Source organism: Diadema antillarum, unplaced genomic scaffold (assembly GCF_040938485.1).
Source record: "Diadema antillarum isolate AM-2024a unplaced genomic scaffold, OU_Dant_1.0 seq00001603_RagTag, whole genome shotgun sequence".
Classification (NCBI taxonomy): Eukaryota; Metazoa; Echinodermata; class Echinoidea; order Diadematoida; family Diadematidae; genus Diadema; species Diadema antillarum.
Genome location: NW_027272317.1, coordinates 45,083 through 187,500, shown reverse-complemented (window position 1 = coordinate 187,500; position 142,418 = coordinate 45,083). Strand labels below are relative to the sequence as shown.

Below are 142,418 nucleotides of genomic sequence, written 5' to 3'. Positions count from 1 at the left end.
ACCTACTTGTCCATTAGATATCATACTATTGTTCAAACACACACATACGTATGTACACACACACACACACACACACACACACACACACACACACACACACAAAATGAAGATAAACAAGACTGTAGTGAGTGACGTAAATCATATTTTTATTTCCAGTCATATTATGTAATCCCATTACACAACTCTGATCTATACATTTCTGCAGCATCAAGGCAAAACTAATCTTTACACTTGATTATACATGTTGTAGTACAGTGTAACCTCAGATTTCAGTGCAGATGATACACACACAACACACACGCAAGACCTTCAAATCCAGTTACATGCAGCTTTATAGGGCAATATAGCAGCAGGCCATAATTTCTTTTTGACTGGCCACTTCACCAGTTCAGTGGACAATCCTGTTAAAAGTTGCTCCCTTTTTAAAAACATCATGAATATCACGACCTATAATTCTCACATCAAGAAATGGTAAGGAACTGGAGAATGACAGAGAAAACATGCAACTGTGTGGAGTATCTAAGTGGAATTAGAGAACATATGATCTACATCACAGTTGAGATAACAAGTTACATGTGTAACATCAGCAAATAAAATTCAAGCAACATATCATCAAAATAATGTAAGCAAAATACCACACAATAGCATGAAAGGCAGTTTTACTGTCATGACTACATGTAACTAAACTAGTTACAATATATAGCGCCAATACTCTCGGACAGTACCTTAAACCAAAAGAGAATTCTTTGCATAAATCAGAGAAAATTGACATTCTGGGTTCCTCTGTGTTTTAAAATGAGCACATATAATGGTACAGTGTACCCGTATGAGGACTCAAATGAATATAGGTGAGCAAGCCCACTACATGTGTTTATAGAAATTTTATCTTTCATGTATATATAGTGCATAATAACCTACTAAAGACAGACTGATTTTCCTATAGCACTTATTTCCCATTCATCCCAGCCGGAGAATACTCAGGACTAGTCTTGAACGGGTTAAACATATATATATATATTTTTCTCAAACATTTATCAATCTGTTGATTGTGTTTTGCTATCTATAACTTTTATGATGTAATGGTATATACATGTACAATTATAGTATACAATGTATTTCTTTTTTTGGATCATTCTCTCTCTCTCTCTCTCTCTATACTTCCATGCATTACATCCAACAATCACAGGTAACTTTAAAGCGGAATTACATGAATACAAGTAATTTGCTCCACTGCATTTGCAGTGTGTAATACTTCATGACATGAATAGTTGTTAATCCAGTGAAATACCATGCCAAACCTGCATAGGTTGACTTTGACTTCAAGATGAACTTTACTACACGCAATTAACCTTCATGTAACTTGAATGACATATACAATAACCTACAGACCCTGACATACGTACATCTAGCTCTTTATCCATGCATTACAATATGGCATGGATACATCTATGGAGTACAATGCATAGTGGACATCGGTCGCCATCACAGATTGCTTACATGAATATGTAGATGGTAAATAAATACAGCAAATAAACTACAATTGTATATTACTGGAAGCCATACTAGACGGTTGATACATCCCTGAGATAACAGGAGCATTATTGCCTTTGTATCTCGACAAGGTGAACAAATAAAGGTGTACAAACACTACAATAGCAATAAGGTGTAGATTGAAGTACATATACTGTAAATGCCTAGACTAAATCTAGAATGACGTTATGTACACACCTCTGCACCAGACAGCACTGATTAATTTGTTTCTTTGCTTGATTGCCATTATTGCCATTGTTAAAGATTGTCTTAATCTTTCCTAGAATGCCCTAATCTTATGACATTACCAGAAAGTACAAAGCAATCTATGTATTTGTTATGCCCTCAATTCAAGTACACATCATGTTATAAGCACAATCATTAAACATTTCTGCCAAGATTAGGAATACATGTACAATTTTGAGCCAGTCATTTATGGTAAATTGCACTAAGTCCTATGAACATAAATTCACTTCTGTGTTATTCATATAGACTGTTTTATTAGTTTTTGTTTGACTATTTCAATACACAAGGTCTTCTGTATGTTGTTAGAATTTCATGTGTTACATGCAAAGATTTTCAAAAGTAATCACCAAGTAAATACTTTTGGTATCTACTGCAAAGTATCATGCTACATCTTTTTTTCTTTTTTTTTTTTGAAAAGTGGGAAGGGACTTCTAGGTCTGAACAAGAAAATTGCTTTCAACTCATAAGCCAGCTAATGCCCTAACCCCCATTTCTCTCACTACTCGATTAGTATGTTTGTAAAAACATTGACCTTTACATGAAATTATAAGATACTATTGCACTATGTTTTAAGCTAACTAATTTCTAGAAAGATAAACACTCCTTTTCATAAAATTGAATAAGACTTAAAAAGCTGCTTCCCTGCATTCATTACAATTTGTGCAAAATATCAAACTACCGATTGTGCCACATGATGTATGCAGTCACTTTGCATAAATTCATCTCCGTGACTCCAAGCGATGTTTGCAACCAAAGCACAGTTATTGCACACACATGGTGGTTCCACTAGTAGAGGAGCAGTATATGGGTTTGCATCAAGAACTCGTGTACATACTGACTACTCTGTTGTATTTCAATGTTGTAGTAAGCATTAAATATGCTGCAAAATCTACAAAACATTGTTGGATGTGTATTACCTATTCCAGGTCAGGTGAAGATATGTTTGCCTTCATCTACATATCATTTAAATGCCTTTGTTTTTGCCAGCTACTTCTATGAAGCAAAATGACTGATAAGAGTTCTTTCATACATAATCCATACACACACACATATCATATGTCTTGCCTGCACAAGGTCAAAAATAGAATGCAGAATTACTGCATCAAATAGTGATCTTAAAAGCACATCATACACCATTGCAAATATACATTTTAATGCAAAATAATATCATATCATTCACTTCCACTAACATCTTAAAGTCACTGAGTCTTACACAGCAGCAGCAAGCACCAGAGAACACTATTACCTGTTTGCATGCCAAGGTATTACACACACATTAAAAGGGTATGAAGTCAGTCATGTGGGTGTCATCAAATGAAGAACTCCTACTTGATGAAATCCCTGAAAGAAATGCAGAGGAGGGTTAACAAATTCAAATCAAAACATCTGTGTGAATAAGCTAACCATGCTACATGAAAGACCAAGAACACTTCAAGAATCAAATGTGGTGTTGACAAATTACACACTCGAAGCCAATAAACAGCTCTTAGAAAGGCTACAAATTCATCTTCCACCATTTGGAATTTGCTTGCAATGCATCGAAAGGGTCTGCCAAGAAACTTGTTTGGCTGATGCAATCTGCCAGGATGATTAATTGTTTTTTTAGTATCTTTAGATCAAAGGTCTAAAATAATTTTGATCATAGTACAAAGGCTTTTATTTCTGAAGTGCCCTTCCAATTCAGTGGAAGGTTGGTGGAATGTTACATGATGATTGATTGTGCCCTAGCAATTGTATTTCTAACAAGCTGCATACCAATAACTCTAGCATGGATGATTGGTGGCTACTGCTGTGGCCCAATTTATTGATTATCAGTAATCACTTTTTAAAAATTAGACAGCAACCATAATGTGGTATGCTCAGAGACTGTAGTACTTCAGTGAACCTCGTAGGTTATTTTTTTACATTTTCGTTGTTACCTAACTGAAAGTGTGTTATTACAGCATTATTTCACACATGCCTTAGGTATCTGTATAGATTTTAGAGCAAAAATCTACAGTTCTGCCAGCATAAAGAACCACCTTTTCACTTTAAAGTAATATCTATGTTAGATGTAAACTTGCTTGCAATTAGAAATGGTACTGTTGATACAAACAACTCCTTTTAAACATGAATCACATATTGTTAAAAAAAAAGAAATGAAGTTTTATTTGATTCTCATTATTCCTTTCATATTTTATGACACATGCTCAATTTCCAATTATGTTTAAATTTACATCTGTAAATGTCACCAAATATGTAGCAATATTGCAACTGGTGTAATCAGGGGGTGTCAGAAACAGCACTTCACATCCTAGGTTCTGTGAATGTGTCATCAGAATTTATCAATATGTGGTGGATTTTCTCACCTTAGAATGGGCGGCAGCTTTGGGGAGAAGGCAATGTTCTTGTGGCCAAAGCCTTCTGCTCCAAACGACACAAATTTGACTGGTCCTGCAGTGGGTGGCCTTGTGTCCATGGCCACTTCATACAGCTTTAATGAAAAGAGGATAAAAAAGGGAAAAGCACTTATGAATCACTTTCAAACAAATCTGGAGTACAGCAGGCACTAGTTAAACAAAAAAACAAAACAAAAAAAAAATCACTGATATAACAATCTATCCTTGTATCCAAATAGCATTTTGTGAAGTACAATTAAAGATTTAATTGTTTTGATGTGCAATTCCTGACAAATATTTAAATGGTGCAAAGGAGTTTGTTATATTAAGAGTCCATGGATTATCATTCAACAGCTTCAGAATTATGAACCCATTTCCTTGAACTTTAAAAACTTCCTTTAACTTCACCATGCTACATGAATAGATACACATCCATCATAAAAAAAAAATAGCATTGTTTGGAATTCTTTTCTGAATTTGCATCATCTTGGTTATTTCATAAATAAAATCAACAATTGAAAACATTTGTCAACCCTTCACAACTTTAAGATACAAAAAAGATTGAGTACTTTTTAAAATGATAACTCTAAAATCATAATCATTGAATTTGTCCAAACTGAAACAAAAGGGTCTCGATCGCAAACCTTGCCCTATTAAATGACATAAAAAAACTTGCAATCAGTGAAGAAATTCTGACTCAGCACATAAAATGTGGACATGGGGATAAATAATGAGCGAGGGATTACAGACTACAATAGACATTGCTATGGAACAAGCTTGTTCCACCTCTCAGCTGGATGAATCAAAAAAGCATTATTCGCCACATAACAAAAATGATTGCATCTTGAGAAATATAATACATTACACTATCTTTTAGTCAACTTATCTTACACCGTAACCACTGTTGGTCTGTATGGTAAACAATAAATATACCACTGGACATTTCTTGCTCTTGGAAGTGAAGAACTTGCCTCTTTTCCTCATCAGAATAATCAACTACTGTAAAAGTGGATATTTTCGCGTGACTAATTTTTTGCGCTGGGTGAGCTGAGAAGAGTTTCGCGTGTTTTTAATTCCGCGGAATCAAGACATCGACTACTGGAACATATGGCAAGCACAAATATTCGTGTGCTTTTATTTTCACGCTAGTTTCGGGTTGCGCTAAATGCACGAAAATTTCAACACCGTGAAAATTTTCACTTTTACAGTAACAGAAGAATACCTACATATTCATATTTGAGTGAAGAATTCTTTTGGTTAAGTACCTTTTTGCCGAGGTCAAAGGGCACGATCCAATCATCCTCAGCATGCAGGAAGAGAATGGGGCATGTCACATGAGGAATGCTGTCACAAAGAGAGAGATAAAGATGACATTTACACAAAATATGAATATAAATGCACTTCTCTTTGATGTACTGCTCAAACTACTTAATCACTGCCTATTCTATTTCAAAAAGAATATGATATTTGAGGATAGTTATATAACATAATTGGTCATAAAGTAGGCCATGGTACATGACGATGATGTAATAACTCATACATGCACCATGGTTTTAGATATTGACCAATGTGCATCACACACCTGTTACATCATTGTTTTGGGGTCACATATATCATCTGCTTTTGGCATCTATTTCATTTCCATTTCAAATCCACCAGCAAGATACATCAATGTGGCGTGTCTATAATGACAGAATATAAATACAATACATGCACATATATATATATTTTTTGATGGCTAAATAAAGTATGTGGTAGTAAGATACATTCATGAAGTGCTCAAATTGCAACATTGCATGTCTGTAATAATTTCTTGTGGGGCAAGGCTCCCCATGTCAAAAACACTTCAAAATTGCAACTCTAAATGACTGCAGCGAACTGTGCGACACCTGATAAGCTGTGAGCATTCCAATCATTGCCATGGAACTCAAATCACTACAACTAATAATAATGGTTAACCTTTTCATGAATTGGGTCCCACTCTGTAATAGTATAACACAAAGATGATTACCTCTTGTCACTTTGAAAATATGGTGCAGTGACATTGAAGGCCATATCAAAGTAGAGCCTGCTGTAAGGTAGGACATTCCATGGCTGTGAAGAAAGAAAGTGATAAAAACAATGACATCATGTATACACAATGTGCCAAATAACTGACCTTTCCAGTTTTTAAAACAATTTCAAATGCTTACAATACATGTCTTTAAGTTACGTGTACAAATCTTCACAGTTAAGTCAGTTTGTTGAAACCACTAAGCTCAACTTGAGAAAATTAAATAACATCATATACATTTCTCTATTAGGCTGCGTTCACATAGAAGTATTCGGTATTCGCTATTCGCTATTCGCTATTCGCTATTCGCTATTCGGGCACCGAATACACCATCACCCGCACCGTCAACTCACCATCCCATGCAGTGAGGATTTCTTCCTCCTACATCCCAGCAAATCTTATTAACAATTTCTAAACTGCATCAGAATGTCAGTCTACATGCTTATTTTTGCTACAGGGCAAATCCAGACCAAAATTGTCATTATTTCATAAACGAGAGACGGTATATGCTGCAAGAAAATCAAACAAGTTCGATTCCCACTTTGCTATACTTTTCTCAGCTATTCGTACTTTCGAATAGTGCCCTTTTATGTGAACTGGTGTGAGGAAATCCTTTCGTTCGATTCAAGCTATTCCCGTGCCCTCGAAAAACGAGCCCGAATACCCGAATAGTATACTTCTATGTGAACGCAGCCTTACAGATCTGACGAAGTGTCAACATAGTCAAGCTCAGGAATATAACTGTCATTTGATTACTGGACATGTCTTGAATATCTGTCATTCAATGGAACTTCTACAAAGCCTTTCAGAGTAAGCTTAAGTAACAAACATTTGTGAAGAAACTGCATGCCTTCTATGAATCAGACATAGCTTTAACCACATAGTCCAAGCTGGGCTAACCCAAACTTGAATTGAAATACAGTTGAACCTCTCGTATCCGGACAAGTCCGGACCGGGGCTCATCCGGATATGGGATTTGGCCGGATACGGGAGACTCAATGCTTTATACATGTACATATACATACACAAGTACTGATGTAGCCCATTGTAGTACCACATGTAGTAATGTGTATACTGCAACCTTTTCATTGTTACATTTGGGGATGTTTGGGGATGTTAAAATGTCTGAAGGTAACCAATTTGGAAGGAAATTTGATGTAATGTATGTTAATCATGTTGGAAGTAATATGTAATTCATGTGTGTTTGTGTAGGAGTTCTCAAGGAGTTGGGAATCCCCCTTTCCTCCCGTAATTGTAAAAAAAAAAATCACGGCGAGATTGCGTCCGTATAATAGAGAGATCTGGATAAAGGGAGGCCGGATAAGAGAGGTTCAACTGTACTGTAAAAGTGGAAATTCTCGCGGTGTTGAAATTTTGCGCATTCTGCGCAACCAGAAGCTAGCGCGAAAATAAGAGCACGCAAATAATTTTGCATGCCATATGCCCCAGTAGTTGATTGCCTGATTCTGCGGAATTAAAAACATGCGAAACAATTCTTACCCGGCCAAGCGCGAAAAATTAGTCGCGCAAAAATATCCACTTTTACAGTAGGTGTTAGGCAATACACTGTAACCAGAGGGATGAAACAATCTCATTTATTTCCTAAGCTGGGGGTATGGAAGGGAGAGGGTGGTGGGGAGATGACAGATTCTTACCAATCCAAATGGATGTCTCATCGTTTCATCCAGGAGGTTGTTGAAGGGTGCCTCCAGGATTAACCCAGTAGGACATTCCTCTGAGTTCACAGAGAGAGAAGGGGGAGAAAAAGAAAGGGGGGGGGGGTTGAGTTCGAGAGCATTACTCTTGTGAAATGTTGATTTGATAATTCATTCACAGACACTTTCTACTTAATACCATGTTCCAACAAACTATTTTCATAAAATATGCATGCCTTTGAGTGACTGCTAATCAGTAATAGAACATGACAAAATTACTCTTCTTTGATAATCAGTAATAGAACATGACAAAATTACTCTTCTTTGATATGAAGTTTAATGTGCACTTGTCATTTTATTTTCTTTTTGTTTGTTTGATTGTTTGTCAGAAGCTAAAATTTTGAAGAATCAAATATTCAAGCAGATAAATGACTTCAACTAGGGATATTTACCTTCTCTGCAAATCTTGGAAGTAAATACAGTTGAAATTCTGAAAAAAAAAAGATGAAATGAATAGCATTGTTAACAGACACATACTAAAAGAAAACACACACACACACACAAATAAGCAAACAATACATTATACTTTTATTACGTGATCACTCTTAAAGATAAATCAAAACGTAACTCTTCAATCAACTTGAAATTCTAAACCTTTGATTATTGAGCATCAACTACAAATATCTGGGAACATGAAAGTCAGCAGGAAGCATTTTAAAATATCTGTTGACTTTTCAAAGTGTTCAATCTCAATGATGTTGGATATGACAACACTCACCCAGTACCCAGGGAATGTCCCCATATGAAAAAAGGGGAGTCCCCTGTTTTAGCTCTCAGCCATCGGTAAACAGTAAGAACATCATCATGAATACCCTCAGGTGTGGTGTAGCTGGATGAATCTCCATACCCTAAAGTTGAGTGACATATTGAGGATACAAAACAAAACAGATTAATGTCACAACAATGCTGAATTTCATGCTGTTGAAGTGCATTTTAATGCACTGCTCAATTAATGTGTATATTTCAGAAGCATTGAAGAAATCGAGTGACTTGTTAATGGTTGTCAAGAAAGTAAACTAAATTTTCTTTGTTAATTGTTACTAATTGTGGTAAACATAACATTTAATTCAACTTAACATTTAATTTAACAACATTTAATTTAACATAACATTTAATTTAATTCTATGGCTACAAAAGATGATGGCATCAATAATAGTAATCCAGTGATAGCAATAATCATACCACTAATACTTTTACTGGTTATAATGAAAAAAAAACCACCAAAACAAAACATCAGTAATCAGTTCACTATTTAAGATTGTAACAAAATTTGATGAGAACATTATCATGGTGACCACCCCCCCCCCCCCACTTACATTTTACAGAAAACTAACCTTGCATCGATATTGATTACAATGCTAGATTACCAACTAATTCTTTTGCGTAACTTGTTGAAAGTGGACCAAGGGATAATCTTAGCCCTTTTCTTGATTTGATAATATTAAAATCATTACATTTTTGGAGGGGCACCTCACGTGGGTGTGGACGAGTTAGGGTCTGAAGTTCATTGTCATTAGATGAGACTGACTCTTCACATCTCCAAGCTGCCCATGAATGATGATTTGAGTTCATGACATGGCTGCTGAGTTTATTTACATGAAATGTGATCAAAAGGTTACATATGATAGGCATGTGAAATCATGATCATGATAATAAAATCATAAGTTAGATTTACAGATTGACTCATGAAATGTGATCGTATGATCAGGGTGAAATAACACATTATTGCTAGTTAGTGAACATAAAAAGCTTGAGATATTTTCTATACTTTATTGCAAACTCCTTCCTGAAAATATTTGAGGTGTTTTACTTTCCTTTTGATTACTAGGTAAACTCACTGAAGATACAATTCATGCTGAAACTTCATTATAACAACAAGAATGAAGGGCTTAAACCTAAGTGGCACAATAACTGAAGTTTTCAGTGTTTGTTGATAAAACACTATCCCTTACTCACCCCTGTAATCAACTGCTACGACATGATAGCCCAAGTTTGACAACACTTTGTACACTTCCACTCTGTGAGGATTGGCTCTGTGATTCACAAACAGAAGGTAGTGAGAAAAACAAAAAGGTAAGATATTTCTTTTTTTTTAAGGAAACTAAATCACAATTTATTGCATGAATCATCCCTGCAGGTATGATATGGAATAAATTTAAGCACACAAACAATATTTGAGGTACCCACACCATTATTCCTTGAAAGCTCTGTGGAATGCATCCTCCTTTAGAGGCAAAAGTGGGTATAACAAATTGGTGAAATTATATTCAATGATTGTGAAAGTTAAAGGTTAGTCTTTTGCAGCTCCTTCACATGCATTTGTGACATGTGCACTGATGTCAAAGACAGTAGTGAAAGTCATAGAATTTTTCAAAAACACACAATACTTGATACTGTAATCCCTCTTGCAGCTCCAAGAAGATATACAAACAAACAATAACAACAAAAAGCCCCACAAGTTATTTTAAGTCATATGAAAAAAAAAATCAATTTGTCATAATTTATCTAATTGGTAATAGTTTCAATCTAAAACTCAGTAAGTATTGTGTGGCTTGGTTGTCCGGGAGTGATACAACATCAGCTGGTTTTGATGATGGACACATACTTTCTATCAGCGCACTTCACTGTTCATTCAAAACTGAACAAAGAGTGCTGTGGTACAATCAACCCTAATATCACTTGTCTTTTAACCAACCACTGACTCCACTTAATCCCTCACACATGCTGGAGACTTGGCTACAGTAGGTGCTGGTACCTCGATCCCGAGTTGCCATGGCAATACATGACCACAGGTCTCTCGTCCCCAAGTGCAGCATCAAAGAATTCTGCTGGTATCTCGCTAGCCCCATCTTCCGGTGCAACACCACGTGGTAATACCTGCCTGCAGCATTCAAGGTTTGTGTGATAGATAGTGTTATATAGAAAGAGAGAGAAGGGATATCGGGGGTAAAACATAATCTCTCGGAAGCTTTCGATTTAAGGATGGTAGGCAAAGAGGACGGTAGGCAGCCTACATTTATTAATCAATCTGTGCATGTGCGAAATTGAATATCTCATTGCCTATTGATTGTCAGGACAGTTCTTGATGGAAATAGTGCTTGGTCTGCAAACCGGATGGAACAGCTAGTTGACATATCTTTAGGTACAGCACAGCATGTGACAGCTTATACAGTACACTGGACACAACAAACCTCTTCAGGATACAAGCATCCCTGTCCTCAGATATTGAAAATGCCAACAAATCAGGACAGAGCCAGAAGGGGATGGCAGGCTATTTTGTCAATTATTCACAGAAACTACCATGGGAAAGGGTGTCTCAGTGCTGTTTCTTCTCTTCTTTCTTATTCATTTGATGAAGAGCAACTCAGAGAAACAAACTCTATGAAGATTTGAGCACTCAAAGCTTAGTAGTTCAATGCAATTAGGGTGAGATTTAAGTTATCATATTTGTGTGTTCTAATAAGCTCTTGAAACCATTAATGTCCAAGCATTGACATTAAGAAGGGCAATTAATTACCTCCGCCAAGGGGGGTGGTTATGTTTTCGTTACTGTCGGTTTGTTTGTTAGTTAGTTCATTAGTTAGTTCGTTAGTTTGTCCGTGTGCAAAATAACTCAAAAAGTAGTTAACGGATTGGGATGAAACTTGCAGGAAAGGTTAAGAATGACACAAGTAACAAACAATTAACTTTTGGTAGTGATCCAAGAATTTTTGGGGAATTACGAAGGATTTTTTATATTTTGGCAGGTAGGGTAAATGAACTTGGAAGTTCAGGCTGCGCGTATTTGAGGTTTGCATGCGCGCACTAAAGTGCGTGCTCTAGTTTCTGCTAGGGTGAGGTGTGCCGTGCAGCTAAGGGTTTATGACATAACAAAGGCTTCTATATTGGGAAATCGGGCAATTTTTTCAGCATGTATGTACCTATTGGTGGATATCACCGATCTCTATGGAAGAGCTCAAAGAGCTTTGAACTTCCCCAGTGGTGGAGAGGAGAAAAATCTCTTTACAAGATCATTGGTGGAAAGTAGCTGCTTGGCAGAGGTCTGCGCTCTCTGAGTGCTTTTCTAGTTTAGTTCTGTAGACTTACCATACACCAAGTGTGACACCATCTGTTGAGGGTAAGTAAATATTCCTAGCTCCTGCCAAGCCATAAGTCTGTGGCTCATGGTAATTTCGGAAGATTGGACATCGAACTGTAAGATAACACCACAATGTAACAGAACTATCAATACTCTAAGTATGATGCTAAACGCATCATATTGTTCTTGAAACGGAAAAGAAAAATATGAGAAATTTTAATATGTTTAAAACTGGAGCAAAGTCTTCATCAGGACTGGAATTTACAAATCCTGCTGTGTCTAGACCATATATTTGAGTTAAAGGGGTCATACCACACAGACTTTCATCATATCTAATCTTACTGGTTGATTGTACTGCAACCCTCTATAATTAAATCAAGTTTAAAATATATATATATATAACAAAATGCTAAATATTAATGGTGGCCTGGGGCCACCAGAAATAGATGTTGGGACAACACTTTTAAAGAAATAATATGTTTTGGTGGCCTGATTTGGCCCTAAGAATTTGTGAGTGTGTACATTGTGCTTATATATTGTTCTCATCCATAGAAGGGGAGAAAAGGGGAGAATATTGCTCAGTGCTTGATAACTGCACACACTTCAGCTGGTTGTAACTGAACTGTATTAGTTTTCAAAGCAAAACTTGGTCTATTTTACAATCAAATTCGGCTGTATTATTTTTCCTCACGGCCAAACTTCACGTCAAACTTTTACCTAGTCTATAACATAAGTGTGAATATACCCCTAGATGTTCAATTAATTCATTAATATACAATGTCACGGAAAATTACATTTATGTCTCAATTCAACATTGAATATAGTGTGTTAGACTAAATTAACGAAGTGACAGTATGTGGTATTTGAAGCCCTTTTTCATACAGGGTATTGGTTAGTTTTAAGAGAGTTATCATAGTTGATAATTATTGTAATGCTTAATCAAATCATTTCACTTTTTAAATGTTTCTCTCTTACTCATTACTCACATTATGTTTGATGCACTTTACAATTCATGCCAATTTTCACATAATCATCACATTTTATTGTATTATTTTGATGTTCTATAAAATCATTATATTCTCATGTTTTCCTGTATTTTTCTACTATCACATTTCATTGTTGGGTCATCAAAGATAAAGGTGAGTGTTGAGCCTTGTATAAAAATTACTACAAGTCACATTAAATACAAATTGGACATTTGACCTTGGACCCTGTACCTCCATCACACTCTGACTCAAATCTTACAGTTAATCTTCCTGTCACACTTTATCCATGTACTGAACTTATGAAGTTATGTTGAATACAGTTTTGTGAAAAAGAAATCATTATTTGCAACACCATATTGACCTATGACACAAGCTCAAGCTAAAGTTTACGTTAACCATGATGTAAAATTGCAGCATTTGATAGTCTCAGGAGCTGCCAACATTGCTACTTTTGTTACTGCAGTATTTGTACAAAAAGTGAGGAGTAAGATGCAAGTAAATGACAGAATTAGGATACCGGGTCAAGAATTAGGTTCCCTGATCTGTTTAGTCATTAAACAGATCAACAGAAAAAAGAACAACAAAAATTATGACGACAGGTGCATAGAAAGACATCAAGATCTGATAGGATGTAAACACCATGACAGGACAGATAGTGACAAGTATAAAGTGTAAATATGCACAGCATCCAAGGGCATTATTGAAATTTACTCTGCAATACTTGCAAACATGTATACCATGTATCCTACAAAGAGACTATCTGCAACATCATTCCCGATGTAATGAAGATTTATAACTTAACCCAAATTTACTAGTGCAGAAACAATGATAAAAAGTTCTTGTAAATTTCAAAGATCAGTTGTAACTCACAATAACCAGTATTTCTTTCCTCTTTTTAAAAAAAAAATCTAAGTAGGTGTATAACATCTAAAAGCAAAAAACAAAAAAAACAAAAAAACAAAAAAAAAACCCTTCAACACCTAAACCACCCTTGGCTTCCCTCTTGAAAATCACTGAACCATCTGCTTCTGTTGTTGTTGTTGTTGTGTGTGTGTTTGTGCTTGTGTGTACACTTGAGTGAAAAAAAAAATGTCATTGCATATCTGTAATTATGAAAGCCATAATCATATTTTGGTTTAATGAATTTCATCATGGCATGTCAATGATATGCTAAAAATTTGTTTTATTTGTATGATTATGATGATGATGATGATGACTATTATTGTTATTGTTGAGTTGCTGCTGTTGTTATTATTATTATTATTACCATTTTGCAAGAGGCATGTCTGTATGCCATCAAGGAGCATCAATGAGTGGAATGCATAAATTTGGTAGAATTGTTTTACGTAATATCATTGCTTGTTTGACTTCAAATCACTGAACAAATTCAAATAAAGAACACATACACAAAAGAGGGTTAATAATTAAACTTAGGGTTTAGGATCCTGCCAAGCCTTGATCCATGAGATAATCCTTCTCAATTCAAAACAAGCATTAATTCATTTGCACTTATGTTTTAACAGACCATATTTGGATATAAATAGATACACTCAAATCAATGGTAAATCAGAAGTAATATGCCAAAGAAATACACACAACGTAATCTAATCTGCCACTTGAACAGCATGACTGATGATTTACAGTATATTCAAATGGCTAAAACTTTCTACACTGTATTTACATTTTTCTGATATCCCTAAAATCAGTAATGACCCATTGGTTTAATCTTTCCCTTATTCATACAAATGAAAAATTCTCCCTAGGAAAAATCATCCTTCACATTCGTATGACACAATAGGGGATGTTGAATTTTGGACTCACCATAGCTAAGAAAGATGAGCTGGGAAGCAATGTCTGGTATGCACAGGATAAGGATGGGCACAATGAAATAAAACAGGAAAGAATTCAGGATGCAAATTTTCCAAGTCCATGACCAAATGACAGCCCTCTTCCTGAAAGGCAGAAAGTTGCAACAAAAAGACAAAACATAACTTTAAAATTGCATTTATACAAATAATGCTAGGTATGCATTATTCTCTGACAAATTGTTTTAAGTACACTAATTTGTGTGATATATACCATAACTCTTTCAGTCCCGCAACCAATGTATAAATAGAATGTCAATAGAATTGCAAGATGGCAATGGTGAGGGGTTAATGTCAGATATCCCAAGCTCTAAGCATCGTAATACTGTTGTTTTTGATTTGCTTTTTAAGGGACTATGTAATGGAAATGCATGTTCATTTGTGTTGACTCATGATAACCTCACCATCACTTATGTTGTGAAACAAATATCTACATATATTCCATTTTATGATAATATTTCTACTACTTTTCTTCAGATTACTTGAATATGCCCACAAAAACCCTTCCAAACCAATATTCTGTGCATAATCACTTCCAATGTAGACAATGGAATGCACCTTCCACTCATCTGAGCAGAACTTGCATGTTTCTGTGTTCTACTGTGACTAACAAAAGACATTGCAGGGGAACATACAAGTTATGCTCAGTCTTGGGAATTAAAGGTGCATTCCAATGTCTTTTGCTAATCATACCAGTACTATAGCAATGATTGACAGATGAAGTCACAAGAAGAATATTGGTGTAGTATTTTTTTTTTGTGGGCATAAGCTATCTGAAGAAAAATATTAGAAAAATTATTATGAATATGGAACATATCTAGATATTTTTTTTTGCCACATAAATTATGTCGAGGGTATCATGAATCAACACAAGTCAATATATGCATTCCACACAACACCTGTGGGTCCTTTACTGAAAAGGACATGTTGAATTCATATCATCATGCATTGGATAGGCTGAGGTACATAATTTTATATGCAAGATAAAACAATGTCAGCTGGGATCAGCTGAGATGATTTTTTTTTTTAAAGAGTTTGGCACATTCTTTTGAAATTGTCTGTTTACTTTGTTTCTGCTACATGGATAGTAAGTAATACCAGTAGTCAGCAATATTGCTATGCTTGAATTTCCTCTTACCTGATCAAGCACATACATATGAAGTGAAATATCACTTGAGCAGATACAGTAAATTACTCAGTAAATGAAATGATTGAGCAATATTACTCAGTTCAATTCCTCAGAGCTTCCTCATGAGCATCTACCACGGTGGTAGTCCTGTAGTGGAGAACTGAAGATCACTCAAATATTCTGTAGGACTCTGAACTGAAGCAATTTCATACAGGCAGAAAGGAATCCAGGTCCTTTTTCCTGCAGGTGATATGCATCATGCCAGTGACATTGACATTCTCAATGACAGCACGCTAGCTGACTCACACACTATAAAACAGGCTATACGATTTCCTACAGTATTTAGCCACTGCTTGCATGATGTCAAACAAACACTACTCTAGCCTGAAACCCTCATCCTTGAATCTGCATAATTTAGGGATTAACATTCCTGGGTGTGATTTGTAGATATGTGGGAGTATTAAAAAAAAGAAATCAATCCATGCACAAAATGAGACAGCCGGCATCTGCATCCCTTCCCTACCCTGTCCTACTTCCTAAAATCCTACCTTTAATGCAATGTTATGTTACATTTCATTTAGTTGCCTCACAAAAGAAAAAATACAACCAATTAAATCAAAACTATCTTTCTCACTACCGTTTTAGGAACGCTTCTTGATTTTTCATTTGGTTCCACTGATAGAATCTAATAAATCTACTGATACCGGTAGCACTCATATTTGGAGGTGAGCACTACTCACCGCTTCCTCACGTGCTCGCCGCTCGCCCTCTTGGCCGAATCCTGCCCGTGCCCGGTCGGCGTCGACTCCACTCCGTTGTAGACCTCTTTTGGTGAATGCTCCTCTTTGCTGTTCTTGGAACTCGTTTTACCACGATGTCGGTTCATTTTGAACTATCATCAGACCTTGATTCTGAACTACGCTACAAAGACACAATTTTTCAAAGTAGTGATCTTTCCTACAAGCAAATACTAGGATTAGTAAAACTGGGAGTGATATTTGGATTGTCGGTCGAAGCACGCAGCGATCGAGCGCGAGAGTGAAGTGTTTACAATACGTACATGTACGTCCTTATGAATATTCACACACGCACGGTCGACAAACTTTGTTAGCGCGAAATGCGAAAGAGCAGCTCAGCGTAGTAACTGCTACGCCTGAACTCGAACTTTCCCACTGATATTGCAATTGATTGCCTGTATTTTTAAGAGTAAATTTTAAACCATGTATGGAGACAAAGCAATCGAGCTTATACATGAGTTACACAGAGCGGTAAATGGTGCGTTATCTCCGTTCAACGTAAGTATAATCGAAGTGTAACGATCACCATAGTCCCATTAACTTTATTTGATGTTACTCTACTTGGCGTGTTGTTTTAACGCACACGCCTTAAGTGATTGTGAAAACTGGAGGGTGTGGAAGAAGCAAATAAAATCACCAAGCTACAGTTAGATAACTCAAAAAGAACGGTAATGCTGTCTTCATTCAGCATATTACAAATTTGAATGACAGACTTCAGCTCAATTATAAAGCCCTTAAGAAGCTGATCATCTTCTCTCCTCTTCCTTTCCTGTCTTTTGTTCTTCGTAGACTTGTATATTTGTTACCGTCTTAATATTCTCTCCTCTCGATCGGTACTGTCTCGCGTCTTATGTGTGTGGGTAATGTGTGTACGAGTGTGTTGTCCTCGTCATATTTTCCAGGTACACGTGGTTCAGTGAACAGTATCCGGGCATTAGCATTGATATTCTATTCTTATTTTTTTTCCCCGACCTGCGTATCTCAATTTCTACATGTATATCTTTACAAATGACTTAAATAATCTATATCAAATATGATAGCTATATAAAAAAACCCTCAAATAATATATTATTTATTCATTATTCGTCTAGCGATCCACGTCCCACAAGCTTTGCTTTTTAGTGGATCACTATTTTCCATAATCGAATCTATTTTCCACACGCCCACGAAGTATACATTTGTATATGTATTGTTCCTCCTAATTATTGTATATATATATAAATATATGTTGTTATATAATTTATCTCGATACTACATGAATCTTTTCAAATGTTTGAACAATATTATTTCATGGCATGTATACTTTGAATTATGTTTTGATTCTCGTTGATTGGAAATAAAACTATGATTGAATTGAATTGAATTGAATTGAATTGAATTGAATTGAACTGAACTGAATTGAATTGAATTGAATCATTATTCATAGCCTCTAACTATACACGGCCCAGTCGCTGTAACTTGTAAGTTGCACAGCGTACTAGCAGTGTCTGGTCGGGCTACATAGCCTCTAGATTCTATTTATGTTAATTTCATCATGTTTATGAATGTGGATTTAAATTATAGACCTAACGTTAGAAATATTAGAATCTAACTGTAGAGCCTTCTACAATGTTAAACTTATTTAAGTCTATCAGTACGATATCATTTAGAAAATGATATGGAGAAATAATTTTTTCCACCCACTAGTGTAGATTCGACGTCCTTCGAATTCGAAGGGAGTGTCATGTGGTGGGATGACTTCAGAGACTACAACAGGCCCATAACTAGGATTTTTACGGGAGGGTTCAGAATTAGAATTTTATGTTTTGTAGCTCTAATAGAAAAAAGAAAAAGTGGGCCTAATTTTATATCCACTTACGGATTTTTTTTTTCTAATCAGCTGACAAGCAAAAAAAGAGGGGGGGGGGGGGTGGGGGACCTCCTGTGAACCCCTGCTAGTTAAAGGCCTGCTAGTATAATCTAAACTTTACTAGGGGGTCTAGCAGACTCTAGATCTCAACAATAGTTCTACGGAGGCTCTACCTCGTTTGACTTACTGAGTACTAATACTTAACACTACATGTTACTTAATTGCAATGTATTACACTCTGCCTTCACAGGAGGATGGAGTGAGGCAAGTTCTTGAAGAAATGAAGGCCCTTTATGATCAAAACCAGAGTGATGTGTAAGTACAACAAAGTCGACTAGATAGATATACTGTAAAATTGGACATTTATTGAGCAAGTAACTTTTCATGCTCGGCTAGGTAAGATGAATTTTGCGTGCTTTTAATTTCATGGAATCAAGGCATTTATTAGTGGAACTGCCACATATAACATGCAAGAATGTTTGCATGCTTTTGTTTTCATGCTAGTTTCTGGTCGTGCAAAATGTTCAAAAATTTTCTCTCAGCGAAAATTTCCACTTTCACAGTTTATCATTCCAGATCAAGATACACTTTTGTTTCATAGTACAATCTACCAAATAGGCCTATATCATGTACGGTACTGAGTATTATTACACTGGTCAGTCATGCTGTATCTTTTTGAGCCATTGCTAGTTTTCTTCTTTTTTTTTCTTTGTTTTTGAATGAACACTACTTGTATTTGTTCAGTTAAGCATAGAGGTGTTCATATAGAACTTTACAATGCTTTTAGGATTTTCTTTGTAGTTTCTTTGAAATGAAGTTACATCTCTCTGCTGAAATTTAGAAAAAATAACTTATCTAATATCTTCTCTGTTCAGTGATATTGTACTGTTCAAGTAATGAAACCATGAATTGCTGACATCGTTTTCTGTTATTTGTCCCATCTTTATCCACAAAATGATTTTCTCTTCTACATGACAGGGAAGCAACAGTTCAAGGGGAGAAAGATCTCCTACCAGCCGTTCAGTTTCGTCACACATGTCTGGAGAGAGATAAAAGATGTCTGCTGGCTTATTTGTACGTATGCTATTGCAATGCACTCATCATTGGCAAGTTTAGGCTGGTTGATGATACCGCTTATTATGATGAAATCAGGACATTTTAAGTTGTTTTATTACTGCAAAGAGTCAATGTCAAACATTTTAAAATGGAAAGATCAATTTGATTTTTGTCAAGATGGTCAGTATAGATCTGTACATATTCTAATTGTGGGTAATGAATATATGGAAGCTGCTTGAAATTTATCATAGTCTTCATAGAATCCATCCAACAACAACCCAAATACACTATAGTCAGGACCAGAACAATAACTGTAAATGGATGAATGTATTATGTGGATCTCTGCATCAAACTACGTGTACTTATTACTTTGTCTCAATATGAACAGTATTGATGGTAAGTAATGCATCATTTTTAATGTGTTCCGACTATCTCTTTCTGTGTTACTTTATCTCCCCCCCCCCCCCCCCCCCCATGCTGTGCAGACACAACAGGTTACGCATGATCCGTGACATGAGATGGGAGTTTGGAAGTGTCTTGCCAGCTGATGTCAAGTACAATTTATCCGAGCAAGAGGTATGTGTCTGGTCATCCTTCTGAAATCATAATGTCAATGCACAGCATATCTTGCAGGGTGAACCAGGAAACTTTAAAGCATAGTTTGCAGAGGATGTTGCCCTAATTGATCATGAATGCTTCACTTTATATGAGCAGTGATGACATATAATGTATAGTTGATGTAGACCTTGCTCAACTTAAAGTCTTTTGTAAGTTGACACTCTTTAGAAGTCCCAGTGTTCTTTTTCTTTTTTTTTGTTTTGTTCAGAAGGCATAAAAACTGACACATAAATTAATTTCATGTTTGCATTTGAGTAGTATGTCCCATAATGTGTGAGAAGCATGTAGAGTTTGATGGTTTATCAAGATATAAGTCATAGATTAGTTATTGAACAACAACAAAAAAAAAAGGTCGAGCAGGTACTCTGGAAACTTTTTGAAAGAAATTTCTAACATTTTTTAATGAAAGATGGACTATATTTATTCCATTTTGGTGCCTCAAATGTGAATTAAGAGAGCAACTTATACAAAACGAATAAAAAATAAAAGTAGATAGATTTTGCTGATTTATCAGTTACCAGAATGGATATGGGTTGGGAAGGCAGTTTATCATGAGCTGTAACCATTTTCTTTTTCTTTGAGGAAAATGTTACTGCAGTCACATATGGTAATAGCTAATATATCAGTATTACAGCAGTGTTTGTAGCCCTCTTTTCATTTGTGTTTGCACATCTTTGACATGGTTGATGTGGGAAGAATTTTCAGCACTCTTGGGTGAATCTGCAATGCCCTTCCCAAATTTTAAGACAAATTTTACAGGGCTACTAAACAAAGGGTGCCTTTAGGTAGGCCCTGTCAAATATTGTTTAATGCCCTCGACACATCCTGATAAGCCTTCCATTTTTGTATCAGTGCATTGAAAGTGACATCTCATCATCCTTCTCTCACATTCCCTTGTGCTTACAGGTGCAGTGGTTTACCAGGTACAATAAGTCCCTAGCCTCGTACATGCGGACGCTGGGAGAAAACGGACTAGATTTAACGCAGGTGGGTTTCAATACAGGCCACTTTACCTATTTTGTCAGATGAGTATCCCTGCAAAAGGTTCGCTTTTAGTCTCAAGGTCTCCTCAACCCCCCCCCCCCCCCAAAAAAAAAGATAGTATCTATATAACAGAACAAAAAAAGAAAAACAAACAAACAACAATCTAAACCAAGGCTGTGGACCGTGGTTTGTTCCACATGTGGATCACTCATAGCCATATCTCTCAAAAATAAACTTTCACATGACTGCTGCATGATTAAGGAAAATAATGGTTCTAGAGACTTTCTACTATATTTTAGTGGGCATTTAAAGACATTGGGCACTTTGCAAATAGGGGTTTAAATCTGCTTTGCATAGCTCAGGTTTTAGTGGATTATGAATAAAATGGTAATCCCTTTGTTTTGATATCTTGTCTACATAAAGTGAATGTCTCTTTCTTGCTGTTCCATCTTGGCAACTAAAAGCTTAATTAGTCAAATCTTGTCACTCCCCGAATTAAAGCTATTAATTAATTTAAAAAAAAAGATTTGTCAATCAGCTGAGATTGTATACTTAAGAATGGATTCCCCTATCCAGTACCCAAGACATGGAATCTTTAGTTTTGGGGGTTGTTTGTGGAAAACCCTCCTTTGCAGGCCAGTGCTTGTAATTGTCCCCGCCGAACGAGTTCAAGCAGGGGACTATGAAACGGGCTCCGTACGTGTGTGTGTCCGTGTGTCCGTCCGTGTGTCCGTCCGTCCGTCCGTCGTAGCCGTGCTAACGAGAGTATGCTTGTGTGGCTAGGAGAACAATAGTGCACAATAGATGGCCTTTATTCCGTCAGGCTTGTGTGGCTAAAATTTTTGCTTTTGTGTCTATTTTAACAAAAGGGAGAACAAAGGGGTAGACACACAAGTATATCACCGTGAGGTCGTGCGTCCGTGTGTCCGTCCGTGTGTGCGTCCGTGTGTGATCAAAATGTTCAAAATGCTACTCCTTCGCCATTTCTAACCCGATTTTGATTCTGTTTGCTTTATATGATAGCACTACATGGGAGCTTTGAAACTTCTATACAGAATTTCAGTTGTGACCTTTGACCTTGACCTTTGACCTATATTGTACATTTTGCTTCAAAATGCTACTCCTTCGCCATTTCTAACCCGATTTTGATTCCGTTTGCTTTATATGATGGCACTAGGTGAGGGCTTCAAAACTTCTACACAGAATTTTGACCTTTGACTTCTTTGACCTTTGACCTTGATTTTTGACCTATATTGTACATTGCCTACAAAATGCTACTCCTTCGCCATTTCTAACCCGATTTTGATTCCGTTTGCTTAATGTGATGGCACTAGGTGAGGGCTTCAAAACTCCTACACAGAATTTTGACCTTTGACTTCTTTGACCTTTGACCTTGATTTTTGACCTATATTGTACATTTTGCTACAAAATGCTACTCCTTCGCCATTTGTAACCCGATTTCAATTCCGTTTGCTTTAAGTGATGGCACTAGGTGAGGGCTTCAAAACTTCTATACAGAATTTTGACCTTGATTTTTGACCTGTATTGTACATTTTGCTACCAAATGCTACTCCTTCGCCATTTCTAACCCGATTTCGATTCCGTTTGCTTTATGTGATGGCACTAGGTTAGGGCTTCAAAACTTCTACACAGAGTTTTGACCTTTGACTTCTTTGACCTTTGACCTTAATTTTTTTACCTATATTGTACATTGGCTACAAAATGCTACTCCTTCGCCATTTCTAACCTGATTTCGATTCCGTTTGCTTTATGTGATGGCACTAGGTGAGGGCTTCAAAACTTCTACATAGAATTTTGACCTTTGACTTCTTTGACCTTTGACCTTCATCTTTTTACCTATATTGTACATTTTGCTACTAAATGCTACTTCCGGCGGGGACATATATTACGCACCGCGTAATTTCTACTTTTCCTTGTTTGGTATTGGATTCATCTTTATTTGTACTGTATGACAAATCAAGTAAATATGCTTAGATAATTCAGAATTATATGTTGTGCAGACTCACTCTTGATTTATCTATGTATTTCGTTTGTTTTACTTGTCAGGACCGAAGCCCTCCAAAGAGCTTATATGTTGAGGTAAGATTTGACTTTTCCCCCCTTTTTCAATGATAAAGTTCGGATTATGAATCATTGAGATTATCTCTTGTAAACCCTTCATATGAAAATTTCTACTACTATAATACTCGAAGTTGTTGTTGTTGTCGCGGCCTTATGTATTTCCTGTTTTATTTCGGCGTTGCTGGTTTGTCTATCTCCTCCCGAGCCGTCGGCTCCGGGCAGCTGCGACCGGTGCCGTCGGCCGCAGGAGAGTATCCTACATCGAATGGCGCGGGTTTCGTCCCCTCTCCGCCTCCGTGTCGACGTCGAGGACGAAAAAGAAAAATTAATTAGCAACATGCATAATGCATTTTTGTGCGTGACGAAAGAGCCGAGCGTTTCAATATTCACGGAACCTGCGCTGGCCTCCTGCTTTCTCGATCTTCCATCTTTTAGCTTGCAGAGACACTGGGGGATACTAAAGATGATGGTGCAGCGAAATCTCTGACATCTTCCGGCGGACGCGCACGCACACACACAATGTACCTCGCAGAACTCTACACACTCTACACTGTGTGTATAGTTCTGTGATGTACTTAAGTACCTTTGCCTCCGCCTGTTACGTGTACTGAATGTATTGACGATGGTTACACGAATCTGTGTGTGCGTACTAGCGTGATATGGACTACAAGGGCATTTACGTACAGTTCGCCATTATTGGCGTCCCCAAATGAAAACAACGAACGTTGTTATGTAATTGTATTTTGCATAACTGCAGAATACTATATGCAGCTCAGGTACGTCATTTAGTTTGCTCGCCGTTTGCTCTCAAGTCCGATGTCATTGTACGCAGACTGTTTAGGACGTGGCTAAATATATTTGCCGATCGTACCCTTCCATATCAGATTACACGCGCAGCTGTGTCCATTCGTTAACTGCAGAGCTGCTGTAATCATACATATTCATAAGATGAGCGGACGTAGAGGAAAACCTCGCTTTGCCGACCGCCTATTTTTAAAATTATAAGTGGAAATAGAATATGTGGTTCTATGGTCTATCAAACCAAGTTTTGGTGACAAAAAAAAGAGGGAGCAAACGAAGACGAATGCAGTGATGTATATGTTCTTCTTTCTTCCATAACATGGGAAAAATATTAAAGAAAAAAAATACGAGGTCGTGAGACCCTACTCCCACGGGTGCCTATTAAACCTGATGACTATGATCTCCCCCTCCCCAAATAATAACAATGATAATAATAATAATAATAATGATAATAATAATGATAATAATAATAATAATAATAAGGATAATGATAATAATAATATAATAATAACTATAATAGGAGCAATAATTGTAGGCCTAATATTGATTATGATAATGTACAGTCTGAAGCAGATGTAGTTCTATATGATATATCATGCCAAGTTTTGGTGATTAAAAACAAAAAGGAGAGAGCAAAATTATGAAGACGAAAATATCTTATTTTTCTCTCATAACGTGGGGAAAAGAAACATGAAAAAAACTAGATATATCGCTACGGCTACTGATATGCCTCCGCCATAATGCATGGTTCTCCTAATAGGTCTATAGTACAATGTCTTGACAATGTGTGATGACAGTTTCACACAATTGGCAAAATATTAAAATGACAGGTTTGACACAAATGTGCTGAATGTTCACTTTCCTAGAACTAGGTTCAATTGGATGAATGATTAAAATGTCAGAGTGCAGGTATTTGGGGAACTGATGATTTTTACTTGACTTTTGACCCTTTTATAAGTCTATGCATTGAGTAATTTTGAAGGTATTGAGAAAAAGTATAATTTCAGTATCAAATGGGAAAATAGCATTATCTAAACCTGGCCTTTGACCTTTGACCTCACAGTTCCAAAGAGAATCACTGTTAGGTTGAACATGCATAAATATGTAAGTTTCATGATGATACCTTGAGTTACTTTCAAGATATGGAGGAAAAAGTGCAATTTAGCACTTCCACTTGACCTTTTACCTTTTGACCTTTTGGCAAGAAACTTCCCCCAAAATATATATTGGGTAATACATGCCATACATCAAGTTTAAAAAAAAACAACCTTCAGGCATATTGCATTTTAAGGAAAGTAGTGATATTTTGAGGAGTTGACTTTGACCTTTGACCCCCTGACCTTTGACCCATGACCCCCAACTTCCCTAGATAATCACTGCCCATCGGTACAAGCATATATACTTCCATGAAGATACCTTGAACCATTTGTAAGATATGGAGAAAAACATGAAATTTCAATTTTTTTTTTTTCACAAAATAACCTGTGACCTTTGACCTTTGACCCTGTGACCCTAAAATCCACACAAAGTATTATCCCCTAAGGATATACCCTCATACCAAGTTTGATGTAAAACCACCACATGGTTCTTGAGATATCGACAAAAACAAAACGGGACGGACGGACGTACGGACGGACGGACGGACGGACGGACGGACAACCCGAAAACATAATGCCTCCGGCCACTTCGTTGCGGAGGCATAAAAACACAAAACAAACCGAGGCCTTGAAACCAGCCGTGGATTCCCGCGGGTGCCTGCGTGGATGCAAGAGCAGGGGGTAATCAAAGTCATAGTGTTAATATCTTCCCGTTTTGACGGGAACAACCTGTGGGCAGAACTTTCGGGGAATCTCATTTGCGTTTTTGGTAATTTTTCCCTGAATGTTTTTGTTTTTTGCCCTGCGGAGGTGGAAATGTGTGTGTGCGTGGGGGGGGGGGGGGAGGGGTGAGGGGCAACAAGACAACTGTTGGACTTCAACGTGTGCAAATAACCCCTCGAAACTCAAGTTCTATAATAAAAGCAAGTAGTGGCGGGAATGATCCCTACCAATGGACCGGATCGCCGGGAATATACTACAAAAATGTATTATAAAATTTCTGGGAAGGGTGGTCATTTAGAAGACAGCACAATTAACGAAAGAATGAGAAGACTTTTCTTTTTATTTCTTCAATAAAAATGTGCAAAATCGTATTATGAGAAAAAAAAAATAAAACCCCTCAGACCCGTGGATTTCCACGGGTGCTGCTAGTTACCAAATAATGTCACTTTATAACACTAAGAAGACAGGACATTTGCCCATATATGATCATACTGTCTTCTTTTGAAATTCACTTGTCCACAATTTCAGTACATACTGTATAAGCTGTTATTTTCGCGAAGGTTTGATTTTCATGAATTTTGCGAATCACAGTTGGACTGCGAATTCAACAACACGCGAAAATGTCATCATACGCTAAGAGAATAGTGCGCTTATGAAGGCCTCTGTGTCAATTTGCCAATACAACATCTCGCTAAAATGTCTGTGACCACATTCGCAAAAATAACAGCATATACAGTATCAGCAAGCATGCTGGTGTCTTAAGCCATTGGAGACATTCTGTACATCAGTCATACAGAGATAATAGTCTTTGGAAAGGTTTAAGTCACGCTTAGTGATAATGCCTTTGAACAGAATCAAATGAATTATACTAAATACAGCATATGTATTGCACTGTTTCGATAGTTGTGAATTTCACAAGTTGACTGATATTCACAGGCATAATAACACACAAAAACATTGTCTCTTGTGACATAATTACAGTGTGTAATGATGTGGTTGTCAAGCAGGAATTTCACCTACCTGCACAAGAGAATAAAAAGTGTCATTGTAGAAAACAGAGACATAATAAACTGTTAACTGCTACTGTCTGTGTAAACCTGTGTTTGCTTCCGACTACATGTACAGTATGTGCTTTATACGCAGGTGCGGTGCCTTCTGGACTATGGGGAGTTTGAAACTGAAGATGGCAGCAGTGTTGTGTTGAAGAAAAACAGCCAGGTATCAACATGTTTGTCTGTTTGTGACAACTATTATGGCCTTATTGCTCCATCTTCTTTTTGAAAATCTGTGATAAGGAATTATTGCAATTTCTATAGGAAATGATATTGGACAGTGGAATGAAGGAAAGATGATTTATTTCCAAGTCAAGGTGGAGAATTTTAATTGTAACAAGTAAGTAAGAAAATAAGTGAAATTACTGTGTTGTTACTTCGTTCACCTTCTGGTATGAAGTGATTATTTCTTGTACATGTAGTTTCACCAGGTGTACAAGGGATGTCATGTATCGTCAGCAACCCAGATATGACTTGTCGATCGACTTGCAGTTTTCATATTGCTCTTACTGAACATTGGTTTTTGAGTTAGCTACACTTGTGATAAAGTGAATTAAATTGTGATGTTGATCACAAAAATTTATGAGAGTGAGTATTTGCTCTTCAGTCAGTATGCTGCAGTATACTGCTTCACACGGTCTGTAGTACATGTTTGGTAATGAAAATAAGTGGCTGTTGAATATTGCATATATGCTGTACTTTTAAAAAGCAAATGGAAAGCAAATTGCCAGGTTTGGTACATAGTGAATTGTCAATATCTATACAGTATGTTCCACACTTTGTGACAAGTGCAGTCTTTACCGGCTTATTTCCACACCACTGTGCATTCTCTATGTCGTTGGTCACACTTCTCTCTCATCTTCGTTCTCTCTTTTATGTTGACACACTCAGCACTTCCTCCTGCGATCTCTCTGTGAGCCTCTGATCAGGCAGGGAGTCCTGGAACACATCATGTCATGATCATCCCACTGACAACTGCTGATTGAGAAATATTCAGGTCATTCGAACACTCTGACAGCGGTTGCCTGTGTCAGCTTTCTGCTCCAGCCAGAACATGAGCCAGACAGGGAGGACTGTGGAATACTGTGTGCCTTAACTGTTGAAACTTGGATTTTTCCCTTCAACTGTGAGAACTGCCCACAGTACAGTTTGCCTTGATATGTGCATGAATTGAAGCGCGCCTGGTTGGTGAAAAAAAAAAAAATCATCCCAATAGGAAAGATGTTAATTCAAGGATATATGTGACCATCCATTACAAAACCAACAAAAAGTCACACGACATAGTTTTATGCAAGGACTCAAATAGATGAAATGGTGCAACCTAGTCAATCGTTGTTTTTTTAATATTTTCTGACAGAGCAATTTTTTTTTTAAACATAATTCTACTCAAATGGGAAATTGTATTTGGGTTTGTTTTTTTTTCTTCAGTTTTTCTAGAACATATTTTTGTTGAATAGTGTGATTAGTTACTTCTGAGAGCCCCCTTTTCATTTCTCAAAAACCCTTTACACACCCTTCACTTTAAACTCTCAACAACTTTTGAAAGGATGATGCTACTGCTTTGAAAGTTGGGCATTAGTCATGAATAGAATGTGCTGATAGAGGTGTGCAACATTTACATACTGTATTGTGACATATTGCAGTTTTCAGTTGATGCCCTGGATGAGGGTCCCAACAAACTTAGTTCACTGGACATGCATTGATGGCTAACTGTGATCCCCCTTCCCCCCCCCCCCCCCCCCTGACCTTTAGAGAGATAATTTTTATACCGTATATGCCTTATGTTTTGCAGTGTTTTTGTGAAGCAAATTTCTCAATTCATCATTCTGAAATTAACAATGAATGAAAACATTGCCTCTAGTAAAATCACTCAGTTTTTCTTTTAAAGGGAGAGTATGTACTTGGTCCTCATTCGCTTTGGTTCTTGGACACAAATTCAACCCCTTGCAAAACTGTATTCCGAGTCCTGATCCAAAAAACATTATGCTCACAAAATATATGGCATGTATAGTAATTAGTGTTCTTTTGGGCCAACTGAGATTATTGCTACTAACACACAAAACAATATGCTTCTGTGTATGTCTCGCAGAATCTGAGCACAACCCATGTAATTATACCTAGAGTACAAATTAACACCCTGTGAGATCGATATAGGTATTTGTGATGATTGAATTTAAATGCGTTGTCTATCATTGTTAATGAAATGCATTGTGTATTAAGCTACTAGAGTTATTAAATTCTTTTCATCTATGCAATGTAATTTAATGTCACATCCTCTCAACTTGCAAAGTTTTAAAGAGCATAGAATACTGCTGCTCAAGTATAAGGTAAAAATCTAAGTTCTCTCACTTCACTCCCATTCTTAACTGCATTGGTTACCAGTATGTGAGAGTTCAATTTAAGATTCTGTTACTGACTTGGAAAGAAAGTTTTCCTTCAAATGGAAAAAAATGAGAAGTTGCAGTCATAGACATGTACATGTTGAATTCCATGTCGTACAAGTGTATATGTTAATGTATTTATATATGTACCAATGTTTAATAGCGTAATGGGTCATAGAAGCGTTTAATGTATATCTTCATTGCGTATTTGACAATTTGTACTAAATTTCAGAATTTGTGAATAGCAGAACCTTTGTAATATCTATGTATAGCAATTTACATTGTATAACCACATCACCTATCTCATTTTAGGCAAACCACATGACAATGAACTCGAGATACATATTTGTACCATTGCTTGTACAGTGGACTCCTGTCATAATGAAGTCCTCGGAAACGGCAGTTTTTTTTTGTTATATACCCATCAAAATTTTCTTATAACCAAACAAACAAAAATAAAAAACATAGAACAGATAATGTTGCAGCCTGAATTTTTACTTCATTGTAACCAGAATTTCGTTATAACCGTGTTCATTAGAACGGAGTACACAGTATTCAGACATGTAAAACTATATGTACATAAATTTGCATAATACACTGTACCTGTATTCAAGAAGACTCTTTGTACCATCCCAGCATTGTCATGCAAATCAATCAGAATCAAATGTGATTGAGAATAAATCTTGATATAATGAATGGCTGATGGAATTTAACTGTAACAAAGGCTGACTTCCCAAATGTTATATGAGTTATAATTTTATGTGTTTTCTGACAAAAGCTTATTATAATATAACTATTATGGATCTTTGTCCGCAGAATATCCTACTCCTATTTAGATGATAATGTGACAGCACTTGCCATCTTTGAATACATTTTTGTTTATTTTGACTGCAACTGAAATGATAAACTCCATAATCACTTCCAATAGGCATTAAAATACATGTATCTGTACTTGATAAAGAACTCCTATTCTGCCCCCCCCCCCCCCCGACAAAGTTGGTGATACAGTAATTGTTAAAAAACAAAAAACAAACACGTTTTTAGCTTTTAGTTACATGATGCAATACACATGGTTTAGAAATAAAAAAACACTCAAAAGTAACCTTGTCACATTTTGAATATTCATACTGTTCTCCAAAACAAAAGGAAAAGAAAGTCATGTCTGTATTTTGTCCTAATTTGAAGTAGCACATTTGATCACTGAAATGCTAAGAAATAATTAAGCATAATAGAATTAAAATCTGCCACTCCTCTAGCTATTCTTTAATATGTTTTCAATGTGTAGCAGTGTTTGTCTTTTGTTTTTATTTTTAATTCAGCAAGTTTTCCTTAGGGTGGATTAAGGATAAGCTTATTTTTGTGTTGTTGCTGGTGTACTCATTGTAATACCTTGTGATCTGCAGTTGCCAAGCTGTTCTAAGTCGGCCACGTGTGTAGTTATCACATGACAAACTAATCCTCATGTGAAATGAATCATATCACCATGTAATTTGGCTAAGTGTGCAACAAGCAGGTTGTATGTTGAGCTCCTGTGTGATGAGTACCATAGGCACATGTGAATGACATAATACATCTATACTGAACTTATCTCTGTGGCATTGAAATACATTGTACTGTATGAATGAGCAATTTTTTTGTTTTCAGCATCGCATGCCACACATTTTTGGTGCACACACACACACACACACACAGCAGAAAGTAAAGACCAATGTATGTACAATCAGCAATGATGTTTTGCATGAGACAACCTTCTCTCGTTTATATTACTCAAGGATTTTTTTTAAGCATATGCATTTGGAATTTTTAACATAATTCATTACAGATACAAAATAAAGTGGAGGAAAGTACAAAGTGGACTTCAAGTATCAGGTACACATTTTGGATCTGCAAATACAAAATAAAATTGTGCTTACTGTGACCAAGGTTGTAGCTGTTTTTGTTTTTCTTTCAAGAAAAAACAACAACAAATGCTCTCACAAGATTGAGTGCAAGTACGTGCCAGTCAAGTTTTATATTTCACACTAACCAGAACACATGAAAATGAGAAATACTACAAGCACTTTAAGATTGCACTGTCTACCCCATAGTCATAAAAAGAAAATGTGATAATGAACAAATATGTAATAAGCTGTCATATATTTTGCAGCTTTGAAACTTTCAATTCAGCAAAATAAGGGCAAGAAAAATAGTCTACATAATGCATCTTCATTTCACTATTACTCAGTGGGTGAACCCGTATTTCCCTAGTGGCTCTACAATCCATTCTGGGGTACAAACTACCAGTTGAAGACATATCTCTGGAAATGAACGTTGCAGAGGGAGAGAATTCGGTGGATTCAAAACTTAGTGCAATGCTGGATAGAAGTTGCATCATGTGATAAACTTATCTACGAAAAAAAGAAAAGTGGCGATTAGTTGTGCAATTAGTAACATTTCAGGTAATTAAGGATATATTGAACTTACTCTCAAAACTTTCAGAACGTTATCAATTGTAGCTCATTAGCCTGATCATTCAGCATTGTGGCTGATGCATCTACATCGTATCCGTGAAATGTTCATACTTCTCACGGCTACAAACTGCACCGAGAAATGCGCGTTTGAGAGACTGTGTTTGGAATGACTGCACAGTGCAGACAAAATAGAGTTGTACATACGTTCTTGGCAATACCGTGGCAAAGCAGTCCTAATATCTGCTCTTGGCAAATGCTGCATCCACACAATTTAAACTCCACAAACATTTCTTCCACATTGCACTACTACAGTCACGAAATATCAATCATGTAGCTAGAGTTTGACTGTATAAGTCACGACAATGATTATGGAGCAGTCACCGAATGTGCGAGCACAGAGTTATGAGTCCACCGAATGATGTGTTGGCTATCTGCAACCTACCATGGGTAGGTACACAGCATTACTGGAGTGTCACAACAATAAGTTAGCGATGTTTACACACAAGTGTCAACTGAGTAGAAACAACTGGTTCCACATTACCAAAAGTAATTTTGATTCTAAAAAGGGGGAAATAGTGAAAGAAAGCAAAGATTGTCGTTTGTTTGGCAAGCAAAATACAAAACACATTGTAAAAAAAAAAAAAAAAATATGGAAAGAAAGAGAGGGGAGAGCCAGCACTGAGAAGAGCCCAAACATTTTCCTTGTAACAATTTTCGCTGCTCTCCACTGAAGCAAAGACCTTGGTAGTGACAAAAGGAGGGAGATGCACAGAGAGTGAGCATTAATTACAGCACCAAAATATTTCCCTCCTGGAAACAAACCCCAAACAAGCAAAAAAAAAAAACACCCCTAAACATATTTTCCCAAGAAACTGCACCCCAAGTAACATCAGCATTTCCACACATGATTTTAAGCATAGTTGATTTGGTGCAATTGCAATTAAATTGTATATCAATAAAAACATCACAATTCATGACCTTATGCCATTTGTCCACCCACCATTGGTCAGGAGGAATAGCAGAAAACGATGCCAGTACCTTCACAATAAACAGTAAATCCTCCCGTACAATCCCCCCCCCCCCCCCCGCCCGAAAAAAAAAAAAAAGGTTCATATGAACTGTTTTGCATTGATACGTAGTTTATGCACTGCATATGCTATTGTGGTGATAGCTTTGTGAAATGAAATCAGGCTCTCGTTGCAGAAACACCTATTGTAGCAGCAACCTATTTACAACAGCACCTACCATAGCAACAGTTCAGATAATTGCATGGTGCCATGGGTTGCTGTTGTTGTGGGTTGCTGCTTTTGCAAGTCTCCTGTGTTAAAGGGGCCAGATTTTCACCTCAGTTTAGCCGGAAACAGCTGCTTACAGTATGTTGTAAAAGAAAACCACACAGATGAACCAAGGGTTCATGGCAGTACGCTTTTGAATGTTTTTCCTATCGGTTTTGTCATCCAGAAGCATCTCACAAGCTCAAAAATCTAGATTGGTACGTAGCAGTCCAATTGAAAGAGTGAATAATCAAAGACACACTGCTGCAAAAATCAAACATCTGTCATCACTTTTAAATGTTTCAACACACATTTACAATTTGCCCTCATGATTGGAAACCGCAGCTAGTCACTTAATCATAAACACAAACCTAACAATATGTCTAATTTCAGTCAGTTGAAGCCTTTATATTTTGATTCACACTTAGTCTTGACAGTTGGCCACAACACATGTCCAGGTTATCTGCAATTCCTACAAACTGTTCATGATGAAAGAAAAATTTTAATTTCTTCCTCAACTTGCAACATATCATTTCCATGTGCTACTGACACCTGCATTCCAAGGAGGTAGGTAACAACACCATTTAATCCTACATCTATGAAAGCCCTCTAAAATACAATAGATGACTAACCAGCACACTGATGGCTCCAAATATTCTGCTGCAAGAACCTCTTGTGTGTCCTTTTACAGTACAGCAGAGTAAGTGGCTAAATACCATTGGACCCAGAAAATGAACTCCACATACACTGGGTGTCTTATGTTTAAAAAAGAAAAAGAAAGGAAAAAAAAAAAAGAAACCATGAAATTCTGTGGCCTGTAGAATCCTTGCCTCTGCACCTCATCTCTTGTTGAGAACAATACCACAAGCACTATGCTAGAACAAAATTGTAATCCTGTTCTCAAAGTCTAAAAACAAAATCTGCCACCCTGTAATAATTCAGCTAATTTTATTTCTATGGCACACAATGAACAAGTTCTTTTGCTTTCACTCAAACATGAAGCTGAAAGAACAGCCAAACTTTGGGAGCAGATGAATTGAGAATTGGTGAAAAATTACACTCTTTGGGCAGTTAACCAGCTGTGCTTTTGTGATTGTAGTACAGGCAAATTGTGTAAAATCTCCTTTGTTCATAACAGAAGGAGAAGTTACTATTTTCTGTGCAGTTTCAGCAAAACTATTCCATCCTATCCCAACTTCCTCATTCTCTTGCAGAGTATACCATCACGACACTTTTCCCTAGATGGTATCTGACAATCAAGGTCCTCTACACGAAACTGATGAGGTGTTTTGCAAGGTTTGCTGTAAGAACAAAAATGTGGAAGCATAACAAAGCATCTGGTTTTCATATTTGCAGGCATTATCTAACCCAAGAGACTGAAATAAATTATAACTGAAACCTGCAATGGGACATTACAATTGTTGTGTAGCTCCCCCCCCCCCCCCCCCCCCACTGTCAACATTATACTCGGCAGACATACCACCTGTTCACAATCAAAAATTAATAAAGGAATATCAGTTGACCAAGAGCATTTCATCCAAGAGCAAAATATTAAAAAAAAACTAATAATAATATATGAATATTGATGAAAATAAGATAATTTTGTTTGTTTTCAATTTCAAGCCACCTTACTTTCCAATGCAGATGTGACTCAAGAAAAGGTGGGTGTGACACAGTCAAGGTTTAACCTAAGTTCAAGCAATGCATCAACACAAATACAGTCATAACTTTCTAACTTCCCTTTCGTCTCCCAATTGGCAACTTCCCTCTCCTGTGAGAAGGAAAAGAAAGAAAATGACTTGGGCAGTGTTCAGCAAATCCGCCACAAATCCTCGGGGGTCCCCCAGCAATCTTCATTATGGCATTCACTCATCAACATTTGCTTCACTCGGAGGTTGTTTGGTCAAAATATGGACAAACAATAAGATCACTTTCATACACCTTGTTACCTATGGCACTGACTACCAATGTATAATTACACTACCGTAAAAATGTCACATCATTAGAATATTACTGTATTTGTCATTTTGCCAAGTTATCAATATGTGCCAATGATAAAGATCTTTTAGAAACGCGAACGACAATCAAAACTGACGACAATTACAATCTCTTTTTTTTGTCTCCTCAGCAAAGTCATAACATACCAAAAAAAAGTTTGAGAATCATAACAACAAACGCCTGGCAGAAATGTACATCAAACAGCTAGGATTCAATAATACAGCCTTGTAGAGAGCTTCTGTTTCATGTAAACAACACACTGTAAATTTTACAATACATTATACTGAACAAAGAATGGGGAATTCATTGTCAAGGGGAAGGACAGGAGAGGTTATCTTGTCACAAATTTCACAATCCAACAAAACCATTTGTGTCCATGTATCTTTTTCATAATGTGACCAAGTAATAAGAGCAATACTTTCAGCAAACCACTGATTTGTATAAAATAGGAAATCATAAAAAAAGGAGGGGGAGGGGGAAATGTGTGCATACTTTGACCATTTACAGATAAGAACACAACATCATATCAACTTTGACTCCCTAAAATGCATTTGATATCATATTTCCTGATAGTTATATCATACACTCATGTCTAAATACACACAATTGTTTACTACACTCTATATCAGCATAAACACCCCAGGGTTTCCACTCGTGGGGCTATATATTGCACAAAACTTTTAAAAAGTGACAATGAAAGATTTAACAGACTTTAAAAAATCAAACAAACACAGGTCCATCTCTTTGTTGTCCATGAAATCCAGCTAATTTGTTCAGTCTCCATAGGATGAATAATGTCAGAAAACCACAAAAAAAAAAAAACCCAATCATAAATAAACAACAGCATATGGGTCACGTTTGTGCGGAACACATGGTCACTGGGAGAACTTTAAAAATAGCCGGTGAGAAGTGGTTGTCTGATTCCAACGCTAGGCTTGTTTACATTTCACATCCTCTAACTTCTTCAATACTTCTCAAGCAAGGGTGATGATTTGAGTTGTCAGTCTGTTCATCTCAGTCTGCTTCAAGTCTTTATCTCCAATGTTCATCAATCACAGAGGTCAATTGTGTATGTTCGTGAAGGCACACAGCTGTCTTTTGTTTTTTGTGTTTTTTTCTCCTTTAATTGTCCGGCGCAGAGAGTCTTCTTTTTTTTTTTGTTATTTCTCACAGAGAACACAACCTGGTATAAATGGACGCAAGTCTCTACGTTACAACGCAGGCAGTTCTATTGGAAAGAAAGCATCAACACAACACATCTTCGTTTTTTAACTCTAATCTGATGACACATTTGATGAGAATCGCTAAATGTCTCACTGCCTGCTTTGTCCCCTGCAGCACCATAACAACACATTGCATGCCACAGAGAGTCTAGAAGGATTCATTAGTCTGTCACCAAGTTCAGCCCCACCTCCTGTGCTCACAATGGGCGGCAGCCCTGAATATCAAGTCGCCTCGGTTAGCTGGAGATCTTCGGGAGTTACCAAGGACAGGATAGAGGTTGGCGGCTACTAGGATAATACACATCATCAATGTGCTCGCTGCATTGAGCTGTGCTTTGGATCTCCTTTCCTCTATCGGCGGAGAATCTCTCCGCAGGCTTGTTAGAAATGCTATACACTTAGCATGATTGCAGCTGGATGGCGGCATGGGAGAGATGGTGAGCGGGCACTTTGTTGTGTAGGTGTGCAAAGATAATCCCAAGGATTCTCTGATGCATTTGGCTCGGACTATCACTGTGCACTACTCTTCCAGGAAACTAGGTTGCAAGAAGTGCTGGCATTTCCTCAACACTTTTCTTGAGATTGATGTCATCAATGGAAAAGCCAACAATGGAGGGACCCGCGTTTGTGCATGGTGAAAAGGTGGTCATCTGCTTTCCTTAGTCTGGTTATCATCATTCATTACTATTACATTAGCCGAGCCAGTTCAAAGAGGTTACATAACTGACCGTGGTAATGATGATAGTACCTCAAGGGTGCTCTCCTCTTCCTGTTTTCTTGGACATGACAGACATTACTGAAATGATGTAGACAGAGAGGCTGAGTAGGGGTTAGGGAGAGTTGAACAAATAAGAAAAAAAAAATCACAACTGTCTGGATGTTCCGTTTGTTTGTTCACAACATGACTAAACACTTGCTGGTGACTTTGGCATCACAGTGCTCCAATGCTTCACACACATCTACAGGATGATCTCAAATGACGCACTTACTCCCGCCATCTCCATCTCCTAGACGAGTGGTGTCAAACGCAATGAGAGCAGTCCCACACAATGGGGCTCAGCGACACTCCCCCTTGGCTGACTCACAGCGTGCTGACACGGTCCATGTGCCTCACAGGGCTGAGTTGTAGGTGGGTGGAGTTGGTGTCAGGGGAGTTCCCCCCCTGGGTTTTGAGAGGAAGGGTCATTGCCAGCATCCAGCTGCTGCCGGTAGGCCTCCCATCGTTCATCATCGCTCTCGTGTGTCAAGTACCGTTGGCCAACCATGGCTTCCAGCTCTCGGAGGTCTAGCCACGTCTGGTAGTCCTGTGTACAGGAGTGAGGTGTTACACACAAAGTAGTGACATAATAGTGGTGAGCAGGAGACAAATATCTGTTCAGAGCATGAAATCGTGATGAAAGTCACAGAATTTGTCTTTTTTCTTTTCACTCCCCCCCCCCCCACCCCCCCCCCCCCAACCATTCTTCAGATGTGTAAGCATTTCTTATCAGAAACAAATGTGTCCGGACAACCTTTAAGATCGGTAGAAAGAAATGCAAATGAATCACAAACTTTATGAGCTTTCAATTTGTTCTTTGCAAATTTGGTATTTTCCATGGGAACACAGGTGGACATGGTCAGCCTTGGTGTTTTTTCATTCTAATCTTACTCTCTATCCCTTACAGTAACATGAATTGTGTTTGCACTTACCTGCAGCCACGGGTGAGCTAGAGACTTGTCGGCTGTGTAGCGCTTGCGAATCTTCACTTGTAGGAGGTTCCTGATCAGATCAATGGCTGTGAAACACAAAAGTACCAGACAAAAACATAATTTATTACATCACGCTTGTGATCACTCATGCAATCAGTCAGTTGGTTGGTCAGTCGGTCAGTCAGCTAGTCAGTCCGACAGTCAGTCAAACAATCAAGTGATCATTCAATCAATCAATCAATTATGACAGCCATCATCAAAGCTCTTTCTTTCTCTTAGATTTCAAACATTGTAACCTACTTATGTCAGCAGATCATTTTCATTGATTGATTGATTTATTGATTGATTGATTTATCTATTTATTTATTTATCTATTTATTTATCTATTTATTTATTCATTTATTTATTTATTCATTCTTCTATTTATTTATCTATTTATTTATTTACTTTTTGTGTGGTTAGTTTAAAATCTGCTAAGCATTAATTCTGGCATTGCCTGAATTTGATGCAATTTCATCTCTGACATACAGTAACACCATTAGGAACATGCAAAAGTTTATCTTTGTAAAGGAAAGCACTTGAAAGCATAGACACCGGATTCATTTCTGCTGAACTGCCAATCTGTCAAATGTGAGAAATTCTTAGAGTATCTCATCCAATTAGTGCCAGCTCTCTGTTTTCACAATAGGCAAAATGATAATAGATTGCTCTCTTTATATTCATTGTAATCACGAACCAATACCAAATACTACTTGTTTTACCATCAGTACATCTAGTCTGGCAAAGTGCAACTGGTGACTTCATAAGAGAGAGAATTTCTCTGTTAAAAGCTCTGTATTGAGGAGTAATCCTGAGATGATGTGCATAAATTGAGTGAACATGCCAAAAACTTCCTCTTGTGTTCACTTAGCTTGACTAACCTGCTTCTGATATTTCACTCCACGGGTTTGGAGGGAACATGAACGCTGCGTTGTGGATCTGGTCTGTGATCTCCTCATCCTCGTTGAAGGGAAACGTTCCACTTAGACTGTGTGATTAGGGGAAGGAAATGAGGGCAGAGAGGTAAATACATACAAGCTTCCAGTCTCAGATAGTCACAGTAAGTCAGATTTCATTTTTCATACCTCAGTCCTTCACTCACTTAAGTACCAATCATCATGCTCTATCTCTTCAATGACATAGGTGGAAGATGCACATATACATAGATGAGAGCAAAAGATACCAAGCGGTAGTCAATACAGTAAAAGTAACAAAAGCTTACTGAGGTAAGTGTGTCCCATATGCATGAATAAGAGTGTCATTCACTTTTCAGTCATTGCTATCAATATGTCATCTCATTTAAGGAAGCTAACAGTTTCAGCAGTCTTGATCAACTTCAGTATATGTCATCTTGTGAAATTAATGGACAACCATAGTTTCCATGTGCCTGCTTCGATACAGTATGTATTTCATATCCATACGCAGTTTCTGTTATATCGTGGAAGTAAAAGTATTATTAATCGTATCTTGATATTTGCACGATAGGAGAAGCCTACAGATAAATTATGTGGTTTACACCTTTGAGCTGTAAGAATGTTTGAAAATAAACAGCGATAAAAAACTTTAAAATTACGTGTGTACATACCATGTACACCCCAAATCAACAATCAAGGGTATTAAAGCAGTATTTGGGCACTATACCGATACTGGAGCACTATACAAGGACTGGAGCACCATACCAATACTAGGGCATTATACTGGTACAGGTGAACCTCTACCAATAAGTGGATACCTACAACAGCAGTAAGGCACCATGCCAGTACCAGGACACTGTGCCAGTGATGAGCCACCTACCTGACATAAATGATGACCCCAACAGACCACATGTCCAGTGAGCGGTTGTAGCCTTTACTTCTCAGGACTTCGGGTGCCAGGTAGGCCGGGGTACCCACCACGGAGCGACGGAATGATTTCTCACCGATGATGCGGGCAAATCCAAAGTCACATAGCTTGACCTGTGAAAAAAATGCAATTCAAAATCGATGCATCATATCCACATTGTTAATAGCTATCATCTGTGCTACTATCGGACTTGGGAAGAGCATAACGAAACTCAATTACACTGTTGACATTTGTGTTCCAATATATGACTTAATGCCTGAGCTGTAGCCTTATACATGACTTTCTCCATAATGTGCTGGATCTCACCATGATAGCCTCATATCATATTCAGTATGTAATTAGAGTAGAATGAAGTATTATATTTATAAAGACACATGTTACATAGTGGCCTTAATAACATTTCATTTAGATTTCTGTGATTCCCTGCTCAATGGCATCACAAAGAAGAATATGGTATGCCTTCAATCTCTGCAGAACAAAGCTGCTCTTCTTGTCTACATGACGCCTAAACACATCTCCTCCCCTTATTGCTCAATTACAATGGCTTAGAATTCACCAAAGAAGTCAGTATAAGATATTAACCACTGTCTTTAACTCCATTCATAAAGGGGCCAATAATTCATTATCAGACATCAACGAACAACTCCACATCCACGAATCTATGTGCTACTTACAATCTTCAAAGCAAATTTCCTCAGTCATTCCAACTACCCACAAAATGGCTGGAGATCGTTCTTTCACACACATTGCCACCAAACTTTGAAATTCATTACCCCCTCATTAGCAAATACATCATCCACTGCACTGTTTGAGAAGGATTTAAATCCCATTTATTTCAGTAATGTTATATATTTTACACTGTTATTTTTTTTCTACTACTCTATAAGTTGTAATCTATGATGTCTGATATATTGTTATTCATGTTGTGTACCCTTTGGAAAAGGCACAACGCAAATGTCACAATGTGTGTTTGTATGTATGTATGTATGTATGAATGTATGTATGTACGTATGCTTACCTGGGGGAAATCCCCATCAGATGATAGTAGGACATTCTCAGGCTTCAAGTCACAGTGGACAATGTTCTTAGTATGGAGGTACTTTAAGGCTATCAAGATCTGCAATAAAATGTGAACCGCACATTATGTGTTATCAGAGTTTAAGTGACAAAGAATACGGGAAGATACCCTTACAGTAAATGCAATCATATCTTGGTCATATAGACCTGCTTATCATACAATGAAACATCCAACAGGGAATATGATAGGCAATATGCAAAAGTTGACATATATTCAAAACCCAATGATTTTACATCTCTAACAGCAAATTTGAATCAGCTTTCCATTATTTATTGCTTTGTATATGATGCCTTATCAAAGATACTTAATAAAAACAAATCAATAGGATGGATTGAACATTACGAATAAGTCACTGAATCATTTTCAGTCCTTTCAATATGTAGAGTAAACCAAAATGCCATGAACAACTCTCCTCCACACTTTCATTTGTTTTTTCAGACACAAAGAAACTGCAGCCCCTCATATGTAGTCCCACCAAAACAGTTTCTCTGGCAACTTTGTCACACCAGTAAAGCTACAACAGGGATGTCAAGTTCAAAAAAATTTTATGAGTGAGATTTTCATGACTCGGCATCTCGGCTGGCGAATGTGCGTGCGAGAGAGGGTGTGGGAGGGGTTTTCTCCCCTGCGGCCTCCCACGGTAGGGAGCTTTTTTCAATTTTTAGATCTTAATGGTGCGATCAGGTGCATACTTAAGTGACTATTTTTACTTATTTTGAAAGACAAAAGGAAAATATACCTTCAATTGCAACTATCACTTTAATATTTTGAGCTATGCTCATTAGTATAGGCCCAAGTTGCAGACTTCGCCCGATGCGTGAGAAAAATGGGTGCCATGCGTGAGATCGTGAGATGGCCCCTAAATGCTTGAGTCTCACGCAGAATGTGTGAGACTTGGTAGCTCTGCTATAATGGGATATGAAACAAGCAAACAAAAAACAACAACATCAGAGCAGCAACAAAATTAATATGTTACGAGCTGACAACGAGCATCAGTCATCTTACCTGGGAGACAAGGAAGCGGGTGACTCTCTCAAACAGCCTGCCGTGGACACTGGACAGGATCATCTCCAGCATGTCTCCCTTCAGCTTCTCCATGACGACGAAGACGCGCTCCGGTGTCTCAAACATCTGCTCCAGGTTGACCACACCAGGATGGCGAACTTTCTGCACGGTACCAGATACACAAGAATGTTGGACAGTGAAAATATGTAAATAATACAGGCTGTGAAGAGAGCAGGAATGAAAAGGCACAGAAGTGTTCTACTTCTGACATATGAAAACCTTTCATGACCATGGAATATATAACCCCCTCCCCTCACAGTTTTGTCGTTTGACAACTTAGCAAAAGAAGACAAAGCTTTAGCACACACACACATATATATATATGCAATTAAAAAAACAGACTGAAACAAGATAATGCTTGGTACTAAACATGAGGCACCTACATAGGGTCATTTGCCTGTCACAGAGAGTAATTTACATTCTTCCATAGTACTCCTAGAATACATGTCATACATACTTTTGACTCAATACAGCACTGATACCATTTGCCCTACATACTTTCAACCATGATGAAGGAGTAAAACATGGTGCACAGACTTATTCCAGTAACACTTTACAGAATGCTACCTGCACTTTCCCCTCATCACATTGAGCAAGCCTGCTGCCAACATCATCATATAATTCAAGGTATGTAAAATACACTTGTACCTGCAAAATGAACATCTCTACAATAATACACACACAAGCACAGATTTTGAGGACTAGAGCCTTTTGTTGGCAATCTTTGAACCAAGGAGGTATCAATATGTGTGTAAAGGGTGCATCTATAGGTTGTACATACAATGTATCGTGTCATGTTCTTATGATTTGCTGTTTGCTGACACACATTACTATCATTGCTCTCATGTAAGTACCTTCTTCTCCTAGACAATTCAGAGCATCATTCATCGCATCATCTAGTGTATCAAGGTAATATGTTCCCTAAAGTGATGGTGACTTTCCATTGGCTTTTGACTATGAATGGTGTTTAGTAATCCATTCTCTCTGGTCTCACTAAGCACCTGGTAGCCACAACCATTTAGGAACAAGATTCCTACTCATCACAATGAGGGCTAGCAGAGGATAACACAACAATAGAGGAGCCATAGTGGGGCTTGGCTTCAAGACTTATTGTCCTCTCCATGCCCTCACTAGATGGACCAAGAGGTGATGCTTTTGTCTTTTAGGAACAAAGAACTTGTACAGACCACAAGTCTGGTGGCAGCTAGCAGACATCAGCTTCCTTTTACTCATGTAAGTTACACTACTCATCCATCATTATCGAGTGAAGCTCATTTTTTACCCTCTAAGTCACATCTCCATTTGCAACAGAGAGAAACAACACAACTCTGAGGCAATCTTGAACTCCCACAAGACACTTTCAATCCTCTTCATTCTTTGTTCAGACTCTAATGCGTCTGCTCACTCTACTTCACGTTACCCAGTAGACAACTAGCAGCAGTGATTGGAGGTGGACACTTGACTGGTATTCTACTTAATACACTCCATCTGTCCTGGCAAAGGGGACTTTGTGATGCAATCTGACCATTTATATCAGTTTATGAAGCACTCTGAATAGTTGTACCCACAAAAGTGAAAAGTATATCACAGAGCTGCAATACAGCAATATGATTATCATATTCCGATTCCGACTTTACAAGTACAACTACTTAGAGTTGGTTAGTGCAAAGTCAAAAGCCAGCCAGAGACTTATGCAATATTTTCTCCCATTTTAGTTTTTAGACAATCATTTTCATCTACAAACCGGTCACTTGGAATATACCCCCATACTCTCCTCATGGCAATACTGAGGAAAACAAAATATATCCACTTGAATGAAGAAGCCATGATTGACAAAATAATCTCCCTGCAAATCATCTCATTCTGACATTTAAACACTTTTCCCTCAGTCTGGAAAACAATGACAACAAACTTTAAAAAAAAGGATTGCACCTCTTTATGTGCCATGGGGTAAACCCCCTGTGTGCTACATTATTCTGAGACTGCAACATAGTCATGCTTTGGGAAAATGTTATATGCAACTTATGCAACTTTTAATCGATTTTTGTTACCCAGGGCATGTAAGGAGCAAAGTTGTAGAGAAAATGCCATGCTTAGCTTTGATGTAAAATGTATGACAAATCTATGATTGCTTTTCTTCCGAATGACCAGTAGCTACATTTATTGTAGAGGCATTACTTTTGCACATTACTTTTGCACATTAACAGTGACGGAAACTTAGAATTTACTCGAAAACCCCGTAAAGAGCACCTGCTGATAGTCAAGCACCACATAAATTGCAAGTTACATGTGATAGGAATGGAACCATGAGAAATGCTTTCATTTTACTGTGACTTTCCGCGATTTATCAGTCAGTTTGGGTGGGTTTGTGCATTTGAGCGGAATATGCAAAGTTGGCACGCCGTCGACTGAGTTAGACGTGCAAATGTGGGACATAAAGAGTTAACCACTGTGCTTGGATTATTCAGTATCATCAACAGCAGACCCATGGTACCGAAAAATCTGAAGAAAAAACAACATTGATATTGGGTTCTTTAGATACCTGAGTGCACCTTGAACTTACATGTAGAATGGCCACCTCATTCTTGAGTTGCGTTTCTTGCTTGGTTGGGAAGCGGAATTTGTCGATGACCTTGATGGCTACCTGTCTTCCACTAGTCCGATGCACACCTAGGTGATAAATCAAAGTTCAAAGTGCTTCACACTTACGTTGAGGCTGTGGCATTTGCTATTTTGTCCAATAAAAAACAACAAAAAACAAATAACAACATTTAAATACACAACTTTCACAAGGTGTTTTGATGGACCCCACACACATTTGGCTATTTTGGATCATTATGAATTATTGACCTGCAGAATTATTCTTTAAAAGTAGTAATAAGTGCTATGCTCTCCTTACCCATTGCTTATTAACAGCAAAATTTGGAATCATAATTTGTCACAGAGTCAATGAGGAAAAAGTAATGGAATAAAATTCTTGTCAGCTGCAAAATTTAACTTAACAAAAAAAAAACCCCAAAAAACAAAAACACACACACACACAAATAAACCAATGTAAGCCTCATTCTTCTTGGGGTATTAACTGTCGCTAAAGAGTTTTAACTCACCACCATAGACGATACCAAACTGTCCTGATCCAAGAATTTCATCAGGGAAGATCTGATAGTGCTGGCTGATGTCGTTGTTCTCTCGTTTATTGACCACGGACGATGTATCCATAGCATACTTTTCATCACCATTCTCTGTGGCGTTCATGGAACCTTGGAGAGAGTAAGTGAGGGAGGAGCAGTTAGGGACTCCACTGGACTTTGGCTGAGGTCTTTTGTAGGAGTCCACAAAGAGGGACTGACTGACCACAGGCAGGGGAACACATGCAGTTCCCCCCACATACATTTCATTCACTGGAGTCTTTGCCGCACAGAAAGGGTATAGTAGATTGGCAGTAGGTCTGGCAGTTTGCTCACAGACCCACCCCGTTTGCCCCCCTTTACTCTTACCAACAGAGCACACATTGTGGTCCATTTTCGTGTCGAGATGGTGAAAGTGAAGACTGCGTGGACGACCCGAAAGTACCTGGCATCTGGGCTGACGTTGCTGGTTGGTGGAGGACATGCTGAGATGCTGCATGGCCTCGTGGGAGAACTTCCCGAGGCAGAGGTGATGGTCGACGACATGGGACCCTCTGCACCAGACACAGGGGAGCTGCGGCAGTGTGACACCCCGTTGCCAGGGGTCACCTGCCAAGAAGGCCCCATCACAGCAGTGAATAGGGATGCTAGGTGCTAACACTGATTGTGAGGGAGAGGTACTAACGAGTGAGGGTGAAACACCCTCCAGTAATCCTGGCATCTGGACTCGGGTTACTACTAGTCGAAACAGGCAATAAGAAATTCCCAGATAATACTCAGCAAGCAATAATACAAACACAATGATCTCTCTACGACCTGGTAGTCACTGATCCCATCTTGTCTTCAGAGAAGGAAGTCCCAGCACCTGCAGCACATTCGTACAATCCTCCTGATTGGTATTAGATTTCACAAGTATCAATCAGTTCTGGGTGATATTAGTGATGATATGGTGTCATGGATGTTAATGAGCAAGAAGGCACTGTAATGCACAGAAGTAAACTATGAATGTGTGATGTTACTAGCAAGGCTTCAATAAAGGATACTGTTGCATGGGTTAGTGGGTGCGAGAAGAGGGATGGTACATTCACTTGTGGGATGACTCTCACTCAACCAATCACAGGCACCTGTCTTAATTAGACTCATTATGCAAACTCTCATTCATTTTCTCTGGTGTGTGAATGATAGGGTAACAGGACTAGTAGAGTGGTAAAGCTATTCTTTGTTACAGGGGGTGGGTGTCTGGTACAGAAGTGTCCATGCCTTAATCCCCTATCAGTATTGTTAGTCAATAGGGGTGTGCAGATTTGATGGGTAGGGGATTAATTGGGAGAGAAGAATTAAACTGGTAGTTCCTGAATGGGAGGAGAAGGGATGGTGATAATTTACACTATCAATGCAAGCCAGCAAATCTGAAATGGATCCTTTCTTCTCAGGCTACACTTGTATTTCAGTGGAGCTGGGGTGAGTAGGCAGGGGTATGGAATACCAGTTGCAAAGCCACAGCAGAGCTGAAGTCTAACTGTTGTCATAAACCATTATAATGTTGAAATAAATAATCATCCAGGTGATCTCATTAAAACTGTGTGTCAGACTATGCAACTCATGAAGAATTATTCGTATCCAAAAATTAAGTGATTCAATTTCAGACTTTTTTTTTTTCATTCATAGAGTGTGCTATATACTACAATGATGCCAAACCTGTTAATTGTCTGAAATATCTGTGACTGCAGTCAGAAATCATTAGTACACCCATGTTCAAACATTTCTACTCTACAATGAATCGGGCATGATATTTGTTAGCATGACACAAAATTCCACTCCATTCTTGAGTTTACCTTCTTTGCGATCTTGATGTCGTGTAGGGTTATACCCTCGTGGAATTTGTATTACTCCTGAATTTGTTTCAACTCCTGAAAAAATATACACACATTGGACAGAGGAAATAAAATTGTCACCACCATTACTCAGATAAAATTGAAACATTGAGTACACACAATTTTCTCATTTCATCATCTGCATGTAGCGTATCAAATCTCCACGAATGATGGTATTGCTGCAACATTTTCCCCCTCTTTTCATTAAAGCATTACTTCAATTGAATTACAATAAACTCATAAATTATGCTAAGAACCAGGGTTACATTATCAGAGAAAGAAAGGGTTCACATTGAGGCTTAGATTTAGGAAAGAGCAGAGGCTGGCAAACAAAATTGACAGGTACAGGAATTGTTACCAATCTTCAAAATGCGCTCACACACATTGCAGCAGCACTCTGTCATGGACAGATTAGCCAAGGCCAGAGAGAAAACAAACATAACAAAGGCACTTGGGGGTAAAACTAGATCAATGGTGACCCAAGATTATGCAAAGGTCTGGAACTGAAGACACAAAATAACCATTGCTCAACAAATAGCTGGTACTCATACACTGAGGAAGAATAAGAAAGAATAAAAATGCTGACCCTCTGACATTGCCCAACACAGAAGACCTAAATGGAAAATTCAGTTCAGGAAGGATACATCTTCTACAAAACTCTAAAACCTCTTAAATTTAGCAATGTCACCCATAATAGAGGGTACATGTTTGTGTGAATGTGTACTGCTCACAAATGTTTTTTCCCTTATTCCTCCACTTCCAACAGTTTTTTCCCCATACGAATTCTTCCACCAGTTTTTCTTCCTGGTAAAAGGGTATTAATACCTATTGTTCTGCTGCATCATAGGTTGGTGGGATCACAGTTGCAGCATTATCAGGAGAATATTACAGTGATACTTTGCTCGCTACTGGCTCCTCAGAATACTTCTTCTAAAGCTCATAATACTTGTAAGTTCCAACATCAGTTTTACCCAACATAGGACAAAGCTGAACAGTATGTTGTTCTTGCACGGAGGTCACTGCATTCCCGACAAAGCATTTCACTTTTCTTCTGCAGGTTGATGATATGTCGGTGACTTGATTTGACCATTTTTCAGTACACTTACAAGTTAACTGACATCACAATTTCCTTTCTTTCAAATTACTAGTACAAACAATATATGTGTTTGAAACACATGGTTACCCAAATGTGGAAGATGTCACTTCTTTGACACATAGCATGACAGTAAAACCGAAGCGCACTTATCCATTTTGTGCAATGCCACAATGAAATCTACTGGCGTGCAGTAATCACTTGTGAGCTTAACATATACACAACCATAAACAAAAGTACAAACACACAAACACAACCACAGAGATCTTGCCACACAAACAAACACAGAAACACACACACACAGACACAGACACACACAGACACACATACACACACACACATACACACACACACACACACACACACACACACACACACACACACACACACACACACACACACACACACACACACACAAGAGCAAAGTATAAAGCACCTGCAAGTTATGAAACACAAAAACTGATAACCTGAAACAACAAAATTACTACACTTCATTCAGCTGGTATTAGCTCCTGAAAAAGAGACATCAGCTTATATGATACACAGCTCACATTCTCAATGATGACTCAATACATACATATTAACACCATCACACTGAAAATGGTTCATTTCAGGAGCTTTTTGTTCAAATCATACGGGAGCTGCATGTACAGAACAATGCATCTACAGAACATACATAAATCAATTTTAGTTACACTAAAGCACTGCAAAAGCAATATGGTAACTTAACCAGTAACACAGTTCCTCTCATCACTGTTCCAAATACAAATTAAAAGTCCACATATTGTGTCCTATTCATTACATTCAAACTACCATTATCATTTTTGCCAAATCACTAAATCCATGTCTTAATTTACATTTGCAACAGCAATATGAGAGTGTGTGAATGTGTATGTGGTGTTTTCCCTATCAACAGCTATTGTGGGCATATGGCAATGTTGTGCTGTTGTGCGTCTGTTGTGCAAGAGGCCAGCAACAAGAATAGAACATTGCGGTGTGTGCAGATGAGTGCTAAATACTTCTAGATCATAAAGAAGTGATTTGTAAAATGTGACTCAGTATCAGCATCTAGGCAGGATTGAGAGACACAAGGAAAAGAGAGAGAAATGGAGGTATTCACACCAGGAGGAAAGAGTTTTCACACAAGCACATCACTGCCTTTGCGGAAGACGTACAACAGAACAGATGGAATAAGACGCTGATGCAGTACGCAAGACAACAGTTCGGCAAACCACTGAATTTCACAGTCAGGAAAAGGCTGTCATGGACACAAGAGAAACCAGCGCACATGCCTTGCACTAAGACAAGCACAAGTGCATTAAGCACATTTCACACAAGGCCTGCAAGAGAGAGTGTGACAGATATTGTAGAGAGAGACAGCACCTACACGTGAAGGGGATCTGGCCATTGTGTGAGCTATGCTACAGGGGCCTGCTTCTTGTATCAAAGACCTGCCAATCATCGGCCAGCTATTGCAGGTAACAAGCCTCTCTTCCTATATACATGTGTTTCCTACTACTAGCAACTTGATAGGAGTGTGTGATACAGCCTCTGGCTTCCCTTTCCTAGCAGCCATTCTCCTTGGAGTGATCCCCCACAAAAAGTCCCACTGCAGGGATGGAGAAAGGGTGGGGGCCAGTGACTGCCTGCAAACTTACGCGTACGATTGCTGCGATGGGACGACTGTTGAGAGCGACGCTGGCTGTGTTTGGCATTACACGAAGCTCCCGCGTATGTTTGGTATGAACGCACAATGGGATTAAAGAACAAATTGACCAACAGAACAGACACATGAAAAATCAGGTAAGCAGGTGGCCTCAAATCTTCAGGCAGGCTCTTCGCAAGTAATCACCATCTATCACTTAAATTTCATATCACCTGTCTCTACTGAGCTATGGGTGGCTGGAATATACGAGATACAAGCCCCAGTATCACAGTTTGGGCTGATAACCACACCGAAAGGCATTTGACTGTAGCAAAACTTGATTACACTTCATTCACAATTTTCACAGGGATTCACCAAGCATAGTAGGAAGATCAAGGCACAGTAGTCCAGGAATACAAAGTATAGGAGATCAATTAAAAGTGATAGACAACCTCTAAGCCAAAACATATTAAAATTTTTTTCCCTTCTCTACAGCACAACTAATATGCTCGATATATAATTGAGATGTCCAAGTAAAATAGAAAAGATCTAATTATGACATAAGATAGTGAATCTCTACAGAGTATAAGCTATGATGAAACAATCCGTTACCAGCACAATGTGATGCATCACTCAGCATCTATGTCATCTTATCTCATGCAATATCTGCAAACAGAACTTCCCTGGTAATGCATCAGCACTAGGACTGTGAATAGTTGTCTAATTTGAGCAAACTATAGTGAAAATTCAAGAAAGATCTCCATAGATTTTTTTTCTTACTACAACGACCCTCTCATATTTCTTCATGAGAGATGAGTGAATGTCCCACAATTTGCAGCCTGGAAGGATCGGAAGAGGTAACTTACTTGGGCTTGATGTGCTGGTGATGCTGGTGGTACTCTGTTGTGGAGTCACTGGCATCAGGGCCTGTCGGATCTTGGTCTCCCACTCCTTAGCCACCTCCACCCCAACCCAGCTTTGCTCCTGCTCCTCGTCCACCGAGGAGCCCGAGGGGACGGGCAGCTTGGAGGCAGAGGTGGAGCTTCCACCAGAGCCCTTGTCGGAGAGGCCATCTCCCGCCGCCGCCCGCTCCCCAACGTAGTAAGTGGTCTTGGCAGTCTGGATCTCGAAGCAGTGGGAGGTGAAGCCGTCCCCACCGACCAGCCCCAGAGCACCGCTGCTCATCCCTGTGCTGCTCCCACTGCCACTCCCACTGCCATCCTGGGAGGGTTTTACCATTCTGACGGACAGGATCTCTGAGAGAGGGATTTCCTGCAGCATACACATGCCCATCAAAGAAACGAAAAGGGGCCGGTAATGGTAATTAGTGTTCGTAAAACAACATCGGTCAGCTGCCATCTCATAAACAGAAACAATGGATTGGACAGATAAGAAATACGGTGACTATCATTATCATCATCACATCATGAATTGTGCTCCCTCTATCACGAGGAACACACAGGTAGGTGTGACCATGGAGCTGCTATATTTGTAGCTCCATGGTGTGACTGAGCCACTGTGTTTTGCAAGACTAGTGCTGACTGATCTTCTGCAGGCTACGCACACCACCATCCATTTTTATGCAAAAAAGATGGCACACAGGAAACAATGAGAAGACAGTGATGTCAATTAAAAATCTTTGGTTAGTCGAAGAGAAGGAAATTCTGCTACGTGTCCTGTGTAGTTAATTGTGAAGCTGAATTAATCAGTATATAACCAAATAGCTGCGTTGGATCCCACAACACCCACACATCTCGACACACAGAATATTAAATTTCTCTACAAGACAGCAGTGACTCTGCCACTGTCTTTGGTGGAAAAAAAAATTGCACTGTACATTAATTGCAGCTTCATCCACAGCATATCTGAGAAAATGTGTGAACCCATCATTCTTGCTTTTCCCTTTTGTTTTGTTCTTGTTGCTCTACATAATTCATTTATTTATTCATCTATTTATTTTTGAGATTTGTCCAGAGGAAAAGAGAGAGAAAAAAAAGAATGGTTATTCCATGTACATTTAGACATTTTTGCTCATAGCAGAATAATTACACAAATTCCTGCCTTCATATGCATCTATCAAATCGTGGTATGGAGTAGGAGTGCCGAGGAGTACCTTGTAGTATCTTGTGCTACTATCACTCTGGTACAGTGTGATGGCCTTGGTGTCTATTCTCCAGTAATGTCTCTTGCGCTGCAGTAAAGAAACACAAGCAAGAAAAAGAATAACAATGAAAAGAGAATCCATATGTGAGTATCGAGCAACCTTCATTAAATATCAATTCCACTTTCAAACTGTCACTAGGATTCAGCCAAGAATGGTTAACTATTACGGCACAGCACTAAGTGTCATCATCATATATCATGGCATCTGCAGAATTACCATACAACAGCGGGATGCAAAATAAGTGGTTTTCTATTGCTGCTTACACAATCGAACATTTTCCTATTCCCCTTGATAATCTTTTCTTCAGAACCAACCGTCCATATTGAGGGCTCAAGCAGCTTTTACAAGCTTTTGAAATACCAACATTATCTAATTACTTAGTCTTGAGTTTGTCTTTGTGTTTCAAATGAATTAATTGATTGGACGAGCAGAGCTACAAAAACAAAGCACAACCAAGAGCACGTAAGTACACACACACACACACACACACACACACAAAGCAGCAAACAACTAAAGAAAGTAGAGAATTAAATTACTTTTTCCTTGGCCTGAAAAGACACACACTTTACCCACAATTGTGGGTTTATGACATAACCTCCAGACCGGAAGAGTATGTCCAGCAGTGTCTGGCCATGTAGGAGGGGTGTGGTGGTGTAGTATACTCACCATGCTGTCCTTATCTGTGTAATGGACCATCCATCCTTCCTTCAGGACCTGTGATCCCCTTCGCTTGGTGTGCTTCACCGACTGCACAATGCGCATGAGTGGAATGTTGTTACTTTGCACGGGACTGTGGGGGGGGGGGGGGGGAGGAAAGGTAGAGACAGATGATAAAATGACAATAAAAGCCAGCAGAGAATTGACAAGAAACTAATAACATTACACCACAATGTCACTATCACTGCATAACTGAACTATTTGCCTATTGGAATCTGGTGGGTGGTCCTGTGTACATTTTACCCTGAATTACATTATGCATACCTTTATGCATATCATAACTCGATCAAGATGAATTACCCTTACCTGTGTACTACTGCACGTATAAAAAACTAATAACTCAAACGTTGAATGCAGTAGTTTGGCTGGGATTTTTTAGTTGAGACTTCTTGTTTGCAATGGCACTGGCTGAGCAAAGACATTGAGCATTATGAGAAGTGCCCTCTATAACCTGCCTACCATGCAACTTTAACTGATGACCTTGATAATGTGTAGCTAGGTCAACAAGCTCAAGTTATCAGCAGACTGAAGAACTAAACATCATGAAGAAAAAAAGGGGTCAACTTTGTGACTGGTGATCTTGTTGTCTACAAACTAGACAAGTGCCAAATTGTGTCTCGCCCATTCGCGTAGAAGGAATTAATGTTTTTCTACCTTCCGGAAGTTCATTGACCCGCCTATGACCTTTGACCTTGTGGTGACCTTTAACCTTGTGGTGACCTTCAACTCCCAAAGGGACATTAACCAGCCAAGTTTGGTCACAAATGGACATAGGGATCAAAAGTTATGAGCCATAATCAAAACGCGCCGTGAAAACTTAACATTGGGCCCTAAAAGTTCGTTGACCTCTGTCTGTGATCTTTGACCTTGTAATGACCTTCAAATCCCTAAGGGACATCTACCATCCAAGTCTGTTCACAAACGGACATAGGGATCAAAAGTTATGAGCCATAATCGAAACACGCCGTAAAAACTTAACATTGGGCCCTAAAAGTTCGTTGACCCCTGTCTGTGACCTTTGACCCTGTGGTGCGCTTCAACTCCCCAAGGGACATCTACTAGCCAAGTTTGGTCACAAACAGACATATAAATCAAAAGTTATGAGCCATAATCGAAACGCGTCGTAAAAACTTAACATTGGCCCCTACACTTCATTGACCTCTGACTGTGACCTTTGACCTTGAGATGACCTTCATGTTTGGTAAAATGCATAACTTTGGATAACTACTCTTCCTTCCAAGTTTGAGTGAAATTGAAGTTCTCAGTAGAGAGTTATTCAAGTTTTTGTAGCGTTATGGACGGACGACGGACGGACAGATGGACGACAGACAGACGGACGGACGTACGAGGGACAGACAGACGCCGCAAGCGATCCCTTAGTCTCCCCACATTCGGTGGGCTCGTCAATAAACCTGTTCCTGAAATGCTCTCCTGTTTGCGTGAATTCAGCCTTCACTTTAGCACCTACCAACGTTAACTGTCAATTGTGAGCTGCGGCACATACTACCAATAGGAGATAAGACATTCTGCAACCACAAGCCACACACCCCATTTCAATCAGACAGGTGGAAGCTTGCAAAAAATATTAACCTGTTGAGGACAAGGTGATTTTCCCATGACCTGCATTTCTCGTAGATACCTGCCCCAGTATATTCAGGACTACTCTCTAATGTGTCATGGCTGCTCCCTCTGATGGTGTCATATCTCATAGTTCCATCTCTTAACTTCAAGCAACACAACACTAAGAAATGCATTTACCCCGCGAACCTGCGTCCCATGGCAAGGGAAGGGCAGGGGGGAAGTGTGCGCTCTTACCTGAGCGGGTTTTCATTGATGGGCGAGTCATTCTCTGGCAGTGTTTCATCCCCGATGCTATCCCGGTTGGACCCGTTCTCATTTTCCTCAGCCTCATTTTCATCACTCTCATTTAGCCTCTCCTGGTCCTCATTGTCCCCACCTAACCACAAATCCAACAGACAGAAGAAAAATGCAGTCAGCAGAAATCAATGTCATTACACTAATACAGGACTGTAGCAATATCACTTCAGATGACGAAAGGACTTAGGGGGTTTTCTTTTCCAATATTTCACTGTTTTACATCAAACTACCCAGCGTATCATACTTCAGACTTTGAGAAATGGAGTGCAATTTTCTAATTTTTTTTTTTTTTTTTTTCTGAAAAGTGTTGAGGGGTTTGTCTCTCATTTCTGTTGTTTCACTCACTGAGCAAGAAATTCATGATTAGAGACATTTCTAGCTGAAAGTTGGGCAAATATATATCTTCTGCCACAACTGCCAGTTTCATTCTCTGCAGGTTTAAAGACACTGGAGACTTGCCACTTAATGTTTGCCTCCTGTTAAGATCTTGGGGATAGTTTGATTAATCACAGCTCATCCCTTTTTAATGCGGTGAAGTCACAATGGAATCATGCAATACAGCTGAGCATCTTTAGTATGCATTTCATTCAGCTGAAGGCCAGGTTTGTATGAGAAGTTCTCTACCATGATGTGGTTTTGGGGTCCATCTTGGGGAAATGTGAAATGGGTGTACAATGTCACTGGTGAGTAGCCTCGCTTCCAGACTCTTTATTCCTCTGGTACGCCTGTCAAGTATCCACATCGGCATCCAGCTAGAATTTAATCTCATTACCACCTTGTTTGGATGAAGAGCAGCCGCAAACAGAGGGTCTGGACATATCCTAGAGGTCTTTGTCTATAAACTGAAGTTACCTTTGAAAGGTGGCAGTGTAGTCTTGGACAAACAAATTAGTGTCCACATTCTGGAAGGTATTGGTATACAATGATAGGCATTGCTAGACATTGAATCCATGGGACACAACTCACCCTCTTGTAATGGTGTCTCCCCCAGGCAATCCTTGGGCACCTTGTCAGCACATCTTTTGTGGCAGTTGAATTTACAATCTGTGGGATGACAGGAAATGGTACAAGTTATTAGAAATGGAGAGCACGCTTTATAAATGGGCTTGCATTGACTGCAGTGGAATAAGTAATCATTCAGATAAATGAGTGAAACAGTGGAATCTCTGATGGCCTAAATTGGAATGGAAAGGTGAGTTTTTAAAATGGCTTGAGCAAAAACATAAAAACCTGACAACTTATCACTGGGAGCATAATCTGTTACATTACTTCCAATATTTGATATAAAAGGGTTACTCTTTCATAATTTTGTTTGAGCCTACAAACTATTTTTAAAGCCATTTGCTTTAAACCAGGAACTGATTTTGGAAGCTACAATGCACCAGGTAAAAGGTGTTATTCAAATGAATATTTACAATACCAAATTATGTTGTTGTTGTTGTTGTTTTTTTCCAAATATATGTGCTATGACAAATATAAAGGAGAGAAGCCAGAATTTACATCTGTAGTGCAGTGATCTCAAGCTGTGAGTAGAATTGAAGGAATAATTGACCCATATTGAACATTTACTTAAAATGTAGGACAAGAAAAAACAAATGGCTATGGAATCACTTGAAATCAGATTGGAATAGTTCTAACTATTTGATTATCAGTCATCAGTAATGCCAGCCTATCCATCATTTTGCAAATACCTATCTTGGCAACATGGATGAGTACTTCCTTCCTTGTTTATTCCAGTCATTTTGTATGTTAAAGATAGTAAAAATTTTGGTACCTCAAAAGTTTCCTTGAATTTCCTTGTCTTAGTTTGTGTTTCAGGTTACAGTACCTTTCATATAACTAACACTGTGAGACTTACTCGCCCCAAAGTGTTCTCATGTCTTAGTAATCATGCAATTAACTGCGACCAGCAGCCCCATACGCATAGCGACCAGCAGTCCCATACGCATAGCGTAATCGGGCTTCGCATTGTAGCATTCAGGATCATGACAGATTTAGTATCGCAGGGTAAATGTCAACTTAAAATCCCAAAAATTCTTCAACTTGAAGACTTACCAATTAAGTTGAAGTATTGAAAACAGGCTTCGGGCAACGTTTGGTTCTGCCTATAGTCCCTTTCTGTTCCAATTGATGACTGAATGTGACTCGGTCGACAGGACCTTGGGAGAGCTACATACATTGAATACTACAGCCAGTGCATGCGAACACATCACATGCGCACAAATTTCACATCCATGAACGGATAAGATGTTTGTGTGCGCATGCGCTGGCCGTAGTATTCAGTGTATGTAGCTCTCCCAAGGTCCTCTCGACCGAGTCACATTGTCATCAATTCGAACATAAAGGGACTATTGGCAGAACCAAACGTTGTTCGAAGCCTGTTTTCAATACTTCAACTGAATTGGTAAGTCTTCAAATCGAAGAAATTTTTGGACTTTAAGTTGACATTTACCCGCAATACTAATTCTGTCATGATCCTGAATGCTACAATGCGAAGCCCCATTACGCTATGCGTATGGGGCTGCTGGTCGCAGTTAGCTATGCGTACAATGGGCTGCACGCTGCTGGTCGCAGTCAGTGGTTTCGTACAATAGTTATCGTACCGCGACGGCTCTGGTACGAAACTATTATTGCATGATTACTAAGACATGAGAGCACTTTGGGGCGAGTAATTCTCACAGAAAACATACTTTAACCTGAAACACAAACCAAGACAAGGAAATTCAGGGAAACTTTTGAGGTACCAAAACTTTTTATTATCTTTAAATGTCCCTACTGTCACATTTCTGAAAGGACAGCAGTTTTCTATTTGTGACTCTAAATTATTTTTTTTTTTTCTCTTCCAATTTACAAAGGACACCAATATGTTCTCAGGTATCATGTTCATTTGAGAAAGTAAATCTTTGTTGGGGCAATCATGAAACAGCGTCATATATATTTTCTTGACACTAGCAATAGCATGGTTTCTTCTGTAATAGATACTAAACTTTTCTACTAAAGTGTGACAAGAGATCTCTAGTAAGATCATCATTCCTGTCCATTCTGAAACCTCTTTATCCCAGAGTAGGAGGGAACTACACATAACTTCATATTCGTGCTAATTGCATTCCAAATGAAAATATAGTTGAGCAAATAAATGAACAAGAATACACCCTGTTGAAAAGATATCCATGTGGCAAAGAGCAATGTGGCCAGGGACCTAGATATAACCGTAAAACTTAACATTCATATGGTTGAACCTTACATGCTCAAACTTAATAATTATAATAAAATCATGGTACAATTGAAAATGATGAAGATGATGATGAAGATGATGATGATGATAGCCACAATCACAATGATTATCATGCTCATAATGATGATAACTAGAAAAGCACTCACAGAGCGCAGACCTCCACCAAGAAGCTCATTTCCACCCATAACATGCATAGTGAAAATCACCCAATATCCCAGTGATAAAGAAGCCTTGTGTTTACCTCATCAGCTTCCTGCATGCTGCGCGGCGGCTCGTGCAGAACATGCGCTTTAGTGCACGTATGCAAACCTCAAATACGCGCAGCTTGAAATCCAAAGTTCATTGACCCTATTTGCCAAAAGATAAAAAACCCTTCAAAAATTCGTAAAAATTTCTGGATCACTACCAAATTTCCATCATCTCTTCCTTGTGTCATTATCAACTTTTCCTGTAAGTTTCATCCAAATCTGTTAAAAACTTTTTAGTTATTTTGCAAACAGACAGACAAACAAATCAACACCAACAAAAGCATAACCTCCTTGACAAAGGTAACAACAATTGACAATTACAAGGTGACTCTTTGTGAAGCTCACACAGAGTCCCCACACTGAATCATATCAAAACAAATAATGATGAATTCTCAGGTAATCATTATCATTCACAGAAGGTACATGTAATTGTGGTCAAGAATAGTTTTGGAACTCATCTGCTCTTTTTCTGTGCGGAAATCTAGACAGAAATGATTCCGAGGGGATTTAAATGAACATTGGTTTTGTAGCATAAACTGAAAAGGCAAGCACTACAAAGATCTGCAAAATGTCAATGGCCATGTAAGTAAAGAGTTGAATTACTGACAATGACATGAATATTGGTATGTGAGATGAATACTATTTAATTGATAATTCAAAATTGTAATCTGCCTGATAAAGGCAGTCAATTAAGTACACAAGAAAATATTGGATATCATGTGATTGCTTGTCTGAAAGCTTTCCCGTGCATTTCAGAATAATGCTTTCATTCATATCAAAGCAAAGAGCCCCACAAAAAGACAAACAAACAAATAACAAAACAACAAAACAAAACAAAACCCAACAACAAACTTCAAAAGTTAGGTTTTCATTGGTTTCCAGATAGTTTTCCTGACAACTGAGTCAGCGTATTGAACTCCAGCATCATGATAAACCCTACCTTTGCACTGGAGTCCCTGACGAAAGAGTCCCACCAAGAGCCGTTTGCAGTACTGGCAGATTGTTGGCTTGGTGTAGTTGTGGACTACGAACGTGTGTGGCACCTTGATCCGACTGGCGACAGCACGCTCCACCCATAGAGGGCGGTTGCCCCAAGAGGGTGACCGGCGCTCTTTGTAGCTGTCACTTTTCACCAGGGGAGTCTGTTGTGTCACAAACACTGAAAGCTGCTGCTAGGGGAAAAGTAAACATAATGGGTGAAAACTCATGCTATCATTCAAGGAACAAATATCGGCTTGCAGGACACAGGAGTGTTATAAAGCATGAAGGTACTGGTATTGTTGTTTTTCATGACAAATGTAAGCTGTCAAAACATTTTACATAACATAATTACCCGTGGTAGATCAACAATCATCATCTAAAACATCTACATCATAAAACCCTTCATACATAAGGGGTTTTGACATATATCAAACACATCACAAACTGCATATCACACATATCACAAACTGCTGAGTCATAGTAACTTTATGTGACACACACTGAACATCAGCCTGCTGAATGGATTCCATGAGGATTGGTTACTTTGGGATGTAAGAATACAACACGGATCCTAATAAGGGTCACATTCTTAAACCCCCTTGCAACAACCATCTCAAGATGGCGCTGACAATACACATATACACACACACACACACATACACACACACACACACACAAACACACATGTAACACATTTTCAGTGGTAATGCCAGAGTTACATCCTCACAAGTGCAAATGCATTAATTTCATAGGTCTTTCCAGATAACATCCTCAAACTATTATATTCTAGGCTACGAAAACACTTTTCTTTCAATCACCTGAACAACTACCACTAAAAAGAGAGTACTTCCTCTTTCATTATTCCATCATATTTCAAACAATGAGGCCACTCTGTCGCTGAACATTTACAAACAGATGGTGATAATGTCTTTACAACTTTTATTATGGAATTTTCAACACATTTGTAACAGTTTAGTGATCCAGATAATTCATCCCAATTCTGGTAAGCACCGTTTTTTTTTTCTTTCAGATTTGCAGCTGAATTGCATATGATATGCAAATATACAACATCTGACATTAATTTTGACAAAATCTCTTGAAAAATACAGGGCAATGGCTGAACATTAACATAAAGAGGCTTATTAATTAAAATACATGTATATTGCATCATTCAATATTTGGAAATGCATGCGTACTACGCATTCAATGTCTTCATTGTAAGTCATAACATAGAACACTTAACTAAATATATCACAGGATAACACTCACTCAATGTTTGTATTACACCTTAGTTTTGAAAGAGAAAGTGAAAACAGTATCTTGTGTTCAGTTCAAAACAGGTCATTAAAAGCTCGTTTTATGTTTATGTATACTATAATGGTCACATCCTTGTTTTTCTTCATGTAGTATCTTCCTTCAGAGTAACTCTTACAGGGTTTTTTTTTTCACATTCTATTCAAATCCACTTTCTCTTGTGGCTACACAATATATTCCTGTAATATCTTCTATGAATGTAAGCAGTGTTGTACAAGAAATGGCCACTAAGTATTGGAAAAGCAGCAAAAGATCACTTCAAAGATAAACTACTCTAATAATTATTTTGGGTTTCAACGGTGCTTGATTTCAAATACACTGTACAAGGTTACGAGCATAAAAGATGCATGATTAAGTCCATGAGGGCAATTTATGCATTTAAGTGTGCATATAATCTTGTGTGATGCACGGCAGAGCACATGCCATTTTCTTCAGCAAATCAAGTATGGTATTGGTTATTTATGGCTTTGCTTCATTGTGTAAGAATTTATGGTTATAGTGCATGGCTATATAGTACAATGTAAGCACTAAATGTTCTGTGATGTCATTTACCAAATTACAAATCTCTTTCAAAAATTTACTTTATCACCCACACATGGGGAGGGTAGCTGTATGATTTAAATTTAAGTTTCCTGAGCCAATACCATACCTGCCAACCCTGAGACTTAATAAATCTGAACAAACACAAAGAAAAAATACATAAAAATCTGAACTTTCATATATTTCATATACTTTGCTATCAACAGATATTTCCAAAATATCAGAACACACTGAAAATAATGCGGGTTTTTTTTTCAGTGAAAAATCTGAATATTCAGATTAAAACAACAGTTGGCAGGTATGCAATACGTGGTGCAGGTGCATGGAGAACACAGATAAGAAACAGGAACACACTCCACTTTACTCCACTGGAGTTATTTTTCTTTTATTTTTAATTTGACCCCCCCCCCCCCCCAAAAAAAAAAAAAAAAAAAAAAGAAAAAAGGACAGAGAAGAAAGTACTGCTGACGTTACGCACTTTTCAACGAGGCATATTGCGTTGTGGTTCACATCCCAAAAGTACGCTGACTGAGGATATGTACACTTCCTCTACAAGATACCAACACTTCACAGTAGTTTCCATTCCCAGCTTTGCCCCCAAATGGCTATATAGCACAATGCACAATGACAGAATGAAGTCAATAATATATGCAAACCAAGCCACGGGAATGATTGAATGGTGTATTGATCAAATGCTTGTCAAGTAAAGTATTCGACCAGAAAATTGGTAGCTCTAAGAAGGTCCATGTCCATTCACATGATGGAGTTATGCACATCCCTTATAGACAATAAGGTAACTTTCTCCCACTCCTCTTTAGCAACTCTACCAAGCTATGATATGTCAAATATTCCTCCAATTCACTTTCAAGAGTCATGTTTTGTTACTACTGCAGCAAGCAGACTTCACTAAGTATAGGGTCTCTACAACCATAATGTGTATGAGGCTGAAATTCAGGATCTTGCAGCTTCCTGTACAAGCCTGCAGTGGGTTGTAAGTCTGTTGCATCAAGAGAGAAAGCTATCTTCACAGTAGTTGTTCTCTCACAAAGAACAGGAAAGAGAAGCAAGATATCATTAGATCTTTCTGAGTATCAGAGCACTGTTAATGGCCATAGAAGTATCTGCAAATCAATCTAGGTATGACATGATTTCACAGAATCTTCTGAATGGGAAATACGTGCTGGCACAGATACAAGAATACCTTATTTGGGACATTTTATCATGAGCTCGATTTTTGCTTTTCCATGCAGGAAACAAATAATACATGAAAATGAAATGTCGCAATACTATTTCTTTTTGTGTGTTTTCTAGATCTTGTAAAAATCATTTAGAGCTGAGCACAAAATCACACAAAAAAGTTTTGTGTGTGTGTGTGTGTGTGTGCAATTGAATGCCACTAAATCAAAACAAACTTTCACAAGTCTATCATATTCACACACAATCTTAAGAGTTTCTCAGGGCTGAATACTGACAAAATTCTATGCTCTCTACGGTGTATTTGTACTTTAACAAGTTTAGCAGTGCATTGAATAAGAGCCAAAAAGTATGGTGCACTGAATATGTGAAGTACAGAATTTCTTTCTCTCCCCTTCAGCACCAACTACGAATGGAAGAAATTTTGAAAAAAAAAAAAGAACTTCATATTCTCCCCTTCAGCACCCACTACGAATGGAGGAAATTTGGGGAAAAAATCACACTGGGACAATCGACAACAACAATGGCTTCAGGTTGCACCAAGGCTGTGCAGCCATTCAAATATGAAATCACAGTGGTCTAGCACCTCCTTAGAACTGTTATCATGACCTGGCTTTCATTTCTGAGGTTTGATAGCTGAGATATTTTCAGTGTGAAGAAAAATATAAAGGAAATATGCTGCTTCACATATTTCCTCTAAAACACCAAGCAAACACCCTACAAACGTACGTGTTATGGTATGTATTTCATTAGGATTATACAAAATAGCTGCAAAAACAGAGCAGAAAGTAGAAGTACATCCTCCCAACTTTCATGAGATCCTAAATGCACAGGGTGAAAAGGGAATTTGCCTCTGTAATATCCTCCTTAATTGACAGTGTTCATCATGCATGTAATTGGATGATTATGTCCCTGAAAATTACTCAAAAGGGGAAAAATTATTATCATTTGCATTTCTAAATTTCTTCGCACAGAAAGCTTTAAGGTTAAACTAAAGGATTACAATAGTTTCACAGTGTTGATGTCATTAAGGAGAGCAGACATGTCTTTGTACCCCCTCATCATCATCTTCACTCCTTGTAAGCTTACCTGTGATTCTTCACTAGACAGACTCGACTCGGATGGAGACCAGGGAATACTGGATGATGAGATCGCTAGGGAAGAGCGCCGCCGTTTGGATAACGTGCAGTCATTGGGAATCTTGAAAGCGCACCTTTTGTGGTAGTTACCCCCGCATCCTGTCAAGAGCAGCATCGATGAGAAACAGTTATTTTCCTTCAAGTTATTTCTGTGTGTAAATATTCGAAATATGTATATTTATTCTTTCTCACACACACACACACACACACAGATAGATACAAGGAAATGTAATTGTCTGAATTACAAGAATGCATAATGACTTTAGAGAATCTACACTGCTTGGCTACTTCAGTCCATTTTTTTTTTTTACAGAAATGGTTTATAAAAATTTGATCTCACCTACTGTACCACTGTAATCTGTGCTGATTGTCCTAAATTCTGAAGAATATTTGTGCCATCAAAGTTGAACATATCTATCTGCCCATCTAAAAGAAATCAATTTAGTGATGACAAGTTTAATGATTTCTTCAAAGAAAAAAAAACCACAACACACACACAAAAAAAAAAACAAAAACCCAATGATTTCTAAATCAGGTTGATTTGAAGTACTAGAGTAGCTCATGCATTTTCTGCACAAATTGTGAAAAGGGACCCAGTGACTAACAATGTGACAATGCCACTTGCACTAATCACACCCAGAGGAAATTACCAAAATAATTCACAGGGGTAAATTCTTGCAATTGAAGGAGTAATTCCGCTAATAAACTAGCTGCATGGTGGTAACAGAGCGGTGGTAACAGAGCATGACTTGTCATCCAGGTCCATCAAACACTTTTTGCTCACACACTGAGCCGTGTGATTCATCACGGTGCAGCAGCGTACATATTTCAAACCAGAACGGTGACCTTGCCTCTTTCACAGCTGCACAACGCACACACTAGCTTCCAACACACTTCTATGTGGCACTAGCCTGTTAAACATCCCAAGTCATGGCAGACGATGATCAGAAGCTCACTTGAAACATACTGATGTGGAAATAAATCAACAAAATGCATTGTCAGGACTGGGAATCGGGATCCTGATGTACGACCTAGTCACTGAAAGCTGGTAAAAAGACTCCACCACTTTATTTGAGCTGTATATCACATATGAAGATTAACCGTTGAGGACAATCCCGAGTATACTCGGGCAGGGGTCTATGGGAAATGTGTGTTGTAGCAAAATCAGTCCGTCCCCCACAGGTTAAAGCATTACGACCAAACACATTTTTAAAACTCATTTTCACAAGCCATGGGATGTGGCATTCAATGGATACCTTCAAAGAACAATCTGGGCTCATCCAACTGTGACATTGCTTGTGTAATCTTAATTTGTTTTGTGTGTGAAAAGTCACTGATTTAAGTATTCATTACTCCATGTACCAGTATATCCTTCATCCCTCCACCTGAGACAGAGCAATGCTACCCTGTTACTACGCAACACCCTTCACTATGCAAAGCGATTTCTTCGAGGGAAGTATGAATTTTTTTGTGTGTGTGTCCATTGTAGTGTGGACAAAGCATGCAAGAAATATTCTAAAGATGAAACTAAGTCATGGGAATATGATGACTCTTTCCACATCACTATAGGGCACCTTGCTGCTTGACCTGGTGGGTTTTTGTTACGGTGTTTTGTTTTGCCTTGTTTTTGTGAAAATTGTCATATTTACTTCTTGAAAAGGAGCACACTGATTTCTCATTACGTTCTTGTTCCAGATCAAACCTGACACACTCACAAAACTCATATGTCACAACTGGCCTGATATTATGCTCGCAAATTATTTTGCTTATGCCGTATTCCACAGGTCAGACCAAATACTGTTCAAATACAAGCTGCGCATAGTTAAACATCTCTCCAACCTACCATGGATATTCTGAGAATTTACTTCATATTCTAATTTTCACATTGTAAACAAAGCCAAGACGGCTTGCAGCTGGACACAACATGACGTCACCATCCAATATCAACACTTGGAATGTTGATACACTCATACACACACATACACACATACACACACACACACACACACACACACACAAAACACTCACACAAGCACACACAAAGACATATCCCTCATGACCCCACAAAAAGCAAAATGTGTTAGTGGGGCATGCCTTTCTTGTTAGCACTCACCATCACACTTCAGCCCCTGTCGGACTAGTCCAAACAACATTTGGCCGCAGAAGTCACAAAACGTGGGACTCTTGTAGGAGTGGACGTATAATGTGTGAGGGCGAATCTGACGATCTTCAACGGTTGCCGATGCTGCATTTCACACACACAAAAAAAGGGGAATGAATAGTTAGAGACGAAAGGACAGGTGAACTGGTGACAGACTATGGGGCCCTAAGTTTAATACAAAGTTTGACAGAATTTGCACAATTCTGAAGGCCTTCTAATATCTTGTTTAACTGGCACATACACATGACAACTGATGGATTCTGTCCAACTTGGATCTGCAGACAAACTCTTCTGCAAGTGAAATACGACTGGTTCATATCCCTCTCTCTGTCAAATTCATGTTAATAATTCATGATCAAAGCCACATATCATTCATTGAAGTTTGATCGAATATCTATTTCATATGAATTTCATACTTCGGATGTCATTATGATAAAATAGGCATTATATTCTATTGTATCTTCAGATTTGATGGACGTTGAGCATCACATAGTATCAATCTGCCATGAATGTACCATGATGGTCTATGAATGCTAAAATATGTAGACATCTTGAAGTGCATTTGCTCTGTATGAGATTATAATGTGATAAGAAAGAGGCAAAAGTAAACAGCCCTATGGAAATCACACTGAGGTCAAGCTTTTTGATCTACTGGAAGTTATATAATCATTTGATTTCTGATCAAAAAGTAAGAGAATATGGTCATTTAGAAAGCTGCAATGTAGCAGTAAGTAAACTCAGTTGAATTTCAATATCAACAACACATAATATGTCACCACAATAAAAAAAAAAGCATATTACCAATCTACAGACTTTACAAGACTACAAACATTAATTTACAAATTATTTGCCAAATGTCTGGCTATTCTAATCACAAATATTTACAGTTTCTTTTCTACAATTCCATTTTAATTCAAGATATCCCCCCAATACTGGATTTTTTTTCTGCAATTCATAGAGCAATACCAGAGTCTACACATGTTCTTTCCCTAATAATGCAGAGCTGCTTCCATGAGCTCAAATAATTCATGTTTCTAAAAATAATATTAGCATCTTGATAATCTTTCAAGTACATGTATGTGTATAGATATACAGGGTACTATTCTAGTTGCTCCATTTTCATTCTAAATAATCCATATAAATGACAAATACAAGCTAGTATGGTATGTTAAAAAAATGACACTAAACAAGCTTTGATCTAGTTCATTCATATAAATTGAGCACTACATGTTCCTATTTCATTTAATGTAAAAGACTAAACAAATGCTCTATTTTGCTTGAAGTGATTTGTCCTTGTGATGATTAATGGTTAGTGCTGGGAAAGAGACTATACACATTTTCACTTCACAAGGTTGATTTGATTAGCTGTATTTCATAAGAGATTCAAACAGAATACTAAACCTATAACATGTTACTGTATTGACAAGCTACAAATTGTACATGGGAGACATTATGCCCCCTTGTATTTGGCTCATTTCATTGTCTTTCATAATCTCAAATTCTAGCTAAGAAAACTTAATGGTGAGTAACCAAAATATCACATTTTAGCAGGCAAGCCTACAGTAAATAGCAAAGCAATGGAGCACTGTACTGCTTGAACTGAGATTTCACTTCTGATAAGTATAATCATTCTGACATGTACCAGATAAGCACACTTAAAACTTTCTGGAGAGATTTCTACTGAATTACAACACTAACATTTCACTATCCTGCAATTGATCTTTGAGAATTTGAGTAGTATTTGATAATCAAAGAATTTTTGGAATATGATTCTACTAATACAAACACATGACGGACTCAAAAGCTGTTTCCCAACGAGCTGACCATCTCAACTCTCTTGGCCAGCACTTCTGACCCCTACTACAGCAAGTCTAATTCCCAGAAAACCGACCACAGCTTTTCCATTTCCTGTGATTACAAAGTCAGCAGCCATCCTGGTTACACTGCAATTTTCTGGGTCTTCGCCATGACTAAGGCAACAGCATTTCAGGCAAAAATGCTATGGCCTGGGAGAAGGACAGAGTGGGGCATGCCAATGTCTGAACATGTGTGATTCACTTTTACACCAAAGCTCATGGGCCCCCTGTTTTTGTTTTTGCTTTGTTTTGTTTTTCTCGAGCGAATAGACACAACTCAATGTGCAGTAGTAAAGAGTACTTGCTATACAACAAGTTATGCAGCATATACAATGGTAAGACAAACATCTGCTTTCTACATACTTCATACATAAATGAATATGATATTTAATGTAATCCAATTAGCATGTAGTGAAGGGTGCTGAATAAGTTAAAGAGGTGATATCATATGAAGTTAAGCATGGTGTACCATGATGGATTTGGAAAATGCAATGATTATTCTAAGATATGACTGAAGCAGAATAACAAACTAAAGCTACCGCACAGCACGCCTCATACAGCAACACAAGGATAGCATATATGGTACCTGAAACAATATCACTGGTTTCAACACTGCACACATTACAATTTAATACAAACTTTACAAATTACCACACTGCGCAATTGGAACAGTCCACACTAAAACACAGAGGTGCAAATGGCAGGGCTGTGCGGAAGGAAAGTCAGGTACAGATGTAGATCACCAAATGATAACTCTTACATAAATACTTCAAGTATGATCTCAAAAGTATGATACGCAACTTATTAATGAAAATTACTATGGCACTGACACTCCAACAAACATCAAGCTCAATGCTGGATGAGAACTGGATACTGCAGGGAGAAACTGCGATACCAAGGACAAACAGCCAAATGTTAAAGGACAAGTTCACCTTCATAAACATAAGGATTGAGAGAATGCAACAATGTTAGTAGAACACATCAGTGAAACATATTTTCACTTTTTTCACATAATAAAAGAGCACTTGACTTGACTCTTTCTAAAGGCAGGGGGAATAATATTACCCATAACATTTGTCGGTAACGAGTCGGGGGAATGTGAACTTTTTTCATAAGATGAAATTTTGTGAAATTCTCTTTATATTTTCCTTATATTGTTGTACGCATGTGACATCTAAGTTATTCACACACTGCAGTAGTCTTCTCATCCAGCAGTTACTGCACAAAAACTTCAAAAATTCATAACTTTTGAACGGATTGTCCGATTTTCCTCAAACTTTCAATGATGTGTTCTACTAATATTGCTACATTCTCTCAATCCTTATGTTTATGAAGGTGAACTTGTCCTTTAAGCTTTGATACTTTTGTGTGTAAGTGTATGTTCAAGGCAAACCAAATTGTGAGTAACCACCGGTTGTTGTCTGGGAAGTGAGCTGAAACATATCAAATTTGGTGGAATATCTTTAATTTAAAGTTTACTACATTGTGGATGCTGCAAAAGGCAATACCAGTTGGGTGCAGCTGAGTGCAGTGCTTCAGATTACTTCCAAGGTTGGTGAGTGAGCATGGAGTTTCCTACATTCTGAACGGCTGTGAGATAATACTTTTAAAATAAACAAATTCTTAACTAAAAAGTTCACTCAAAGCATCTTTGCAAAAAGATGCATACAATCTGAGAAATGTTATTACTTTCAAACACTAAATATCAAGGTGATTTATTCATAAGGAACATTGTGCTATTTTTCTTAGTTTGAATCTGTCTTGTTCTGCTCATCCTCTCTTTTATTTTCTTTTGGGTCGTCACATAACTCATATATTAAATGAAGCCATTTCTGCATATCATATAACACAAAATTGAACAATAACTGTAGCCACAGCCACAATACATCTTCTGTTCTTTTAATTTCTAGCATAACTTTTGTTTGTGTACAATGTGACACTCTCTTCGGAAAGGTATTATGAATGGAATGCAGAAGAAAATAATACTAATAATAGGCCCACATTCCCTGAAGAACTAATGTGAGAAATATCAACTGGGCTCTTGTGCCATGGAAGTAAGGATTTTGAAGTGCTTAAAGCCCGCACAGTATTAGACAATGATAGAATGACCAAGCAAGTATGTTACCCCTGAAGACAATATAAATCCACTGCATATACCATAAGCCCATGCTCCTGAGATGTACCCTCTAAATGATGCTTTGATACAGTGATAGTTCACTGCACAATTTACAATGTATGATTATAACTTCAGTGTGCTATATTTCTGTTAATGAAAACTCACTTTTGTAATAATAGTGAAGCAGTTAGGATTGAGCGGTATGAATATGATGTGAAATTTGAACTTAAAAATGGAAAAAAAAAGATAATTAAATCGCTTGACATGAGAGAAGCATAGGTAATTAATGACACCAATGTTCAGGAAGTTCCGATGATCTGAAATGTTGACAGTATCGATGACTAGATTCGTCAATGGTATAGTGAATAGAAGTAAGCTTTATTTGTTCAATATACAAACTACTTGCCGGAGGAGGACATTTGGCTGTCGAGGTGTTCTGGACATGACCTGACCATGTCACAGTGATGGTCAGAACAGACATTCATTCGGCTACCTTCCCACTGATCTGCAGTCAAGACAATGAATGAAGGAAGGGGATGGACAAGAAGGAATGAGCGGTGATGGGGAGGGGTGTCAACAAAGCTTTCCATCACACTAACAAAAAAAAAACACCAAACAAACAAGGAAAAAGAGTAATAAGTGTCATAAGAAAATCAAAGGAGACATGCATGACATATCAAAAGGGAGCAAGTGCCACAATGCACATCGATATTATGGAATAATGCAGCACTGGGGTTGCTTACAGCAGCAAACAGAACATATTTATGTAACATAGAACTGGAAGGCTTACTGCAACTGCCATAAAACCAGAAATTTTCGTGTGCATGAATTTCTTGCGAGCTTTGCGAGGAGCTGTGATTCACAAAATTTAAATGCATGCCAAAGTTCTTATCTATGCTACACATTGAATGCCAGTGGCAATTTGCAAAATTTTCATGCTGCGAAAAAGTCTGTTGGCTCCAGTTCACAAAAATTCATGCCTCAAATATTTCTAATTTTACAGTAAGCTAAATTGGGAATAAATAAAGAGTCTTTTGGAGGGTAGATCATTCAGGAAAGAGATATAGAACACAAAACATTTACTGAGTGACATTAGAATGCCTTCATCACAGCTGCTAACCTCTGCATACCAAAACAAACTGATGCACATTTAAAAAAACAAAACAAAAAACAAAACTGTAGCCATAAATCATATTTTGGTTTAAAATTAAGAAAATTAACAAACTAAGCATGCTCAATTGAAATTAAAATCAAATCAAGTCAAACAGGAATATCATAGAACATTGACTTGAGGAAACAACACTGCCTTATTTGCCTTTACTACTGAGTTGTTCTCATTTACAAGCTCTGCTCTTGTCTCTTTTTTTTTCTAACATGTTGTTTTCTGTCTTAGCAGATTTAGATCTGGTGAAGTGTACTTCTAACTTGCCAACAGCCTAATAATTTTGTCAAAGTGGTTGAATATTCATAACACATCACTCTTGGGCATCGTTGTGGTCTGAGGGTTACAGAATGTAACTCAAGTCAACTCTAGTATTCATGGCAAAATAACTCATCTCGCTTAACAGAAAAAGGTTCTGCGAACTAGGGATCAAACATGCATATACAGCTGCACATACAAAAAGATGCAAACTGAAGGGTAGCAATTCAGCGAGCATCAATAAACATGAAACCATTGGATAACTACCATGCATAAAGGACTGGTCCAAAGGAAGGAAATGAATTAGAATTCAGAACGTACATCATGCACAACTTAAAATAGTCAGTCCATGCACAATCATGCCATTAAGAAGCACCTTTCAGAAACAGAAAAAAACTAGAAATGTCGCTAAGGCGACTGATGCCTCCGCCATAATGCATGATTCTCCCAATAGGTGTATAGTACGATGTCTTCACAATGTGTGATGACAGTTTCACATAACTGGCAAAATATCGAAATAACAGGTTTGTCAAAAATATCTTGAATGTTCACTTTCCACGAACTGGGTTTGCTATAATTGTCTATTAAAGAGTGCAGGTACACATATTTGGGGAATTGAAAATTTTTACTTGACTTCTGACCGACCTTATTATAAGTTTATGCATTGAGTATAATTTTCAAGGTATGAAGAAAGAGTGTAATTACAGTACAAAATATATATATTTTTTATTCAAACCTGACCTTTGACCCTTAACCTTTGACCTTTGACCTTCTGGCTGGAAATTTCCAAGAGAATCTCCATCAAGTAATACATGTACATATATTAAATTTTAAAACTAATAATGCAATCGTTGCATATACTAGTATATGAGGGAAATAGTAACATTTTGAAGAGTTGACCTTGACCTTTGAACCCCCTGACTATTGACCCATGACCCTTAAATTCCCTAGATAATCCCTGCCAGTCAGTACATGCATATGTACCAAGTTCCATGAAGATATACATTGAACCATTTGCGAGAAAAGTGATATTGCAACATTTTCACCTAACCTTTGACCTTTTGACCTTTGACCTTATGACATGAAACTCCCTCTGGAGAATCCTTATGCAGTAGTACATGTCTACACTAAGTTTCAAGAAAATAACTGCGGGCATTGCATAGATATGGGGGAAATAGCAACATTTTTAGCATTTGACCTTGACCTTTTGACCTTTGACCTCTTGTCAATGTCAATAGAATCTACTCAACTAATTGTCCCATCATACATCATCCTTGGACCAAGTTTGGTGAAAGCTGCTTCATCCAGTTTTGAGTTATCACATAAACAGATAAATTTTAGGATTTGACCTTGATCTTTGACCTTTGACCTCTGTCCGATTTCACTGAAAAACTAATCAAGTAATTGTCCCATCAAATATCATCCTCCAACAAAGTTTGGTGAAATTTGCTCTATACAGTCTTGAGTTATCGCGTAAACGGATACAATTTCATGATTTGACCTTGACCTTTGACCTTTGACCTTTAGCCGATTTCACCCAAAATCTTATCAAATCGTTGCCCCATCATACTTCATACTTGGACCAAGTTTGGTAAAATTCCAGTAAATATTACTCAAGTTATCGCGTAAACGAAAGCGGACGGACGTACGGACGTACGGACATACGGACGTACGTACGGACGTACGTACGGACGTACGTACGGACGGACGGACAACCCGAAAACATAATGCCTCCGGCACCACTTCGTGGCGGAGGCATAAAAAAACTGTCGGAAGAGAATGCTAAAGTTTGTAAGAGCTTTCTAAAAATGACAAACCCTCTGTGACATCACACACCATTACAAACACCATCAAGTGTGAGACTTTGTTCAAAATAGGAATGAATCTATATCTCTTCCATCCCATTAAAAAAAAGGAAAACCTCATGCATAACTTACAAGCAGTTACATATAGTCACAATCAAATCTTTGAACATGGTATCTAAGTCACATAAATGTTAAGTACTCTATATTTCATATTTAAAAATTCAGATATATCTACATGAACAAACGATAAGGTGCACTTTTGTTCTAAAAGATTTCTCCCTTGCAGTTACACGTACCCACACATGCATCAGTGTGGCATTTTATACTAAGGTATAAATGTACCATTCATTGAATTCATGCCAGATACGATAATTTACCTTAAAAAAACCTTTAGAGGATGGTAGAGAGAGTAACATTACAAATTCACTGCAAACGATCATGGGAACAGCATGAATAGCATAAACTTATGCAGAATCAGTATATTCAAATTAAGCATGCTATCCTGTAAGTATGCTACAACTAAGTTCATGATAAAGTCCCAACAATTCTTGGTAAGATTTCCCCTCCCCCACACACATGCATTTATCCGGAGTAATAGGCATATGTTACATGGGACATTCAGGAGACTTTCTTTATCAAAACAATAAAAATAAAACACAATAATGACATAGGATATTAAAGATAATCCCTCTCATTCTTTAGAAGAAGAATAAAGTTGCAGATGATGGTTGACATTTGACCTTGATATGAAATAAAGAAAAAGTGTGACCCATTACACATGGGACCACGAAAAAAATGTTTCACTGAACAGCTTGCAATTCAGTATTATGTCTGCATATTTCTGAATGAAAAGGAATACTTAATGGTTTTTTATCAATTTGCAAGTTCTCATTAAACAGTTTGTAAACATATAAATCCAATTATAGTTATCCAGGTACAAATGCATGTGATATTAAGAAAAGAAATTGCTTTAAATGAATAACATTTGCCAACATCCCATTATTTTTGTATTTCATATAATGTACATGGGTCATTCCAAGACTATGTGGATAAAAACTGATTTGCTTGGTTTCTTTCAATTTCATTTCTTTTTTAATATATTCAATGTACAAACTGTTGATTAGCATTCCGATGCTTTCATTCTATGGTCATTTTTCATTTATGTCTCTTGTCTTGATAATCAAAACCATTCAAGAAATGGTAAATATTGGACTTTGCATATGATAAAATTTGCAATTTTTGTGAATCACAAACTTGGTATATGCCATAATTTGAAATGAGAATGTAGCTTATGGATTGATTAGAATACAATTTGCTTCTTTTCAGATGGTAATTTCCATACAAGTAAGTGCTTATTTGTAAATATGTTTTAAAACTAGAAATGTCGCTATGGCGACAGGTATGCCTCCGCCATAATGCATGATTCTCCTAATAGGTCTAGATAGTACATGTGGACAATGTGTGATTACATTTTCACAAAATTGGCAAAATATTAAAATGACAAGTTTGTCACAAATGTGTTGAATGTTCACCTTGACCTAGGTTTAATTGGATGAATAGAAGAGCATGTATTCGGGGATTTCAGGACTTTAACTTGACTCTGACCCATTCATACATTTATGCATTGAGCAATTTTCAAGGTTGGAGAAAAAGTGCAATTTCTGTATTGAATAGTAAATTGTTATCATTTTCATCTGAGCTTTGACCCTAACATTCATAAGATAATCACTGTCAGGCAGAACATGTATAAATATGTAGTAAGTTTCAAGATAACTTGAGCCACTTCCGAGATATGGAGGAAAAAGTTAGTTCAGCACTTTCACTTAATCTTTGACCTTTTGACCTTTGAGGCAAAAAAAAAAGGAAAACAAAACTTTCCAGAGAATCTCTATTAGGTTATACATGCATACACCAAGTGTAAAAAAAAAATAATCCTGCTGGCATTGCATAAACATGAGGGAAATAGTAAAATTTTGAAGTGTTGCCCTTGACCTTTGACCCTGACCTTTGACCCCATGAACCCTAACTTCTCTAGATAATCACTGCCAGTCAGTACATGTATGTTCCATGGAGATAACTTGAACAATTTCCAAGTTACGGAGAAAAAAGTGAAGTTTTAATATTTTACTTGACCTTTTGACCTTTGACCTCATGACCCCAAACTTTCACCAGAGAAACTTAATTGGGTAATACATATATAAACTAAGTTTAAAGAAAATATCTTTAGGCATTGCATAGATATAGTGGAAATAGTGAAATTTTATGTATTTGACCTTGACCTTTGACCTTGAGCATGTGCACCCAAAAGTTGATAGGCACAACTTCACCCCCTCACATACATGCCAAGTTTCATTAGGATACCTCAAAAGGTTTTTTAGTTATGCTGTCCACAAAATTCATTACGGACGGACGGACGGACGGACGGACGGACGGACGGAAGGACGTGCTAACGAGAGTATGCTTGTGTGGCTAGGAGAACAATAGTGCACAATAGATGGCCTTTATTCCGTCAGGCTTGTGTGGCTAAAATTTTTGCTTGTGTGTCTATTTTAACAAAAGGGAGAACAAAGGGGTAGACACACAAGTATATCACCGTGAGGACGTCCGTATCCGGACGGACAACCCGAAAACATAATGCCTCCGGCACCACTTCGTGGCGGAGGCATAAAAAGGCAAATGCAAAGTGATATCTAGCCCGCATATCATCATAATTTGTGATAAGCGTTTTCCAATGCAATACTGTGAGTACAGTGCTTATCAGGTTAAATTTATTGACCTTTGACCTTGTTGGAGTGCTCCTACTGTATATTCAAACATGACTTGCAATTTTAGGTTATATATCTGTGGTGTGAGTTTGGTGGTCACAGCTCAAAGCCGTGGAAAGTTAGAGAGAGTACACAGAATTGTTGATGATAATGATAGAAAAGTGATGTCACGTTCGTATCTAATATTAGGTGATATACATCCTCTGATCTTATGATTCCTATAAAATGTCCCATATGTATAATACAATCTTGCATTTTGTAAATTAAGGCCTGAAAATATGCATAAATTTACCAAGCATTGCAGTTTCATTAATGGAATTCAAAACCTTAATTCACTGATATTCATATGATACTAATTGTGTCACCATTGAATGAAAACTAAATGTTGACATCAGAGAGGACCATAATGTGGGCTTGCCATTTTACAGTCATTCTTCAAGAGAAGCTCAGGTAGCCTTTTGTATCAAAATGAAACAGAGACATAATGCTTCACATTTGTTCATTTGGCTACAGAGGACTAGACAAATCATTAACCAAGTCAATATTGCTTAAACAAACAATTTGCGATACTTAAGCTCATGCACAAAAACACACAAAGTTAAAATCAAGTGATATGTGATAACTTAGTAGCTGATGTTGAAATTGATCCCTGAAGCTGTTAATCTTTAATAAAATTAATTATACTACTACTAGCATACTAAAATCAATGCTGCTTGAACACTTTCTACTAAAATAATAAAGTAGATATAAAGAAAGCATGCAATCATGCTTGTGTCAACTCCATCACAATATCATAACATACAATAGAGAAAAGGACCAGAACATTTCACATTTAGAGCTCTTTCCAAAACACAGAAACATTTATTCCGCATACAGACAGGCACTACAGCCAAGTTCCCAGTTTTAGATGTTACAGTAATGAACTGCTGGCTGCTGGTGTTTTAGACATGTGAAAGGGAGATGTGTCTGGCAAATTCTTTGTAAAATATGAACTGCTTCCTACCAGGATATGGGATCAGGGAGAGACAACATGATTATGTGTTGTGAAAATATGCAACAAAGTGTTAACGGGGGTGTGTGTTTTCATGGGCATGTTTTCTTTGGAAAGGACAATTTAGTTGGGGGGGGGGGGGGTGGACTGAGAGGAATTGCCCCCTGCAGGAAATAACTGCAATGTGCCATATGCATGCATGCCAATGCACTGCAACGATTGTTTCTAAACTGACCCTCGTCCCCTTTCATAGTCAATTGATGGCAGTGTGTAGGTGACATGGGTATCAAGTGAGGCTTTTGTTTTTAAAAGTGATATCTGAAGCTTTCAATGTTGGAACATAACACCCACTACATGACCATGTTGATAAACGGTCCCAAGTTCAGAGGGCAGAGGGACTGTATATAGGGAACTCCCCAACAGTTGACAAACATCTGTCAATATGAAAGACCATGAGGTTATGGTTGTAATTTCCTTGTTTGTCTGTTTGTTTGTTTGTCTTTGGGGATGTGAGGGGAACAAAGTAATTGCTATCACCCACAAGACCATATGTACTCTTCTAAAGTGAAACATTAATCCAAGTCATTTTCACAGACATTCTTATTTTGATGATTAGATAACAAAAAGGCTGTGAAAGTTTTGGTCTCTTGTACATGACTTTAAAAACAGCAAGAAAACTCATTTCCTTGCTGTGTGAATGGTCACTGATACAGAGGGTAGGCTGCTTGCAGTAAAGTGTTTCTTTCATGTGACAATGGCTAGAAATATTTAACACAACAACTGGCATCAGCAAGTTCCCTGCCAAATTAAACCCTTGTAATTCACAGTGAATTGTAAATCTCACTCTGCCTGATTAACTGAGATAAAAAAATCAAGGATAGGTGATTCTCCCAAATCCTTTCCTGAGATTCTACTCAAGGTCAACTATCTACATTTATGAAAAATTCACCCCAAAATAAAGGTTGTTTTGAATGACAGTTGTTAAAATGAAGCAGCAGAGACATTTAAACATTTTAACAAACTAAAGAATAACAATTTATGTTCAAAATGCACGTAGTTTGTGTCATTTAGACTCCCAGAGGCTGCTAAGCAAAGAATGTCACTTGGACATTATGCCTCTTGTTGTTGTTGTTTTTTTTCTTCATACAAGCATGAAGCTTGCAACTTCCTCTGTACTGCAAGACGTATAACATACATTGTACGGAGTACATGTCACAGATGTATAAAACACACTGAGCAGAGTCATGGACAAAGTGCTTTATCTGATAAAGTATGAAATTAGTGATATTTCAAGCAGAAAACATGTAAGGCCTAATACACATATGGCATCAATGAAGTTTCTGCAGTAGCTACATCATTGCGACACATGCAGGACACACTGCATTAGTGTTTGCAAGCACTGTCATTCATTGGCTGTAGTTTTCTGTTTGTTTGATTGTTCAGGTTTAGACAAGGCTGCTGCTTCAGTTTCACCCCTTTTGTGCAAGATACAATGTAATGTGTTCCACAAGACAATTCCTCCTTTGAAAGAAAATTTAAATTGCTGAGGCCTTCACAAAGTATGTCAGCTGTAAGTTATTAATTTCATCTTTCATCTTAGAGGCTAGTTTCAGTGGACCCCAACTGTGGCATAAAGGAATACTGACCGAAATGACAGTCTATTTTGTCAAGGACATAAAAATGGAAGTGGTGTTACCATCCACATGCTTTACAATCGAACACTTTGCTTCTTGGATCAGTACAGACAAGGAATTTAAATTGCCAGAATATTGGACTGATCAGTCATCTATAGATGTACCTTTAAAGGACAAGTTCACCTTCATAAACATAAGGATTGAGAGAATGCAGCAATATTAGTAGAACACATCAGTGAAAGTTTGAGGAAAATTGGACAATCGATGCAAAAGTTATGAATTTTTCAAATTTTTGTGTTGGAACCACTGTATGAGGAGACTACTAAAGCTTATGAGTCATATGCGTACAACAGTATAAAGAAAATGTAAAGAAAATTTAACATATTTTTACTTTTTTTTGCATAACAAAAGAACACTTGACTTGCCTCTTTCTAAGGGCAGGGGGAATAATATTACCCATAACATATGTCGGTAACGAGACAAGGGAATGTGTACTTTTTTCAAAAGATGAAATTTTGTGAAAATCTCTTTATATTTTCCTTATATTGTTGTACGCATGTGACATCTAAGTTATTCATACACTGCAGTAGTCTTCTCATCCAGCGGTTACTGCACAAAAACTTCAAAAATTCATAACTTTTGAACGGATTGTCCGATTTTCCTCAAACTTTCAATTATGTGTTCTACTAATATTGCTACATTCTCTCAATCCTTATGTTTATGAAGGTGGACTTGTCCTTTAATCTTGGTGAAAGTTCAGCCCCTAGTCAATGATATTAATATTTCAAGTTGTGACAGGATTTGGGGGTTCTTTCAAGACTGCTGCATGACTTACAAGTAAGTAAAACAACATGAAGAAGGTTTTCACAACAGCAAAATAAATGTGTGGGAAGAATTATGGGCAAATATGAAACAGACTAATTCATTAACACAGTCTTCACCAAAATGCTCACTTGAAAAGACCAAAACGTGAACTGGATGGTAGTAACAGCCAAGTGGTATAAATGTCTACGGCAGCACATTGCTTGCAAAGCGGGCACAGACAGCCATTCACACTATTCTCACCCGACAACACAGCCTCAATGAGGGCTCCCTCCGTGACATCACTGACGGACGTGACAGGTGTGAGTGAATAACTAGTGCCAGGGTTGTGTTTGAAGAGCAAGAGCTTGTCGTAGACACCGTAGAAATCATGTTCTGGAAACTGGAGGGGGATAAAAAAAGAAGAAGAAAGAAAACATGACACATGTGAAATATACTGTAGAATTGGTGAGATATCGTGGAATATTGAATGGAGTTAACAATGACGCAACTATATATGGTCTGTATGTAAAGTAGACTTTACAGATGAATTGACTGCCTGCTTTTGAAAATAAACACATGACAGGTTTTGTTTATCACAATTTATAAGTAACACTTGTACTTATGGCTTTTATACTTGATAATATGGACTTTGATAGTATATCAGAAATACATAAACGTAATTGACTGATATTATCACCATTGTAAATACAAAATTTTCTCATAAAGATATTTCATTTTATAGTCAGTCAAATAAAAGTCAAGATTCTGTATTGACTCAGTGTAAGATAACAACATGACGCTCACACTTGCAGAGACATCACTGTAAATTAAGGACGTTATGTTCATCTACAGTGTGCATGTATATGTGATGTCAAAGTTGTATCAATACTTCACACTCGCAGGTGCTTGTTCTGACCTATCTCATATTTCTCACGGCATATATAGTATAAGAATATAAATTTAACCTTCCTTTACGAGCAAGTAGTAGAATTTCTATTCCTCTTTGATAGAGCACAAAACATGGCAACAAATGAAATCAACCCCATCACTTTTTCCATGTGAAGTCACCTGTGACTTGTAACACTGGAACAGCTCTCAAAAAATGCCCAACAGACAAGAGAGGGGAAGGCATTTTTCCTGTCATACAGCCAACCTTACGTAATCATTGTCTTTCCTGCACAAAACCCTGTCTGACTGGCATAGCTTGTGTGTGAGAGTCTGTAACCATCAGCCATGCTGATGAAAAGTCATACCAATTACCATAAGCGAGCATAGTAACATGTAATGTCTTAACCAACAATCACTGAGGCTCTAAAACAAACATACATTTGTATTCCTGATGCTGGGGGGGGGGGGGGGGGGGGGGCAAATAGATATCTTACCTGGGCAAGCAATAAAAAATGGGGGGGGGGGAGAAGGAAACTACTGGCTTGAAATGGGCCATTGAATCCATTTTAAGACAGAGATTGTCATGTTTAACCCCTTGAGGACTGGCTGATTTTACTACAGCACGCACTTCCATAGACACCCGCCCGAATATACTCGGGACTCGTCTTCAAAGGGTTAATTGCAAAGTAAATATGTACAAAAATCAACTTGTTTATCTCCCATTCAGACATCTCTGGGTCATCATTACAAGCCATATATGTGCACAGTCATAGTGCATTTCCTTAATGAATGTGTATTTCTAAATAATGCTGATAAACCAAGGAGGTACTAGGCGAGCCTGGTACCTCCTTGGCTAAACCAGCATATGTTCAAATATACATGTATGCATGTTTCTTGAATTTATGAATAGAGAGATGAGCTTAAAATGTACATTTTCCCCCATCAATTGCAAAGGGAACAATTCACTATGCTTTTGTGATTTGTTGCTACGAAAGGCAAGTCTTATCAGTATGCATACCTCTTCTAAACATGTTACTACGTCAGACAATTTCTGTAAAAGTAGAATGACTTCAGTTTCTTACGCATAAGACCTGATTTATTGCGTAAACCTGCTCCCTCTCTCTCTACCCCTCTGTCAAACAGTCCTAATTCTATTACTGCTTTCCTAAACACACGTTAAGAAACATTTCTCATAATTCATACAGCTTGGTTTCCTATGCAGACTTAAATAAAACAAAAGTATTCAATCCTTCCTTTTAATTCCAATGCATGTTGCAGACGAAGTAATCATCAATCAAAGTAAACAGAGCAGTTGAAAGGCTAATATAATAGTGAATCATTAATCAAGGTCATGAGCACATAAGTTTACTTACATCAAATAACAAACCTCAGAGCTCAGTGGGTCGAAACACATTTTGTGCTTACTAGAAATCTGAAAACAAAACTACAGCCATCTTTTATTGTGTTGTGTTGAGCTGTGTTGTACTGTTTTGTCTTGTTTCCTCTATCACTCCGAGTCAATTCTGATCAAGGACACTGATACCAATCCCTCCCGCACTGATTATGCCAATATTCTAGCATCTACGCATCAGGAAGTGAAGAATATGAGAGTAGCATTCTACGCAACTCAACTTTTGCCTCTGATGCTGAAACCCTATGTTATTTTTAACAGGTTGGCATAGTTCTTCGCATCCACATTGAAGAAGAGAACCGCCACAACAGCCCCAACAACAACAACAAAAAAGATAACACATAAAAAATACAAACCTGAAGTACCAAAAATACACCCAGGGCACCAGAATAGATTTTACAGGTTGGAATGATGAGGGTGTTTGCGCTAAAAATACACCACATGACTAATGTGTCTCTGCCACACTCCAAATGAGTTTAATTTAGTGGAGTTTATTTTTGTCAGTGTGTCATGAACAAGCCTTCTGGGTTGTGACATGCATAATTCCAGAACATAAACCTTGTCCCATAACATCCACAGCATGCGCTGAAGCTCAGCATTGTCTCCGCTGTGGATGACAACTATATATAACTTCTCCTTCCATAAAAAGAGCATTCCAAACACAACAGCATGACCTCAGGGTGAAACAAGTTTGAAAAGTGATGAATATTCCATGTCAGCTCTAGTCCCTCTCTCTCTCTCTCTTTTGTTGTTGTCTTTTTTTTTCCATATCACTGAAGAAAAAAATAATAAAAACATCTGGTAAATTCTCTCATGATCATATGAAAAAAAGAGAGATACTACCATGTATGATACATGTGCACACTCAACTTTGAGCATTGCACTTAACCATAGCCACATCAATAGCATTTTTGAAGAAGTGTTGTTAACAAATATGAAATGGCAATTCAGCATAAAACATAAAATTTGCTTGCTTTGGAGTCTTAACACAAGTATACCTTCTGCAAATTTTATAATGTACATGGGCATTATGCATGCTTTTTGCAACTTGAAAAATCAGCCAACTGGAAAAAATAAACATACAGCCAGGTCACTCCAACTAAATGGGTTATTACTCCATGAAGAGTACGGACAGGTGTTAAGAATTACCAACGAAAGATATGGAATTCAAATTCATGAAATTCTTCCGTCGAGATGTTACTTACGTCGATGTAGGGTAATTTGTCAATCAATTGCAAAGATCTGGAATTGTTATCATTAATGCTGTCATATTACCATTAATCAAATTGTTCTTTATTTTTAAGAAATTTATCTGATGCAAAGAAGCATCGCAACATATTACAGCATGTCAAACTACTTAAATACCCTTATAAATTACAGCATGCGTATTCTATTTGACTGGTATGCACAAACACAAGTCATTACATAACATGTACTGTAACTATACACAGCCCAGTCGCTATAAAAATGCTACAGGGCTGTACCAGGATGGTGCACAACAACAATGTGAACACATCGATCGCGTTGAGTTTTAATACTTGACATAATTTTTGTCACCTCAAACTCTTGAGAGACAATCTTCATTAATTAGACTCCATGTCTATGTTATCGATATTGGCATGATACACAATTCACAACTTAGCGAAAACGAAGATTATATGCAGTGTGTGCGAACGGTACATTGTCTTTCCACTGATGACCATTTTGAATAATCGGGAGTTCACGCGATCGGAGCTGCACTTTTGACCTTTAAACGTGCAGCTCCGATCGCGTGGACTCCCGATAAATCAATAAATCGATCAATCAATCAATCAATCAATCAATCAATCAATCAATCAATCAACCAACCAATCAATCAATCAATCAATCAATCAATAGCACCCTATACGCACAATGAAGCTGTGAAAATTCAGGCAAAATTACCTTGGTGTATTACTGTAAATGTGGAAATGTTCATAGTGTTAAAATTTTCACGCATTTCGTGCAACCAAAAATGTTTTTGCTTGCCATATGTTTCAGTAGTTGATGTCTTGATTCTGCAGAATTAAGAACATGCGCAACTTATCTTAACTAGCCAAGCGCAAAAAAAACAAGGAAAAGTAGAAATTACGCGGTGCGTAATATATGTCCCCGCCGGAAGTAGCATTTTGTAGCAAAATGTGCAATATAGGTAAAAAATCAAGGTCAAAGGTCAAAGAAGTCAAAGGTCAAAATTCTGTGTAAAAGTTTTGAAGCCCTCACCTAGTGCCATCACATAAAGCAAACGGAATCGAAATCGGGTTAGAAATGGCGAAGGAGTAGCATTTTATAGCCAATGCACAATGCAGGTCAAAAATCAAGGTCAAAGGTCAAAGAAGGCAAAGGTCAAAATTCTGTGTAAAGTTTTGAAGCCCTCACCTAGTGCCATCACATAAAGCAAACGGAATCGAAATCGGGTTAGAAATGGCGAAGGAGTAGCATTTTGTAGCCAATGTACAATACAGGTCAAAAATCAAGGTCAAAGGTCAAAGAAGGCAAAGGTCAAAATTCTGTGTAGAAGTTTTGAAGCCCTCACCTAGTACCATCATATAAAGCAAACGGAATCGAAATCGGGTTAGAAATGGCGAAGGAGTAGCATTTTGTAGCAAAATGTACAATATAGGTCAAAAATCAAGGTCAAAGGTCAAGGAAGGCAAAGGTCAAAATTCTGTGTAGAAGTTTTGAAGCCCTCACCTAGTGCCATCACATAAAGCAAACGGAATCGAAATTGGGTTAGAAATGGCGAAGGAGTAGCATTTTGTAGCAAAATGTACAATATAGGTCAAAAATCAAGGTCAAAGGTCAAAGAAGGCAAAGGTCAAAATTCTGTGTAGAAGTTTTGAAGCCCTCACCTAGTGCCATCACATAAAGCAAACGGAATCGAAATCGGGTTAGAAATGGCGAAGGAGTAGCATTTTGTAGCAAAATGTACAATATAGGTCAAAAATCAAGGTCAAAGGTCAAAGAAGTCAAAGGTCAAAATTCTGTGTAGAAGTTTTGAAGCCCTCACCTAGTGCCATCATATAAAGCAAACGGAATCGAAATCGGGTTAGAAATGGCGAAGGAGTAGCATTTTGTAGCAAAATGTACAATATAGGTCAAAGGTCAAGGTCAAAGGTCACGACTGAAATTCTGTGTAGAAATTTAAAGCTCCCATGTAGTGCTATCATATAAAGCAAACAGAATCAAAATTGGCTCACAAATGACAGAGAAGTAGCAAATTGAAGATTTTGATCACACACGGACGCACACACGGACACACGGACGGACGGACACACGGACGGACGGACGGACGGACGGACGGACACACAGACACACACACGTACGGAGCCCGTTTCATAGTCCCCTGCTCGAACTCGTTCGGCGGGGACAAAAATTACTCATAAGAAAATATCAACTGATCTGATTACCACTGGGAGCAGTGATTTAAAAAATGTTCGAGATATCAAATTTGATACATATGTATAGGTCAGTTGTATCACAAAACATCCTACAATGTAAAAATTTTGCAATAAAGCCTAGAACATAAGGAGATATCATTACTTTTCTCAATACACCATAACTGTTGACGGTTTAGTCTAGGACTGTTTTATTATAACTATTGTTCACAGTTTGTATATGTAACAAAACTTTAAAACATTAATTATACTGATTCAAATTTCTACATTGGTTGTTTCTATCCCTAACTCACATTTTAGAACTACTTTGAAGCATTAAAGGGACTGTACAGTACTGGTTTAGGTAGGGATTCATGTTTTGAACATTCCTAAGTGAGATAATGAAAAGCCTCTTATAAAATATGAAAGAGCATGTAGTTTTAAGAAGGATTCAACGTTTATTTGATGAAAATTGGTTTTCAAATGGCTGAGATATCCAAAAAAGTGCTAATGATAAAAGGCGACATGCCCCAACTTTATTAGTATCTCTTTGTTTCACCTTGTTTTTGGATATCTCAGCCATTTCAAAACCGATTTTCATCGAATAAACTTTTGATACCCCTTAGAATTGCATGCTCTTTGACATCTTATAGAGTGGTTTCTGAATATCTCACAAAACGTTAAAAGCTAAATCTTCACCTCGACCAGAACTGTACACACCCTTTAAAGCTGGGTTTTTTTGTTTCATCTGCAAATGGTAAATTATGCCTTTAAAGCACCACAGGATACGATAATTTGAATGCTTGAAGATTGACAAAAATGGTGTCCTATGTGGGTAATTCCATGAAGTTGGGGCAGTGTCCATGTAGCATTGTGATATTCAAAAAATACATTTCAGCATAACTCAATATCAATTATGCTATACATTTATTGTTTGTAGGCTTTACATTTGCATTGAGGCCACACATTTTCCTGGAAATTTTGTGCCATTCAGACTCAATTTTGATGAAGTTATTAAACAATATGTAACAGTGTCCTGTAGCATCGTGACGTGTCCATGTAGCATCGCGATATTTCAAAATTTGGTCCTAAGAGACAAATTATGGCAATTAGCTTGACCAAAATTCGATGCAATAATATGCATATTTACAAGATATGAATGAGATAGCTAAATATCTCAAATTCCTGTGCACAGTTTTAATTTTAAAAGAAAATTACAAAATGAATCACGATGCTATGCGATGTCCTTTTTTGTGACATTTGGTGGACACCGCGTAGCATAGTGACACATTGTGTAATTTTCTTGTAAAAGTAAAACTGTGGAAAGGAGAGTTAAGATATTTAGCTATCAGACTAATCTAGTAATTATGCATATTATATCAAATTTTGGTCAAGCTAATTGCATTAATTTGTCTTTTAGGACCAGATTTTAACTATCACGATGCTACAGGACACCGTCACATATCGTTTTAATAACTTCATCAAAATTGAGTCTGAATGGCACAAAATTTCCAGGAAAATGTATGGTCTCAATACAAATGTAAAGCCTATAAACAATATATGCATAGCATAATTAGTATTGAGTTATGCTAAAATGTCACACTTTGTGCCCCAACTTAACGGAATTACCCATGTGCAAGTCAGCTCACATCTGTGAGTCTGCTTAAGAAATATCCAGGATGCCATCTTCTTACACATTGTCAACGGAAAGGCAAGTTAAAGGGGGAAAAAAAAATCATATTTTGTGTGTGTGTGCAAATATATCATTTGAATACTGTATATGCTGTTATTTTCGCGTACAGATATTTTCGCAAATGACGAGGCCATAGACATTTTCACGAGATGTAGTTTTCACGAATCGACGCTGATGCTTACGTTAATGCACTAAATTAACAGGGCGCATGGAGACATTTTTGCGTGTTGTTAAATTCGCAATCCAACTGTGATTCGCGAAATTCGCGAAAATTAAACCCTCGCAAAAATAACAGCTTATACAGTATTATACACACCAGAGATATCAGGCACACATTATTAGATTTTGTGTTGAATATCAAATATGCTCCTGATGTAGATAATATGTACCATTTTGTTATTCATTTTCTTATCATCAAATTTCATCCTGGTAGTCATGTCAAATTTCAACCCTGTAGTCACTTCAGTGCTCCTGCTATTACTCAAAGCAATCTAATTACTGAAGTTAATTCCTCTTTATGGAGTATTCTGTCGCGTTCATGAATACAAAGTGTGCAAGTGAAAGAATTTGTCCATGAATGACTGGAAACATCTAATGAATACTTAAAACTAGAAATATCGCTATGGCGACTGGTATGCCTCCGCCATAATGCATGATTCTCCCAATAGGTGTATAGTACAATGTCTTCACAATGTGTAATGACAGTTCCACATAACTGGCAAAATATTGAAATGACAGGTTTGTCAGAAATGTCTTGAATGTTCACTTTCCTTGAAATAGGTTTGCTATAATTGTCTAAGAGTGCAGACTGTTATACACATTTTGGGGAATTGAGGACTATTACTTGACTTTTGACCAACCCTTTTATAACTTTATGCAATGAGTAATTTTCAAGGTATGTAGAAAAAGTGTAATTACTGTACAAAATAGATTTTTTTTTGGCATTTTAACCTGGCTTTTGACCCTCAACCTTTGACCTTCTGGCAGGAGTTTTTCCAGAGAATCTCCATTAGGTAATACATTTACAGTATATATTAAGTTTTTAAAATAATCCTGTAAACATTGCATATACATGGTTGTATACTAGTATATGAGGAAAATAGTGAAATTTTGAGGAGTTGACCTTGACCTCTGACCCGACTATTGACACATGATTCCTAAATTCCCTAGATAATCCCTGCCAGTCAGTACATGCGTATGTACCAAGTTTCATGAAGATACATTGAACCATTTGTGAGAAAAGTGAAATTGTAAAATTTTCACCTGACCTTTGATCTTATGACATGAATTTCTCTGGAGAATCTTTACGCAGTAGTACATGTCTACACTAAGTTTCAAGAAAATACCTTCGGGCATTGCATAGATATGGGGGAAAATGTGCTCAACATTTGTAGCATTTGACCTTGACCTTTTGACCTTTGACCTCTTGCCAATTTCACTATAAAACTACTCGACTAATTGCCCCATGCAATCATATGTCATCCTTGGACCAAATTTGGTGAAAGTTGCTTCATCCAGTTTTGAGTTACCATGTAAACAGATAAATTTTAGGATTTGACCTTGATCTTTGACCTTTGAACTCTGTCTGATTTCACTCAAAAACTAATCAAGTACCGTTGTCCCATCATATATCATCCTAGGACAAAACTTGGTGAAATTTGCTTAATCCAGTCTTGAGTTATCGCGTAATTGGATACAATTTCATGATTTGACCTTGACCTTTGGCCCTTAGCCGATTTCACCCAAAATCTAATCAAAGAATTGCCCCATCATACTTTATACTTGGACCAAGTTTGGTAAAATTCCACTCAATATTACTCAAGTTATTGCGTAAACGAATGCTGACGGACGTACGGACGGATGGACAACCCGAAAACATAATGCCTCCGGCACCACTTCGTGGCGGAGGCATAAAAATGATTAATAGCGATAGGCTCAAAATCCGTACCTAACTAATTGCAACCAATGCCCCAATAATAAACTGCATATTAAGCATTTCTCAGCAGGCAAACTGATTAACACTGAGTTCATAACATGATGAAGATAATTACATTCATGGGAAGGACAGAACATATTCAATCAATCTGGTAGATGGCGAACAAAGTGCTTCTCCCTGCATTCATTCCTAACATCACTTAGCTTTATGATGGAAATAAGTTTCAATCCAGACATGTGTGTTCCATCAATGTCCAATCAATTCATATTGCACAGATTATACTCAACACGTTACACCCAATGATATCATTCTTTGTGGAAAAGATCAAAGAGATGAACTCTAGGATTGAGGTCTTATCAACATTCAGTCGTCACGGCGTGCGAATCTCGCACAGAGCGCGGAGGACGTATGCATGCTCGGAGCGGTAATGAATACATAATTAGCTGTGCAGTGTTCTTTTTAAACTATCGTTGCGCAGCCCCAGCATAACATTTACAGCTCATTTTTACATTAAATGAAAGAAAAAAGCTCAAGGTCTAATTTAATGACAATGATTTGATAATACTGGAAAGGGAATTAGGATAAAAATACGAGTAATTTCACACATTGAAAATATAAAATTTACACCCGAAAGAAGTGGGTCAAATACGTTCTTAACCACCTTGCATCTCTTTCAAACTAAATAAAGAGGATACTTGATTATCTTATTTTCAAAATATGGAAAAATCAAGTCACTCTATCTTTTATACCTCATGGGATCCAGCAAATTACAGCAGTATGTCACACCTTCGTACAATGCTGGATCGTGATTGGTCAAAAACGACAGTCGCATGACGTCATCACATCGTCTGCTACTGTAGTTTTTTTACTTCCTGTGTGGGTCTCGAAGACTGAAACTCGGCTTAAACGTGTATAAAATAGGTTTATTCTGTCATATTCTGTCAAAATTTTGTAGATAATTATTTAAGGATTCGTTATCGCCACTTTGTGTTCGTATGGATTTGTCATTTGTTTGACTACTTGCAGATACGAGCACGTAAGCAATTTCACACATTGTAAAAAAAAAAAAACACTTGGGTTTAGTCCCGCATACTTATATTTGTGTTACGATGTTTCTCATGCCTTTTCTTTTCTGAAATGTTTTATTGTGATTTTCTTTTCATGTTTAGTTTTACATCAAGTTGTCTTGCAAGTTACGGTTTAATAAATAAAATAACCTTGTGTCTGTTTTTTTCCTTGGACATTCTCACTCCTTCAAATTATATTTCTGGTTTTGATGATATCTCCGCTAGATTATGATTTATCCATTTATTCTTTTATTTTAATTGTTTTTTCTTTTTACTGGAACTTGGAAGCTGCAGCTGGGGACTACTGGTGATTTGCATGAATGTTAATCTTAAATAATCTGACGAACTATTAATCATGCCACATGTTTTTATTATCATTATTATTATTATTATTATTATTATTATTATCATTCTAGAGCCCGAAGGCCTGGATTCATGAAGCAAGCAATTTCGTTTTCTTTACAGGGTGATTATTTAAAATGTTAATCTCCCCTTCTTTCTTTTTTCTTTTCTTTTTTTTTTTTTTGGGGGGGGGGGGGGGGACTCCTGATTCCACAGAAGACTCTCTGGAAATGAACAATTATGAACCAGCATAGTTTCAGAAGCATGTCATTGAACGATCTCCCTGATAATTGCATTTCAATGTTGGCAGCTCTGATATTATGAATGCAAACAAAATACTTTCAAGGACACGCCAAGCTTTGCGCCATATGTAGGAATTCGGCGATCGCAACTTCCGGTGCAAGTCTCTTTTTAGTCAGTTTTGAACGAATTTTTAAGTAACTTACAGATATTGCATCTTTTCGATTTTTAAAACAAGTATCGGTACATGCTTCCTCTGCCGAATTAAAAAAAATTAGAGTATGAAAAGTTTTATACCAGCCAGGATCCAGCAAAATAGAGGTTTATGTTTCGAATACATCAAAACTACGAGCAAAATATGAGGTAAATTTAACGAGAGATTAAACATTGAAAATATTTTTAAGTATGGACAAATTTTACATATCAAAATGAAGAGTACGAAACGGGTAATTGGACTCACCCCACCATGTCGAAATCGTATACACTAGCACTAAGTGCATGGCAACTGTATTGGAGCTTGTACAGAGTCTCTCAAAATCCTGTGAAACCTCAAATTCGCGAGACGGTCATGCGCATCGAGTAAACACTGGCACACGGAATCTCATTATGCCTAATTTGCATACGGCGTGACGACTGACAGTCAATCACTTGTTAACATCATTGATCTAGGGATGCCAACCTTGTAAATATCACTGCAGTGTTCTGAGGGGTGAAAAAGGCATATTTTCGGTGGAAAACAACATTTTTACCTTTCCTGCAATAGACATGTGAAGTGATAGAATTTGGGAAAGACAGTATTTTCCTTGAAACCTGCAGTATTCTTTTGCAATAAACAGTGCAAAATACTGAAAAAAAACCAGTTGGCATCTCTGTTAATCTACTGTTCGTTATCTGTATTAGATCTAAACTTAGTTGACAATGATTGCAGAGGAACAGTGTTTTGCTTTCATATGGGTTACCTTATGCCAAACTGTGTCATTACTTATAACAACAGAGAAATGGCACATATCTCTTTTACATTGCACTTATCTGCATAATATCCGAGAGATATTTTCACCTCCTGGTACTGTTGTTTTCTATACATACTGTACCTTGTTCAACTAAGTTGATGCAATGCTAACATCGACACAAAATGTAGTACCTTTTATGCCGTATCAAATGTTCTGCTTTTTGGAAACTTCGAGAAAATTTGAAAGAAAATGAGACAGAAAACTACTACCGGTACCTTTAAAAACCAGACATTTCTAGCCTGCCCCCACTGACCTGCATGTGGTCTAACAATGCTTTTCTCCCATACTCCAACTCTGATATCCCTCCAAATATTCACTTTCTGATACTAAAAATACAAAAATTGTATGACAGCATGAAAGCAGAACCTTTCACTGTCTTTATCAAGTCTAACAACATCGACCCAGGCCTACATTGTAGTTAGCATGTTATACCGGCAGGTAGAATGAACACAAGCCTTTAATCCAGACTAGCACATGTGTCAAATACATCTTCATAATTAAAATAACAACAACTAAATGCCAGGCAGATGGAGGAAGGTAGTCTACTGGTAAAGCCTGGAAGCCAGGCTAATCTCTTAGTACTACAGTTGCTTTTGCAGAAACACCACTCTGCCATTTGTGACTCATGTGATAGTGAATGGCTGAGGGTTTGTGACTGAACTGCGGAGTGCGCGAACAATTACGCACTCCTGCGAGAAGCCATTCACGGCAAACAAACTTTGACAGGTCGCGATCAGTTACCATAAGGTGCTGGCAACAGTGAACCCACATTTACTCAGCTCTGAATCAGTCACATTTGGAATTGTGGTCATGTGACCTTGTCTGGATAAAATTCTACTCTACTCTGTATCCAGAAGAAGAACCAAAACTACTTTGGGAAATAGATTTCAGGTTCAATAAGTGCCATAGGTTTGGCTTTGTAAACAACATCCTTATCACCATTTTCATCACAGCATCATTTCACTATTTTATAAATCAGAATGTTTTCATATTTGAATTTTATGACTTCAGTTTTAAAAGAGCTTCATGACCATATCATTCCTTGTGTTGTATGGCCCTGGTTACCTGATTAGAACAAGAGCATTGACACAATTTGCAAAATAAAAATGTTGCTTGGTCATTATTATGGCTTAGTGAAGCAATGCCAAAACACCATTCACTTTGGGGGTAAAGATGAACTACCAGTCCACAGTGCACATTACATTCATTTGATTACTAGTATTTGGTAGCCGCTCTCAAAGCCTCATTCATTGTCAAACTTTGCTGCAAAAAGCATACCCATTTTGAAAAAAAAAAGAAAAAAAAAAGAAAAAAAAACTTTCATATTTTCTACAGTCAGGAAACTCACCAGCTAAAGTCTCCATTTTAGAGTACAAAATGCTGGAATATTTGTGCCCATTACTTTCGATTTGCTTGCTCTATACCACTGCATGCACATGTGTGAACAGTTCTAACCATGCTTCCTTTCCAAATGTGTATGATGTACATATTGTATGCACATGTGTGAACAGTTCTAACCATGCCAGCACATGTACACTATACACTAACATAAAAGAAGATGCCAAATCTTGCACAACTGCGCAGCACATGCCACATACTAAACTCAAAGATACATCAGAAGCTGCCCTAAGATGATGTACTAAAATTCATGATTGCACAGGGAAATACAGAAGTCAGATGAGTCATTTATAAGAATATTGTAAGGCCATGTTGCCTTTGTAATTTACAGTCTCAGCACGGCTTGCGTAGAGAGATGGGGCATACAACTGACATACAATGTATACCATACAGTGAGGATTTCTTTTTGGTTTAGCTACTGTACCAAAAACAGTATGCAAGACAAACATATGAAAACACAAACTTCTACAACTTGTAGCTTGCACAAACTGATGTGTTACTGGTGGTAGTCCCTTCAGCATACCCTCCCAATGTCAATAAAACTTTGATATCTTAATGGCACAAAGGTAGCTTCAGCCAGGGAGGTGAGACAAAAAGGAGTGGGCACTCTGCCCCGAGGGTTTTCCCTATCACTCAACACAGGATTACAAGGGATCAGTGCCCCAACGAACAAGTAAACGACCTCTTACGTAACGAGGTCAGTCTGATCGTTATCACTGCTGTTTGATGTTCGATCCTCGGGGCCGCGGTGATTTGGCCCTCTATCGTTAGGAGTATGGACAGGCCAGTTGACTTGTGTCTGTTCACAAGGACGTGTATGAGGGTTTTACATTCTTTATGCAGGCTCACAGGGCATATACTCTTGGGACCTGCTAGTCTAAGAATTCAGCTCTCGATAGATACAAAAATTTTGAAAATCGGCCAAGAAGAAGTTGAGTTTTGACAATGTAACTGTTTAACAATAGCCATTGTTTTGTTCTTGTCTTAATCAAATTACGACGCAATGTCAAGTGTAAATCCTGACTAGTGCTGACGAAATTCACCTGTAGATCAGCAGATGTTGGGGTTTTTCTTTAGTCTGATGTATCACTTCATTGTTCGCTCGTGTTGGTTCTCTTGTCATATTTTTTGGGAAACTTGCGTACATCCGCCAAGACATGTTTTTTCTGGTCCCACTAACATATTTTTGTGAGCAATTTTAATTCTCCAGGGGATGAAAACACTATTTGAATGTTTTTTTGTTGTATGCTGGGGATATATTGAGGCAGGAGGGCTCGAATCTACAACAGAGTGGTCATGATGGAGACTACTATAGGACCTAATCTTGGTGAAATAACTTGCCTCCTTGCCTGGTGTATGGTGAAAACATGTGAGAGTTCAGTGAGAGCTGAACTATCTCACATGTCCTGTATCACTGTATGCCTGATAAGATATTCACCATGGCGCTTTTTTTGTCTGTCTCTCTGTTTTTGTTTTATTCTTATTTGAAAGCTGAATGGGTATTTTTATGATGGTTGTTGCTGTTGTGGTTGGTATTTTCTGTGCTAGCTTGGTATTAAAATTATTATTATCATCAGACATTATTAGGGCCTGTGTTCCACTACTCAGCTGTTCATGTTTCCTTCATATTCTTACAATCAGTATATCATTATTGGTGCTGCTAATCATTATCATTAAATGTTTTTAAGTCTGTGTTAATTTGTTTCCATTTCATGTAAAAGTTATTTCACCATAATAGCATGCAAAGTACATTTGTTCCCAAGAAATCTTATAGTACATGGACATGTAAATGCACATTATAATACCTTGAATACTAGCTGCAAAATTCAATATGTGACCATGCAACCAGTTCACTGCACATCACAATGCACCAGTGTTGTTTGCAGCAGGGAGGTGAGAGGAAAACCTCCCTGTTTGCAGGCACAGCAATGGGTAATGCACTAGTAATGCACCAGTATACACCACCCATCCAGTACCACGTGGAGTAATCCAGGTTCTGGCCAGGGAGGGGTGAGACCCACCAGCCTGTTGACAAGGATTGCGCATGTGCACTGTGCGGCCAAGCGGCAGTAATCTAGTTAGTGGAGTGGTCTCTTGGGGAGTGCGGCTCCGAGGATGGTTCAAAAGACACTAATCCAGTGCCCACTCCTTTTTCTCTCACCTCCCTGCTTCAGCTCAAACACCATGTGGAGTAAGAGGCGGGACAGGAAAGTATTACCGGTACTTGAACTTCCTTCAATTTCAATAAATGCCTCTGGCGTCTATGCTATTCAGATTAAAGACCTTATATAATGGATCAAGTAATATGCATTAAAAGCATGAAATATAGTACACTTGTATGTCCCCACAAAAATTATGATCAGATTTTCACACTGATAACCTCCTAAATATGTTCTGCCTGAATATGCTATTTCAGGGTCTTAAAATATAACATCCTAGCTATATTTCGCAGTAAACCTCATTTAATTTGGTTAATTCAAGTAGTCATAGAGAAATGTAGATCGTTGCAAAGCATGTCATGAGTCTGATTCTTCCAAGTTGAGCACTTGGATGCTCTGGGAATTGCATGTTAATATGAGAACACAATGGACAGAACTTGGAGGGAAGGGATACCTGACATGCTCTACAAATACATGTATCCTCATTTCTGTTTGACCAATGAAGCAAATTGGATGGGGTTTTCCTTAAGATGTGGGTAATAAGTTAAAGTTTCATACCTTGAAAGTGCATTTGGATTGATTCACTATTTTTTAAGTTAATGTTGTGGAGGGTCCAGTTGTGATTGTTTGTTTTTAGGACATACAATACATGTTATGATATGCATAATGACTTGGTTACCTTGTCTGGATGTTTGAGACATCCATTATACTATGGAGAATGATAACAATTCTCTATTTCTTTCAAGCATTGTTTCTGGGCAGTCATTTAGGGGATGTGGGAGGGGGGGGGGGAGGAGAGTGATGTAATTTGTATGATTACCTCATGATCATACAAAAGACATAGAGTGTACTTCATGTAAATCAAAGTTTGATGTGAACATTACATAAAGATCCAAAGTTTGATCGTAAAATGACTGGCATACTATCTTTCTTCTAAAGACAAATTGTGAAAGTTCATAAAATCATGCCCTTGCTTGCACTCTCTGGCTCTTCGGCCATAAGCAAGCACCAATCATTTTGCTTGAACTACATTGTATGGCACTGTGCAAATCCAAAGTACACGTACATGAAAGTTTGTGTAGTCAGCCATTAAAAACAAAGTCAAGAACAAGCTTTAGTTGGTTCCTCTCAAAACAAAGTTCCATGATCAAAGCTACACTGAGCCGTAACACTTGCAACCAATCAGCTCTCTTACTGGCCCATTTCCTTGTTGGAAATTTGGCCTTCCTGTCAACATGTGTTTACATCCCATTCCATCCCAGCTCACTACCTGTCACTGATTTCAACCTAAGGCATACAGTATGAACAAAAGTAGAACAAGTTTTCTCTAGCTGTAGCAAAACATTTTTGATTGAAGCAAAGAACACGGTACTGGGATGGCTAAGAAAAGCATCACATATCACACATAACAACACTAAAACATGATCTCATTGACATCCTGGAAACATTCAGAAAGAAAAGGAAATTTTGTGATTTAGCTGTATCACACCAATGGAAAATCCATCACAAAAATTGTACTAGGAATATCACCCTTATTTCTTCCCATTCATGTATCTGTCCCCGAGTCATATTTCCTCACATGAATTTGATTACTAATTTTGATTACAACTGATGATTTGCTGACTAAAATGGATTGTCTTAAAGAGTGCAAATTAATGATTTGTACACATAAAAATCATTCATCCATGCATGTCCATGACCTCTGCACATGCACTTATTAATAGGAAGTTTTTGTAACATATTCAGCTTTTATGCATACCCTTTTGAAAGAGGTTGTTCTTGACATGAAAGCTTGTCTGAGGCTTGTCTGACCAAGGGGGACCAAGGAGGTGCTGGTGCCTCCTTGGTCTGACATAGCAACAAGTAATATGCAAACTGATTCCAGCAATTCAATTTCATTTAAGAGCAGGTTAATGGAATCTATACCTGTCTCTACACACTATGTTCCCTGGAATGAAACATCCATAAATTTGGAAACATTACAAAAATGCCTGATGTCCTAGTATTCACTCCAACTGTGTATTCCATAAAATTGACAAGAAATAATTTTGTTGATGCTCCCAAATTGGTATTTTCAGTGTCCTTCCTATGACAGTTTCGCTTGCACTTATTTTCAATTTAGAAAAATGATCATTAACATATTTCTGTGATTTGGGATGGTATCATTCTCGAGCGCAGACAGTTACAATGGATACAAGACTGCGGTAAAGTCTAGATTATTCAATGGAACAGACTACATTATTCAATGGAACATTAGAGAAAACATCTCAACTGGAGGAATATCATGTGAAGACAACAATACCAGAGGTAGATAATGCCCTGGTGACCAGCAGATGATTTGTGTCACCTGTGTAATACAGCGCCAGATGCAAGCAAAGGCCTAACTAATGTCCATCCATGGAGCTACAAGTGTAGCTCCATGGTCTATCCAAGAGACCTGCAGAGGTAACCCAATTGGGTGCTACAGAGAGGTGAGTAATGCAGGTGGGAAATGACATGATTAGGACTTGGTCTGCAGGACAGGGTTTGTGAGACAAGGTGAGAAATGGGAGGATGAGACCAGGAATGTCTATCAATCATCGTAAGGTCAAAGACTCCAGGGACAGAGACAGGGAGAGCCCTTTCTCTTACCCCCATCATGAGAACTGCAGGGGGGAAACAATGTCAGCCAACACCCTATGAATGGACCTAATTTGCCACAATTGTATAATTAGCCATGATTACACCTCAGCACAATCACCACAAGGCAGTGCAAAATTTGGGAAAGCTGACAGGGAAAAAAAATCCAGTTTGACTGATGCTTGCTATCTAACAATATCCTTTACTGTACACATTACATGCCAACTCTGTATGGTGCTAACTGGAAATCCTCCTTTTGAGCACGATGTTGTATGTGAAATTGGTGACACATCACTGACCACACAAAAATGTAGCCCCCATGCAGACAGATAAACACAAATAAAGGAGGTGAAAGAATACTAGTCAATATACTGTAAAACATGATATATTCGCGGCATGAAATTTTCGCGAATTGGAGCCGAAGGCCTTTCTTGCGGCATGAAATTTTCGCGAACTGCCACTGGCATTCAATGCATATAGTGTAGACAAGAATTTTCGCGTGCATTTTAATTTCATGAATCTTGGCGCTCTCAAAATTCGCGAAATTAAAATGCACACGAACATTCCTCGTTGTACAGACTTACTCAATACAATGTATGTGGGTTTTTTTTTTTCTAGTTCCAATTATAAGTTCTTCAACAAGCTTTCCTTATTTGGCATTACCTGATGGTCCCTACACTGTATACTCAATAGCATGTTTGAACTGCAATCATTAACCATTCAGAACAAAACAAAGGGCAGTTCTTTTTAAAGTCTATAACATCATCTAAACTACACAAGGACTCTACAATAAGTGGGACATAAAATATGTATAGAATACAATTCTGTGATCAATTGAAAGTGGTGGACGGCTGTCATGAACATGTGAACACTTGACACTGTGTTCCTTTGTCTGTACGGTAGATACTGAAAACATTGCATCTAGTTCCACGGGCACAGAATGTAATTTGCATTCCAGTGATCATACACAATACATCATCCCTCATCATAACTTACATGACAGCACATTGTACACATAGACTTCACTGTACTCTAAAAGGATTTTGACAAGAGCCTGACATGCAGAGTATTTGTACGCATGACCCTTAAAATAAATAACCTACTGCGAGACTACACACAGTGTATTGAATAGCCGTAGTAACTATTTCTCAATCATCACTAAGAACACAAAACAGTAAAATTTGTTTGCACTTGAACCAAGTGTAGTTACTGTGTAAACAATAGCACAATTGATGTGGTAACCAATTCTCTTTGACAGTCAGTTAAAATCATTTTCTCTGAACCAGCATAATAAAAACAATCCCTGAATGACAGTGCAGTGCAAATCATTCTTCTATGACACTTTATAGTTCATGTTTTTGTTGAAGAAAATAAAAGTTATATGTCATTAAAAGCAAACATGAAGCAGCATCACCACAAGACTGCATATTTGATGAATGTCTAACATGCATGGAGAATGATCAGGAAATCAATAGAGTAGGCCTTCTTTTTTGTTGTTGTTACCATCAGAAATTATGCTTCAATGATTCTACATACTGGTACTGTAAAAGCTTGCAAATATATGTATGTGAGTTGCAAATACACTTTAAAACTTATCCCTGTATTGTGATTGTATTGTGAAAGGAGTGGCCTTGACTACCCACCCTGTTTGATATTGCTATTTCTTTTTCACGTAACTGTAATATTCTTTTACTTTTGACTATTTTGTGCTTTATATTATGTCTGTTAAGATGCTGTTATTTAGTACATTTCATTTCACTTTGTTTGGTAAATTTCATGTATATAAGGGCAAGACTTTCCTTTACTTCACAACCACAAATGGAAAAGACGGTATTACATGTACATGTGGGTGTACATCATGAGTCATAGGCACATCATGCAAGTTATACACAAGTAAACCCTCACCTGGAGAAAATGCTTTACAATCAAAGTGCAGAACTGTGTATATTTGGTTCATAATGATTTGAAATACCACATATTCATCTCAATGCAAGTAAAATGTACATTCGAGCTAAGTTTCAAGTGAAAAGGCAAATTAGCATTCCCCTTTTTGACTGGTAGTAGTAGAAGATCTGTGTACACAGTTCAAGTTGTGTACTACACCTTTTACTATTTGTGAACAAGTCAATCTCGGGCATTGTTTACTTCTGGCTTGCTGAAATAATTCAGAGCGTATGATATTCTGAGAAGTGACCCATTCAGAACAATTTTAGCACAGCTTTTCTGAAATGCAAACTACGCCATGAATTCTACTTTTAATAGGAATACAGCAATGCAGAGAGTGTATTGAACCTCTTTGTTGCCACAAATGGCTGGTACAATGTAACTGAATTTCATTGTTCAATGACATGAAGACCAACAACCTACAATGTAACATCTTGTCAGCTACCAAAAACTCAAACGGATCTGTCTTCAAATGCCATATTAATGTCTCACATATTGTAATGGCACACATACACACACACACACAGACATGCACACATGCACACACGGCTATACACATTGTAATGCACAGCAGACTTGTTTACCAACATAAAAACAGTTCAAGTACATGCTCAGATTTTAGGCATACCTATGGTACACAAGGATGGTTCCCGACAGCCAAAAAGCTGGCCTCAGACTTTTTCAACAAACAATGTACAAGTAGGAACATCCACAAGCCCACGCAGAATGGATTCCAAGAATGAACTTCTCAAGGATACATAATGTATGTCACTCTATACAAAAGTAAGTGAAAATGATAATAGTGATGACTACTACTACTACTAATAATAATAATAATCATAACGATAAACATAATAATCATCATACATGTAATAATAATTAGTATTATTATAATCATTATAAGTAATCATCATAGTGATGATAATTATGTTGATAATAATGATAATAATATTGATGACAATGATGATGATGACAGGTTATTTCCAGGGACACAAGAATTGTTCTATCCTCATCAGAACCATGTACAACACTTGCCTTCTCCTTGTGCATATATATTTGTCAACAATTCTTTGTGCACATGACATGTGATCAGATTCCTGCCCTCTCTTTTTTTGTTCTTTTTTCTTTTTTAAAGAATTCATGCAGGAGTTATATATCCCTTGCCTGACAGTTCATATTTAGGAGCTGCTGAAAAGTTTCACCCTGGAAAATATTTCTGGCATTATAATGACAACAAAGTGAGATCAAATGCCAGTGAAATGAAGCATCCACATCCCAGGAGGTCTGGCATCTATTGCAGTCCCTATCCACTGCAAAGACTTTACATTCATAATCATATTCACCCCCATTAGATGAATACCAATCACCAATCTTTGCTGCTGGACAAACAGGCTGGGTTCTCACATAATTAGGGGGAAAAAAAAATGAAAATGTGGACATCTTCCATGGCATTCACTAGCCTCCAGCACTGGGTTGCCCATGAAATATGCATTGCTGTATATCGATAACTGAAACATAGCATGATGTGGTGCAATACGCCATGCACTGCAAAATGCATGATGCCATAGAATAATTTCACTTTCCATTTTCTCCACATGAACACTGAGCAAAGAGAAAGCAGCTGTCTGCTATAGACATTATAAGGCCCAAATTCACCAAGGTGGCACAATTGAAATCATAGTTTAAATCATGGTTTATGCAAATTTCTTCTGCGTACATACGATTGACAGATTGCATACGCCAACAGACGCCCAGTAGCAAATGTGCATTGCTACGCGCATGTCAAAGGTATGCTTATTTCATGCTTATTTTAGACCATGGTCTAAGTTTAAACCACCTTCATGAATTTGGGCTTAAGGGTATATAGATCATTAATATTGTACAATTATGGCTAACAGTACAATCACATTACATACAGAGAGATAGGGAGAGAAAGATAAAAGATCTGATATATCATTCTTATCAAATGCTGAGTCATTTCAATCATCTGCTCCAGAAAACAGTGATACCAGTTCATCTTCAAGTGCAGGACATACACTGTGGGAATCAGGGAAGTTAAGGTTCAGGAAAGCATGACACGTAACTACAAGTATACCAGAATGTCCCAACAATGATGCCTGCAGCAGACTGTTGGCAGAATTGGCAGAGTTTAGAGGGATAATCAGTTCATGAAAGTGTACATAAATGAGCCATTTTTATCAGTGGCAACTAGAGAGTGTACAGCACAGAATGTACAAATGGAGTTCAACTGATGCAATCGTATGAAGGTTAGGCATTCATCCTGCTATCACACCATCACTCCGAAGATGCTACAATATTCAATCCATCACTAGTCACACTTTTAAAGTCAACTCCCATCCATGTGTCAAATTATGTGATTTTACTTTGGGTGACAATAGACATAAAAAATTGATAAGACTGCCTCTTTTGTCGGGGGGGGGGGGGGAGGGGGGATATGGGACTTACAGTTGAATTTAAAGAGAAAAAGATATTGAAAATATCACCTTCAGGTTCAAAGAGTCCCTTGAAGGAAATATTGACAACTTTCACACTTTGTATCACTGAACTGAAATAATTTATTTCACATCTTTTGTTTATCGTTGAACTTTGAAGGACATATTCTGTGTTGGGCATGGTAGTCCAGGCTACAGACATACTTGTCAGCTAGGTCTTTTGTCTGTTGAAGAGATAAATTACCGGCATAAACAAAACACTATTTCACACAGCCAAGCATGTCTGAATAAATTGCATTTAGTCTGTGCCTGAGCAGCATTGCCAGCAAAATGTCAAGGAAAAAGTTGATAGAAGGAGCATGTTGCTTCAAAGCTTATTCATAGCTGATTTAATGGAATACCTGAGTCATGTGGAGGCACGGAAGAGAGAGAAGAGAAATAAAAAAGCTCTGCTTAGCAGTGATTGCTACATGAATTTCGACATACAATGCTCACCCTCTTTAGCTAATACCATATTGGTGCAATAGAATTTAATAACAAACTTTTTATGTGTTATTTTCACTGCTCTATCAGAACATATTTTTCCCTGGAACACTTCCATCATCCATCATGAATGTCTAAAAACGATAAGTAAATAAATGAGCTAAATACTTAAAAGTAATCACAGGGATTTAATTTCCTTCCCAGAAAGACACTTCTCAAAAAGGCTCAAAATTTATCTTCCACCATTTAGAATTTGCTTGAAATATATCAAAAGGGTCTGCCAACAAACTTGTCTGGCTGATGCAATTTGCCAGAATAATGAGTTGTTCTGGAAAAAATTGAGATCAAAAGTGAAAAATAAGCTCCCTCCCTATTCAGTAGTGCATATGCAGAAGGCTACTGTAAGACGAGGAATGTTCGCGTGCATTTTAATTTCGTGAATTTCGCGAGGGCCAGGATTCGCGAAATTAAAATGCACGCAAAATTTCTTGTCTACACTACTAGGTGTTTCAAAAAACATTTCCCACTTTTGATTCTTAATAATTCAAAAACTATATATCAGATAACACTATTATTGATATGAGTGATAGCTGAATAGTGTACAATTTGGTTGAAGGTGGTTTAAATATGAAAGCATAAATAAGTTTCATGAAATCCATGATTAATTTCACAGTTAGGTTCCAGACTTTGCTCTATTTTCAACCCTCTGTACAAAATTTTGCTTTGCACAGGGGTCAATAGGTGTGTATGGGAGTGTGTGGTTAACACCCTGACAATGGTCCTGAACAATGGCCAGGGTTTGAATGCTTCATTATACATTCATGAGAAATTCCACTATCACAGTTAGACTTTATTCAGCTTCTGGCAGTATCTGTGTAAAGTCAAACGCCTGTCGATACTGTCGATACTGTCGTTGAGTCGCGTCAGTGCTCTTCCTACTTCTGAAAAACAAAATTACAATGAATACCTTCTGTTCTATCGTAAACATGGTGACAGGAAGTGAAGAAAATCAATTAGAGTTTAATACACTTGTGTATATGGAGCCTTAAATAAATCTACTCTGAAACAAATCGCCCCAATGATAAATGCTGCTGAACTCTTTACCAAAAATGATCTCTTTTTATCGAAAAAGCGAAACATTTGTCAGACTATTTCATTAGTAAACAGTTGTATTAAAATGAGGAACTTTAGATCATTCATGCTTATTTATATCCCAAATTTAGTGATATGTCAGAAGCAAAATTTGAAAATGATTGCCAGTTGGAATGAAATGTGGTGTTTGCAAGCACTTTACCGTGCATGAATTCAGACTAGCAGTGACCAGGGCAATCCACATGAATTATTGATTAAGCATTCATGTGCCTGGGAGCGCCAGACTGACGCCTAGTCAACAGGTGGTTCAGGCATGTCCATTGTTCAGGGCCATTGTCAGCACACACTCACATACACATCATTGGTTCCTGTGCGAAGTTCAATTTTTGTATAGAGGGTTAAAATTTGACCAAAATCTGAAACCTTACTTCAAAATCAATATTAGATTTAATGAAATTGATTTATGCTTTCACATGCAAATTACCTTCAACCAAATTGTACGCTATCCAGCTATTACTCATATCAATGACAGTTTTATCGAATGAATAGTTTTTGAAATATTTATGATCAAAAGTGGGAAATGTTTTTTGAAACACCTAGTATATGCATTGAACACCAGGGGCAATGCGCGAAAATTTCATGCCACGAAAAACGCCGTCAGCTCCAATTCGCGAAAATTTCGTGGCGCGAATATATCATGTTTTACAGTATGTAATGGTCGATTATGCCTTACCGATTGTTTTTAACCCATCCCCGTCAGCTCCCACAAAAAACGTGGTTTTTATTATTTATGACCAAAAGAGGGCGTCCTAGGACCTCAGGCTTGGCCAGGAGCTGTAGAATAATTTTAGCCAATCACAGAGATCCTTACTGGGACTCAGAAAAATAATTTATGCAAAGAAACATATTTTAGAATGTCTCTTATTGGCCAAAACACCTGCCAGGGGTTCGAGCCTGCTGAGAAACTAATCAATATTCATGTTTACAGCGCGCATGTATCTTTGTTGCCCCAGCAACTGCAGTGATTTCTTACGCGCGGTATCGTGATATCGATCTCCTCATAGAGTGCTTGACGATATCTCCTTGTGTGTGTACGTGTACTGCTATGCTATGCTTATGCTGGGGCGGGCACGGGGGTGTACGTGTGTGTGTCGAATTCCATTTACGTTAGTGAGTGTGGGTAACTTCTCTAGGTTTCCCGTCCATTTCTCTCTCTCTTTTCTCTCTTTTGCTTTCGTATCATTCTATATCTTTCATTCTCAGAGAACAATCGTACTTCTGAGAGTGTTTTGTTCATTTTTTCTAAGTGATTATCTCGTTTGCAACAATTTAGAGGTGAGTTTTTGTCCTAGTGTTTGTTGAGTTTTTTGATTGAACACGATGTAGCTTATCTACGTATGTGCGCATAACATCGTAGCTTGTGTGGTACCCACTCGTTTGTTTTCCGTGTAAGCATTTTTGCCGTAGTGTCTTCATCGTTCGTCTTCCAAGCATCGTGTTTTCACCCTAGTTTTTCTCATCGTAGTTTTTTACCTCGATTTTTTTTTGGGTGCAAGATGTTCTGTGTATTTTTTTCTACGGTAATATGCCATCGTTGATGATCTTCGTGTATTCATTACTAGTTTTTCACCTCCGTTTCATTTTTGTGTACAACTAATGTCTGACGTGGCGTAGTTACAACTATGTTTAGAGCTAGTAGTTAGCTAGGTCTGCGATGTCTGTATCGTTTGCTGATATGTTTTGTGAGCTGAGAGTGACTATGATGGGAGTGATATTCAGGGTTTTGCTGTGGTTGAGGTGATGGCAAGATGTAATTTATTTTGTGTAACCATGTATGACATTGATGATGGCGAGTAAAACTACGACACGAGTAACCTAGCCTAGGCCAATGCAAATGACGAGAGCTAGAGTGACACTGAAGAAACGGGGGCTGATGCTCGCTCGTGCACGGGAGTGGTCTAGAGACCTTGCATTACAGTTGTGTATTTATTTTTTTTTTCCTTTTTCTTATTCACTCGGGTATTGTGCTACCAAAATTCGTGTCTCTGAAGAAACTCAACCAAAAGCTTGACAACAAGTTTGCATCAGGTCTATTCTGTAGTACTAGCACTAGGTTCTAGATCTAAATCATAATGGCGATGCTAATTTAGTTTTCATTTAGAACTCGATGAAATCCATTTTCTTTGCTCATTTTTCAACTGATAAATTATTTAGAACTGTACTTAAATTCTGATGTACTGCATTCACCATTGTAATAAAAAAGAGCCTGCTGATCAGGTGTTTCATTGTATCCTTTTCATTTCCTCCCTATCCTTTTGGTTTCCTTCCTGTCACTTTCTTCTTTGACCCTGGATGGAAAAAAAAAATCCCATCTTGCCATGTAAAGACAGAATACATAACCATCATGAAATATCATGACATTGAAGTAATAATAAGAAATATTCAAGTGACCAAAATACTTGTTTGTGAAAATAAATAACAAATGAAAGGTGATTTCTTATGGAGCAGTTCTTTCAAATGTCAAACAGCTTCGATAATGAAGCAAGTGAAATCTGAAAACTATCCTGGCAACAAGTTGAAATTGATAGGGAATTCTGACAAAAACTGTCACACCATTTGATGTTTGAATTTGTCTTTTTATTGGATGAGGTTATAAAACTAAGTGCCGCCGATAAAATAACAATCCTCTCAATTTGAACAAGAGCAGTAGGGTGGTACACTAGTACGACTCAGTAAACAGCTGATTATTTATGCATCGTATCCATGGGCAACTGCGGGGTAACTGCAAGAAGGCGCAGGAAATTAGACTTGAGTCAAGAACGACTATTTATTATTATTTTTTTATTCAAACTTTTTTTTTTCTTGGACTAAAAAAAAAACCCCAAAATATTTCATATTACGCTTCTAAAATATAAAATGAATATATGAAGTCTTTTTATCGTGATTTTATGAAGAATTAGAATTATTAAAAAAATATAGATACTAGACGGGCTGAACAAGGAAGTCTAATTTCACCCCAAGAATTTGCAACACACCGCATCTCGGGTGCATTCCTAGCGTTCTTGCCGCACTCTCACGATCACCTAGCTAGGCCATGTGCACAAGCCAGTCACATGTTCACAGTACACACGTTGTTAGCCAGTTCACCGATCTCATTCCTGATCTCGTGCGTGTAGAAAATTCTCTCAAAACTAAGCCAGACATGATTTTGGAACATACATTACAATGTCAAGACCTTTTCAGTGGACTTTGAATTCGCTATTTGTCTGTTTTAGCTCTTGAATGTACGACTTCGAACGTCCGATTTGTTTTTCACAACACCACGTGGAGTCCCGGGTTTTCTCAGCCCCATGCTTCTCCACACATGCACTGTGTACCTGTGTACACACACAAGCCATCGCGATCGAAGTTTGAGCGATAGCGATAACATGTGCGGAGCAGACATGCGGATTTCAGCACAGGGTAAATGAGTAGTTGAATGTATCACGATTGTAAAACAAATCTTTTTGTATGTCTCTGCAAATTTGAATTAGGCTATCTCAGCATAGATAGATTATGATACATTACAAAATAGATTAGCCATAGCAAGAACTTGCTTACATGAGAGTTATTAGATAACGTTGCAAAATAAAAACCCCGTCATTGAATGGAATGTTCCAGAGCTATCTCGGGGGCGGGGGGGTGGGGCTCGAGGACATTATGGACACGTCGATTCGCAAGTGGGTAAGATGTGATTACAGATGGCTTGAAATGAAGAGGATTTATCAATGAAATACACAGAAACAATATTTTTTCATAATTCCTGCACAATTTATTATTTCTTTTCATAAAATTCACATAAACTAGTGCTGTATTGAGTCAACTAAGTGCATATTAGCACGAATGTACACGCATCATCCCTCCTGCCTAGTGGGAATGACACAGGCAGTTTTTTCCATGACGTATGAATGCTCTTCGCGTGTAGATCGCGCCGTAGGGAAGATCGCGCCCAAGTTCATGGCCAACTTACTAGGCAGGCACGATATTACAGATTACACAGAGGCCCGTACGTGGATGGGTTAACAAGGTGCATGTAATTCACTCTCGCCTTGAAAAATCAATGAATACTGGTATGGCTTAATTTGTTGATTGTCGATTATAAAACATTACATACAATGAATAGCAACCACAATCAGATATGTCCCCAGATTACAATAGTGTCAGCAAACTAATTGGTTAATATCTACATTTTTATTGTTACCAAACTGAAACTGTGTTATCAGAGTATGCGTATGCACTTTAAGTACCATCACTTCAGTGTAAGGAGAGTCACCTTCCCCATGTAGTTGTTCATACTCTCCCTTTGTGCATCTGTACAGTGTGTATGTGTTTATGGACATACAGTATGTGTGTGACAAACAAGAGAAAGGAGGGATAATGAAAAGGAATTTGTATGAGAAAAACAAGTTTGTTGACAAGTGTCATAGTGTACATGTTGTTCACTTGAATGGCATTCCAACAGATACACATTCATACGCATTAGCAAGGTAGCATCATGACTTGCTATGAACAATAAACTATGTAAGGGTTATTTTTGTGGTTGATCCATTGAAGGAAGTTTTGTTGTAGTGGTACAATTAACTATGAGAATTGTATGGTACCTTTATCACAGTTTTGTTTCTGGGTGTCATAGTGAGTGTGCACTTGTTGCCATGGCTATAGTAGCTTTACTGTGCATGGCTTAGTGTAATGCCCACATACTGTGATTCATGTGGGGTGATTTTCAAAGGCCAATACCAGTCACCAGTTCAGGTGGAGCCCTGCGTAAACAGGAGAAAAACATGTCTCCCAACCTTGCCCCCGACAACGATACTTCTGTAAAATAACACTTTATACACAAAATACCCAAGTGTATATTATGTACATGAATGTACATTTACTGTTATGTACATGTATACAGTACATGTATACGTACAAGATGTTTCATACATAATGTACTGAAAATGACAATTATTGATCGAGTTACTGCACACTAGCGTGCATACAGCTGGCAAGTTTTTCAAGAGTTTATCACTCTGCCTGAGTGACATGTGAATCCAGCTGTGGCAATCACTGAACTGTTCACCATGCTTGACCGGTACGGCTAAAAAGCAGAAAATATGCTGAATTATTGGCCATCTAAGGGTGCCATTTCATATGGGTCTGTGGCCATTATACACAAGTTAAAATCTATCAGGGGAAACCAAATTAGTGGCCACTACGCATACTGTCTTTAACACAGCTTTTCTCTCTACTAGGGGGATTTTTCAGTGGGTGTATACAGTAGGTGGCCGCTAAGGCAGGTTTGACTGTATCACCAAAAGGTTTCTTTAAACCACAAGATTTGGGCACGGACAACCCAAATATCTGATGTTTCTGGAAGCCTGTAGGGAATGAGGAAGAAAAATAGGGCAAGACTGGACTTAATGATTTTCTACCACAGAAAAAAATCTATGAGGACAGTTATGTTCTCACGCAATATACAGTACGGACAATATTCCTTGCTTGAAATACATATTCGTCACTACATGTATGTACAATGGTACACACTATTGAATCAATGGCAATTTACTTTTTTCAAGCCTGCAAGGGATACCATTGTTCCCATCAACATGAATTTTATAATGTTAAATAGAAAGATTTTCTTTCAGTTTTTGAAAAAGAAGAAGAGATCATATTCTCAGCACACACTCATGCAAATGCTCCACCCTTTAAGTTCATGTCTGTGTAAGGGCAAGGAAAGAGAGAGTCTGCATCACTGCTCATAGCTCCTTGATGTGAAACCACTCCTCATTAGCAGTACATGGAAAATGATTCATAATTGTGACAAAGCTCTTGGTATGGGCATTCTACAACATGGTCACTGTATACACTGCATGAATTGAAAATTCCATAGTGGTTTAATTTTCACAAATTTCATGCAGTGTCTTTGAAACGCGAAAATAATGTGCGAAAACAAGAAGTGAAAATATAATTTCTTTTTTAAAAAGAAAACCAGCACTGCACTGCACACAACTACATGTACAATACTGTAGGTCTAGCACGCAGCATGGGCCATGACTTGATGATAGCTGAGGCGTAACATCACGTTAGTACAGTACTTTGAATGCAGAACACACTGCTGTTTATGTACACGTACAAGGAATCACTGCGTAAAAACGTTCAGTACTACTATTACTGCTTGTTACTCATTCTTATTCATTTCGTAACAAGCGAAGTAATGTCAAAAGATTACTAAGCCCTTGCAACTGCAATATTAACAACATGCCAAAAGGTTTGACAAGTGGCAATTTGCGAAAACATCTGACTGTACGTGAAAATTTCAGCTTACAAGTGTATACAACATATTGACTTGTAATTTGTATAGTACAGCCCTAACAGCTCTGGCAATAGAAATGTACACTTTAGAAGCAGAATCTGTGTACCATGTGTTTTAGAAGAAACTAACTTGAAAATAATGACTACTACAGGCTAGGACAGTCCCAAACATTTTAGATTACTCTAGCTGCACAGACAGTGCATTAGTTTTAAAAACAAAACAAACCAAGAACAACAATAAAATAAACAGAAGACATTGACCTCGGCAAATGGTGTGTGGATATGCATAACGTTGCACTAAGAAAATATTACAAGCCATTTTTGGACATTCTATATAACAAAAACAAGACAAATCATCAAAACTCAGATTGTCAGAATGGCTTTCTAAATCTTACCTGCTATCATATGCAAATTGTTTCTTTACCAAGGGTACTTCAGTGATAGTGTAAGTTGCCATTCTTTTTTCTTTTTTTTTTTTGGGGGGGGGGGGTTATGATCCCACACATGCATATAATCGATTAAAAAAAAACCATACATTTATCATTTCTTTGTTTACAACATGGCATTCAGGAGAAAAGTGTTGTCATAATGATTTTGTGTGATGGAGGCAATGGATATCATGTGTATAGAACAACTGTCTGCACATATTTCTAATGTATATCGACGCACATATTTCTAATGTATATCGACAAGACTAATGATATGAAGCTTTGATGGTCCAAAACCATATTGTGCAGTTCTGCTTTTAGACACACAACATACAATTGTACACTTTTATCTGAATCACGTATACAATGTATCACTCACTTCAAGTGAGTGAAACATAATTTCAACTATCTAATCATACATTGTACACTGTAAAATGTTTTCCTAGTACCTAACGACAGCTGTTATCACTACCAGTCAATACACTCTGTTAAAAATATAAAATGATACAAACATGCGCTTACAACTGTATGAATGAAATACAGCACAGCACTACAAGTTTGCCTACTTTTGCCGGTCTCTGTATAACATAATAGGCACTGGGTAATATTCATTATTGGATATAATGTATGTAATCATTACATCTAACAAGTAAAGAAATAGCACAATTTTTACCAAAGAAAACATGAGCAATGTTTTTCATAGGAAATATCTATGGCTGATAAAATAACACTTTGGTGCAACGGTAATGAGAGTCAAGGCTACTGTTTCATAAACATCTAATTTAAAGATGATACATTGTAGCCCCACCCCTAAGACAATTAATGGAACACAAGTGTCCGGATATATGTGCACTACCCAGGAGATGTGGTCTTACAAGTAATGACAAGGACGAATGAATTTTAGTGACTATTATGATATCTGTTTGATATCATGATGTATTAAGATGGTCTTAGCACTTCCTTCAATCACAGATTTCACTTACATTTGTAACTGTATCACTGATCAGTCACTTTTGATGGTCAATCTTGGATTACAGACAATTTTCTCAGAGGGATAAAATCATTTTCACATGGAATACCCTCCTTCGCATGACATTTTGGTGAGGAGGTATTGTACCATAAAGAGAAAACAAGGCCATGTCCAAGCAAAGAAATTTCACTTACATACCGGAAATAATCATAGGAATACTGAGTCCACACTTTCAATTTGAGTCTACACTTTCAATATGAATGTAGCAGGAAGATTACACAAGTACAGCATGTAGTCAAAGAAAGCTTTTGGAAAAATTAATGAGCAACTTTCATTTAAATTGCCAACCTTGGTTGAGAGACTAATCTTGCACTCCACTTTTACACTTGATGCTATTAGGAGGACTTCAGTTGTTTATTACATACTGTAAGCAAGTTTTATATCCATACTGGCTGTACTTTCATAAGAAGTATTGTTCCCAATGTTCCTCAAGAACACAAAGTTTGCCTGAGGCTGGTTTGATGTAGCAACAAGCAATGCTTGCTTACTCTATTCAATAATACTATAATTCTTCTTCTTAGATATACACTGCATAAGGAAAAGAAGTTTGGAAAGAACTGAATACAGTAAGTCATTACTGCATCTTCAAAAGAAAAATCATCACTTAATTCGTGTGAACTGAGATATGTTATTGCCTGAGGTTAAAGCATAAACAGTTGGTGAGTCAGAAGTACATTATATACATTGTAATGTGTTGGTACTGATTGATGAGCAGAAAGACAGTAGAGACTGGATGTTACAGGACAGCTCCTGATTAACCAGTCACAATGACAGTGCTCATTCAAACATAGTACATTTGTATGCTGGGTGAGAAAATTTCAGTCTACAACTGTACAAGACATATATTCAACTAGCTACAGATGGATACTGCAGTACAAACTGGCATGAAGGCATGGGCTATAGTTTGACACTTGTCCCTGGCTTGGATTTTTTCTTTTCCAAACTGTACAATTTGTAGGCTGTGCTGTTGATGCCTTATTCTTTTCATTTGATCGTATTTCTAAACACTACACTAAAAACAACATTTGTGTGCAACCCTATCCAAACTTAAGATGGAAGGGTGCTGTAATCATTTGATGCTGTATACTGAGGCATGAGCTGTAGTTTCTTACCACTTTTGAGAAAGAGGTACAGACTGTATTGGAACAAAACATTTTGGAAAATTATATATACACCTGTATATACTGTTTATCATACAAATGAAATAAAAAACAAAATTAAAAGGATAAGGAATTTAGTCACTTGCCTCATAGGGCAACCAGAAACCCATTATCATGGTCTGAAGACCACTGGACATAGCCTTCAATAGTGCAAATACTTCAGATTAGCTTGAAATTGGTGTCCTATAGATCTGCATGTACAGTGTATATTGAAGAAATAAAATGCTTGCAGGGTACATTGTATGGATAGTACCTGAATAACTTACCTACATGTAGCTCAACATGCAACTGCAAGAACAACTGTTCATGACAGCTTTATAACCTCTGGCTTCATGACTAATGCATCAGCCTACAGCAGCGTAATACAGCTCTATTCTCGATCAACTCGGCTCCCCTTACAGCTAAAAAATACTGACTCTTTAGTCTCATAATTACCCTCGATGAGCACATGACACATATTGTAGTCATGAGCAGACACCAAAATTTTTCAGGATTATCATACATAATGTCTCACTGTCAGCATTGTTACATTTGTGAAAAGGTTTCCATGCATGGACAAATTAGCTGGCTTTTTTGTTGTAACTGCGTGGTACAAGTTGAGCCAAATGCCCCCTAATGTACTGCATAGCAATGTGGTCTTGTGTTTATTGATACAAAGTGGGTCACAATTCTGACTCTCTACGTGTACAAATGGTTGTACTTTGTACATAGGTTTAATCCCCGACTACAATGTAAGTACCAGATGTTGCACAGAACCAGTATAATATCCAAAATATCATAATTTTGAAAGAGTTATAAACATCTAGAAGTCGGACTATCAGAGTGCTTTTATTCATCATTCTGTATCTTGTCTAAGAATTATGAACATCTAGAAGTCGGACTATCAGAGTGCTTTTATTCATCATTCTGTATCTTGTCTACGAATTATCAATCTTAAAGGGAACACAAACCCAAAGAGCAATGTGGATTGAGTAAAAGCAGTAACATTAGTAGAACACATCAGTGAAAGTTTGAGGAAAATCGGACAATCAGTGCAAAAGTTATGAATTTTTAAAGTTTTAGTGTTGGAACTGCTGGATGAGGAGACTACTAGAGGTTATGACCTGTGGGAGGACCACAATATAAAGAAAATATAAAAGGAATTCCACAAAAATTCATTTTTCTAGCAAAATGAAAGAGTTCTTGACTAACCGCTTTCAGAAACCAGGGGGAATAAGTGCCACCCCTAACATATGTCAGTTATCAAGTTGATGGAATATGTAATTTTCATGAAAAATGAATTTTCATTGAATTCCCTTTTTATTTTCTTTATATTGTAGTCCACTCATACGTCATAACCTCTAGTAGTCTCCTTACCCAGCAGTTGCAACACCAAAACTTTAAAAATTCATAACTTTTGCATCGATTGCCCGATTTTCCTCAAATTTTCACTGATGTGTTCTACTAATATTACTGCTTTCACTCAATCCACATTGCTCTTTGGGTTTACTTTCCCTTTAACATACTACTGTATACATTGCATGTGCATCAGTAATCACTGTGCAACCGTAAAGACAAGTCCACCTTCATATACGTGAACATGTGGATTGAGTGAATGCAACAATATTGGTAGAACACATCAATGAAAGTTTGGTGAAAATCTGACAATCCATTCCAAAGTTATGAAATTTTACAGTATCTGCACAGTCACTGCTGGATAAGAAGACTACCACAGTGTATGATGTCACATGCGTAAAACGATATAAGGAAAATAAAAGGAGAATTTCACAAACCTTTACTCTTTGAATAAAGTGCACATTTCTTCGACTTGTTACTGACGTATGTTAAGGGTAATATCACTGCCCCTGCCTTCTGAAAGAGAGAGGTCGAATGATCTTTTATTACATGAGAAAAGTGACAAAATGTCCAATTTTCTTTATTCTTTCTTTATATCGGTATCGTTGTACACATGTGACATCACAAGCTATAGTAGTCTTCTCATCCAGCCGTGACTGAGCAGAAACTTAAAAAATTCATAACTTTTGAATGGATTGTCCGATTTTCCTCAAAGTCTCACTGATGTGTTCTGCTAATATTGCTTTATTCACTTGACCCACAAGTCTATGAACATGAACTTGACCTTTAAGTCTTATTTGACTTCAAATGGTTTTCTTGCATTTTTCCTAACTTGAGTTACTATCAAATAGTAATAGTACATGTATGTGCACTATATGAACTGTCATAAAATCTGTAAATGTACAAAAATTCATACTACAGTGTACTTAGGGCAAACTACCTCATCTGTAGGCATTAACCAACTTTAAAGTCTAACCAATGAAGAGCGCAACATGGTTGTACTTGTACAATTTGGACCTACTCATTATGGCATTAATCTTGATTGCAGGCAAGCACTGTCCTGTCTACATTCATTCAGTATTCATGTGCTAACTGTATAGTATCTTTGGATAGAAGCATGCATAACAATTGTCATTCCTCACTGAGCGCATGTGGAATATTTACCTCCGCCGAGGGAGGAGGTTATGTTTTCGTTACCGTTTGTTTGTTTGTTTGTTTGTTTGTTTGTTTGTTTGTTTGTCCTTGTGCAAAATAACTCAAAAAGTAGTTAACGGATTTGGATGAAACTTACAGGAAAGGTTGAAAATGACACAAGTAACGAACGATTAAATTTTGGTAGTGATCCGAGAATTCTTAAGGGAATTTATGAAGGATTTTTGGTATTTTGACAGGTAGGGTCAATGAACTTGGGAGTTCAAGCTGCGCATTTTTTAGGTTTTCAAACGCGCACTAAAGTGCGTGCTCCAGTTTCTGCAGCTGGGCGAGGCGCGGTGCGTAGCTGAGGGTTTATGGCGTAACAAAGGCTTCTATATTGGGAAATCAGGCGATTTTTCAGCATGTATACCTGTGGGTACAAAAATCACTGATCTCTATGGAAGAGCCCAAAGAGCTTTTCCCCAGAGGTGGAGAGGAAAAAAGTCTCTTTGGGAAGAGCAAGATCATCGGTGGAAAGTAACTGCTTGGCGGAGGTCTGAGTGCTTTTCTAGTTTGCATTGTGGACATTTTCACAAATTGTGCACTTCAGTGGACTGGTACAAAATAATAACATTTTGTCTGTACAAATATTGGGGTGATTCCAATTATTTAAAAAGAAATGGTCTCATCAGTGAAGTCATAAATAAGTGAAGCTCAACTGAACTGACCAAATTATTAATGCAAAAAAAAAATTAGATTGCAGTATTTGGGGAATACACGTAAGGCATGTTTGCCTAAGATAGATTACAATAGAAAAAGGCATCTGGTCTTGTGACATCACAGTGAGCAATTGCCCTAAGTCCTGTAATATTTGTACCCTACTAACAGGAAGTCGTACTATGAATGTGTACACTCTGCTGCATCACTTGCATGCTGCATCCGCAAAATCATACGCTACATTGTGTTAGAAACCAAACTATCATTAAAGGACAAGTCCACCTTCATATATGGTTTGTGTGAATGCAACAATATTAGTAGAACACATCAGTGAAAGTTTGGGGAAAATCTGACAATACGTTCAAAAGTTATGAATTTTTAAAGTATTTGTGCAGTCACTGCTGGATGAGGAGACTACTACAGTGTATGATATCACATGCGTACAACGATATAAGGGAAAAAAAAGGGAATTTCACAAAACTTTACTTTTTGAATAAAGTGCACATTTCTTCGACTTGTTACTGACATATGTTAAGGGTAATATTATTCCCCCTGTCTTCTGAAAGAGAGAAGTCAAGTATTCCTTTGTTATGAGAGAAAAGTGAAAATATGTTGAATTTTCTTTATTCTGTCTTTATATCGTTGTACACATGTGACATCACAAGCTATAGTAGTCTTCTCTTCCAGCTGTGACTGAGCAGGAACTTCAAAAATTCATAACTTTTGAACGGATTGTCTGATTTTCCTCAAACCCTCACTGATGTGTTCTACTAATATTGCTGCATTCTCTCAACCTACATGTCTATGAAGGTGAACTTGTCCTTTAACTGTTACTGCGGGTTGAACACACATGCTGTATAAACCATAGGGGGTCCTAAATGTAAGCATGATTACCAAGGGCTTTGAAGAAATATGAATTCACAAAAGGTTTCATGCATATTTTCCTGCATAATCACGAAAGATATGCATCTTTACTGGAACATCAATTGCTCATTTAGTGGCAAGTAATTTTTCTAGGTGTCCAAAAATGCATACTATACAGGTCTACTTGCTAGGAAGGAAAAACAACTACAAATGTATACATTGAATGCTGTATTTTAGTACGGTATAGTCATAAAAATGCTTTTAATATTATAGTTGTATGTATATCTCCTTCTTGATAAACAAAGTAAAACATTCTGTTCAAAGCAAATGAGTGCAATGACAGAATGACATAAATGTAACACAAATAATGTCAGATCACAAAAGTACATTCATAAAATATTCATGCTGCAGGCAGCTTTTATTCTGTTAAGGTCAAGAACATGAGCGTGCAATGGTGTTTGGTCAAGACAAGAAGTCTGGGCCTCTCAACATTTTGCTGCTCATACACAAACACAGGCCCCAGGCCATGTTGTAAACATGTTGTCTTCACACTTATCTCAAAATACAAGCAAATAGTATGTGCTGAGTCATCACACATGAAATAGTTAGACCTAGACACCATAGAGACAGAAATGACAGTGTATGTATGTGTTGCTATCATTAAATTTCCTCAAATTTGACAGATCATCATAATATGTTTGTTTCTTCTCTGTTATCATTTTAATCATATGCTGCAGATTTCAAGTTCTTGTGTGGACAAATTTACATTTAAAGCAAGCCACCCATAATTCAACCTAATGCTCTCCAAAATTTGACCACCACAACTACTGTACGTAGAAACCTATGGCACTGGTTTGACCGCACTTGCACGCGGTCAAATTTTGGCACGGGAGGTTGAACAGGAGGTCGACCCTTGGTACAGGTCCTATACACGTACTTACAGATACATGTAGACACCATACATGAAACATGGCAGACCTAAACTGAGTCTCTTCATGTCAATATGCAAACCCAGCGCTAGTGTACTTTTGCACCTCCTCATTAATTGATCTCCAAACATGCACAAACTCACTCTAAATATTCAATAACCAAAATATTTGCCTCTAAGTGAGATTCAAGTCCAGTAGAAATGAGATAGCCTCTGTTTTGACAATTTTAACGGTTGATCACAGATAGTTCACTCTGCGCTAACTGCGTTGCACCGAAGCAGACAGCGTGACACTGGTTATATGAAACACGTTTATGGCACGGCCCTACGGGCTGCGAGCGCTGTGATTAATCTGAATGCAGCAATCTCATAGCAATCACAAGCAAGTTCTTCTATGGCATCTTTAAAAAAAGATTTATATGTTTTCCGCTTTTCCCTCCAGCTTGTACAGTTGTGCGGTAGCGACTGAGCTATGTTTGGGGTTGTTGTGTTGTTTGTGGTGTGTGTGTGTATGTATGTGCATGTGTGTGTGAGGCTGTGTGTTTTGAATAAAAATAAGGTGGTGAAAATGTGATATATAAAAATATAAAGAGAAAGGATGGGAAAAATGGGAAATTCATAAAAGTAGTAAAAAGGCTAACCTGGGAAAAAATAAACCAAAACATTAATTAAAAAAAAATAGGAAAGCAAATACAAAAAGATTGAAAACAAAAATGCAATAACGGAATAATGAGAAATGAATCAAAACTGGATGAAAGGAAAGGTCAGTAGGAAAGAAAGAAAGAAAGAGAATTGCACAGGTAAAAGAAAAAGATGCATCAAAAGGAAACATAAGAAAAAGATACTTGATTGGAAAGAAAGGAAGGGAGATGGAGGAAAACATAACCGGAAGGAAACCAAAACAGATATAGAACCTAGACCCTATAGGCAGAAAATGAGATTGAATAGGAAACAGAGAAAAGTCAGACAAGAGGAAGTCCACAAAGAAAGGAAGGAAAGGCAAAGTTAGGAATACCTGAATATTGAAGAAAATGGAAAAAAGAATCAAAGACAGAAAAGAAAGAGAAAGACATAAAGGTATGCATACACATATGCTCAAATGCTCTGTAAAACCGTTTCCGCACGAATTAATTGAAGAAAAGGGAAAAACAAATTTTAGCTTTTCAAAGATTCCATAGACAAAGCCACTGTAAACGCTACATTCATACCAAATGATCACCCCTTGCTTGCAAGCGCTGCACGTATTCGTACTGTTCAAATTGCTTGTGTGCAGAGCAGCATTTCAAGCAATTGAGGTTTTCCTACACTTGCAAAACCGTTAAAACGTAACTTGTATCCGACTTCGGAGACACAGATGCAATTATTTAATGTTACTGAATAACTAAGGTTTGTGCATGTTTAACGGTTAGAAATCATTCGAGGAGGAGGAGCGAAAGTACACTAGCGCCTGCAAACCCCAGTCTGTCTGTGACTAAATGACTTTCTTCCACTTCTTCACTACCCATCCACAGTAAATAAGCCATCTCCCGGCTGGCGGCTCCCCATGCCCATGCATGCATGATGCAGTGTACACTGTCACTGTATGAATGTTGCCTCGTATGGTCGGTAGTAGGGCCTACTTCCACTATTACTAACTAGTGAACTAGTGTACTCGTTCTGAGTCGTAGCTGCTCCATGGAGAAATGAGAATATTTAGAATCTGTTGTAGGTCAATGGAATACATGCAGCAAAGTTGCTTTTAGCCAATCACATCTTTCAGCAGTGTTTGTCTCCCTGTTTACTTACCCTTTGCCTGACCATTGAGGTAACGATTTCTTTTATGAGTGGAATGGAGGGATCCCCGCCCTCTGGGGGGATCTGAAAATTTTCTCGCACGAATCCGATTTGCACCGCAAACGATACTCCGTGAACCAAGCCCGGTCGGGTTGTTGGTGGTTGGAGCGGCAACTCTTCGCCCATGTTTCTCCTTTTATCGACAAACAAAGAGGGTCCAGAATGTGCAAGCACTACTTCTCCAGGATACCTGTTCATTGGCACTCCATTTTCGCGATCAGGGTGCGGCGTAAGACAGAATCGGGCACAGCAGATGAGCCAACATCCATTTCAGTGTTCCCAGTGCTTCTATCAGAGTTCCGTCATTTCGCTGAAAATAAACATGGCGCGGGTCACGTGACGCGAGAGGACGACGATCTAGGGAAAGGGGTCAAGGATCGCAGAAATGTTCGGACACGACAATTCGGCGCGACTTTCCAATTTAAAATTACGATTTGTGTGGCTGAGTTTTTCTAGTCTTAAAAATTAATTTGGGGTACATTTCCGGATAGACATGCACATCTGAATGTCTTTACACAGACATTAAAAGCCAAGATGAAAGCAGCTGAAGGCGTCGACTGATGACTTTTGACATAATCATTCAACAGTTCAGTTCCCAAATATTTGTCCTCTCGTGATTTTGATGGCTTATTCTTGAGCCATTTTTTTTTTTTTTTTTTTAGGAATCCCATTTTCAATATGAATTAAATGTATGCTCATTGGTCACGAAACTATGTAGGCCTAATAATCCGAACGTTCAAGTTGTAATATATTTAGTGTTCTTCCTCTTAAGACATTTATTTTCTAGTAGGCCGATAGGCCCTACTTTGCCACAAGACATAATTAAAGGAAACAGCATGTTATCGTTAGATATCACTGCATATCGTCATGCTTCTGGTAACTTTTTTTTTTACAAAGGCCAACTTTCGTCATTCAAATCAATGCCACAGCACATAAAATCGCCAAGACTCTCTTTCTCTCTGTTTTTTTTTTAAAAATCATTATCGATGTAATACAATAGCAAATGAGTTTTAACATGAAACAAAAATTGCGATCAATCTATGGATGACCACGCGCAAGTGAGAGTTGGGCGATTCATGTACATCGTATAACATAGCATGCGACATAGTAAGTGGCGGATGATGAGTAGGTGTACTTCCTGTTGTCCACACAGGGACCAGTGACAGGGACTTGAAGAGGGCGACACCAAGATCCAGGAAGCAAACAAAGGGGCGTGGCCCATTGTCATTTAGGGGAAGTCCCTCCTTTCCTTTTGTTATTGTGCGCGCTATGATATCCTTTTTCGTATTTCGTGCTTTCTATATTTTCTATACTAGTAGTTCATATTCTGATCGCGACAGGATTTAATACGAGTACATAAGACAGGAGAAGAGTAAATTTCTGGTGTTTATCGGACAATTTCTCCCAATATGTTCTTTGCACTGTCAAGAAATCATTCTTTCAACTCAGCTCAGTTTCAGTTTCATTTTGATTTTACTTGTCCACTTGTAGACCGTACATATAAACAGAAATACACGTACACAAATAGGCCTACAGAATGATAATGACAAAATCAGAGACTTATAAATTTACTCGTAGCATAATATAGACATAGGGGCCTACAGGTACATGAATGGAAATGACATAGGTGAACATTTATGTATTTCGAGGTACACAAGTGAAGGAGACCGCCATCAATAAGCAGTATGCTTGACTGGGTTGACGACCTCGGGTAACACGATCCATACAACAAAACCAAAACAAAACAAAAAAAAAATCAAAAAATCAAAGTTTTGATTGGAACTGAAGGAGGAAAGACAGATTTTAAAAAGTCACTTCAACCCCTACCAGAGTGCAGTAGATGGAATGCATTAAGTTAAATATAGGACTACAACAAGAAGAACAGAGAAGGGGATACCTGAAATAGAAGAGAGAAAGTGGTCAAAGCATTGGAGATTTCCCCCCCCCCCTAATTGTATACAAAGAATAAATTATTGTTACCTATAGGGATTCTATATTTTGAGCCTCAAAGAGTAAATGATAAAGTGGGTAACAGCAGTGGAGATATTACTGAAATATACAGTACAAGGAATTAACGACTCTGATTATCTGAAGAGTTAAATCACACGTATCAGTGACAAATATGCAAATAGGCCTGACAGTCATACAAAGAGACAAGTTATTGAGAAGGATGGTGAGAAGAGATTTTGTTATCAGGGAGGATTTTAGAAGAAAAGATTTATAATGTGTTGAAAGAGAAAGTTACACAAAAGCAACTGCGGATAAGATCACTACTTAACTAACAGACAACGATTGAGGGAAAAAAATGATAGGGTGATTTAACACAAAGGGAATAACTTCAGCTGTTTAAAGGCTCATTCTCAACATTATTAAAAATCAATGGTTCCCGATTTCCGCTTTGTCGGGTGAAATGAACATTCATTAAATGTGCGTGTGTGAGGTAAAATCAGCGTAGATTCTGTCTCCTTATAGTATATAATAAATTATGAGCTTTTTATTGATATAATATGACTATCATTTTTATTACCAAATATTACCATAATGATTACAACTTGTATATGTTCCTTTGTGGAGTTATTCATTATGAGCTCCCTCGTGGAGACATTATAATGTATATCTAATAATGACATTTGATTTCCTTAAGATCTATTATGGTTTGATTGATCAGCATTGTCTGGGGGCAAATCATATGTTTAATAGTGTCCCATTTTTTGTCTCTCATATTTTCTTTAAAATAAGAACAACGCGTGTGTGAGCTACCTGCCTGCAACTATAAAGATTAAGAAAAGGATAATGCACTAGTACCATTAACGAATGCGCTTAAAACCATTTTATCATATAGCACACGATATACTTGATATTATTTTTTTTTTCAAAGCATATGTAGCATAGCGGGTACGTTTTGGGTTCATGCATGGTTCATTAGTGTTCCATGGTTATGAAAAGACAACTGTAATGTGCCATTATATATACAAAAGATGAGAGAGAGGAAAAAGTGGTCGGAAGATAGGGGAAGAAAGAGAAGGAAAGAGAGAGGGGGAGAGATGTTGTAAAAAATTATGTTCGAGGAATGAAGTAGGTGTGTCTATATATTTTTTTTTGTAGTAGGCTTACCCTATATCATAAATGTATTCGTTCTAACAGGTTAAACAAGCAAACAAATTACGGTTCCTATTGTAAAAGTTTTAAAAAATCATCAGAGGGACGAAAGGTTGAAAAAAAATGGAATGCATCCTGAACTGGAGGCAATCCTTGGACTAATCCTATGTAGTGTTATGCGTCAATTCTTGTTCACTCGGCTTTGGTTTAGATCAACAGCTTAATTATTTGTTTCACAAATATAAGTTAATCAGAAATGGACTCTTGTCCTTAAAATAGATTGACATTCTTTCCCAATGGGAAAACAGTTTGCATGCGTAAGATAAAGTACTGTTATAATGAACGGATTGAGAGAATGATTTGAAGGACATGAGTAACTAATACGACAATGAGCTTTTCAGTCTTTGTTGTACTACTAGTGTCTGATGCAAAACGTGGACGCTTGCTCCGAGAAATAGGAAGTTTTGAAAATATGAACTTTCTCCAAACACAAAATATCTAAAATAGATATAGCTAAAACACAGAGTGAAACATTAAGGGGACATAATCGTTCAAAATTGATGATTTTGCTTTTTTTTTTAAATGCTGATTTCAATATGATGTCCTCTCTTTACGTCATGTATAGTGGTAGAACAATCCCAAGAAAAATAATGTAAAAGTTATATCACAAACTTTTAATTGCCTTGACCTGTTACTGAGGTACTGGTAATCATGTAAATGTGACAATGTTCTCTTTCGATGTCTGTTTAACAAATAATTGTTTCAAAAGTGGTATTGCTGAACAGCCTCTCGATTTTTACAGTGTATATGAAAACGAATGAAGTAAAAAACTGACTAGTGAGTACACACGCTGTCTGGTAAACGGAGCATCACAACAAAACTCCAGAACCGTAACCCCAGTACGTGTGTATCAAAGAGAATCTCTTTGGTGTGTATTAATTCCATCTCTCTGCATGCTGTACATCTTATCTGCCGCCCTCATCGATAAGACCTATACAGTCCCCATGACAACGTTTAGCGAAATTTTACTGCGAGTCGGTCACCTGTTGTGAGCATTCATCATTTTTTTCATGAACTGAGTATGTAGGAAAACAGGACGGAGATGGCAAAGACTGTTACAATATCTGATGACGTAAGTTCCAATTACAATGCTTGTTAATTAGTTTCATTTGTGAAGGTGTTATCTTTCATATTTGGCGTTCGGTTAGCTCACTGCAGCGCACCCGGCCCCGCTGCGACCGCAGTCGAGTTCAGCATCTGCTGCACGCCTGTCGATTGCATGTTAGTGCTCACTGTGCTGTGTGATGCACTATGCTACTCTCGCTGCGCGCTGCTGCTGCGAGCTGCGTCTTCTTCGTGATCGAAGTTGCCAATAGTGGAATAAATGTGTCTGTTCTCGTCACAAGCTCATATTATAGTTTCGTGAATTGTTTCATTGTTTATTTCAGGCATCAATCGCTGCCGCAGGCAAATGGTTCTGGAAGGAAGAAACCAACAGCTTGGAATTTCAACCAAGGTACTGTTTTGGGTCGATTATTCGTAGCGAAGGCGAACTTCTGTACTACGTATATATATCATGCAAGCATTGTGAGCGGCAGGAATGCCTTCGTGGTGTAGTGGTTATCACGTCTGCTTTACACGCAGAAGGTCCCCGGTTCGAACCCGGGCGAAGACATAAATGTTTTTGCCGTCATTTTATTTACATTTATAAGAAAGAAAAAAAAGGAAAAGAAAAAAAAAAAGATGTTCCGCAACATTAACAGTATTCTTAGAAAATTACCTCTCAATACTCGCCTGTGTGTTTATACTTTTGTACAGCAGTGCATTTAGAATTGAACATCCATAATTAAGAAGATTATTTATTTTCCTTTTTTTTTCTTTCAAAATAATGAAAACCAGGTTTAGCTAGTAGAATACTATAAAGTGATAGCCACGTATATGTAGTAATGATGAGGATAGCAATGATATTAGCAGTATGTAGCAGTACTAATAGCAATATAACTAGTACTGAATAGTAGAGATCTAGTAATAGTATAAATAATGACAAAATATTATCAAATACGCTCATTGCATGAGCGTATTTGATAGAAATGAATACTTCAAATATGAAATTGAATGACAAAACAATGAAATTGGCCGGGAAAACCTGTAGTAATGATGATAATGATACTATGCATAATAGTAACATGATTTATGAAAATTATGCAAGCAATAATTACATTCATATCACTATCAGTTATATTGATTTCATATTGTTCATGATATCAGTAGTGACTGTACAAGATTCTATGTTTTTATTCTATCTATGACTAACGTATAAGTTATTAAATTCCTAATAGTGAAATATCGGAATATGGATATATAGTATACGAGGCCAGATGTTGTTTAATTTTTTTTTTTTTTTTTTTTGCCTTTACAAGTTACATGTTTTACCCAGGATATGTGTGACATGAACTTCAGTTTCACCTACAATGCATTATATGTGGTTGAACCATGAGAGTGAGATTGTTTTAAAACATGGAAAGAAAAGGTAGATATCTGATTAAATGGAATTCATTTTTATGTGTTTCATTGCATTGCTGCACATTTTTTACATTGTTATAGTTACAATATAGAGGGACCCCAGATTGCTTCCAACTAATGTCATTCTGAATCATAAGAAAAGAACTTAAGTCTGACAGGTTCATTTTTCAGATTCATTGGATTTGAATCATTTGTTGCAAATAATACACAATTTCATGTCGTGTTGTATCTAATAATGACTCATTTCATTCAAGTCATACAGTTGTTATTATGGAATGGCTAATAGAAGATATCTTTATCATGCAATCATTTGATGTAGTAATGTCCATGGTATAGAAGAAGAAGAAGAAAGAAGAAGTATACAGGCCACTCCCATTATAATGAAGTCCTCGGGACTGGCAGCTTTCTTTCGTCATATATTTGAAAAACAAAAATACAGCCGAGCAGGCAGTTATTCAAAGATTTTAAGGGACCCCAGATTGCTTCCATTTTTCCATTTTTACAAGAATTTTGTGATAACCATGTTCATTATGGTAATAGTGCACTTATACAGATGTACCAACACTTTCACAGTGATTAATGTAGTTGCTGTTATGTTAGTTTTTTGCTTTCTTTCTATAATTCTGTGGCAGTGCAACACAGCCCATAGATCCAAAAGATAAGAAGAATCAGAGGAAGAAAACTCATGTGTTTGGAGATACAAGCAAGAAGGATAGGTAAGTACAATGTATAAAATATAACAAGGAGATTAGAGACTTATCTGTGGAACTTTTACAATGAGCTGTTGTCTCTTAAAGGTCCTGTTTACCTTTGGGAGCGGTGATTTAAAAAATGTTGAAGATATCACATTTGATGCATATGTGTAGGCCAGTTGTATCACAAAATTTTTTTAAAATAAAGTGTAAGATATGAGGAGATATCACAATTTTCTCACTAAACCATAACTGTAGACGGTTTAGTCTGAAAACATCTTTATCATAACTATTGTTCACATTTTGTACATTTAACAATACAGTGTACTTAACACCGATTATACTGGTTCAAATTTTTACATTGGTTGTTGATATTCCTGACTCACATTTTAGAACTCTTTTGAAGCTCTAATGCTGGGTTTTTGTATCATCCGCAAATGGTAAATTATGCCTTTAAAGTTCATTTGTCCCTTATGCAACCTTGAAAATCAGATTCCTTTCATAATTAAGCTGGTACATTGAGTGGTAGGTAATTCAGACCTTTCCTCAAAATAATAGAATTTGGAAACTTCCTGATGACAAAGGGGGAAACAGTACTGCAGATTTCAAGTGAATTTATGTGGACCTTGCAAAATTCAAACCATTTTTCTTGATACAAAAGGGGGATTTATTCTCAAGTGATATCAGGTTTGTTTTTCATTTCTTTTTAAAAATCTCTGTGGTGTCTTGCTGTAAGGTACAATTGTATCGTACACAATGTAGGGAGACATTATTCTTCAACCATGCAAAGTTTTGTGACATTTGCCTAAAGGATGTGTGACCTTAATACATAGTTTCTCAAGATTCTCTTTTGCAGGAGTGATTTTGCTGTAGGAAATATTGTGCTATATAAATAAAAGGATTGCTGCAGGTGGAAAGGACTTTACTGTCAGAGTACACAAAGAGTTATAAACTTCCAAAGATAGAGTAAGGTTTGACAGTGCCTGGTCTTTATTTGATCAAATGTCGGTTAACTAATATAAGATTAGAAGTTGACTTATGATTTGAAACAGGTGGAAATCGTATCTGGGGAAATAAAGGATCAATGATAATTCTGTGACTATTATAACCAAGAGTATGTTAATTGATGTGAGTGTCCCTTGTAAACATGATGGCACTTGAGAGTCATCTCTAACTTCCCAGAAGGGCAGGTGAACAAAAATATTTATAACAACATACCTGGTACTTGATTGAGAATGAAATTCAACATACAAACTATTAGTATGGATGTCTAAAAAAAAACAAAAAACAAACAAACAAACAAACAAAAAAACCCTTTCACGCCATAGTTAGAGCTGCTATATGAAAATTCAGTTCAGTGAGCCATACATACTAGATGTTTTCTGCTGTGGTTTTATGCACCATGAGTTGTTTGTTTTTATAATTCTTAAAATTCTCTCCAAATCCAGGGCAACACCAAACAAATTTGATGGGAAGGGTCAAGGAGGGACTAAAGGCATTCAGGGAGGCGGTATAGGAGCAAGGTCAGCCAGGTCCAACAAGGCAGAGAAGGAGACCTCGGTCACTTTGCAGAGAGTCAAATGTAAGTTTTAGCCAAACAAGTATAGTGATGGATGCACAGTGGGTGATTTCAGATTCGGTGCTAGTGCTAGTGCTAGTGCTATCTCAGCACTAGCACCGGCGATAAAACCGAACTTGAAATCACGTTGGTGTTGGGAGTTGACCTCAAAATTATGATGTATTTCTGTTTGCTGGTGCTGGGCTCGGTGTTGAATGTCGTCTGCTCAACCGAGCTCCGCCGTTTGTGTTAGCGATTTACGTTCTTTTTCCCTATTGACTAACACTAGCCCCTAGGGATTATCATTTTCATCATTTCAAGTTCGGTGCTGGTGTTAGCGTTGCCGTGCGAAACCTGCATTCACTTCCATTATAAGATGCACGTTTTACGTGCAAAGTCTAAATGCTAATGCAGTGGTCGCCCACGTAACGTACACAGACACTCTCAACATGGCTATATAAATCTGAGCCTAAGAGCAAAATTAAGGTAATTGTGATTTCAAGAAGAGATGAAATTTGTGGTATTTTAATCAGTCTTCCTCATTATGTGTCCAAAACTAAGCAGTCATGGCTGCATCTTTTAATATTTGCCTGTAGTTACGCGCGACAATTTTTTCGTTGCACAATTCTCGCAGACTGCGTGGTGGTGCTTTGCTAGCACCTCGGTGTTGGGATAGATAATTTTGATCGGTATCACTTCGTTAATCTGAGCGCCGGTGTTGGAGCTCGATTTAACGCAGTTATTTGGGAGCTAGCACTATAGCACTAGCACCAAACTTGAAATCACCCAGTATGTCTCACTGAATGGACTTATGAAGACTTCATGAAGTCCACAAAGTTTGCCAATGTCTCAACTGCATATGTTTTTTTTTTTTGCGGTTTTTTTTTACGTGAAAGTAGGAGATGGACAGTGGCCAAGTGTTCATATGAAATCTCTGATCCCAGAGGAACAGTGCTTATAGATTTGCTGTACTGTAATGTGTTGGCAAATTTTCACAATAATTTTTTTTTTCTCATTAGTAATAACTGGCAATGTGAATTGATTTTATTCCTTTTTGAGTCAATTAGATGTAAGTGTTCATCAGCCTTTCTGCCTGCTGTAAGAGATTTGTCAGCACTGACTTCTCATGCTCTTAGTTATCCTCCCTTTTCAAATCACAAAGTCAATACCATTGTTACAAAATAACTTACACTCTCTAATTCCTTCAAATTCTGCATTTCCTGAACTATGAGAGAAAAAAGCAGTGCATTTAATTAGAGTGATTGAGCAATGATAAATGAAATATATAATTCAATGCCTTTGTAGACATAATCATTGCTATCCGTTGATGTATAGCTATTATGTTCTGTTTTGTTTCAGCTGTTGCTCTCTTCATGTTAAATGAAGTGAATTTCCCAACTGACTCCTTTGAGATGTGCTTGTACGAGTAAGTATGGGAGCAGATTACAGTAACCTTGCTTGAACTGCAGATATTCTGTATAGATCCAAAGATCTGCCAAGCAGATTAGATATACTGTACATCTTAGATTTGTAATGATGTGGTATTGAAATGCAGAAAAACTTTAGAAAGTCAGTGTATGAGGAATTAAGACATTTCATTTGGTGATGTGCTTGCATATCTCTCATGATCATCCAATTTAGATTGTGCAGGCATAATGGAATAGAGTAAAATGATACCATTTCTCTATTTATCTGCTTTCAAGTACATTGTAGTGTGTTTTTCTAAAATTAGTGTACCGAATATATAGAATTTTTTTAGGCTCTCTTTTTTTAAAATTTTGCCTGTAATCCAAGTTTTGTGTTTCCCAAAAGTTTTCAAGATCCAAGATAATTCTGATTGTATTAGGTTTGTTTCTAAACTTCCATGCTTTTAGAAGTGTACATGGTGTGCGCATGCCTTACGGTAGGTTACCCCGCCAGTCTGTGTTGATTTAACAGTATGACTTTTAAGAATGAGACAAAATAAAGTTATAGTCTATCTGTGACTCTCTACTAAAAACTAAAAAACCGCTTTGCATTTGCAAATTGTGTGTATTGCGTGTGAGTCACTGTTTTCCAATTAAAAAAGTCACTGTATTCCAATTAAAAAAGTCACTGTATGAGAAGACATGGGTAATGTGCCTGCATAGTCTTTCGTATTGGATCCATTTAACTTGTGAAAACAAGTTGCCAAGTTGCATCATTTGCAAAAAAAAAAAAAGAGGATTTGTATTGCATTTGAGTCACTGTGTTTCAAGACTAGTATTTTTATTTAACATTTCCTCATTTCTACTGTTCGTTTTGTGATATTTTCCTCAAAGTCCAATACATAATCTTTTAATGCCTTTCTTTCATAAGGCTTGGACAATTTGATGAGTTCCTGATTGGTCTGCTGAACTATTTTGCCAGCTATTTTGACAAACTTACCTTGGAGAAGAAACCAAAGCAAATGACAACGTAAGTTTTTAAATGTGTTTCCATAGATCTTGGAAAAGTATCATTTGGATCATCATGTGCTTGTTAAAATAGCTCAAAATCAAATACTTTAGTGACCTTATTATATTATGCCATTACAGGTTCGATGCGAAGATGAAATTCATTGTCAAGTGCAAAGTGAATGAAAATGTAAAGAAGAGTTTGTTGCTCTGTCAGTGTGTTTATAGTTAAGTTTATCCAAAAACTAAGCCTTTTTACAGCAGGATTTTTATCATTGAAAATCCATGATGGTTATCTGTTATAAGGAAATTTCTCCTTATTTGTCTATCCATGCCGGTATCCCTTCAAATCACACATGTCTAAAGGATATGAGAGATAAACTTATGAGATGTAGGACCCTGCATCATTGCCAAGAATATGTTACAAATATTTGATAATAGTTTGGTGTTGCCCTTGGTTCTATAAAGAATTATGTATAATAGATTGTACCTAAGGTATAATCTTCAGATTTTGTTTTACATACACAGCGTAATTCAGTCCACTTTCCTACATTCTCTGTATTCGTAAAGAAATTATTATTACTGTACTACATGTATTTTTCAAATGTTGGTGGTATGCTTGCATATTTCATATGATTTATACGATTGCACTTTCTTGTGATGTAGGGAGCCAAGTGCTGCTGAGCAGGAGGCCATGGCAGAAATCACAGAGCGCATGGATGTTGCTAAGAGGCATCTTGCACAGAGCTACTGCATCCTCATCCTGGGATTGGGACTGCAGGAACATCATCACATGGGTAGTGGCAAGTATGTATATGAACCAGGGATCTAGTAGCATTGTGTCCAGTCTGTAGAATGTTGCTGTAAGGGATAATCTGTGTCCATATGATGATATCTTATGTAAAAAAATTAATTACATTATGATTCCATTGAAATAAATCCACAATCTTGAAGCAAAGCTATAAGAAATATAAAGCAGACAAATCAGCCATAACCCAAAGTTTATATTGATCTCGGGTGATGAAGATTTTGCCCATCAGTCAAGGTATCATCTCTGATAATAATAAAAATGTGTTGATTTGAAGTGTATATTGTTATACATGCTATTGCAGTCTTCCTCTATTAATGATGCGATCAAAATATTCAATATATTGCTGCATCATTTAGCATTCCTGTCGTGTACTGAGGCTAAAAGACATTATGAGTCATCCGATTCAACATTAAATAAAGTCTTACACACATTTCATCCCCATTTGCAGTAAAAGGCAGTCTTCAACATACAAAGACAGAGAGATATACGAGGTGAGTCATAGATGCTATAATTTTCTGTAGTCAGCTAATCAAAAATATACAGAATGTCAAAAAAAAAATTACAGTCAGACTGTTCGCATTGATAAAATATTCAAACAATCTAAGTGCTGTTTCAGGGTATGAAACTATAACTCATTATGTACATATTGCAGGAAACCCCATTCAATTTGGTTCAGTGGTCACGAAGAAATGTGGATCTTTGTAATACTGTACATGTAATGGGTCCATTTCTCCCAAGTTTAGCACTTGGATGCTCCTGGCATCCATATGAATGAAAACGTTTTGTTCACAACTAACAGGGCAACTAACAAATGAATTCAAATTCTGTGCATAACAGTACATCAATATGTGAGTATACAAATTTGTAGATATGTAAATATTGCTGTAATGATCATCTTGATGAAAACAAAAGAGACAAAGAAAACAAAAAGTCAAAAAGGAAGACCTCAATCCAGTCTTCAATGAGTTAACAGTTTCATGTCTTTCTTAATTATTCATTTTCACACCTCACTAATGTTTGCAAAACTCAGAAATTTGCATCCTTTTTGATGTAATTCATTTCTCATTTCTTTAGTTGAAATGAAACAAGTAGTCACTTTTTCAAGAGATTCTTGTCAGAGAACGCAGTGAACAAGTTGGTATTTGTAAGGTGTGCAATGAACAGAATGGATAAGGTGTCTCCTTTACAAAACTTAGAGGGAAGGGACTTCTGACGTGCTTTACAAAGATCCCCATTTGTCTGTGGCCACTGAAGCAAATCAAGTGGGGTTTCCTTCAGGATATAGTAATAAGTTAAGTTTCATACCCTAAAATTGCAGTTTGATTGATTCACTACTTTTAAGGTTATCATTGCAGAAAGTCCGATTGTAATTGAATTGATTGAATAATGATCTGACTGTATGTTATAATTCATTGTCATCATGGTGCTGTGTGCTCTTTAGGTGTCATTTGATGAGTAGTATTATTTTCTTGAATATTCTGTGTTCCAAGTTATTTGAATGAGGTAAATTTTCTGCAGGTGATAAGAAAATTTCATTCCACCATACCAGAGAAATGTTTGATTTTTTTTTCTTTGCTTATCCGACCTTTTTTCAGACATTGTACAAGTTCTGTGTTTATCTCGTCTGGCTGGTTTTCCGCAGAAAAGATCACGACCTCATTAACAAAGAACTCGGGAGGTGAGCTGATTTTACAACGTCACAAATTTATTGTCAAGCAATGTGAGGTGGATGTGATAATGGTGCAGGTTTTTTTTTTTCCTTTTAATGTGATGTTTTCTGTGTAGAATGATTTCTTTTTTCTAATCCTTTCAGAAGAACAATATCCTGTAGGCAGAGCTTAGATGTATCTTTAATTGAATCCATTATTTTATGCTTTCATCGATTTTATTGTTGTGTTTTTACTCTTACATTGGTTAATGTAAAAAATATGCAGATCATTTCTCCATTTCGATTTGATTTGACATATGCTTTTGAATAATTTCTCTTCAGGATGATGTGACTTTTGAAATATCAGTGTTCATGCCATTACTTCTACGAATCTACATTTTGGTCCTGTGTTTGTTTTGCTTTTATGTCTTATTTTCTAGAATATTTCTTGAATACATAGACGCATTTAACCATTAACGTTTCTATTATTTTCTCTCCCCATGTGACGAACTAGGGTATTGCGGTCAGATGTCTTCAACCCAGCACTGAGGATAAAGAATTCCCCCGAGGAAGACAATGATAATGATGAGGAATTGGCCAGGGACATGTTCACATTCACCCCAAGCATCACTCCAGCAGAAAGGAGGAGAATCAACAGGTATCAAAGTGGCTATTTATTACATTATGTGATGAAGGTCAGTGGATGCTGTGTGCTTGTGTACGAGTGTGTATGAATGCCTTCAAATGTGGACAACTGAATCAGAAAGTATGCTTTGTTAGTTGATGGCATATGTACACTCGATGAAAGGTACTTTCATTTGATGAATCTCGAAGCGAAGCATGAATCGGAAGTTTTCTGTCAGTCAATGTCACACATTGGCTTGTTGTTTGCAGGCTTCATTTTACAAATGGCATTCAGATGCGCAAAGTCAAAAGTGTTTGGTAAAAGTGTGTAGATGTTTCTATGCACAATTGAATGTTACCTCTGAAGTGGTACATCTTTAAAGGCGGATACCTATATAAAATCTTAGTACATGATCACAATACTGAAATTCCTTTTAAACACTATATACACACTCACACATAAAAGAGAACAAAAACAAAATAAAAACTAGACAAAATGTGACCATCAGTGCTTATAGTGGAGATGAGGTTTGGGCTTTTAACTTTTTGCAAGATACCAAGAAACCACTTATGGAATATTACAGAGCAAGCCATTGTAAGAGGAATTCAAAGTTTATAATATGATGAAAATCGTTTTCGGAATGGCTGAGACATCCCCCAAAACAAAGTAAAACAAAGCGATTAATAAAAGGCGGGTCTCACCTTTTATTAGAATCGCTCTGTTTTGAATACCTCAGCCATTCAAAATAAAACTAATTTTCATCAAATAAACATTGAATTCCCCTTAGAATTATATCCCCTTTTGGCATTTCATAAGAAGTTTCTCATTATCTCACACACACACACACACACACACACACACAAATGCTATATAGAAACCTGAAGTTAGGTCTCAACCAAAAATAAACCAGCTTTAACTGAATACATATCTTAGTTCAGAATAATTTGATGTTATTAAGCTTTCCGTCAAATTCCGTGAAACTTTATATATTTTTTCAAAAAGAGGAAAATGGCAGAAGTAGTGCACTATGTAGTTTGTGCACATTTACTGATGTATTTCTTAACTAGTGTCTATCATATTATATGTATATTGTCTGTGTTAAATTTAAGTTGATTATGCTGCACCTGATCAGAATGTTAACCTCTGTTTGTATAGGCCAGAGAATGTTGAAGTAAACTAACTTGATGACTTTGTATTTCTTCAACAGAGACAGGCCCTCAATTACAAGCATAGTCAAGTAAGTGATCAACAACCTTTCAACAGTCTGTCATATGATGATGTTGTGGAATTGTTTTGAAATGACATGAAATGAAATATAAATGTAACTTATCAAGACAGTCTTGCAGAAGTTCTTTACCAAGATTTATTCCTGGGGTTTTTTTTCATCAGATTCTATATGATATGATAGTAACATGAAGAATATTTATTGCGAGATGTGTGCCTGCTTTTTGAGAAGTTTTTCAAACTTGGCATTGTTTCTTTATTACTTATGTGTAGCAACTTCTCTTACTGCATTGAATATATTTGGCATAAAGAATTTGGTATACCTGAAATAGCAGTTTGACTGGCATGCTATCATGCAAATAGATTAAAGTGTAGAGCGAAATTTCAGATGTATGATGGGATATCATATGCAGGTTCTTTCCATTCATGTGTTAATGCTGCAGTGTTGTGAATTTTACTCATATATGTTTCAGAACCAGGTCTCCAGTGCTGAAATCCGTACTGCCTACACCCAAGGAGGCAAATGAGTGGTTGTTTGGGAAGCTGACACTAGATTCCTCAGGGTGAGTAACAGAAAGACTGTAATGGAAAGTAACAGTGTACTTCTTGTCAAATGAAACGGTCTAAGATTGAATAAGAAATATCACAAAACAACATATGAAGGAAACAAGGCAAGTGCCATAATGTGTCTCGCCAATTCACGTACAAGAAATTGTACGTGAATGGGATATAACGGATGAAAAAAGAGATATAACAGATAAAAAGAGATATAAAGGAGTAAAAAACTTTTGATCCATAGGTCCGTTTGTTACCAAACTGGGATGGTACATGGAAAATAACTTTTGATCCATAGGTCCGTTTGTTACCAAACTTGGATGGTAGATGTCCCTTGGGGAGTGGATGGTCACCACAAGGGCAAAGGTCACAGGCAGGGGTCAACAAACTTTTAGAGCCCAATGTTAAGTTTTTATGGCGCGTTTCTATTATGGGTCATAACTTTTGATCCACTCCATTTGTGACCAAACTTGGATGGTAGATGTCTCTTTGGGAGTGGATGGTCACCACAAGGTCAAAGGTCACAAGCATGGGTCAACAAACTTTTAGAGCCCAATGTTAAGTTTTTATGGCACGTTTCTATTATGGGTCATAACTGTTGATCCATAGGTCTGTTTGTTACCAAACTTGGATGGTAGATGTCCCTTGAGGAGTGGATGATCACCACAAGGTCAAAGGTCACAGGCAGGGGTCAACAAACTTTTAGACCCCAATGTTAAGTTTTCATGGCGCGTTTCTATTATGGGTCATAACTTTTGATCCATAACTCCATTTGTGACTAAACTTGGATGGTAGATGTCCCTTGGGGAGTGGATGGTCACCACAAGGTCAATGGTCACAAGCATGGGTCAACGAACTTTTAGAGCCCAATGTTAAGTGTTAATGGCGCGTTTCTAGTATGGGTCATAACTTTTGATCCATAGGTCCGTTTGATCCAAAATTGGATGGTAGATGTCTCTTGGGGAGTGGATGGTCACCACAAGGTCAAAGGTCACAGGCATGGGTCAACGAACTTTAAGGGCTCAATGTTAAGTTTTTATGGCACGTTTCTTTTTTGTCATAAGTTTTTACTCCTTTATATCTCTTTTTATCTGTTATATCTCTTTTTTTATCCGTTATATCCCATTCGCGTACAATTTCTTGTACGTGAATGGGCGAGACACATTATGGCACTTGCCTTGTTTCCTTCATATGTTGTTTTGTGATATTTCTTATTCAATCTTAGACTGAACAATTAAGTGTGAAGCATCCTGATGTGTGACAAAAGTTGAAATTATGGATTTTTATTTTGTTATTTTGTTATTTTTTTTGGGGGGGGGTTGGTGTGGGTTTGTAGATGTCATTTCTGTCACAAAATGCAGATATCGTCGGTTGAGAATGATAAGGGCGTTAAGTTCTCACAAAACCCATAGTGTTCGAGACAACTTAACGCCCTTCTCATTCTCAACAGACGATATGATGCCTGGTCTTGGGAGAAAACCACTTGGGAGTACTAGAATTGTCATGACTGAATGAATTTTTGCTAACCTCCTCTGTCACATCTGCATACTCTACCTTTGGATGCAGTGAAGTGATTTTTAAGACACTTTGTACAATTGTCATCCCCCTCCCCCCTCCCCTCCTCCCACCCCTTCATCATTCAAGTCTCATAAAACAGAGTACCACTTTTGCAGTTATGTGCAGTGCTCATGCTGTGCAAAATGTTCCTTCTTTTTCCATCTGGATATGATTCAGATAGAAGCAAGTCTCAAAGAAATGTTACCATAACATTAATCTCTTGTCTTGCTTGTTTGTGCAGAAACCAATCAGTGCCAGCAGAATCACTTCAACCCAGGGGCAAACCAGCATTTTTCAAGAAAAAGTAAGTGAAAATAATTTAGATGACATATCTTCATACATTTTAAAAAAGCCATACTGATCTGTCTGTCATTTCCTTGCGGGATGTTGACTGTGTATACTGCTGCACAAGTATGCATCCCACTTTTTGATCTTTGCATTTTCAATGCTAAACAAGAGAGAGAGAGGGAGAGAGAGAGAGAGAGAGAGAGAGAGAGAGAGAGATTGTTGACTTTTTGTTGCATTCTTATTATATCTTTATATTATTAGGAATTGCACATATAGACCATGAAGACTTTGTAGAAATAGGAATGGGAATGCCCAAACTTTGTTTGTCAAAAATGCAGCGATGAAAAGGGAGGAAGAGATAGTTCTGAAAAGAAAACAAAGTGCATCAGTGATTATGCATCGTTATGGGGATAACGCTTTTATTGATGATTGATTTCATTTTGCCGGTCTCATTTCATCTTGCAGTATCGGCATCATTGGAGAGCCACTGAACCAGTTCAACCCTCAGACGCTTGCCCCCGTTGGGTCCGAGCAAGATGAGGAGGCAGAAGAGGATCAGTCAAAGCGGGAGTGAGTATAGATAGTATCCTCTCGTGGCAGAAAGCTAAAACTTGCCACACTTCTCAGTGCACTGCAGCACAAGGGTGCATATAGGTACCTCTCATGCAACCAAAATATCTGGAATTCCATACAGTGATTGGTTCTGTTGAATTTTGTGTAGCAAGAATGTATGAAAGACAATGCATAAGGAGTTCTGATAACATCTGTGATTACTATCTGTGTAAATACTAATGATCACAGTGGTTCTTTGCAAATTTTAATGCTGTGCTTTGTTTGAGCTGAAAAATAAGCTATGCACATAGAAATGTATAGGTGAGATTATTTTCAAAGTGTGATTACATTATCTAGTCAAACACTAGAGTGTATTGACTCAATAATATTAGTATGTCAGTTGAGAGCAAGCCTGCAACATCTGTTTCTTACAGCTTACACACAAAATATGACAAATTTCTGGGTTTGTCTTGTCTTTTATTATTATTACAGTGCTGGTTTTGCTGGTACACCAACGAAGACGACGCCTTTGCAAGGTGGGTATAGTAATAAATTGCTCCAGCCAGAGTAGCTTGGTAAAATAATTTCTGTGTTGATAGAAAGTGGCTCAACATTGTTCATGATGGCTGATTCCACTAGTTATAATACTGTATTGTTCGAGTGAGCAAAATTACAGCAAATTACCAAATTTTGTAGCGAGACTATATGCACTGAAAGTTATGAGCATAAGTAAATGTACTGTTATGTGGGCCTCCTCCTTCTGTTGTTCTTTTTTTTTTTTAATTGTGGTCCAGAGAGTGTTTCCCGTCAATTTATCGGTATATCTCTCTTTTATATTTTTATAGCTGGAGTGAGCCGGCAGCTGACCTCTGTTTCTCAAGCCACAGATGTCTTTTCAGATGATGAAGACTAGAAGATATTATTACCTGAACTCCTGTTGTTGAACCACTCAATTGAAGCAGTCCTATTCTTCAGGCAAAAGATGCCTTTGTGCTTTCAAACTGATATAAGATGTTTTTGATGCCATACTAATTGTGAAGTGTTGTCTTGTCATCTTTTTGAAAGTGTTTTTTTTTTTTCATCACCCCCCCCCCCCCCCCCCCCAATAAAAAGGCAAACAAAAACTACTGCAAGAATTTGAGTTAACAAAAGCATTAATCTGAAAGATTCCTCTTCTCCTATGGTACTGGAAATCTCACTAAATTTAAGTTTTATTTACTCCTGTTCGCAGCAAGTCGTTGTGTGGACTTCCTAATCTACTGAGCTTAGTTATTAGTCTGGTTTATACATCTCAATGATAAATATTTGTACTATACTATTTTGTAAAGCACATCTTGTGTAAATTTCTACTGAGTCAGTTATCCATGGCACCAGTGACGATGAGTCAAAGTATTTTTTTTTTTTGTCTTTGATGAACTTCCATCCTTGCCAGATAGCCAAATAGAATTGTAAATTAACAAGAAGCAATTTCAATTCAGTGTCACAAACTACATACTACTACTACAAACTACAGTGTAGCGCAATGAAAATAATTTTAACTGCAATTGGTCACAACTTCAGGGGACTTCAAGCCTTGTCCCAAATCCATGCATGGATAAAAAGGGAAATTTCTATTTCTCTCTTTGAGTGCCATGGCACATGCAGTTTCTACAGTGAACTATGATTGTTTAACATTTCTTACTGTTTTGGCAAGAAGCATCAAGAACATAATCATTAACTTGTTCTTATAGTAGTTCTTTGTATACCGTCACACCTTCCCACTGAGGCTGTCTTCTTCAGAGTGCATCTGGCATAAGTGAAACTTGTAGTCCTGAGATTTTGTGCCAACTGTGGTAGAAATTTGAATGAATGAAAGATAGCGCATATATTGTTAGTTTAGTTTGAAAAACAGTCCGAGAGAAGACAGATGTTCTAATTTTGTCACCATTTCATGGACCTGAAAGGAAAGAGCATAAACGGGAGTGAGGTTTGTGGCACTTTTTACAGTTGGAAATCAATATGCTGTCTCAGTTTGTGATGAAAACAAAATTTTTGTCTACAGTAAAACACTTATATAAAAATTTCAAGACATTATTTTTATTTATTTTTTTTTTTTTTGGTTAGCTCTCTGAGAAATGTCCAGCTTTCATTTAAATATCACATCGTGGCTGAGTTCTGTCAGATGTGGTGTCTCTTGTGTTAGGCACACATTCAAATGCACACAGCAAAATTATTTAGCACACAACTTCCTTCTCTTTTTTTTTTCAGAAATACACACATATTTGTTGTGTGAGTTTGGATACATGCATTGAAATTCATTCTTTGCTTGTCCATGTTGGGGCTACTCTTATGCTTAGCTCACCATCAAAGTCTAATGCATTTTTCTAATTTAAGTCGACATAGTGTACTATTTCTGTAGCTACGATGTTATATGTATGATAATCATTGTATATGTTCAAATAAGATGTAATTTATTTTCAGTTATATGGATTAAATATGCAGAAATAAAATCAAATTTTAAGAAATGTATCCTACAAATAATTCACAAGACATTTCTTTGTTTTTGTAGCAATTTGTACCTATGTGTCTATCTACTTTTGAGTCAATCTATCTATCTGTCAATCTATATTTTTACATAAAAATGTATGTGCATGGAGATGTTACAAATGTGAATTTAACTGTCAGTAATACTTTCTCTCATCTGTCCCTCTCAAATATGATTAACACATCGGCACATGTGAAAACAAACAAAACACAGACCCACATAAACCTTGTCATTTGAAATTGCTGTTGTATAACTGCAATACTTTGTATTAATCTCGCATGGACTGGTGTGACAGGATCAGCAATTACTATAATTATCACAATGAAATTGACAAGCGAATAAAGACCATGTGTCACTAATTCGTTATTTAATTATCATTTAATTTTCTGGGCCAATACCAATGGGAAGTTTCTTTTTTTAACTCAGTGGCAACTATTGACTGCTGTTTGGATACAATGGAAGAAAGTGTCGAAGGGTTAAATGCCCTCCCTGCCTGATCCAGCTCCCCCCCCCCATACTTTGTCTGAAAGCAACATTTGAAATGAGAATGCCATGCAACTTACCAGAAATCAACCCCAGGTTGCTAGCTCAGCAATGTGAATTTTTCCAAGATTTTGAAATTCCCCTCGCTTTTTATCATAATTATCTTTCATTCTAAATTTTGCAATTGCTTTTAATTTGTCTTTACTCTCTAATGTATCACTTCTCTGCAACCCAGCAGTACCGTATGTTTGAAAAAAAAAAAGAACTTTCAAATGACTTGCGAACTCAATACATCTCAAGACCAGTCGATATGAACATAAATAATTGTGATTACAATAGTGCTGCCATCTCCAGATTCAATACTCAAACCAGTACATGTCTACTGGAAAAGACGCATCCAGGAACATACTCACTTGGGCGTAATTATGAATGTATCTTCATCTTGACATATGCAATTGAAAACATTGACAATGATTTGCAATGAATGGGTACATATGTACACACAGTGGGTGCCTTACAAACTGCTATGGTTCAATGAAAGCTGTCTTGACACCTATTATTGTTGAAAAGTGAGGAAAAAGGAGAAAGGCTTGAAGTTTACTTTCATGTTTTCTCAATTACTGTGTAAGCTGTTATTTTTGCGTACAGATATTTTGCGAATGAGGTTACAGATACAATGTATTTTTGCGAGATGTTGTTTTTCGCAAATTGACACCGATGCTATGATAAATGCACTATTTCCATAGCGTGTTATTAAACTAGCGATCAAACTATGATATGCGAAATTCTGCAAAAATTAAACCGTCACGAGAATAACAGCTTATACAGTATTCAATTTAAATTTTCAGGCAATGATCCTCTTACGGTTAATGTAGAAGCTGTGGTCAGCTTAAAGGACAATGAAGTCATTCATTTAGAGCTTCATTGTAATAATAGATGTTGTGGACTATACCTTGTTTGCGGTTTGTTTCATCCATGCTTTATTGCTCAAGACTGCTCCATTGATATGCACATGACAGCTTAAACCTTTACACTGAGGGATCATGTGGACATACGGCATCTAACAAACTTTAATGCAATATGAATACACCAATAATCATGACAAATCAAATGTGCCGTATATATAATTGCTCAATATGAGCAACATCTCACAGAGCCATTTGACTAAAGAAAACAGCATAACTTGGATACATAGGAATGCTTGCTAACAGTATTGCTTTGACAGTAAAAGGCACTTGATTACACTGAACAATTTGACAGGGTCGTATTTCAGCTATACCCTGATTATCACTTCACGAGGTCTGTATGTCTGTATTCACTCCACAATAATTTGCAAGATCTTCATACTCTTGATAGTTGCAACAGTTACCTATTCACTTTGTCATCACAAGTTGAATCAAATGTGAACAGCTGCTCTAGTAAAGTACAGAATCACCCTCCCTACCTAGCTCAACACCACTTCATTTACATACATATAAATCATTTTCTACTTTCTACTAGGAATCATATATCACCGACACTGATGCCAGAAAGTACATGTATAGCCTAACACATAAATGAGATGTATATCTGTGTCCATAGTTTACATTCAAGATTAGCTCTTTCTACATCATTACTTCATTCCAAAGACATACATGCTATAGCAGCCTGCAAACACAAAATTACTCTTATAACAAGTAGCATAGGAGGAGCTAAGATCCAAATGCACAAGCAATTATCAACTGGGTGGCATGTCTGATAATTTCACATGAATTTCAGCACTGGATGCTGGCAGGATGACCTGCAACAGATGTATTCTGCAAGTTGTATCAGTGCAACATGCTGTTGTTTGTTACAACCATTCACGCCACATTTCTATCCATTTTACTGTGATTTAAAGGGTGTGTACAGTTCTGGTCGAGGTGAAGATTAAGCTTAGGTAATCAGTAACCACTCTATGAGATGTCAAAGAGCATGCAATTCTAACGGGTATTAAAAGTTTATTTGATGAAAAACCGTTTTGAAATGGCTGAGATATCCCAAAACAACGTGAAACAAAGAGATCCTAATAAAAGGCGTGGCCTGTCGCCTTGTATTATTATCACTTTTTTAGATAACTCAGCCATTTGAAAATCAATTTTCATCAAATAAACGTTGAATCCTTCTTAAACTTACATGATCTTTCATATTTCATGAGAGGTTTTTCATTATCCCACTTAGAAATATTCAAAACATGAATCACCTTTTCAACCAATACTGTACAGTCTCTTTAACGCTGTTTCTAGAGTGATGCATCACTTCCATTGACCTGCTAACACTCATTTTGCCTTTCTTTGATCCTATGCATCACAGAATTCAAGACTTGAAATGACTTACCACTGTGGGTTGTAAGGAGGAAATAAATGTCAATTATACTACTGATGAAGAAATTATTTTATGATACACTTTATGCCCAGATGAAGGAAATGTGAGTTGATTACACCATTGCCTCATGTGATTCATAAATAAGAGCTCTTGAAACCCATGCAGCAAGTTTCTGATCCATTTAGGACGTACATTTGTATATTCAAAACCTGTACCAATCATATTCACGTTAGATACTTACATTGCCCCTGTTTGATTGAGCTCAAGATATATTCACTAGTTTCTTTGGCCTCTCAGTCACACACAAACTTTGGCATGTTTATTGCAAAGGTAACTAATAACAATTGTCAAGTTTCATTTCTTTTAAACTGACACAACAAAGATTTGTGCACTTCTCAGTTATTCAGTTCGTCTGATATGAAGTGAACACCACTAAATCAATCTGCATTTTAGGCTCAACATCAATGCATTATGACAGGTTCTATACAAATGCAACGGCAGGATTGTTCAGACTTTTTTTTTTACACAACATATCAAAATTTCACCACCATCTCAATGCCATGAAGTAAACAAAATCAATCTTACTTTCACTCTCTAAATGCTTTGTTGTATTACCTCATTGCCGACGTTAATTTCAATCAATCTTGAATAGAATGTATTTACCCATATGTTAATTAATACTTTACCTGTAAAATGAAATGACTGAGAACATGACATATGCAAAACAATCATAAAATGAATTCCCTTTACTAAGCACTTCACCATAAATTACAATGCATACATCAAATGTCATGGGTATTTTGCATCAATGCATGCACATTGTATTTCACACCGACTGATTTAATTT

General features: G+C 37.4%; 4 protein-coding genes and 1 non-coding gene across 8 annotated transcripts; 3 read left to right on the top strand and 2 right to left on the bottom strand.

Annotated features, from left to right (window-relative positions):
• Nucleotides 1–2,344: 2,344 nt before the first annotated feature.
• Nucleotides 2,345–16,866, bottom strand: LOC139711023 (lysophosphatidylserine lipase ABHD12-like). Its single transcript, XM_071622944.1, has 12 exons — nucleotides 16,721–16,866; nucleotides 14,808–14,938; nucleotides 12,009–12,114; nucleotides 10,678–10,803; nucleotides 9,879–9,955; nucleotides 8,641–8,770; nucleotides 8,315–8,352; nucleotides 7,863–7,942; nucleotides 6,166–6,248; nucleotides 5,420–5,498; nucleotides 4,125–4,249; nucleotides 2,345–3,117 (listed from the first exon to the last, which is right to left on the bottom strand). The coding sequence occupies exons 1-12, from the start codon at nucleotides 16,864–16,866 to the stop codon at nucleotides 3,102–3,104; spliced, it is 1,137 nt and encodes a 378-aa protein (XP_071479045.1). The 3' UTR covers nucleotides 2,345–3,101.
• Nucleotides 16,867–17,144: 278 nt separating this feature from the next.
• On the top strand, nucleotides 17,145–28,036 carry LOC139711022 (DNA replication complex GINS protein PSF1-like). The gene is made up of 8 exons (XM_071622943.1): nucleotides 17,145–17,275; nucleotides 18,877–18,941; nucleotides 19,605–19,700; nucleotides 20,168–20,258; nucleotides 21,207–21,287; nucleotides 23,352–23,384; nucleotides 27,131–27,205; nucleotides 27,931–28,036. Exons 1-8 carry the CDS (start codon nucleotides 17,201–17,203, stop codon nucleotides 27,997–27,999), a joined length of 585 nt encoding a protein of 194 aa, XP_071479044.1. The 5' UTR covers nucleotides 17,145–17,200; the 3' UTR covers nucleotides 28,000–28,036.
• Nucleotides 28,037–36,964: 8,928 nt separating this feature from the next.
• On the bottom strand, nucleotides 36,965–118,973 carry LOC139711027 (serine/threonine-protein kinase D3-like). Of its 4 annotated transcripts, none has more exons than XM_071622949.1 (20): nucleotides 118,628–118,973; nucleotides 79,042–79,180; nucleotides 69,768–69,866; nucleotides 65,342–65,473; nucleotides 63,179–63,327; nucleotides 59,001–59,232; nucleotides 55,544–55,621; nucleotides 54,515–54,656; nucleotides 52,649–52,772; nucleotides 51,932–52,009; nucleotides 50,685–51,090; nucleotides 47,042–47,116; nucleotides 45,186–45,338; nucleotides 44,642–44,748; nucleotides 42,019–42,180; nucleotides 40,954–41,052; nucleotides 39,888–40,048; nucleotides 38,975–39,081; nucleotides 38,055–38,140; nucleotides 36,965–37,669 (listed from the first exon to the last, which is right to left on the bottom strand). In XM_071622949.1, the coding sequence occupies exons 1-20, from the start codon at nucleotides 118,871–118,873 to the stop codon at nucleotides 37,511–37,513; spliced, it is 2,934 nt and encodes a 977-aa protein (XP_071479050.1). In that variant the 5' UTR covers nucleotides 118,874–118,973; the 3' UTR covers nucleotides 36,965–37,510. The 4 variants fall into 4 exon arrangements, with proteins under 4 accessions (XP_071479050.1, XP_071479051.1, XP_071479052.1 ...); XM_071622950.1 differs by having other exon boundaries at nucleotides 59,001–59,229; XM_071622951.1 differs by lacking the exon at nucleotides 47,042–47,116.
• Nucleotides 118,974–122,780: 3,807 nt separating this feature from the next.
• Nucleotides 122,781–137,134, top strand: LOC139711020 (protein phosphatase 1 regulatory subunit 36-like). The gene is made up of 16 exons (XM_071622942.1): nucleotides 122,781–122,906; nucleotides 123,223–123,290; nucleotides 124,930–125,013; nucleotides 126,438–126,571; nucleotides 127,907–127,973; nucleotides 128,885–128,983; nucleotides 129,628–129,768; nucleotides 130,221–130,263; nucleotides 131,368–131,450; nucleotides 131,935–132,078; nucleotides 133,253–133,282; nucleotides 133,743–133,832; nucleotides 135,623–135,685; nucleotides 136,135–136,239; nucleotides 136,714–136,757; nucleotides 137,067–137,134. The coding sequence occupies exons 1-16, from the start codon at nucleotides 122,877–122,879 to the stop codon at nucleotides 137,132–137,134; spliced, it is 1,293 nt and encodes a 430-aa protein (XP_071479043.1). The 5' UTR covers nucleotides 122,781–122,876.
• Trnav-uac (transfer RNA valine (anticodon UAC)) lies at nucleotides 123,377–123,449 on the top strand. Its single transcript has one exon. It is a non-coding gene; the product is annotated as a tRNA-Val (tRNA).
• Nucleotides 137,135–142,418: the final 5,284 nt, after the last annotated feature.

Coding starts and splice junctions, on each gene's coding strand:
- LOC139711023 (XM_071622944.1), bottom strand. CDS start 16,866: ATGAACCGACATCGTGGTAAAACGAGTTCCAAGAACAGCAAAGAGGAG. Junction 12,115..14,807: donor GCTCATCTTTCTTAGCTATG/GTGAGTCCAAAA, acceptor GTTATCTTACAG/TTCGATGTCCAATCTTCCGA. Junction 5,499..6,165: donor TATTTTCAAAGTGACAAGAG/GTAATCATCTTT, acceptor TCTTTGTGACAG/CATTCCTCATGTGACATGCC.
- LOC139711022 (XM_071622943.1), top strand. CDS start 17,201: ATGTATGGAGACAAAGCAATCGAGCTTATACATGAGTTACACAGAGCG. Junction 18,942..19,604: donor GATCAAAACCAGAGTGATGT/GTAAGTACAACA, acceptor TCTACATGACAG/GGAAGCAACAGTTCAAGGGG. Junction 21,288..23,351: donor ACGGACTAGATTTAACGCAG/GTGGGTTTCAAT, acceptor TTTACTTGTCAG/GACCGAAGCCCTCCAAAGAG.
- LOC139711027 (XM_071622949.1), bottom strand. CDS start 118,873: ATGAACAGGTATCCTGGAGAAGTAGTGCTTGCACATTCTGGACCCTCT. Junction 45,339..47,041: donor ACATCAAGATCGCAAAGAAG/GTAAACTCAAGA, acceptor ACTCTCTCCAAG/GTTCCATGAACGCCACAGAG. Junction 37,670..38,054: donor TAGCTCACCCGTGGCTGCAG/GTAAGTGCAAAC, acceptor TCCTGTACACAG/GACTACCAGACGTGGCTAGA.
- LOC139711020 (XM_071622942.1), top strand. CDS start 122,877: ATGGCAAAGACTGTTACAATATCTGATGAC. Junction 132,079..133,252: donor GAAAGGAGGAGAATCAACAG/GTATCAAAGTGG, acceptor TTTCTTCAACAG/AGACAGGCCCTCAATTACAA. Junction 133,283..133,742: donor TCAATTACAAGCATAGTCAA/GTAAGTGATCAA, acceptor TATATGTTTCAG/AACCAGGTCTCCAGTGCTGA.